General features: G+C 46.3%; 3 protein-coding genes and 1 non-coding gene across 6 annotated transcripts in view; all 4 read left to right on the top strand.

Moving 5' to 3' along the window:
- FRMPD4 (FERM and PDZ domain containing 4) overlaps positions 1 to 20749 on the top strand; it is a 494176-nt gene extending 473427 nt beyond the window's left edge. The window contains exons 12-17 of one of the 2 annotated variants that reach the window (XM_036306035.1): positions 2572 to 2661; positions 3463 to 3645; positions 5991 to 6129; positions 11348 to 12412; positions 12808 to 14079; positions 15917 to 20749. In XM_036306035.1, the coding sequence (XP_036161928.1) occupies positions 2572 to 2661; positions 3463 to 3645; positions 5991 to 6129; positions 11348 to 12412; positions 12808 to 14079; positions 15917 to 17241 (4074 nt within the window). In that variant the 3' untranslated portion in view covers positions 17242 to 20749. Of the gene's footprint in view, positions 1 to 2571; positions 2662 to 3462; positions 3646 to 5990; positions 6130 to 11347; positions 12413 to 12807; positions 14080 to 15911 lie in introns of both variants that reach the window. The other variant, XM_036306034.1, reaches the window with a different exon arrangement.
- Positions 20750 to 57995: 37246 nt separating this feature from the next.
- On the top strand, positions 57996 to 98899 carry PRPS2 (phosphoribosyl pyrophosphate synthetase 2). Of its 2 annotated transcripts, XM_036304973.1 has the most exons (7): positions 57996 to 58225; positions 69316 to 69499; positions 78071 to 78169; positions 79096 to 79220; positions 92749 to 92922; positions 94517 to 94676; positions 96567 to 98899. In XM_036304973.1, the coding sequence occupies exons 1-7, from the start codon at positions 58104 to 58106 to the stop codon at positions 96657 to 96659; spliced, it is 957 nt and encodes a 318-aa protein (XP_036160866.1). In that variant the 5' UTR covers positions 57996 to 58103; the 3' UTR covers positions 96660 to 98899. The 2 variants fall into 2 exon arrangements, with proteins under 2 accessions (XP_036160866.1, XP_036160867.1); XM_036304974.1 differs by lacking the exons at positions 57996 to 58225; positions 69316 to 69499 and having other exon boundaries at positions 78071 to 78216.
- On the top strand, positions 62830 to 62993 carry LOC118654868. The gene has a single exon (XR_004967125.1). It is a non-coding gene; the product is annotated as a U1 spliceosomal RNA (small nuclear RNA).
- An 11259-nt stretch (positions 98900 to 110158) lies between the features above and the next one.
- On the top strand, positions 110159 to 135666 carry TLR7 (toll like receptor 7). The gene is made up of 3 exons (XM_036305949.1): positions 110159 to 110432; positions 110779 to 110869; positions 132406 to 135666. Exons 2-3 carry the CDS (start codon positions 110834 to 110836, stop codon positions 135547 to 135549), a joined length of 3180 nt encoding a protein of 1059 aa, XP_036161842.1. The 5' UTR covers positions 110159 to 110432; positions 110779 to 110833; the 3' UTR covers positions 135550 to 135666.
- The last annotated feature ends 8513 nt before the right edge of the window (positions 135667 to 144179 follow it).

Below are 144179 nucleotides of genomic sequence, written 5' to 3'. Positions count from 1 at the left end.
GTTGGGACTGTGGCTGTCCTGCGCACTGTGGGATGTTTCGCAGCATCCCTGGCCTCTACCTGCGAGAGGCCAGTAGCACCCACCCCCTCAATTGTGACAAACAAAGACACCACCGGACATGTGTCCTGGGGCACAGACTCACCCCACGCTGACAACCAGTGAATGAGACCTGACTTTTGGAAGGACAATGAAATGATTTGTGTTCACCATCGTTCGAATTACAATCTTTTTAATTATCAAGTAGGAGAAACAAAGGATATTTAAAAATATACTATTGGTCAGAATAAAGAGCTGTGTTTATAGGTAATACAGAGTGCAGGGTTTCAGGAACCGGGGAGAGAAAGGCCTTGAAAATACTGGTCCTGTGAAACTGGAAGAAGCCCACCAACCCAAGGGCATTTTCCTGTTGACACTGGCCATGGGAACTCGGGAGATGCCAATACAAATCACTGTTTATATGGGCAATTCTTTGGTCTTAGGATCTGATCTTGAGTCATTTTTACTAGCTTATTGCTATTCCCTCCTCACCCTGTGGCTTTTTAAATTTTATTTTAATTTTTATCATTGTTCTATTTTGTTATTAGTTATTGCTGTTAATCTCTCAGTGTGCCTACTTTACAAATTACACTGAGTGGCCAGATTATTATGACCACCCCATCAGTACTTCATTGACACTTCCAAAAATACTGAATATTGAAAACTTCCTAAGCAAATACTCTCAAGGTTTTATTATTATTATTATTATTATTATTATTATTATTTGCATAACTAATTCACTTCATTGTACTGATGGGGTGGTCATAATAATCTGGCCACTCAGTGTAGATATGTATGTATAGGAAAGAACATAATATATATAGGGTTCGGTACTGTCAAAGGTTTCGGGCATCCACTGGGGGCTTTGAAATATATGTCTTACAGATAAGGGGGGGACCATTGTACTCATTTTCTTTATACCAAGTTGCCACTTGTTTTTATTCAATTATATTGGGGTGACGTTAGTCAACACGAACATACAGGTTTCATGTGTGGATTACTAAGTTACAAAATCTGTATAGAGCATCGTGTGCCCACCACCCAAAGTCACATCTTCTCCTGTCACCTCATATTAGGACCCCTTTCTCCCCCCCACCCCATGGCTTTTTTAAACAAATAATCTGATTCAACATGCTATCCGCCCCTTCAACTTACTTCCGGTTCCTGGAACCATTCAGCTCATTGAAATGTAGCAGGACATCACAGATCAAGATTTTTAAAATTTCGGATCTGATTTGCCCAAAGCTCATTTCGTTTGACTAACTTGATAGGGGTTTTTCTCAAGCCTGGCCCAGTGGTTTTTTAATTTGGATGCCTGCTCTAAGATTGATCTGGCTATAAAGGTCATTCCTTCTAGCCAAGAGTGAGTGGTTTGCTTTCGAATTGATTTGCAAATTGCTTGGGGTTTTTAAAAGAAATAGGATGGATGAACAGTCCTGAATGCCAGTTACATAAAGGGTAGTGTGCTTAGGTGAGTTAACCAATGAGTTGGCAAATCACCTCCGATTGAAAACAGTGACTGCTACTCAGGGTCTACGCTTGTTGGAAATCTCGCCCCCAACAAGCATTCCTGGCACGTTCAGTATGAACCATGGACTGTTTTTTTTAATCAAGTACTTTTTTATGACATGGGAATCTACATATTTAAGTCTTTCTGAAGATAAATTTCATCTGGATAAAATTTCATTTGTGAATCATTCATGAACCTCAATAGATTCCCGGAGTCGAATGAATGAAACAGGGACTTAGAGAGCAAGTTCCAACACTCCCACAATGCTCAGGAAGTTTATTTTCCCCTAAAAACTTGCGAAGACTGTGAGAAACTTGACCTGGACGTGTAGAGCCTGTTTAAAGGCTTTAGATAGATGTCAGGTGTGTATTCAAAACCACTCCCACAAACCGCATACAGGCAGGTCTCCTGTGGGTGGGAGAATGGACAACTGCCTTTGTCCCTGATTGCAATTGGAGACATCACTCGCCTTTTGAAACCTCCTTATGAGTAGCTGTTTCAGTGGAACATTTTATCATCTTGTTCTCACTTTTTTAAAAAAATATTTTTTAATTAATTTCCGAGAGGAAGGAAGAGGGAGAGATAGAAACATCAATGATGAGACAGAATCATTGATTGGCTGCCTCCTGCACCCTCCCCATTGGGGATCAAGCCCGCAACCTGGGCATGTCCCCTTGACTGGAATCGAACCTGGGACCCTTTAGTCCACAGGTCAATGCTCTGTCCACTGAGCCAAACTGACCAGGGCTTGTTCTCACTTTGTTGAGTGCCTGGCCCAGCGCACCTGTACTTATGAGTCCCCCATACGTTTCCCCAAAATAAAACAAATTTAATCCAAATGTCCTGCCGCCGCCCTTCATCAGGAAGCCAAATACAGAACGATTTTATTTCATTTTTCATGACGAGTCCTTGTCACATGCGCCTGTTGGCGGTCATCTGATTTGCCCTGGTTTTCAGCTGGTCTCCGGCAGGAATGGAGTCACACCCAATGGAGTTCACACCTGATGTCTCTTCTCTCCACACAGCTCTCTGCCCTGCAAGCCAAGGTCCATTATCTCAAGTTCCTCAGTGACCTTCGTCTGTATGGGGGCCGTGTGTTCAAGGCAACACTAGTGGTAAGTTCTTTCTTTCTTTACTTTTCTTTCTTTTTTTGTTTTGTTTTTTGTTTTGCTCTTTCTGGAAAGTCATGGAGGCCTGGAAATGTCACTGCACGGGCTGTCTTGAATGAGTTGCTCTTGATGACAGAAACAAGTCAGCTGTGAATACTTGCCAGCCTTTGTTTCTGATTCACTGCACCACAGTCTGAACTGTGGGAAGAAATGTTAAACCAGACACGGCACCGCAGCGTGCCCTGGGAAAAGGAGTGGGAAAACCCAGAAGTGTTGTACTCTGACCATGGTCCTCCTTTCAGTCATTGGACCAAAAGTTGCTTTCACATAAAAAAAAATTTCTCATTTCTAAAAACCTCTCATGATTATGAATGTACATGCTATGGCAACATTGACTTTCTACATTATTCTTAATTTATCAGAGCCTCAGTGCAGTCATATATCTGGTTCTTCTAATTGGGTGACTTAGTACAATAAAACCTAGAAATGCTTTCTAAAGAAAATGGAGTTTTGCCCAGCCAGTGTGGCTCAGCGGTTGAGCATCAACCTATGAACCAGGAGATCAGGGTTCGATTCCCAGTCAGGGCACAGGCCCGGGTTGTGGGCTCCATCCACAGTGTGGGGCGTGTAAGAGGCAGCTGATCGATGATTCTGTCTCATCATTGATGTTTCTCTCGCTCTCTCCCTCACCCTTCCTCTCTGAAATCCATAAAAATCTATTAAAAAAGAAAATGCAGTTTTATAAACACATTCTCTCGGGTCTTAGAAGTCTAGTATTTTTATATTTTGTCAATGTCCCTTTCTCAGCAGGCAGAAAAGCGCTCGGAAGTGACCCTCCTGGTGGGGCCCCGATATGGCATAAGCCACGTCATAAACACCAAAACCAACCTGGTGGCTCTCTTAGCTGACTTCAGCCATGTGAACAGGATCGAGATGTTTACCGAAGAGGAGAGCTTGGTGAGGGTGGAGCTCCATGTGCTGGACGTGAAGGTAAGTCGGCCGGATGTTGGCACATGGCCTTGATTGGAGCAGCCCATTTGTGCTACGCTGCTGCTACTTACTAAGCATGTAGAATGTCCATGTGTCCAGAGCATCAAAGATGCGATGTGGTACAGAAAAAAAATCCACCCAACTCACAGGGACAAGTCGCTCTTCTTCCCTCGGCTCGGTTTCTTCTTGTCTATGTAAGAGAGCAAGCAAGTTCATTTCTAAGGTCCTTTCAGCTCCGGAATGCATGAGTCAGAGAGAGTGGGAGAGAGTTTTCGCTTCTAACTTTTTAGAATGTATGAGTCTTGTATAGACAGGGAGATTTTCCCCAACTCTGATTAGAACTCCCACTCCCTTGCGTTAGATCTGGTCCCCTGTGTTTATGCTTTTGGAAAAGCTGAGCATTTCAGTCAGTCTGTCTTTCCATACTAGAGCAATGGGTCCTGATTCCTATGAATGTCATGGTCATTCCATTTAAAACAACAATCTGAGATCGTCCTCAAGGGGTAAAGCTTTCTTCCCCAAACAGAAGTCGTTAGGAAGTGATCAAGGCCCCTTGGCCCCACCTTCTTGTCCCAGTAATGGATGAGTCGTTGGATTGGGGCATTGTTGATGTACCCAGTGTTTGTGTGGAGAAGAGGCACTGACTGGAAGAGAGGCAGTGACTCCACAAAGCAAGCACTGTCAACGGGAAGTGCTCTGAGAACAGGCAGGGGTGACCCACTCCCACCATGGTGGCATGGGCAGAGCGGATTAAGAGGAACTGAGAATATGGGAAAGGGTTTCTACACAGCAGATTGGACAGCATCAGTGTTCTGCAGCAGGAAGAGATGACCTCGAGCCCTGACCGGTTTGGCTCAGTGGATAGAGCATCAGCTTGCGGACTCAAGGGTCCCAGGTTCGATTCCGGTCAAGGGCATGTACCTTGGTTGTGGGCACATCCCCAGTAGGAAGTGTGCAGGAGGCAGGTGATCGATGTTTCTCTCTCATCGATGTTTCTAACTCTCTATTCCTCTCTCTTCCGCTCTGTAAAAAATCAATAAAATATATTTAAAAAAAAAAGAGAGAGAGAATGCGCATCTCCGCCATGTTGGCCATGGCCCATGGGAGTTCATGGGCTAACCCCAGGGACTCTCTTTGTCTTCAATGTACAAGAGTAGACTTGGAATGCCTGCCTGCTCTATGATCAAAGATGCTGAAAACAATAGCTCATCATGGGAAAAGGATGAATTGGATGCAGTCATCACAGACCTGCTAACTAGGGATAATCTGTCCCAAACAGAAGTGGGTGGCGAGACCCTATCCATGGTTTCCTGCCCCTATAAATAACTGTGGGGTGGCTTGAGAGGAGACCTCAATTGAAATGGGAAGAAAAGGCAGTTCAGTAACTAGTAGAGCAGCTTTGGGTGGGAAGTTAAATTCCACCAGTGGGAGCGAAAGCAAGAGGCCTATCATCTCGCTATTTCTCTGTCTACCTGGGTGTCTGCTTGTTTGTTGTTCTCTTATTTCCCTCTTGCTTTGTCTCTCAGCAAGAGCACTCCAGCCCCTCTACCCTTCCTAACTCAATGGGAATAGTTGCTTAAATTGAACATTTCCTTCCCTATATTCCAGTGGTTCTCAACCTTCCTAATGCCGCGACCCTTTCATACAGTTCCTCATGTTGTGGTGACCCCCAACCATAAAACTATTTTTGTTGCTACTTCATCACTGTCATATTGCTACTGTTATGAATCGTCATGTAAATATCTGATATGCAGGATGGATTTTCATTGTTCGTGACCCAAAGATCCATGTACCAGGAAATAATAACCTCACTGCTTCCAGAAAGTTTTATTTTTTAGCAAGGCCTTTTCTCATCTCTCCTTTGACCTCCTGTTAATTGACAGTTTCTTTTAGAAGCAGCCTCTTTCTGGATCTATTTGACACTTTTTGTTCCGTCTTAGCAGTAATTTCCACTTCATTTTTACTTCTCTTCAACACTAATTTTCATCCTGAACCCAAACTTCACTTCCTATGATTTTTCAGATTGTGGGTTCCGATCGGCTAACAAACTCCTTAACTATCCCTTTTTTAAAATGTTAACTGTTTGGGAACAAAACCAATGTTGTTTTCTTTCTGGACTTGGAAAAGATTCAAAATGTCTAGGTCTTAAAATGATGCCACTTACCTGTTTCTCAGTAAGGCTCTCTGTTACGCCTGACCTTTCCCCCACATTTCTGTTTTTCCGATGAAATGGTTGCTCAATAACTTTTATTGTTTACATTTCCTATGCACAAATGCAGTCGCTGTCACCTGAGGGAAGAGAGCCAGGAGAGGTGGCTTTAACCAAGTCGTTCTCTTTTGTGTAGCCCATCACACTGCTGATGGAATCATCAGACGCCATGAACTTGGCCTGCTTAACAGCTGGATACTACCGGCTACTTGTGGATTCCAGGAGGTCCATCTTTAACATGGCCAACAAGAAAAATGCGGGAACCCAAGAAACAGGTATTCTCTCCCTAAACTCATGAAGTGGTGACTGCCCTTCCCACCCATTTGACCAAAACAATAAGGATCTTTTTTATATATATACATATACTAGAGGCCCGGTGCACGACATTCACTGTCCGGGAGCCCTTGGGGGATGTCCGACTGACGGGGAGCGGGCCTAAGCTGCCAGGCAGACAGCCTTAGCGCTGCCACGGAGGTGGGAGAGGCTCTCACCACCGCCGCTGTGCTCGCCAGCCATCAGCCCGGCTTCTGGCTGAGGGGCGCTCCTGCATTGAGCGTCTGCCTCCTGGTGGTCAGTGCGCATCATAGCGACTGGTTGTTCTGCTGTTTGGTCGATTTGCATATTACCCTTTTATTATATAGGATATATGTCTTTATTGATTATTACAGAGAGGAGGGGGGAGGGGTAGAGAGAGAGAAACATTGATGAGAGAAGAACATCATTGATCAGGTGCCTCCTGCACACATCCCCACTGGGGATCGAGCCCGCAACCTGGGCTCGTGCCCTGATCGGGAATCAAACTGGTGACCTCTTGGTTCCTGGGTCGACACTCAACCACTGAGCCACAGTGGCCGGGCAGGATCTTTCTGGAAAAGTGAAAATCATATGCATAAAATCTAATATCCAGATTTAACACAAGAGCCTTCAAGTCCATCTTATATGGCCTAATTTTTTTCTCTGACAATGTTGATTTCAGCATCACATTTTACATGTCACTCGGAAATGCGGGGGTATATTCTCCAAAAGCAGGGATTTGATTACTGTGATGGGAGTGAGCGTCAGTCTGTATGGCTGGGTTTTAATGTCTCCCTCTCCAAGGAGTCAACATGCAGAGAACTAACAATAGGATGCCCCGTAGGAAGGGGGAGCCCCCACTTTAGGCCTTGTCCCTCCTTGAGGTGCTGTAGGCCCAGACGCCTGGGACCCTCCTCAGGCATCCGACTTAGCTCCAGAATCTGGGATCTCTCCCAACAGGGTGACTTGGGTATCGCCCAGGACTTGGATTTGGGGCTTTAGCTCTGTATTGGGTGCTTGGAGATCACCAGCATATCAAATACTTCAGTCCCGCCACTTGACAGGACGAAATAAACCGGAGTGAGGACAAGGAGGGCCAACCGTGACCTTGGCAGGTTCTCCGAAGGCGGGTGGTTTCCGTTTTCTTGGAAACTGTTTGCTTCAGTGTTTGACTTTTCCTCCGTCTCCAGGGGACGCTCAGTAAGTGTGGCTGATGGACAGACACAACTCTTCGAGCCAAATCTCCTGACCCGTGAACAATGACTAATTGCATTTCGTAATAGTCTGATTGGGTCCCTAACAGGGCTTCTGTGGAAGACAGGGAAATTCTTAAGAAAAAATTCCATCTTCAGTGAACCATAAATGATTCCTCCAGAAATGTATTGTGATGTGTAAACACGCACACACAGACTCGCATGCAGGATGTGATGATGGCTGGTTAGATGGCAGCCATGCCAGTCACAGGATCAGGGGAACCAGAGGGCGAGAAAGAGATGGACAAGGCATGCCCAAAGCAACTTGGACTTGAGACTAGATTTAATCCAGCCCCACCTTGAAATCCTGTGTTTTTTTTAAATTTTTATTTATTTATTTATGTGTTTTTAATCTTCATTGTTGAAAGTATTACATCTGTCCCCTTTCTCCCTATTAACCCCTTATTGTCCCCCCACCCCAGGCCTTCACTGCCCTATCGGCTATGTCCATGGGCCATGCATATATGCATACAAGGTCTTTGGTTGATCTCTTACCACCCACCCACCCTCCCCCACCTTCCCTCTGAGATCCGACAGCCTGTTCCATGATTCCATGTTTCTGGATCTATTTTCTTCATAAGTTTAGTTTGTTCATTGGATTCCACATGAGTGAGATCATGTGATAATTTGGGTTTTTGCATTTGTAGAATTGGGATTTAAAACCCAGCTTTCAAGGTAAGAACTAGAAAAAAAGAAATCTTATGTACCATCCCTAAAACGATGCTCAGTGCCTCTACTAATAATTGGCCGTGGGAAAAAAAAAACAGATGGAAAAAGTTCAGAATGAAAGTGACAGAAACACAGAAAGGAATGGAAGACAGACATAAGACAAGGAAAGACCCCGAGAGACACAGACGATTAGAAATAAATAGGGAGGGAACGAAACGGCGGTGGTGAGCATTGTTGGGTTTGGTGGGGAACATTTTTCTGACCACGTGTTTCCACTGACTAGGAGATTTAGAGCAATTTAACGCCAACCTTTGAAATTCCGAAGAGCAGTTCAGCAACTTAACACGATCCTTTAACATTTGAAAACCAGTTTGGGGCTTTGTATTTTCAAATCTTAAATTTATCTTGAAAATGTAACCTTTTGCAGGTGCACGAAAAAGAGCAGACAGACCACTCTAATACTGGCTACAGTCATAAGGGCCTGGGTTCTGCCCACTTTCTAGTGCAGCCGTGGGCAAACTACGGCCCGCGGGCCGAATCCGGGCCATTTGAAATGAATAAAACTATTGAAAAAAAAGACCGTACTCTTTTATGTAATGATGTTTACTCTGAATTTATATTAGTTCACACAAACCATCCATGCTTTTGTTCCGGCCCTCCGGTCCAGTTTAAGAACCCATTGTGGCCCTCGAGTCAAAAAGTTTGCCCACCCCTGTTCTAGTGACTCACAATGTAATGTTTAATGAAATTTCAAGAGGCAAAAACTTAGTTCCAGAAAGTATTAGCACCACGGGGAAAGGGTGGAATTTCAACCTTTCAGTAATTTCTCCCAGTTCTACAGTGAGAATGAGGGTGAGGGCACGTGTTGCAAGTATCTCTCTCCACTCTCAGAGAGAAATTGAGAAGCAGAGAGCATGCGCATGAGAGAGAGAGAGAGAGAGAGAGAGAGAGAGAGAGAGAGAGAGAGAGAGAGAGAGAGAGAGGACAAGGGAGAGAAATGGCATACTCCAATTGCCTTGGTTTTAGCCTGCTGACCTGTTTAGTTTTCTTGTTGGTTTAATTCAGGAGTTGACAAGCTATGGCCCATGTGCCAAATCTTGTTCTTGTAAATAAAGTTTTATTGGAACTCAGCCATGCACATTGGATCAGTTTCTTAGGACTCTGTAACAAAGTAGGTCAAACTTTCGGGTGTAACATACAAGAAACTAATCTCTCACAGTTTTGGCAGCTAGAGGTTCAAAATCCAGCTGTTGGCAGGGCCACGCTCCCTCCAAGGGCGCTAGGGGAGAAACTTCTCTCGCCTCTTCCCACTTCTCATGGGTGTCGGCATTCCTTGTGGCTGTGTAGCTCCGATATCTGCCTCTGTCGTCACATCACATGGCCCTCCCCTCGTCTCTCTGGGGTCCACATCTCCCTCTGCTTTCCTCTCATGAGGACACTTGCCATTGGATTTAGTGCCCTTACAATAGTTGAGGATGATCTCATCTCGCGATCCTTAATATAATTACATCTACAAAGACTCTTTTTCCAAATAAGGTCACATTCACAGAATGGACATACGTTTTGCAGCCACCATTCAGCCCACTACATCCATTTGTTTATGAATGATCCCTGGCTGCTTTCATGTTACAACAGGGTTGAGTAGTTGCTCAGCTGAGCAGTTGGTCCGAAAAACCTAAAGTATTTACGATCTGGCCCTCCCCTTACAGAAAAGAGTTGGCTGGACTCTGGTTTAAAGCCATCACAACTTTGCTGAACCACTTTAGCTCCCCTGATAATCCATACCCCTGACACACATGTGCATGTGTGTGTGTGTGCGCACACACAGCCAGTCATAATGTAGGTTGTCATTCATGAAACAATCCACAAAGCAGTATTGATAGTAACACACTGGCCCATCTTGTTAAATATAAGAACAAAATCTCCACCGCAAAATCCCTATAGAAAGACCCTTGAATTCCAGCTGGCGTGGCTCAGTGGTTGAGCGTCAATCTATGAACCAGGAGGTCATGGTTCGATTCCCGGTCAGGGCACATGCCTGGGTTGCGGACTTGATCCCCAGTGTGGGGTTTGCAGGAGGCAGCTGATCAATGATTCTCTCTCATCATTGATGTTTCTCTCTCTTTCTTTTCCTCTCTGAAATCAATAAAAAATTTTTTTTTAAAAAGAAAGACCCTTGAAGGGCAAACAAAACAATAGTTTTTAAATTAGGATTTTGCTGTTTTAATTCATGCAGGCCATCAAATAAGTCTTCAGAAAGTTCTCATGACACAAATAAAAATTGAAATTAGTCAAAGTATTAACTGTGCTTGGAAATAGCAGAGAGAAGTACATTACCTCTGTGTGCTCCACCTTCGGCACCATATGCGCATGTGCGTACAGGCACGGTTACTAACATTCATATGGATATATAAAGAGCCACTAGGATATAAAAGAGCTGAAGAGAGGTTTTTGTACTATCATTCCAATATTTATTATTACATTATATTTTATTGATATATTTTATTTTGCATGATCATTACAATATCTTCTAAGATACATGGTAGAAGTATGTGGATTCTTGACTTTCTCTTAACTCAATGAGGAAAAAGGCCCACATCTTCCTCTACAAAGTGGGTAACGTTAGATCTCGCTTTACAAAGTAAAGGAGAACATGGATTGCCATGTTCTGGAATAACAGCCTATTGGCTTGCCACCTTTAAGGATTTGAAAGGCATGTTTTCTATTCACCTTCACAGATGGACATGAGGTCTTTCAATAATAAAATAAAGAGCCAGATGGAATGAAGTTATAGTTCCCTACTCTCAGATGGTACTGGTATATTTTATCAAATAGCAATGATAATTTATGCAATACCAATTCTGTTAAGGTCAATTCTCCTAACCAAGAAATCCTTACACCTGAGGCCTAAATCGACCACTGCCATATTTGGAAAGCTCAGTAACCCTGTTTTTATAAAAGTGATGTAACAAGCCATTCAATTAAGAAACAGCCCAGCCGGCATGGCTCAGTGGTTGAGCATCGACCTATGAACCAGGAGGTTCGATTCCCGGTCGGGGCACATGCCCGGGTTGCAGACTTGATCCCCAGTTGGGAATGTGCAGGAGGCAGCCAATCAATGATTCTCTCCCATCATTGATGTTTCTCTCTCTCTCCCTTTCCCTTCCTCACTGAAATCAATAAAAAGATATTTTAAAAAACAAAAACAAAACAGAGACGAGGCCCCCAGAAACCAGACAGCACTGTAATGTGTCTTTGCATGATTCTTTCTCCTCAGGAACTGAAAATAAAGGAAAACTTAACATCCTTGGCCCCGATTGGAACTGTATACCCCAAATGACCACCTTTATTGGCGAAGGGGAGCAAGAAGCCCAGATAACATATATAGATTCCAAACAGAAGACAGTGGAGATTACGGATGGCACCTCGTGTCCAAAAGACCACCGGCACGTGTACATAGCCAACACCTATAATCCTGATGACCTCAACCCTCAGCTGGCGCAGCCGGGAGACGCCCCGTGTGAGGCCGACTACAGAAGCCTCGCTCCGCGGTCTCTGTTGACCTTCTCAGGCCCAGAAACTCTCAAGAAAGCACAGGAATCTCCGAGAGGAGCCAAAGTGTCCTTCATTTTTGGAGATCTCACCATGGACGAGGGGAGCAGTCCCCCAGCTCTCAGCTACGACAGACTCTTGGATGAGAATCCGGAGCTGCTGGAGAAGCAGGCGAATCTGTACATGAGAAGTGCCAACGACATGAAGAGCCTGGACCTCGCCCCCGACGCGGAGAGCATCCCGTTTGGGGAAAACTCCGTGTATGCGAACATCGGCGATGTGAAGAGCTTCGAGGCCACCCCGGGCATCGAGGAGCCCCTTCTCCATGACATTTGCTACGCGGAAAACACCGACGATGCGGAGGACGAGGACGAGGTGAGCTGTGAGGAGGACCTCATGGTGGGCGAGATGAACCAGCCGGCCCTCCTCAACCTGTCTGGCTCAAGCGACGACATCATTGACCTCACGTCCCTGCCGCCTCCGGAAGGGGATGACAATGAGGACGACTTCTTGCTGAGGTCCTTGAACATGGCCATCGCTGCCCCGCCGCCTGGCTTTCGAGATAGTTCAGACGAGGAGGACTCTCAGAGCCAGGCCGCCTCCTTCCTCGACGGCAAGGAGCCGGGCGGCGGCCTGCAAAACGACGAGATCCCCGTGTCCCTCATCGACGCGGTGCCCACCAGCGCCGAGGGGACGTGCGACAAGGGACTGCCTAAGCCCGCCGTCTCCCCGCTGGGAGCTCTGGGAGCTCTGTCCGTGTCAGAGGAACAGCAGACCAGTAACAATTCAGGTTCTTTCACGATCGTTACGTTCATTCACTGATAAGCTCCTCATCACGCATCCCATCCAGCCATTTGCCCTCGGAGCCCCTTGTGTGCTGTTGTCCATCTCACGCATGTCCCATTTCATACATGTGCGGGCATCCCATCATGGCTTTTTTGTGTATGTGGTTTCTTTTCCTTTTTTTAAAAAAATAAAATAAAATACATGTGGCACGTTCCTCCCCCCCCCCCCGCCCCCCCATTTCTGGAACATCTGTGCAATAAACTCAGAGTCCTCCCCGAAAAGGGAACCGCTTGCTTGGTTTGGTTCTGTTCCGTTCTGATCACAATGATGCCATTCTCGCCCGCGTCCCAGGTGCCTCTTTGCATCCATTAATCGCCTCTTGTTTCTCACGGCATGCAGGTGTAGCCATCTTGAGGGCTTATAGCCCCGAGTCTTCCTCAGACTCGGGCAATGAGACTAACTCTTCCGAAATGACGGAGAGCTCTGAGCTGGCCACGGCGCAGAAGCAGTCCGAGACCCTGTCCCGCATGTTCCTGGCCACGCCCGAAGGCTACCACCCCCTCGCCGAGGAGCAGACCGAGTTCTCCGCCTCCAAGGCCCCGGCCGCGGCCTTGCCCCCCAAGGCCTCCCACGCCCTGGCCGCCCGGCCCTTGCCCGTGACCGTGACCGACGGGCCGTCCAAAGTCGTGCCTTCCAAGCAGATCCTGCACTCAGACCACATGGAGATGGAGCCCGAGACGATGGAGACCAAGTCGGTCACGGACTATTTCAGCAAACTGCACCTGGGTTCGCTGGCATATTCCTGCACCAGCAAGAGGAAAGGCAAGCTGGCCGACGGGGAGGGGAAGGCGCCCGCGAGTGGGAATGCGCCAGGGAAGAAGCAGCCGGGGGCCAAGTCCGCCGAGGCCGAGGAGGACGCCAAAGGTAAATTTGGGACCGTGTCTCCCAGGGACGGTCCGCACCTGGGCGCTTTTAACCTGGAGAGAACTGCCTTCCGCAAGGACAGCCAGCGATGGTACGTGGCCACGGAGGGCGGGGCGGCTGACAAGGGTGGCCTGGAAGCAGCCACGGGGATCTTTCCACGCGCTCCTGGTCTGGGGCCACGGGAGGCCGAAGGGAAGGAGGAAGGGGCTCCCCGTGGGGAAGCCCCTGAGGTTTCAGGACTTGGCCAGCGGGACCACTTCTTAACTGACGCGACCTGTGTCCCTTCCGCCAAAGACTTAGACCACCCAGGGGATGCCGACCCGTCGACCTGTGACCGTCCCTCCCAGCTGGCCGGCGCGGAAGAGAGCGTGGCCCATCTCTGTGACTACCACTTGGCCAAGCGCATGTCATCGCTGCAGAGCGAGGGCCATTTTTCCCTTCAGAGCTCTCAAGGCTCTTCGGTGGACGCGGGCTGCGGCACCGGCAGCAGCGGCAGCGCCTGCGCCACCCCCGTGGAGTCCCCGCTCTGCGCCTCCGCGGGCAAAGGCGGGCCTTACGGGCCTTCCGAGGAGAGAGGCCCCGGGCTGCCCAGCCACGGAGCCCCCTTTAAGGAATCACACCCTCAGCCGGAAGGGGTGTGTCCCCGGATGACAGTGCCTGCCCTGCACACAGCCATTAATGCTGAACCCCTGTTTGGGACTTTGAGAGATGGATGTCATCGACTCCCCAAGATTAAGGAAACCACAGGTACAGAAATGAGGGATTTCGCGCTTCGCCTGATACACCAGGAGCGTGGAAACCCAGCTCACAACAAACCTAAAAAAAACGTGAAATCTCTGTCCTAGCCTGTGTGGTTCAGTGGATAGAGCATCGGCCTGCAGACCAAAGGGTCCCGGGCTCGATTCCGGTTGAGGGCAGGTACCTGGGTTGCAGGCTCCTCCCCGGCCCGGGTCCTGGTCGGGGCTCGTGCAGGAGGCAACCCATCGATGTGTTTCTCTCACATCGATGTTTCTCTCTCCCTCTCTCTTCCACTCTCTCTAAGAATCAATGGTAGAGATGGCATGGCTCTTTAGAATCTTGCTCTGTTCTTGCTTGTAGAATCGGAGGGAGCAGTATGTGTTTCTAAATTCTAAATGCAGACTTTCAGCAGTGCCCTGGGTGACTTGTGATTACAAGATAATATTGCTTAGAGTCACAGAAGGGTTTGATTTCCTTTTTAAGGCGTTGGATTTCTGATTTTTGCCATTTCATTTTTGAGAGGCAAGGAAGGATCATAGAGCAAGGGGGTCAGGGAGATGGAGGGACTGGGAGAGATCATTCACCTTTCAGCAATAGTTACAAATTCCTCTTGACTCTGTAAGACTCCCAGCGGAATATTCTGACGTGTTAATGAGATCTTATATTGGTTAATGTCTATTCCTGCTCTTTTAAGATGATCTACTTTCTCAAAACCCACCACTCAATTAAAACAAAAAAAAAAAAGCCCTAGCCTGCTGGCTCAGTTGGTTAGAGCACCGTCCCCATACACCAAGGTCACGGGTTCAATCCTCGGTCAGGGCACATACAAGACTCAACCAATGAATGCATAAAGAAGCGGAACAGCAAATTGATCTCTCTCTCTCTCTCTCTCTCTCTCTCTCTCTCTCTCTCTCTGTCTCAAACCTAAAATCAATTTTTTAAAATATATTTTTATTGATTTTAGAGAGGAACGGAGGGGGAGAGAGAGATAGAAACATCAGTGGTGAGAAAATCATGGATCGGCTGCCTCCTGCACACACCCTACTAGGGATCGAGCCTGCAACCCGGGCATGTGCCCTTGGCTGGAATCGAACCCGGGTCCTTCAGTCCACAGGTCAACGCTGTATCCATTGAGCCAAACCAGCTAGGGCTAAAATCAATTTATTTAAACCCCACCACTGGCTTAACCTGCCATGGGAAACCCGCCAGTGAATTTACATAATTCATCACCGAACTGTTATCTTTATCTCTAAACTAATTAGAGGATGCTTTCACCAACTTACCTCTTCTCACAAAAATTCTGTGAAATGGAGATTTTCTTCACATAATTTTCCCAGTGTCTCCACTTCAAAACCTGTACGAGGAGAATTTCATGGGATCCTCTTTAAAAAGCGAGCTGATATAATTTGCATTCAGTAAATTAGGCCACTTCTTTATAAAAAATTAACAGATGCCAGGATTAACCTAACTCCCTTGAAATGAAACTTGAGTGTCATAAACATGTTTGAATAGTTTATACCTAGAATGTGCGTTTTCTAATTATGTGTCTAAACTTTGACAGGTAAATGGGAGCAAACCAATTCATGTAATTCCATTGTCTCCCTGGAAACATTGGGGATTTCTAGACAATTCCAAATGAATCAGCAGTTTAAGATATAACAGATTACGGTATTTTTTTAATGTGATCTCAGAAGTCAGTCTTTGGAAAGCGGGGTGACCCTGAAAAATGGCAGCCCTTCTAGAATGCATCCTTGGGAAATAGCAATCATCACAGAGAGATGTAGCGAACTGACCGCCATACGATGTTTAATGATTCTCTCTGTTTTTCCTACTACCCCTAGTGTAGCTTTGACAGAGTCTGGGAAGGAGAGACGAGGAGGCATGCCTTCAGTGTGGTCTCAATATCCTGAAGTTGATCCCATCCTGCTACCATCAAACATTCACTCGGAATCAAAGGTGCCAATTCCAAATCAAGACCCCAATGATTTCTCCCAAGCATCCCAGGCCTACGGAGAGGCTGTGAGCTGGCAGCCACTGGATCTGAGAGGGGAGAGCCATGGGACACCCCCCAGCCAGAGGGCTCTGAGACGTAGCAGCAGCGTCCTCTCAGGATGTGTAGGTTTGGAGACCTTCCGAGAGAGAACCAAGGGTATGGTCAGCTTAAAGTGTCCAGGTGTCACAGAAGAACAGGAGGCCACTTCAGAAAGGCGAGCAGAACTCCCCCTGGGAAAGAAGCTCACCAAAAGTTTTTCCCAAAGCTCGATGCACTTTAGCCCTGACGGGAAGGCTCACAAAAGGTCCCCGGTGGCTCACAAAGACTCAAAGCTGTATAAGACATTACCTTTGAGGAAGCTGGAGGGGAGCAATTGGAGATGCCGGGGACCTTTCAGCTACTGCTTCCTAAACCGAGGGCAGGATGAAGATGAGGATGAGGATGAAGAGGAGGGAGCACCCACCCACCGGGTCTCTTGCCTCTTTCCACTACAGATGACTAAAGCCATGCCAGAACCAACCAGCCCACCCCGGGCTGTTGGGATTCAGAAGCAAGAAGGGGAGCTGTCCAGGTGTCCAGTGCTGAAGGTCTGGGCCGAAGACCTGAGTGGCCCGGACGACACGGACTTCAGCAACCTGGCTTTTGATGCCCGGATTGCAAGAATAAGTGCCCTAAAGCAGAGCACATATGCAATGCCCGATGGGTTCCTCGCAGCCCAAAATGATGCCAATGAGCTGCTCTGCCTTGTCAGGGCAACCAAGGGGAAGAGAGAGGAGTCACGCCCTGAAGCATATGACCTTACACTTTCTCAGTACAAGCAACTGTTGTCCATTGAGTCCAGACAGTTAGGAAGTGCCTGTAGGAAAATGGCGATGGCCGAGAAAAGCCCAGAGGAGATGCTCGTAGCTATGACTTCCAGCTTTCAAGTGCTCTGTTGCCTAACAGAAGCTTGCATGCGATTAGTGAAAGTCGTGAGCTCCGAAACACAGCGGCAGGAAATTGTAGTGAAGATCGATGAAGTGGTCATAAACTACATTTGTCTCCTGAAGGCTGCCGAGGCAGCCACAGGAAAGACCACTGGGGATCCCAGTGTCGGGCTGTCGATGCGACCTTCAACCACCATGGCCGCCCTCGTAAGCACACTAACACGTTCTCTCAAGATGCTTTTAAATAAATAAAAGTGTGAAAGTCACATCATAATCTACCTTTGCAAAGCCATACATGAACTTTTATTTCCTTTCTTTCTTGTACGATGAACAGACGTCTCCTTTCTTCTCTCTGTATATTTTGTTATTTTGTATAAAAAGGAGATAAAAGAGTCACATTGGTGAGATGTTGAAATGTACTAATCAGATGTATTCTGTTTATATGATACATATATACATGTAAAAGAGCTATACGAGAAAGTGATGACATTTGACTATTTTTCATATAGTCGAAACTCGGGGTATATGAAGTGAAATTTTAAATTCTACTGTGTTAGAGCAAAACAATGAATCCCATCCCCTTTCCTTCCAAGTGGATATTTGGAGAACATGTCGTTCATATTTAGAAGTAAAAAAAAAAAAAAAGAAAAGAAATCACAATGTATATAAAACAGTACTTATGTTTTAAAATTATGATTTTTAAGCATTTGAAATAGCAAAAAGACATTTAAAATTCAAGAAGCTATTATGAATGATTAGAGAAGATATATAATAAATTAATTTTTTGCTCATAGCATTTGGTTATCTGATGCTTTCTTCCAGGAATCCTACATTTTTCATTTTGGCTTATTCCATTTGGGTTCAAAAAGGGTGGAGGTGGATTCTATTGTGTCAACACAAATGCTCTGCCAGATGTTCCTAGAATTAAAATACTTCCCAATAGAAGAACAGAGAGAATGATGAGCAGGTTCCTGGGTAATACCTAGTTATAGATTATCTAATTACATAAAATGAAAGAATAATACTAAAATTAATTTTTTGATGAAAAGACAGATCTGCTTTGACTAAATGTCAAAATACGTAAACCAAAGACATCATCCACCTCCCCAACTCAACCATGAAATTTAGAATTCCCTTACGAGTGACAGAACATTTAGTAAAGTCTTTGCAAAATTACAAAAAAGAGGAACATTTGATGATTCTTTAAAGCAAGTGCAGATCCAGTCGTGGAAAGCAGACTGCACCAGCCTGTGTCCCACGGCAGATCGCAGCTCTCAGCACCACAGCGCTCCATGCCGCACCTCTACCGGGGCCAATACTTCCAACCCAACTTGGAATTACAGCCTAACACTGGGACAAAATTTCAAATCCGCAATGTTCAGCAAATCAGAGAGAGATGGCTACTCTACTATAGAAGCCATGATTAAACAAATCATTATTTATGAAATGATCTAATCTGGATTGACCTATAGATATATGAAAGCTGAAAAAAAATAACAAGTGGTCAATTTGACCACGTTAGGTAAAACTGATAGAATGCAAAAAAGGTTTTCAGAACTGTCGTCTCTCTCAAAATGTATCTTTGGGTCAAAGCAAAAGAATGCAAACTCTGCAATTGTAAAATAAAATTGACATGTACATATATAGTTCATGGGTCATTTAGTGCTCAAGCTACACACACTCCTATTTATGTACGTGGCTCCTTAAAATATGACAGGAGTATATGCCAAGTACAGATATTTCCATTTTTGTAGCCTACTGGACAGGAGGCATAACACAGTCTACAGTCGCTGTCTCTCATCAGTCGTTCTATAGAGACTCAGTAACAAAAGTCACACATAGTTGTAGATGGTAGCATACAAAAGGATTTTAGACATGTGTTATTCAAAATAATGTTTAAATAAAACATTATTTTATTACAATTCTAAATATTGATGTTTGATATTGAGAAATCTTAATGGTGTTTACTGTGGAAATTTTTGGTAAATATTCTGTGTACTAAAATACTAACATTAATAGGATGTGTGTTCGATGTCAGACAATGTGCTAAACATATCACATATATTATCTCATTTAATCATCACAGCAATCTTATGGTTTGGACACTGCCATTAATTCCCTATGGAGGCAGTATTGTTACGTAGTTAAGGGCATGGGGTTTGAGGTCAGAAACTTGATTTTCGTTTGAACTCTGCCATTTTCTCGCCCTCTCATCTTGGGAAAGCCATTCCATTTTTTTCTATGTCTCATAGGGTTGTCATGAGTTTTAAGTAAACTTATGTATGTCAAGTTCTTACCATAACACCTGGCAGATTAAATAATTAATGTTAGATTTTATTATCCTCATAATGATTGTGTTAAATACAGTGCCCAAGATAATATGTGGGGATATTTGCTTTATATGCATATTATATCCTGACTCCATGTGCGGAATACATTATGTGTATTGCATATGTATAAAAGAAATGCTAAGGAAGTGATGCTCTTTGTTCAAATCACATATTCAGTTGGAACAACTTTGTTCATTTCAGTTCTTTGAGAGGCCGCAGCGAAATCCCTCTGGGTCTTTCTAGTCCATTTCCCATTATCTGTGGGTGCTCCGATAAATTTCTGTTTCTTATCAGTAAACCTTTTACGACTTAGGAAACCTTAAGGGGCCCCCCGACTCACCACACATGGGATCCTAAGTGGGGTCCATGTCCAGTAGAGTATAGGAAGAATGATTTTGTGTTGATTTTTCTCTAGCCTTTTTTATGTTTGCATATATTTTATAATGGCATAATAGTACAGTGGTATATGTACATCATTTTAAATAAATAAATGAATTAACAAGCATATGCCTGGTGAATGTATGCAAAAAGAGGGTCACAAGTAGGGTTGCATTTATTAAAGTTTGGAGACCGCTGAAGTTAGAGAATAGAAATTCCTTGTACTTGAGCTTCTTTACATTTATTCCCCAGCCTCTTTTCAATTGTATCACCTCTCATTTTTATTAATTTTTTTATCATAATACATTCAAGCATACACAAAAGTAGGCACAGTGACAGAATGAAGCAATATGTACTCATCACATACCAATTCATGTCTGATTTATTTTCTCTATTTCTACACATGTCCTTCCACACTGTATATATTAGCAAATCTCTGACATTATAGCACCTAATCCATGACTGTTTCAGTAAGAACTTTCTGTAGATAAGAACTTTTCAACTTAATCTCAATGCCATTTTCACACTTTTAAGAATTATTAAATATTACCGAAATAAATGGTGAAGAAAGTGAAAATCCCTATAAACCCAACCCCAAAGACAGTCATTGTCAACAATTTAGGGCATCTTTTTTCAATTTTTTTTTCTGTATATAGACTCATGTTATTATTATTGTATATGGTTATGGACTTAACTTTGGACTTAGAAAGTTCTGACCACACTTGCCTTTCTGTTTGAGTCTTAGATGCAACGATCTTCATTTATGTTCCTGTCACATAATTTCTAAATGCCAGCTATTTTTTTTGGTGTTACTTCTGAGCTCCTCAGGATGGCACTCTAATTCATTCTTCCTGGGCTACTCTTGATTTGGCAATGGGAGAAGTTTGCTCTGTGATTCGTTTTCACCGTTCATAATTATGTTGACGGTTTTTGAAATCAGAGAAAAAGCAAAATCAGCCCTGATTAGGTGATTCCTATGGCTTCCGGACATTTAGAAATCTTCACAGGGCTAAAAAAAATACATGGATATCACATTGTTTCTCTCTAACCTGATTTTGTCTCTGCTCAGAAAGTGTTCAGTTTTTTGGGGGGGGGAGGGGGCGTATTTGGGTGTATAGAGGTTTGGGTGTGTAGAGAGATAGTTGTGTGTGTTTGGGTAGATAGTGGTATAGGGGAGGTGTTTGAGTAGATAGTTGTGTGTGTTTGGGTGAATAGTGGTGTAGGGGAGGTGTCTGAGTAGATAGTGTGTGTGTGTGTGTGTGTGTGTGTGTGTGTGTGTGTGTGTGTGTGTGACTAGTTTTTGGTTTGGTTTCATGGATTTCAGAGATAGTTACCCTCTGGCAGTCCCAAGGTGATGATAAAACTTTCTCTTTATAACATCCCAAATCTTTCTTTAAAGTCAGATGGCAGAAATCGCTTCTCATCTTTGAAGGATCAAAGAGGCAGAACCTTCCCTTTTAAACTGCTTTTTCATTCATAACAACCTGAACCAGAAAACTTGGGTACTCTTTAGTTATTTCACCTAGTCCTTGGCCAACCCCTCTCACTTTTTAATTTCAAAGTCTATATCTAGGGAATCCACGGAAGAACAATTCGTGTCTTTATCAAATATTTCTGCTGCACAGAATAATGGAACGACTCAAATCCTGCTCCGCTGAAAGAAGCAGATAAGCCAGCAGCTTATCCCAACTAGCTCACTTCACCATTCAGCCTGCCGCCTTCAGTTCAGCTGACTCTAATCTTCCCTCCACATTTTTAATTGCATCTCAATTTTCTGCTGCACATTAATGCTAAAGCGCTGAGGTGTGGCGTGTGTTTTTTCATTGTACCTGCTATTTCTCATTTTCCATTCCACACTTTGGACCAAAATGCTGTGCCATTTGCAGCAGCAGCATCCACACCTTGAGGCAGAAGGAGCTTTGGGATTCAGGAAGCTAAGCCTTCTTGGTAACCGCCGACCCAGTGATGTTTCTCCTGTTTTCATTTTGATTTGTACCCTTTGCACATCCTATCCTTTCGCTAAATGATCCATGACTCCTGTCCCCCACTGAGAATCTGGATATGTCCATTCGTTTATTCAAATAGCTATTAACAACTTCCTAATCTGGGCAGGCCTTGTGCTAGGTGCTGGGGGTGAGGTAGAATGGAGAGCATCATTGACATGGTCCCTGCCATAAATTCTAGAATGGGTAGTCCCTTGTCAGGTGTGAAGAAAGGAAGGGACGCAGAGTGAGTCAGCACGCCGGCAGTGTTTACTGCGCATGTGCAGGACTAAAGATGCCCGTGGCAGCCCAATCTGTGCAAAGTGATCTTAATAAGCAGTGAACACAAACTGCAATTGTGCCGTGACCTACACTGATTTTTTTTTTCAAAATATCACTCTCTTACTGTCAGTTATAAATGTTAAGGATGTGGGAAAATATAGTACAACATTTCTTTAGTATACGGTAATTTAAACATTAGAAACTTTAAGAATTAAAGTGGGTCTTCTTTGTAAAGCCTTAAAAAGAGTAGTCTGAACAGCGCTTGCCTTCTCTGAGTCATCATATAACTTATATGGAGTGAGCATCTTTTCTGTATTTTGGCAAATCCTCTCTAAATTTGGATCCGCTTCCAACATGTTATCATTCGTACTTTTAATGTTGGCAGATATCTCCCAAGAGTTCCTCTCATGTGAGTGTCTTTTTCCCAGGGCTACTTCCTCTGGGACAGCTTCATCCTTTTCATCACAGCCACCGTGGTGATGTCTGTCGATAACCACACCCTCTCTGCCCTCCTCTGGCCTGCACGGCTCCAATCTCCAATGCGGGGCCATGTCAGCAGTTCCACAGTCAGCTGTCTTCCTCCCCTTACATTTGCTGCTCATTTCGCTTCCCGTATTATCACTGTTTCTTTGCTGCACTTTCATCTGTGTTGGCCAGTTCCCTCTTTCAATCTTCCATTTTTAGGAGATGTTACGTGGCTGCCCTGAGGTCTTAAAGGCTGCAGTGATCCCTGCCATGGGGCCATCTTCGACGTGGCTGCTCATTTTATCAAGCCTGCAAGGAGAATCTCTGGCCTCAAGGAGGGCCTAGTCCTTCCCACTTTTGTGGGATTTCACCTGATCAAGCCAGGCCCATCCAGGATAATTGTGCTTTTGGTTGACTCAAAACTAACAGATCCAGGTCCTTATGTCCATCTTCCTTCCCAGTTGCCATATTCCATTGTTTAGAAGCATGTCACAGGTCCTGGCCACACTCAAGGGGAGAAGACTGGGCAGGGCATGACCACCAGGGGCAGGAACCGAGGGGACCACCCAAGGGTCTGTCTGCCATGCCTTCTAAGGCTCTTCCCTCAGGGTAGCCAGTTGAAATACAGATGTGAAAGGCATTCGCAACCGCAGCCCTGACATAAGCCATCAAAATCCACGTGGGCAGCCTCCGGCTTTCTCTGCCCTGGCCCAGTCTATGGATGGATGTTTGTGTTAATATGCCAAGTTGCTCTGGGCTGGGAACTCCAATACTTTTGATGTACTGCCTGTACAGGTGGGGATTTTCTTAGCATGACGTCCATAGGAAAGTGTTCTGAGGCAATATGACTGTATTCACTGCGCTCATCCCAGAGCCCAGTTATGACTTTGAGATCGGGTTAGACTGAATAATTCAACTGGCAGATGAATCACTAAAGACGCTGGACTTTAAGCAGCGGGACCATGTCTTTCTCAAGGATTTATGGGAAGAGGTATTAGTCCACTGATGTCGCTTGCTCCTAAGTTGTTCATGTTGAATTTGGTCTCCAATCTATTGCCCGTATGATATTGATGGCATTAATAATAATACTGCCTAATATTTATTCATGCAAATGTGCCAGGTACTGTGCTACATGACCTCCATGCGTCATTATCACATCTATTTCCTAGAACAACCTTTGAGAAATTCCCATTATCATCCCTTTTTTAAGAAAGAAACTGCGTTTAGAGACACCACATAGCTTGCCCCAATCACGGCTGTTAGTCAGAATCAAGATTTGCACTCAGTAATGGCAGTGTCGTTCAAGTTTTTGGCCAAGTAAATAGCGTCATTGTTTTTCATCTAACAAATACCAGCATGTTTTTTTGTTTTTTTGTTTTTTTTAATTTAAGTTCCACCAAAGAACTTAGGACAAAAAACAACCATCTCCTGTCCTGTAACTCCCCACCCGCCTTGCCAGTTCCCAGGCACAGCCCATTTCATCAGTTTCTGCTTTTAGTTTTTCTCATGGTTTTCTCCTTCATTCTAACGAAGTTTTTGACTTACCAACTCGATGATGTCTGACGACTACCTCTTGAAGAAGAAGGAATTCACTCGCTTACGTTACCCCTCGCCTTTTATTCTACTTCCCTAACCAATGTTTGATAGATAGGGAGATTATTATTAGGTTCTATTCTTGGTTGCCTAGTGAACTTGAAAAATTATAATTGCAACTCTGCTTCTTGTTCAGTCATCTTTAGACGGTCTCTCTGGAGTCCTCATCTACGTGGAATGAAGCTCTGTGTTCCCTAGCCTGACTCACTTCTTCACTTCCTCCCCTACCTTAGGCCACCAGTACCTTCGCATTTACATTGTTGTTAAAAGCAATGCTTCCTACAGTGTTTAAGGATCAAAATTGTGTAACCGCTGCAGCCTGGGAACAGTGTAGTCAACTGCTTTCTCAAGAAACTAAGTCATTCAGCGGCCGGAACAAAGAGTCCTCCACGTGCAAGGAAAGAGGAAAGAGAGTTTCCGGTGACCTCATGGTATCTTAAGCTGAGGGTTCTCAAAGGGTGGCCCCCGAACCAGCAGCAACTGCATCACCGGGGAACTTGGACACAGACTCCTGTGCTCGCTCCCGGACCTGCTCAGACCCTCTGAGGGTGGAGCCCAGCAAGCTGGGATCTCACAGGCCTTCCAGCTCATTCTAATGCATGCTCAAGTCTCAGGATCACTGTGTTAAATGATTAACAAGATTTCTCAAAACGATGCCATGTTTAGATCCCTTTGTATTTACTTTTGAGGTTTAAATCCCGCCCCCCCCCTGCAGTTTCTATTGATACATTAAAAACCACCCCAAAATACAGAAGCGTAAAGAACCATTTATTATTGCCTCTCCTGGTCCTGGGAATGGGCTCAGCTGGGCGGTTTTCACGCACAGTCTCTCCTGCAGGTGCGGGCAGGTGGTGATGAGGCCAGAGGAGGCTTGGCAAGGCTCGGGAGGGGGGGGGGGGTGTTGGGGGTGCTCCTCGTGTGACCAGCAAAGGGCTGGGAGCTTACCTGAGCAGTCGTACCTGTGACCTGTCCATGAGGCAGGCGCCATGGCATGGCGCCCTCAGGATAGCAGCGCCTCCTACAGCGGGCTGGCCTCCAAAATGGAGCTTCTCAAGTATCCCCAGAGAAGCAGGCAGAGCTGCAATTCCTATGCCCCAAAGGCTTTTGACTTCCTTTTCTAGTATCAGCCTGTTTTTATCGTAATAAACACCATCCCGGGACTTCCCTTCCCAGCATCCTTCGCATGGACCCCACGGTTTCCTGTACCCTATATCACCCAGAGAAGTGTTCCCCATAAAGATGACGTGGGAAGTAGCCTTTTGAATCTAGCCTGTCGGCAACGCCTTTACTCCGTCCTTCTGCCTCGTCCATCATTTGGCTGCCTAGGGGATTCCGGGTTCAAAGTCGCGTTCCTTGAGAACCTGGGTGTCATTGCCCATCATCTCTTTGCATCATTTTGCTAAATGCTATTCTTGTTCCTTTAAAGGTCCTCCCCCCAACCCCCCACTTCACCTAGAAGATCTGTTGCTTCCGTTCCCTCCAAGTGTGAATTTCATGAGGGTGCGTCTAGGTCTGGAATTTTCTTTCATTCATTCTGCCTGGAATTTAGTGCATCTTCTGAGAGCTCGTGCCTTTCAATTCTAGATTGCTTTTCTAGCCCGACCGGCGTGGCTCAGTGGTTGAGCGTCAACCTGTGAATCAGGAGGTCATGGTTCGATTCCCGGGCAGGGCACATGCCCGGATTGTGGGCTCAAACCCCAGTGTGGGGCGTGCAGGAGGCAGCCGATCCATGATTCTCTCTCATCATTGATGTTTCTCTCTTTCTCCCTCTTCCTCCCTCCCTGAAATCAATAATAAAAAATATATTTAGATTGTTTTCCTACTGTTTATTTCCCCCCTCGAAATTTTCTCTGTGGCCGTTATCTAGTGTTCAGCTAAGAGAGCACACCAGTTCCAGAGGTGTCAGCTCCATTGTTGTCATGAAAATCCCGTGTAGTGCACGACAGAGCCCTAGCTTGGCATTTTTATGATTTTGGTGACAACGTGGGCAAATGGGATGTGTGGACGTCCTGCCCTGGCCGTGACGGAGGTGTGTGTAACTAGGCGTGCAGGTCAGCTTGTTGATAGCTCTACTTCAGCACACATTGGTTTAGATTTGATTTGTGTATACTTGAAGCCTACATTCTTCTCTGTAATTTTATGAAGTCGATTCCTGTGTACCACCCACCCGGATTGGTCAGATCCTAGCAACTGACCTTATCGTTTTGGATCTTTGTTTTAAAGAAATAAACAGAGAGAGTGGCAATGCTCTGAGCCACCTGCCCCAGCCCCATGTTCCCCTCATCCTCCTCAGATATCAAGCCCGACGTTGCTTTTGTATCATTCCCATGCAGTTCTTCACAGATTGACCACATAATGAGATGTCCTTAACGATGTGCGATATTGTTTGGCATGTTTTTTGAACTTGATGTAAATGGTATCATACTGTACATATCCTTCCACACTTTGATTTGGTTATTTAACATTCGTTTTATAAGAACTATACCTTTTAATAGATAGCGTTTTCATTCATTTCTCTTTATTGCTTTACAGTAGTCTATTGCATATTAGAATTGAGATCTGCTGTTAATGGACATTTAGATTGTTTACAATTTTTTGCTATTAAAAACACTGCTGCAATGAACATTCTTGTACCTGTCTCTTTGTGCATATCTGTTGTGGTTTTTCTCTAGGATGTATGCCCAAGTGTGGGGTTTGAGAAATAGATGGGTATTCTTCAACATTACTGGATGGGTTCTCCTCCACGGGTAGGCCCAACAATCCGTGCTGATGGCAAGATCAAGGGACACCATCCAAGCTAAGTTGGTCTGAATCTTCTTTCTCCAGCGACAGTTCCTGACTAGCTGAGGTTTCCTTCCAGTCTGTGAAAACAGGCCAGCTGATTTTACAAGAGAGAGAGAGCCCTAGCCAGTTTGGCTCAGTAGATAGAGCACCGGCCTGCAGACTGAAGGGTCTCTGGTTTGATTCCGGTCAAGGGCACATGCCTGGGTTGCGGGTTCAATCCCCAGTGAGGGGCGTGCAGGAGGCAGCTGATCAATGATTCTCTCTCATCATTGATGTTTCTATCTCTCCCTTCCTTCCTCTCTGAAATCATTAAAACTATATTTTAGAAAAAGAAGAGAGAGAGAAGCAGAGAGATATAGAGACAGAGATAAGTATATGCTGATTGCTCTCTCTGAAATTAATTATGTACTAGTATTTCATAACACCCATCATAACCTATGCCTGGCCAGCACAGCAAAGGGTTTGGTGAGCCTGTGGGGGCAGGGGGGCGGGGTTGTGAAGGATGTAGAAAAGACAGACAAAGAGAATAAGCTGGTTCTAGGTGGATCTCCTGTGCCTGGCTGAGGCCACAGAGAGATCCAGAGGGCAAGTTGAGCCTTTATTTTATAGCCAGAGGTAAACAAGGTAGTGGTCACCATAGTTACAATGTTCTTGTGAGTTTCACTTGTTTTGGCAGCACTTGGCTGCACCTCCCACAGCCTATTAGCTACCCAGGTAAGATCTAGGGTGTGTCATAAGGTCAAGCCTAATTATGCTAAGAGGGCTGTGCCCTCTAAGCTGGGACTTGTTTGTGGCTTTGCCAACAGGTCAGTCCGAGGCTTAACCCTATAGCCCAGCGGTTCTCAACCTGTGGGTCATGACCCCTTTGGGGGTCGAACGACCCTTTCACAGGGGTCGCCTAAGACCATCGGAAAACACATCTATAATTACATATTGTTTTGTGATTCATCACTATGCTTTCCTTATGTTCAATGTGTAACAATGAAATTGGGGGTCACCACAACATGAGGAACTGTATGAAAGGGTCGCGGTATTAGGAAGGTTGAGAACCACTGCTCTAGCCACTCCCTACAATAACCAAAAGACCGAGAAGTACACTTGAGGACCTGGGCTCATTTCAGCCCCTTGTGTAAGTTGTTCTGTTGCTCTTCATGACAGCGTGATGTTGGTAGTGGGGTTGTACTGACACTCAAAGACACATCCTGGATAAATCAGATGAAGATGAGAGAAGGAAGGGGAGAGACGTGGAGGGAAAGATAAGGGAACAAAGGAGATTAAATGATCAGGTCAGGAGGCCCATCATCTGAATAACATGTCTTCTGGAGAATTCAAAGAAAAACGTAGTGTTGTTTCGTTTGCGTGTATCATGACGATATAAACGGTACTGTACTGTAGATCTCATTCTAATGATTATATTGATCTTACTTTTCCCATGTGACTCACTGTGCTCTCCAGTCAGACCCTGGTTTCTAATTGCTGTATGATATTCCATCTTGGACATCCACCACCTTTATTTAACAACTTCCCCAGTGATGGACGCCTAGATGACCTCCAACTAACTGCCTTCCACAAGCAAAGCTGAGATGGATATCCCCATACAGCTCCCTGTGTAACAAGAAAAACAACACACACACACACACACTCACACACACACACACACACACACACACTCACACACACACACTCACACACACACACTCACACTCACACACACTCACACACACACTCACACACACACACACTCACACACACACACTCACACACACACACTCACACTCACACACACACACACACACACTCACACTCACACACACACTCACTCACTCACACACACACACTCACACACACACACTCACACACACACTCACACACACACTCACACACACACTCACACACACACTCACACACACACTCACACACACACACTCACACACACACTCACACACACACACTCTCACACACACACACTCACACACACACACACTCTCTCACACACACACTGGATCACAAAGCATATGTGTACGTAATGTGACCAAGATGGCAGCACCCGTCTACCTACCCACAGGGCATTGATCCATGTATCCCACCAACAACGGGCATTACCCAGCATTATGTCTTGAGGGCTTTGTTTAAAAGTCCTCTCAATTCTTTTGTATATATTATATTTAATATTTAATCTTTATATGTATACTAGAGGCCCAGTACATGAAATTCGTGCATGGGTAGGGTCCCTAGGCCTGGCCAGTGATCAGGGCCAATCTGGGCCTCCCTTACCCCACTGACAGCCAGGGCCTTCCTTCATTCTGCACTGCCCCTTGGTGGTCAGCGCATGTCATAGGGAGTGATAGGTCTCCTGGTCGAACTCCAACATTTTGCATAGTAGGCTTTTATATATATATAGATATTTACTGATTTCAGAGAGGAAGGGAGAGGGAGAGATAGAAACATCAATGATGAGACAGAATCATGGATCGCCTCCTGCACACCCCCTACTAGGGATGGAGTTTGCAACCCAGGCATGTGCCCTGACCTTCCAGTTCATAGGCCAATGCTCAACCACTGAGCCATGCCCAGCCGGACTCCTCCTCCATTCTTTGTGGGAAATGCATTTTCCCCAAGCTCTCTTCTATTTGCTTTGTGCTTGCACCATTCCTATGTAGGCCTTTAATACATCTGAAACCCACCTTTTCACATGAAGGCAGGCAGGAACCTGCTTTTCTTTTGCTTCATGGCGTAGACAGTTTCCTCCACATCAAATCTCTGATGAGTTCCTGTAGGACAAGCAGCCTGTGAGACTTAGATGGCAAAGGGCAGACAGATTGGAGATGGTGACTGTCCCACTTCTAAGCTACCCACAGTTGGCCTCTGGTTCACTTGGGCCTCTGTAGGGAACACGGGGCATGGCACATCCCCCCGTGGCAGGTGGCCTGGGGGAAGGCTGAGGGGCTCCCCACCAGTTTAGAGGGAGTAGATCGCAGCAAGGATGCACTGAGGCAGGAAAACACAGTGAATGTCCCGGTTCTGGGGCAGAACTGCTGATGAACTCGTGTGAGGCCACTGAGAACTGCCAGGAAAGACTGGGTGAGACAGTAACAGGAAAGAAAGATCCTACCTTACCGGGTGGGCACACGAGCAGCCCAGCCACAGGAAATTTCCATTATTTTGACCCCTTCCAGAATCACACAGCTGGCAGGCCAGGGGAAATGGAACTATACAGGGCGTGGCTCAGTGGTTGAGCGTTGACCTATGAACCAGGAGGTCATGGTTTGATTCCTGGTCAGGGCACATGCCCTGGTTGTGGGCTTGATCCCCAGTAGGGGGCTTGCAGGAGGCAGCCAATTGATGTTTCTGTCTCTCTCTCCCTATCCTTTCCTCTCTCTGAAATCTCCCTGCTTTAGGGAAGATAGGATTTACAGCTGGCTGCAAAGTGCTGTTTATCTGTCTTCGTTTTCCTATTCAGCTTATCCTGTCTCAATGAGATGCCAAGCTCCTTGAAGACAAACATGAGTTTTGTTTAGCCCTAGCCCATTTGGCTCAGTGGGTAGAGCATTGGCCCGCAGACTGAAGGGGCTCAAGTTCAATTCTGGTCAAGGGCACGTACCCTGGTTGTGGGCTTGATCCCTGGCCCCAGGGTTGGGGCACGTGCAACCAATCAGTGCCCCTCTCTCATTGAAGTTTCTCTCTCTGTGTCTCTCCCTCTCCCTTCCACTCTCTCTAAAAACCAATGGGAAAATATCCTCAGGTGACGATTAACACACAATAAAAGATGAGTTTTATTTGTATTTATTCTCAAGCAACTAGAGGCACCCCTGGCAAAGAGCAGGTGCTCACTGAATGTTTATTATTGGATGAATAAAAACAATAAACCCTGGATTCCAAATAGCCCTTTAGGACCGGCTTTATGCTAATTCTCTAATTTCAGCTGCTTTGAAGTATTAGAAAAGAAAGTCCACCAAGTAGTGCTGGGGATAAGAGAAACAATTTAGTGATTAATACAAGTCTCCAGGGACGAAGCCATGGGCAGGCTGCTGAGCTATCAATGTGAGGTTTTTTTTAATTTTCAGATTTAATGATACGTAAACTTATTTTTGTGGGAGGTATTTTCACTGCTGCTCTTTATCACAAGCTGTGTGAAGGCTGTATGTTTTCCTAGGGCCTTGCTTTTATACATAAACTGGGTCTTTAATTACTGTAAAAGTTTTCATTGATAAAAGAACTCTTGCCTGGCCAGTTTAGCTCAGTGGTTGAGCATTGACTTATGAACCAGGAGGTCAGGGTTTGATTCCCGGCCAAGGGCACATGCTTGGGTTGCGGGCCCCATCCCCAGTAGGGGGCGTGCTAGAGGCAGCCAATCAATGATTCTCTCATCATTGATGTTTCTATCTCTCTCTCCCTCTCCCTTCCTCTCTGAAGTCAATAAAAATATGTTTTAAAAAAAAAGAAAAGAAATTTTTTAAAAATATATTTTATTGATTTCTTACAGAGAGGAAGGGAGAGGGATAGAGAGTTAGAAACATCGATCAGCTGCCTCCTGCACACCCCCCACGGGGGCTGGGCCCGCAACCAAGGTACATGCCCTTGACCGGAATCAAACCTGGGACCCTTCAGTCCACAGGCCGACGCTCTATCCACTGAGCCAAACCGGTCAGGGCAGAAAAGAAATTTGTTTATGCTTAGGTGTTTGCTTTTTAGATTTTAGAAGTTACATTTTAGCTAGAAACACTTTTCTGGTTACTAGAATAGTGAGTCCATATTCCTCCTTTTTTCAGCCTTAAACACTCTCACAGCTGAAAGCTTTTCCAAACGAAGGTTTATTGAGCCACGTAAGCCAGAAGGAGGCCCAGGTGCTGCACCTGGGTCACCAGCCTCAGGGGTAGGAGGAAGGCCGCCTGGCCGCCCGGCTCCTGAGCGCAGTTTGGGGAAGAAAGATGTAAGGGTTTTGTTTTGTTTTGTGTTTATAACTTTACACTATTTTGTTTTTCTCTTTCTTTCTTTTTTTATTCTTTATTGTTGGAACTATTACGTATGTCTCCTTTTTCCCCCATTGACCTCTCCCCGACCACTCCCACCCCCCAGTTCATGCCCTCGCCCCCCCCCCCAGTGTCTGTGTCCATGGGTTATGTTCATATGCATGTGGTTGATCTCTTACCCCCTCCCCCCTCCCCTCTGAGGTTTGGCGGTCAGTTCGATGCTTCTCTGTCTCTGGATCTGTTTTTGTTCATCAGTTTATGTTGATCATGACCCCTGGAAGGGTTTTGTGGGGGTTGGGAAGAATTGGCATTGGCTATAGATAAAGGGGGGGGCAGGTGAAGCCAGGCTGGTTCTGGGATAGGTGCCAAGTCCATAAGGAACAAGTGTTTGTTCTTTGGGATCAGTGTGGGCAACAGGCCCGAAAGTTCATGGCTGAGCAAGAGGCGGTGGCTCCTGGGGGTCGGCCGCTCACCTATCCTCTTTCTTTTCTTTCTTTCTTCCTTTCTTCCTTCCTTCCTTTCTTTCCTTCCTATCCTCCTTCCTTCCTTCTTTCCTTCCTTTCTTTCTTATCTGGTTAATCCTCACCTGAGGATATTTTTCGATTGATTTTTAGGGAGAGTAGAAGAGAGAGGGAAAGACAGAGAGAAACATTCCTGCATGAGCCCTGACCAGGGCCCGGGCCAGGGAGGAGGCTGCAGCTGAGGTACGTGCCCCTGTCTGGATTTGAACCCGGGACCCTTTCGTCCGCAGGCCGACGCTCTGTCCTCTGAGCCAAACCAGCTAGGGCTTACCTATTCTCTTTAGATAATTGTGGAAATAGCCTCCTGGAAGTAATTCAAAGTTTTAACAGACATTCAGAAGCATAAGCGGCCTTTTGTTGGTTTGCCCCACAGCTGTGTCTTCCTCCCGCCCTCCCACCTGGTGGAGTTAGGAGACTGCAAGATTCGCTCCTGGTCAAGCTCCACCACATTCCTGCCGTGACTTTGGTGAGTGACTTTGGGTGAGGTGTCTTATCTGTGAGCAAGAGAGGGATCAAACAGTCCCGATCTTACAGTTTGCATAAGAAATACATGAGCAGCCCAGCCAGTGTGGCTCCGTGGTTGAGCATCCACCCATGAACCAGGAGGTCACAGTTGGATTTCTGGCCGGGTCACATGCCTGGGTTTCGGGCTTGATCCCCAGTGTGGGGCGTGCAGGAGGCAGCTGATCCATGATTCTCTCTCATCGATGTCCCTCTCTCTCCCTCTCCTTTCCTCTCTGAAATAAAATAAATAAATATTTTAAAAAACTGAGCCATTTTGACTCAGTGGATAGAGTGTTGGCCCAGGGACTGAGGGGTCCTAGGTTCAATTCCAGTCAAGGGCATATACTTTGGTTGCAGGCTCGATCCCCAGCCCTAGTTGAGGTGAGTGCAGGAAGGAAGCAATCGATGTGTCTCTCTCACTTCGATGTTTCTCTCTGTCTCTCCCCCTCCCTTCCACTCTCTAAAAATCAGGTGAGGGTTAACAACAAAAACAACAACCCAGAAATATATGAGTTAATAGATGTCTTTAGAAGAGTGTCTAACATATAATAAGTGCTAATAAATGTGACCAAATGTTGTTTAAGACTAGAGGCCTGGTGCATGAATTCGTGCACGGGTGGGGTCTGGCCAGCCTGCCCTGATGGGGGCTGATCAGGGCCAGGCCGGCTGTGGGGGAGGGGACACAGGAGGTGGGGGGACCCATTGGGGCCCCGATCAGGCGGTTGGCCGCTGTAGTGCGCGTCATAGCCACTGGTCGTACTGGTCGTTCGTTCTGGTTGTTCCGTCGTTCCAGTCGCTTGGCTTTTATATTTATAGATTGAGTAAATGAACACATTTGCAGGAAGCTGCCGGCTCTCTAACCATAGCCGGAAGTGATGTTTGCCTAACCCAGTTCATGGAACAGGAAAAGGTCTGCTTTGGGTAGTTCCCATGAGCACATACAAAGATGGGCTCCTGCCCTGGCCATTTTGACTCAGTGGATAGAGCATCGGCCTGTGGACTGAAGGGTCCAGGATTCGATTCTGGTCAAGGGCACATGCCCAGGTTGCGGGCTTGACCCCCAGTGGGGGGCATGCAGGAGGCAGCCAATCCATGATTCTCTCTCATCAGTGATGTTTCTCTCTCTCTCTCTCTCTCTCTCTCTCTCTCTCTCTCTCTCTCTCTCTCTCTCCCTCTCTGAAATCAATAAAATATACATTAAAAAAGAAGCGAATTGTTGGAGATGGGAGATGTTGGAGAAACGAGGTTCCACTGTACTATGGGACTGGATTGTCATGAGGACAAAGTGAGGGCATCACGTGGAAGCCTGCGGCCACTGTTATTGCGCCTGGTGGATTTACTCCCCTGAAATCAAATGACTGTGGAGAAGGAAGGCGTGGGGTGGGGTTTCCGGCTCAGCCCGACATGGGTGTCCGTGGCTTGGCCTTCTAGGTCACCGCACGTCCAACCCAGAGCAGCGGCCGGCTCTCCGGGAGACCCTCAATGAATGGCTGTCAAATAAATGAATGGGACTCGTCGCCACACTCTGCATTCCTTGGAGGGAGTGTTGGATTGGGGTGATGATCGAGAGGAGAGAGCTAGGAATTTGAGAGCAGAAGTAGGCAGAGCACAACCACTTTATTAACCCAGTCCCCACTGAGGTTGCCATGAGTCCATACGGCATCTTTGTGTGAATTAGGAAAAGGCATCTCTTCCTGGGGATGCCGTATGTGTTGGAAATTTGCCGACATACGCGGGATGTTTTAGGCCAGCAGTTCTCAACCTGTGGGTCGCGACCCCTTTGGTGGTCAAACGACCCTTTCACAGGGGTCGCCTAAGACCATCCTGCATATCAGATATTTACATGACGATTCATAACAGTAGCAACATTACAGTTATGAAGTAGCCACGAAAATAATTTTCTGGTTGGGTCACAACATGAGGAACTGTATTTAAAGGGCCAGAAGGTTGAGAACCACTGTTTTAGGCCAAGGCAGTTTAGTATGGTCAGCTAGGAAATTGTCCTAATAAATACATGCGCTAGCTCTATCTGCCTTGTGAGTTATACATAGAAACGGCGCTTAGTTTTTTGTGGCAACGACTAGATATTCAAAGTTGGAACACACATACACACACACATACACACATACACACATACACACATACACACATACACACATACACACACACACACACACACACACACACACACCCCGCTGTGCTCAAGAGTGAAAGTGAAATTTAATTCATGGCCAGCTCTTCCCTGAGCAGCTGGGGAAGTATTAGGAGCTCAATCTGAGGAAAAGAGAGTTTTGGTACTAAATCCAGAATAAAGGAAAAGAATAAAAAAATCAATGAAAAAAACCCACACAATCTGGGTTTGTTATGGAATTATTTTTTCTTGAACCTTTTTGGGCACAGACCAGCATTTGTTCCTGGTTTTATGTATGTATGTATGTATGTATGTATGTATGTATTATTTTTTAATCCTTATCTGAGGATATTTTTCCATTAATTTTTAGAGAGAGCAGAAGGGAGGGAGGAGAGGGAGAGAGAGAGATAAACATCAGTTGGTTGCCTCCCGCACACACCCAACCAAGGCTGGGGTGGAGCCTGCAACTGAGGTATGTTGACAGGGACCGAAACCAGGACCCTTCAGTCCACAGGCCAACACTCTACCCACTGACCCAAGCTGGCTAGGGCTCTTGGTTTTATTTTCATTTTATTTTTTAATTCGTTTTTATTGGCTTTCTTTTTTAAAACATATTTTCTTATTGGTTTCAGAGAGGAAGGGAGAGGGAGATGGAGATAGAAGCATCCGTGATGAGAGAGAATCATGGATCGGCTGCCTCCTGCATGCCCCCCACTGGGGAATCGAGCCTGCAACCCAGGCATATGCCCTGACTGGGAATCGAACCATGACCTCCTGGTTCAGAGATCCACATTCAACCACTGAGCCACGCCGGCTGGGCTGTGCCTGCCACTTTTAATTGTTCTGCCATTGTTGGTCCTACTCCTTTCTCCACCCCACGAGTGGCCAGAGTTCAAGTCCTGCTGCCTCTCACGGAAAAGTGAGACTAAAGAGAATTTACCATAAACAATGGGTTACATTTTTGAATCACCTGAAGGCTTTGGCCCGTTTTAGAGCAAGCTTTTCCTACATTTCACACAGCTTTGCCTGATCAGAAAGAGAATGCACACAATATATTCGAACAGAGGATGCAGAGCTGGTAAATGTAACGCATTCTTCTGAAGTTGCTGGTGCATGGATACCCGCCAGCAAGTGTGTTATCTGCCTGTGTATCAACCAGGTGGGAGGGGCCTCTGGCTCTTCTCTTAAAGGCACAGCCAGTGCTAGCTGAGGTTAAGCCTGTGTATTCCTATGCCTGAGATGAGAACCATGAAGCAATAGGCACAGAGACTAGAAAGAGCTGAGAGGCTTTCTCCCCCAATAGCTTACCTGAGGGTCAATGTCAACCCACAGGAGGGGAGACCCGGCTGCATACGGGGAACTCAGCCCAGTAGCCGGGGAGCGGGAAAGCAAAGCGAAGTCCTATCACAGGAGCTTGTGGTGAACAGTAATGGGTGGAAGGGACATACCACCTCTCACCAAAAAGAAAATGAAAGAGAAGACCTAAGGGTATCCAATCTCAGCATTAGACCAAGACTTTCTGGAGCTAAAATCAACCCAAACAAATGATTTCCAAGTTTTAAAAGAGAATGTGTAGGCTTTGTCCACTGCTCTACGTCCCTATCCATTACACGTTTGCACAAATATTCAATGAAGAGATAAAATTCAATGGATAAAAGAGAAGAAGCGATGGGAACGGATGGCAACAGAATGAGTGGCCTCAACCACAGTGAGATACTTCACACCATTAGGATGATGGCTCTTATCAAAAAATAACATAAAACAAAACAGAAGACACCAAGAGTTGTGAGGATGAGGAGAAATTGGAACCCTTCTGCACTGATGGTGAGAACATACATTGGTACAGCTACTGTGGAGAGCAGTATGGGGGTTCCTTAAAAAATTAAACAGAACTTCCATATGATCCAGCAGTTCCACTTCTGGGTATGTAGCCCAAATAAACAAAGGAGCCTGGCCGGTGTGGCTCAGTGGTTGAGCGTTGACCTATGAACCAGGAGATCACGGTTCGTGTCCCAGTCAGGGTATGTGCCTGGGTTGTGGGCTCGATCCCCAGCAGGGGGTGTGCAAGCTTAGCATGTTGCCTTTTTGCTTTAGGGGTTGAGATGCTGCTTTTTGCTTTAGGGCTTGAGGTCGACGCTCATCCAATGAGCCACTCCGGCCGGACTCCAGGCATGTTTGAAACCCACATCTCAGTCATTTTTGTCTTCAACTACTGCTTGCTTGTCACAACAGGGACAAGGATCGAATTGCTGGAAAGGTCCCAGGCCAGGGAGAGAAGTGTCTTCAATGCAGCGACAGGATAGAGAAGATCCCGGGGAATTGCCCACAGATCCCCAGGCGCACCGCCCAGGGCAGGGTACCAGCTCCCCTGAGCTTTAGTCCCCCAGTCACCCGGCTGATCATGTGGTCCAGAAGTTCGGGCTTGTCTTTCCCTCGCGGCGTTTCATCCTCTCTAGCTTGCACCCCTCTCTCACCAAACGTTCCGCAGTCCTAGCCACGCTGCCCAGCTCAGGGTGCAAGCCACTGAGAACAGCCCTGCGCGTTGAGTGTTGGTCAGTGTTTACAGTGAGCCTGCGGGGTCAAAGGTCACATCTCCAGCCCAGGGCTGCCTGCACCCTCCCAGCGCCTTCTTATCTACAATCTATACCCTGCCCCATTCCAAAAGTTTGAGGCTACTCCCCCGAGCAAGCCAAGGGCATGGGGGTGGGGGGGGGGGATATTTAGAGAACAGAGTCACCCATTGAAGAGGACAAAGGAGCAGAGAATCACCCCGATGGTGAACCCCCAAAGGCAAACCTTGGCGTCTGTATTGTTTTTTATTCCTCCTCAGGGACCAACTGTAATGAAGGGCAGACACTCGGTTACAAAGGCCACCTCGCACCTTTAACTACAGTTACGTAAGAGCCGTAGGCCCGAGTGATGGACCCTTCCATCGATCCTTTGTAAAGATGAAAGACATACCATGCCCATGGGGCTGTCTCTTCCAATCTTCTGTGTCCTAAATGAGTCTTTTTTTGGTTCCTTCTCTGAAAAATTGGCTGAGTGGCTTTGATATGTCAGAAACTGTGCCAGGCGCTAACACAGCGGTCAATTTGCCCTGCAGGCCTCCCTCTGAAACAGCGCTTCTCAAACTGGAGCAGCAACACTCTCCTGGGAGCTTGCTAAAGCCCTGGCCCCGCCCCCCGGGGCTCTGATTCCCCAGGTCTGGGTGGGGCCCAGGAATCTGCATTTCTAACCCGTTCCCCGGATGAAGCATTACTCTAAGAGCCACTGTGCACATAGATATTCTAAAATGGTTTTAAGGCCCGATCCATGGGTGCGTCTCAGTGGTTGAGCGTTGACTTATGACCCAGGAGGTCATGGTTGGATTCCCGGTCAGGGCACATGCCTGGGTTGTGGGCTTGATCCCCAGTAGGGGGAAGTGCAGGAGGCAGCCGATCAATGATTCTTTCTTATTGATGTTTCTTTCTCTCTCTCCCTTCCTCTCTGAAATCAATAAAAAAATACCCCAAAATTAGCAACAATAGAATCATAAAATGTGAGCACTGGAACAGACCCCCTGCAGTTGCATTGATTTACAGGTGAGAAGACAGATTCAGGGAGGTGAACTAGTCCAAGGTCAGGGGTCATGGGCAACGGGGGGAGGTGGGGAGGATTCTCCAGGCCACTGATTCCCCTCTCAGGTCCGTGCCCACCGCCATGCTGCTATCCGCCTCTAACCTAGCGCTGTGTTTCAATGGTTTCCATTAGGTGAGTCATAAACAGTCACTAAGGTGAGGCAGTCAGGAATTAAAATCAGCAGGTGGCTAGGGGTCGCCAGGACTTCTAATTCAGCCTTCTACAGTGGAAGCTGTGAGCCATAAGCTCCCACAGAGCTGAAATTCCCAGACTCTTCCAGAACTCTGATGGAGTCCGCAATGCTGCCTTGGGTGTGATTTTCAATTGCTTTGCGTTGGGAGGTATGACTCTAGCTTGCCCATTACTTCATCAACCCAAGTGTATTTGCCCACTGGGGACCTGTAATCTTCCCGAAGTAAGATTTATGGTGCCTGAGATCAAGAGTTCAGATATGAATCACCCACATGCTTTGTTATAAGCTAAGCTGCTGTAGCAGGTAGATCCGAGACTGTCATGGCTCCCACTCCAATGAGTTCCTGACTCACCTAACACTGTGAAGGCATCGGAGTTGAGGGGGGTCAGTGGGGAGAGGAGAGAGGGGTGAGGGTTAGGGTTAGGGTCTAGGGCAGGGGTGGGCAAACTTTTTGACTCAAGGGCCACAATGGGTTCTTAAACTGGACCGAGGGCCGGAACAAAAGCATGGATGGAGTGTTCGTGTGAACTAATATAAATTCAAAGTAAACATCATTACATAAAAGGGCACGGTCTTTTTTTTTTTTTTTTTTAGTTTTATTCATTTCAAACGGGCCAGATCCGGCCCGCGGGCCGTAGTTTGCCCACGGCTGGTCTAGGGCCATCAAAGATAAACTGCATTCCCCTTAACATACTACCTAAGCCTGCCCAGCCCTCGTGTACGGGCCATTTCTTCTTGTCATCAGAATACTTTGATTTAGTATGAACATTGGGTTGCTGTTCATTTTGATTTACAAATTCCTGCCATCTAGTGGCAAAATTAATAACGCATCTTCTCTTTCAGACATGCCAATATTTGCCCCAAGACTCCATCATCTGCTCCTTAAAATGGGAGGTGTTTTTTGTTTTGTTTGTTTTGTTTTGTTTTAATGCCTTATGCAGAGCAGATGTTTGAAATTTTTTTTATATATATTTTTATTGATTTCAGAGAGGAAGGGAGAGGGAGAGAGAGAAACATCACTGATGAGAATCATTGATCGGCTGCCTCCTGCACGCCCCCTACTGGAGATTGAGCGGGCAACCCGGGCATGTGCCCTTGACCGGAATCGAACCTGGGACCCTTCAGTCTGTAGTCCGGCGCTCTATCCACTGAGCCACACCAGTTAGAGCTGTGTGAAAATATTTGATGCAAAAGTGAAATGTAATCCAACCCAAAGTTTCAAGATCTGGTACATGACACACGAGGAAATGAAAGTTAAACAGACAAAATTGGTGGCTGCGCCCTAACTGTTTTGGCTCAGTGGATAGAGCGTCGGCCTGCGGACTGAAGGGTCCCAGGTTCGATTCCGGTCAAGGGCATGTACCTTGGTTGCGGGCACATCACCAGTGGGAGGTGTGCAGGAGGCAGCTGATCAACGTTTCTCTCTCATCGATGTTTCTAACTCTCTATCCCTCTCCCTTCCTCTCTGTAAACAATCAATAAAATATATTTTAAAAAATTGATGGCTGAGCTCCATGGTCAGTGTGTTATCATCCACTCAGGCTCTCGCCTAAGAGAGGCGGGCAGGCATCATGAATGATCTGTGCGCATCACCATGGCAACCATCATCTATGTACAAGGGACCAAGGACTGACTGGCCTATCAGTGGTTCTCAACCTCCTAATGCCGCGACCCTTTAATACAGCTCCTCATGTTGTGACCCAACCATAAAATTACTTTCATTGCTACTTCATCACTGTAATGTTGCTACTGTGATGAATCGTCATGTAAATATCTGATATGCAGGGTGTATTTTCATTGTTCGCGACCCACAGGTTGAGAACCGCTGGTAGAGCAAGGGGCGGGCTGGGCTACAGGAGTGGTTGGGCCATTCATCTGCGCATTAGCCTCACCTCGGGAGCTTTTCAAAACTGCTAAAGCCCAGCTGGCCTCCCAGACCCATGAACTACTCACCCCGTTGGAATTTTGGAATCTCCCCCGGGGTTCCACTGTGCAGGCGCAGATGGGGAATTCAGTGCTGACTTCCTGGTGTCTTGCGCAAGGCGCTTCATGGTTTGCCAGGCCACTCTGGCATCGCTTCTCCCTTCTAACCCGCGTGCAATCAGCCACAGTCATCTCCTCGGCTGCTCTTCGGCTTCTGGAGAGGCGGGCGTGGCAGGCCAGATGGCAGAGACTGGGGGGGGAGGGGGAGGGGTGTTTGCACAGGCCTGCTCCTCTCCCCTGTGCTGTGCGGGTGTGCAGAGTGGCTGAGGGTGGAGAGCTGATGGAGAGTGTGGGGGCCTAGGCCGGCTCCCCCACTCCCTGCCCCCACTCAGGAATGATGTCTACTCTCTAGGCAAGGCAGCAGAGGGTCCTGTTTTCTTACAGGCAGCACAGGGGGTGCTTTGCAGGGGCAGCAGTGGGAGGGGCCGAGAACACGAGGGTCTGAGTGGGATCTTGGGCCTAGAGGAGAGAGCGGAGGGCGTATGTGCGCTTTCTGCTCACAGAGCACGTGTGCATTTCAGTGTCCTTCGTTTTAAACAAATTAAATGAGGGAAATCGGAATTTGTCTAACTATATAAGATGATGATTTACTTTGTGAATGGCTTCCTCTCTTTATGAAAAAAAAAATCACCCCAGGAATTCTTTTTTTGATTTTTAATATTTTTATTGATTTCAGAGAGCAAGAGAGCGGTAGAAACATCAATGATGAGAGAGGATCATGGATCGGCTGCCTCCTGCACACCCCACACTGGGGATGGAGCCCGCAACCTGGGCATGTGCCCTGAGCGGGAATCGAACCATGACCTCCTGGTTCATAGGTTGACGCTCAACCACCGAGCCACGCCGGCCAGGCATAAGAATTCATAAGATAACTGACTCCTTTTCTAGATTTTATTTAAAATATTTTTTTGTTTTTAAATTACAGTTGATGTACAATATTATATTAGTTTCAGGTATACAACCCCATGCTTGCACAGATATATAACTTAAGAAGTGATCACTTGCCGAAACCGGTTTGGCTCAGTGGATAGAGCGTCGGCCTGCGGACTGAAAGGTCCCAGGTTTGATTCCGGTCAAGGGCATGTACCTGGGTTGCGGGCATATCCCCAGTGGGAGATGTGCAGGAGGCAGCTGATCGATGTTTCTCTCTCATCGATGTTTCTAACTCTCTATCTCTCTCCCTTCCTCTCTGTAAAAATCAATAAAATATATTTAAAAAAAAAAAAAAAAGAAGTGATCACTTTTTCAGCCCTAGCTAGTTTAGCTCAGTGGATAGAGTGTCAGCCTATGGACTGAAGGGTCCTGGGTTCGATTCCGGTCAAGGGCACATGCCCGGGTTGTGGGCTCAAACCCCAGTAGGGGGTATGCAGGAGGCAGCCGATCCATGATTCTCTCTCATCACTGATGTTTCTCTCTCCCTCTCCCTTCTTCTCTGAAATCAATAAAAATATATTTTTAAAAAAATAAACATGAAGAATTCAGCGGATAGAAAGATCTTGCTTGCTCCTCTGAACATATACCAGGACCCTTTACAGACCTCCAGTGTCATTTTACCTTTATTCTCCTGAGCAAATACTGATTTCCCTCGTGTTCAAATGCAGACTTGACCTCCTCTCAAATACATGACCAGTTTTGTGTTTCTTTTTTTTTTTTTTTTAAATATTACAAAGGGTATTACATATGTGTCCAGTTTTATCCCCCCGCCCTAGACAGTCCCCTAGCCTCCCCTATCCCCCAGTGTCTTATGTCCATTGGTTATGCTTATATGCATGCATACAAGTCCTTTAGTTGATCTCTTACCCCCCTACCTCCTGCCCCCCAACCCTCCCCGGCCTTCCCACTGCAGTTTGACAATCTGTTTGAGGCAGCTCTGCCTCTGTATCTATTATTGTTCAAAAGTTTATAATGGTCTCTATTATCCATGAATGAGTGAGATCATGTGGTATTTTTCCTTCATTGACTGGCTTATTTCACTTAGCATAATGCTCTCCAGTTCCATCCATGACGTTGCAAATGGTAAGAACTCCTTCTTGTTTACAGCAGCATAGTATTCCATTGTGTAGATGTACCACAGTTTTCTAATCCATTCATCTACTGATGGGCACTTAGGCTGTTTCCAGATCTTAGCTATGGTGAATTGTGCTGCTATGAACATAGGGGTGCATATATCCTTTCTGATTGGTGTTTCTGGTTTCTTGGGATATATTCCTAGAAGTGGGATCACAGGGTCAAATGGGAGTTCCATTTTCAGTTTTTTAAGGAAACTCCATACTGTCTTCCATAGTGGCTGCACCAGTCTGCATTCCCACCAGCAGTGCACAAGTGTTCCTTTTTCTCCACATCCTCTCCAGCACCTGTCGTTTGTTGATTTGTTGATGATAGCCAGTCTGACAGGTGTGAGATGGTACCTCATTGTTGTTTTGATTTGCATCTCTCGGATGATTAGTGACTTTGAGCATGTTTTCATATGTCTCTTGGCTTTCTGAATGTCCTCTTTTGAAAGGTGTCTATTTAGGTCCTTTGCCCATTTTTTGATTGGATTGTTTATCTTCCTTTTGTTAAGTTGTATGAGTTCCCTATAAATTTTGGAGATTAAGCCCTTATCAGATATGACATTGGCAAATATGTTTTCCCACACAGTGGGTTTTCTCGTTGTTTTGTTGATGGTTTCTTTGGCTGTGCAGAAGCTTTTTATTTTGATGTAGTCCCATTTGTTCATTTTCTCTTTAGTTTCAAGTGCCCTAGGAGCTGTATCAGTGAAGAAATTGCTTCGGCATATGTCTGAGATTTTGTTGCCTTTGGATTCTTCTAGTTTTGTGTTTCAAATGGCCTTGGAAGTGTGTTTACTTGTGAGTGTAAGCTTCCCTCCGCTGGGCATCACAACACAGGTCCTGGCAGGGGAGGTGGGGGGGCCTTTCCGGCTGGCATGAACCACCTGACCGCGGATAATAGAGAACTCCTGAAATTGACGTGCTCAGGACCGAGGTGCTGAGCTCCTCCAGCTCCTGGCCAGTGGCCCTTTCATTGCTTCCTGTGACCAGCTCCTCAGTACATGGCCAAAGCCGCCGTCTAGCAAATTCCTGAGTCCGGGGCCTTCCCCTCCCCCCTCCAGAGTTCCCCCAGGAATCTCAGGCACTGCTTTGCCTTCTCTGCCTCCCCTGGCTGCCAGGAAGCTCAGAGCTATGTGGGGTTTCAAATGTTCTCTTTTAATCTGGCTTACTGGTCGCGGTTCGATTCCCGGTCAGGGCACATGCCCAGGTTTCGGGCTTGATCCCCAGTGTGGAGCGTGCAATTGATGATTCTCTCTCATCATTGATGTTTCTGTCTCTCCCTTCCTCTCTGAAATAAAAACATATATTTTTTAAAACGAAAATAAAATAATAATCTGGCTTACTAATGCAATTCTTCCAAATCCATTAGGTCTTTAGGATCCTGAGTTTGGATGTTTGGTTTGATTATTTCTGTGCTTTTTCTTTTCAAAATGTCCCAGATCCCTTTAGACACGGGAATAGAGTAAACAAACACATAGATTGGACATATGCATTTCCCACTCTGAGCTTTTTAAAAAAAAATTATAATTGATTTCAGAGAGGAAGAGAGAGATGAAACATCAATGATGAGAGAGAATCATTGGTCTGCTGCCTCCTGCACGCCCTCCACTGGGGATCCAGCCCACAACATGGGCATATGCCCTTGACCGGAATCAAACCTGGGACCCTTCAGTCCGCAGGCCAATCGATGCTCTATCCACTGAGCCAAACCAGCTAGGGCCCAATTCTGAGCTTTTGAGATCTGGTCAGGAAGTAGGCGCTTGGGAAATCAGAGGCCAAGAGACCCCTGAACCCTACTTCCTGCTCATGGAAATGGCCGGAGTGGCTGGGGACAGAAGGTTGTTTGCTCTCCTTCTTCTTAACACCTAGGAATCATGGGACATCGAGCCATAGCAGTGGCCAGGGACAGCGTCTGAGGTAGTTTAGGTGACTTGCTCCGGAGATCAGATACCCCAGGGTTCAAACCCTAGCTCTGCCACTGGCTGCTGTCCACCCCACACTGTCCATCACTTTACTCATTCCCTCTGCGCTTCAGGTTACTCATCTGTAAAACGGGAATAGTAATTCCTGTTTTCCAGCTTTTGTGAGCAATAATAGAGATCCTGAGTGCAAATGCTGAGCACAGTGTTAGAGAATACATCATATGGACTTAGTATGTATTATAGCCAAATACAGAAAGTCTAGTTTTATAATTCTGTTTCCCATAGAAAACTGGGTAACAGTATGTGATTATTAGTCATCATTTTAAAGAACAGGCAAATTATTCTTCTTTATACAAAGATATGGGAGCTATGGAAAGAAAAACTTCTAGGAAATCCTTATTTCTATATTCAGAAGTTTCCCTGGAATTTTTTCCAAATTTTTACATCTTTGTAGGGTAACTGTTCTCAAACATTAGTTCATTAAGACACTTAAAGATTTGATTGCACAGTAATCTTTAATTCAAGACAACAAGGTGCTATTCCTTCAGAGTTTTTCCCCAAATTTAAAAATTAACAATATAGCCCGGCTGGTGTGGCTCAGTGGTTGAGCACTGAACTATGAACCAGGAGGTCACAGTTGGGTTCTGGGGAATGGTCATACCCTGGTTGTGGGCTCGATCCCCCGTGTGGGGCGTGCAGGAAGCAGCCAATCAATGATTCTTTCATCACTGATATTTCTATCTCTCTCTCCCTCTGCCTTCCTCTCTGAAATGAATTTTTAAAAAAGAAAAAAAAAATTTAGCAATATACGATCTCAGCACACATATCAATAACATAATCAAGACTTTCACCTGTGAAATGGGAGTAGCAGTAGTAGGATTTAAATGGCAAACACTCATAAGTGAGGAAGCATCAGTTACTATTATTCAGGCCATGTCTGAATATTATTATTTTTTAAATATATTTTTATTGATTTCAAGAGAGGAAGGAAGAAGGAGAGAGAGATAGAAACATCAATGAGAGATAATCATCAATTGGCTGCCTCCTGCACGCCCCCTACTGGGGATTGAGCCCGCAACACCGGCACGTGCCCTGACTAGGAATTGAACCCAGGACCCTTCAGTCTGCAGGCCGACGCTCTACCCACTGAGCCAAACCAGCTAGGGCTGAATATTATTCTCATCAACTTCCTTTTGGTCTTCCTTCTGCCACAGCACGAGATGCAAATTCAATCATGTTTTCTAAGATGCAAATCCAACCATGTCCCCTACATGCTCTGTACCCAAACCAAACAGCCCTGTGTGCGCCTTTGCATGGCCGTCAGTAAAACAGCCTTAAATGTCCTCCAATGTTAGAAAAACAAGTTCGCTGGAAGTGGCTCTATTTCAGAAACGAAAATAGTTCCTTCCTTTCTACCTGCTTCACCATGAGACCTAGATAATTGCCATATTTTAATTTTTTCAAATTGCATATAAAATGCACAATAACACGGAAAATATTTCCAAAACAATGATGATACAATAAAAGCCTTTCTCTGGAAGAAAATTAAAGCAGAAACGTTTCTAAAATAAGTACTAATGAGGGAATCAAGCTAAACTTGCAAATCTCATGCTACGTATGTGTACAGTTCAAATGAAAAGGAAACTTGCCCAGCAATCGTTTCTGAAACAAAAATCTAAATTGAAATCTAGGCCTGGCCGGTTTGACTCAGTGGATAGAACATCGGCCTGTGGACCAAAGGGTCCGGTCAAGGGCACGACCTCAGTTGCAGGCTCCTCCCTGGTCCGGGCCCTGGTCAGGCATGTGCAGGAGGCAACCAATCAGTGTGTTTCTCTCACATCGATGTTTCTGTCTGTCTTTCCCTCTCTCTTCCACTCTCCCTAAATAAAAGATCAATGAAAAAAAATATCCTTGGGTGAGGATTAACAACAAAAAATAAAACTAAATAAAAACAATAAAAATAAAAGTCCACTGGTACCTGGTGTCTTAGGGAGGCAGTAATCATTGCAAAATGGGCTCCTTATTTATGTCTCTGTAAGTATAAGGCAGGGTGCAGATCCTTCACCAGAGAAGCACGTGACCTCTGATCCTTGGGGCCCCAATCCCCCACCTCCCCCCCCCCACCCCCGACTGCACGGCTTGAGAGGCGAGTGCAGACCAGCTTCAGAACAGACTCCAGACCAAGGCAGCATTTGCCCACACCTATTCGCTAGGCTCTTTGCTGTGGTTTTTGTCAACAGTAATTCAAACAGGTGCAAAGGCCTAGAGGTAGGCAAGCAAGGGCCGCGGCAGCAGTGGGGATGCGTGACTGGGGCCTGGTGTGAGGACAATCAGAAGCACAGTCGTGATGAAAAGTGACCGTTGACATTTGGCCTCCCTGGGAATAAAACAGAGACTGCTGGGGCCGATGGCAGAGGGGAGATCCCTGCCCCCCGAAAGGGGACACCTCGGCTTGGGGACAAACAATTGTGTCTTGATGCAGAAGCAGGACCAGTGCTACTAGACCTTATCTATATCTCTATCACCTATCTCTCTCTATTATCTATCTATCTATCTATCATCTATCTATCTATCTATCATCTCTATCATCTATCTGGCTACCTATCTATCCTATCTATCTATCTATCTATCTATCTATCTATCTATCTATCTATCTATCTATCTATCTATATCTATCTATCTATCTATCTATCTATCTATCATCTCTATCATCTATCTGGCTACCTATCTATCCTATCTATCTATCTATCTATCTATCTATCTATCTATCTATCTATCTATCATCTATCTATCTATCTATCTATCTATCTATCTATCATCTCTATCATCTATCTATCTATCTATCTATCTATCTATCTATCTATCTATCATCTCTATCATCTATCTGGCTACCTATCTATCCTATCTATCTATCTATCTATCTATCTATCTATCTATCTATCATCTATCTATCTATCTATCTATCTATCTATCTATCATCTCTATCTATCTATCTATCTATCTATCTATCTATCTATCTATCTATCTATCGTCTATCTATCTATCATCTCTATCATCTATCTGGCTACCTATCTATCCTATCTATCTATCTATCTATCTATCTATCTATCTATCTATCTATCATCTATCTATCTATCATCTCTATCATCTATCTGGCTATCTATCTATCTATCTATCTAGATATAGAATGAAATCTATATTTTAATGAGATCTTTTTATATGTTTTTATTGGTTTCAGAGAGGAAGGGAGAGGGAGAGAGAGATAGAAGCATCAATGATGAGAGAGAATCATTGATCGGCTGCCTCCTGCATGTCCCACACTGGGGATTGAGCCTTCAACCCAGGCATGTGCCCTGACTGGGAATCGAACCATGACCTCCTGGTTCATAGGTCAACGCTCAGCCACTGAGCCACACCAAGTGGGCTAAATCTTCTATATTTTAAAAGTTAGCAACTCATTCAAGTGAAAGGCAACAACCCAGCAACCTCACTACGACGACCCAGAGAAACAACTGCAAGATACTGGTTTCCTCGTTTGGGCTGAGAGTGTGAAGCTTTCTTCCGGACTGCATTTCCCCTTGAAATATAAATCAAGACGAATGCTGTTCTTCTCTTCTGCCTAGGAGAGATATTAAAGAGAAGAAATCACACTTGCCCAGCCAGCGTGGCTCAGTGGTTGAGCATCGACCTATGAACCAGGAGGTCACGGTTCGATTCCCTCTCAGGGCACATGCTGGGGTTGCGGGCTCGATTCCCAGTGTGGGGCGTGCAGGAGGCAGCCGATCCATGATTCTCTCTCATCATTGATGTTCCTAGCTCTCTCTCCCTCTCTCTTCCTCTCTGAAATCAATAAAAATATGTTTTTTAAAAAACACAGTAAACACACACACACACACACACACACACACACACACACACACACTAAATGCAATATGGTATTCTGGCTTGGATCCCAGAACAGAAACAAACAAACCCCCGAAACAATGGTGGTAAAGTAATAAGATCACAGCAGGTCTGGAGTTTAGTTAGTAGCATTGGACCAGTGTTAATATCTTAGTTTTGACAGCTGGACGGTGGTTCTGTAAGATCTGAAGGTGAGGGGAGAGTGAGCGAAGGGTGGGTAGGGGCTATCGATAGCAGCTTGGCAACTTTTCTGTAGATCTGAAATTGTTCACTTAATAAATGTCCAGCCCTGGCTGTCGTAGTTCAGTTGGTTGGGCATCGTCCCATGCACTGAAGGGTTGCTGGTTTGATTCCTGGTTGGGGTTGCAGGTTCGGCCCATGGTCGGGGTACAAGAGGCAACTGATCAATGTTTCTCTCTCACACATTGATATTTCTCGTGTGTGTGTGTGTGTGTGTGTGTGTGTGTGTCTCCCTCTAAAATCAGTAAAAACATATTTACAAAAATAAATAATGATTTGGAAATTATAAGAATATTCAATAAGCAATCAACTACCACTTAGAAAACTTGGTAAACAGTTTGGGATTGATGCAGCTTAGTTTCTTTAGAGAATAAAAGGGATCACATTTAGGATCTTATGTATATACTAGAGGCCCGGTGCACGGGGGGGGGGGGGCCCTCAGCCTTGCCTGTGCCCTCTCACAGTCTGGGACCCCTTGGGGGAAGTCTGACTGCCGGGTTAGGCCCACTACCAGCAGTCGGACATCTCCTGAGGGGGCCTTAGCACTGCCCTGGAGGCAAGAGAGGCTCCCACCACTACCTCTGCGCTCGCCAGCCGTGAGCCCAGCTTCTGGCTGAGCGGTGCTCCCCCTGTGGGAGCGCACTGACCTCCAGGGGGCAGCTCCTGCGTTGAGCATCTGCCCCCTGTTGGTCAGCGCACGTCATAGTGACTGGTCATTCCGCCGTTCAGTCGATTTGCCTATTAGCCTTTTATTATATAGGATGTTTGTATGTTCTCATTGCAGTTGTAAATATACTCATTTCACTGGTGGTCTATGATCAGATGTCTAGAATCCTCCTGGTCCCCAAAGGACAGCTCACCCTATCCTGCATTGAAGCGTGAGCAATATTCTTCTGTGTTTCAACGTAAAAAACATGGAAAGCATAAACAGAACAGAGAAGAGAGCGTCAATCCCTGCCTGCCTGACGCACTCTCTCTGAGCCTCGGTGTTCTCATCTGTGCTGGAGGAGCCAGGGCCACCTGTCGCTTCGAAAACTACATGTGACGCATGACACAGATTGTGGCCCAGAGAAGGGATTCAATTCCCTTCCGCGCTTCCCGCTAATGAATGAATTGACGAGCAACCTTTTTCTCTATGAAACTGGTAAGTTTTGTGCGTCATGCTGTGTATTTCACATAATACGGATGTTTATTCAACGTAATTGTTGACTTGATTTAAAGCACCGGGAATGGAAGGGTCTAAATCAGCCGTGGGCAAACTACGGCCCGCGGGCCCGATCCGGCCCGTTTGAAATGAATAAAACTATTGAAAAAAAAGACCGTACACCCTTTTATGTAATGATGTTTACTTTGAATTTATATTAGTTCACACAAACACTCCATCCATGCTTTTGTTCTGGCCCTCCGGTCCAGTTTAAGAACCCATTGTGGCCCTCGAGTCAAAAAGTTTGCCCACCCCTGGTCTAAATACTCCAGAGGATTGTGTGTGAGCTAAAATCCCTGTGTGTGGCTTGTTACAGCTCTTCTGTTACCTGTGATAGTATAACCTTGAATGAGTGCCAGTGGGTTAATCATTTATAAAGTGGGGCTCCCCCCCAAGACACTTGAGTGAGGCTTTTTCAAGCCTGAATAAGGTCACACTCTTGTTACAACGATCAAGAAAATCACAGCATGCTTTGCGAACTGATAGGTACGTAGTTGTTATCATCAGTTGGCATTCGAGTAAATGAACATTTTTTGGTGAAAAGGCTGTGCTTGTAAATCAAATTCTTATACGCGATAAACCTCCTGAAAGTACATGCTGCATTCTTTTTACCACCTTTATGAGAAAAAGTTTTCAAAAGTTATTCATTTTCTCTTTTTAAAAAGTATTGTTTAAAAAAATGAAACAGTTTTTAGAAAACGACTCAGAAAACGTCGATTTCATCATTTCCCACTACCTTTGCTAAATTAGTTAGGCGGCGTAAACAGTTTGCATCTTTTTAACTGGCACCTGTGGGCCTGAGGAATAAATAGAAATTATGTTACCATCCCAGCCCTAATGACCGGAACTCATGGCTCTCATGAGTTTCTAGGGGTCACGTGATACTGATTCCTGGTTTGTCTCCGGAGTGTTTATCACAGTGGCTGTGTCTGCGCGGCGTGGCTCTTTAGAAAGATGAAGGCACTCTTGGCTGCTGTCTACATTGATCACGTCAATTGCAAAATAATGGCGTTTTCGTTTAACTGTGAGCTGTGCCCTCTCTGAATGGAATTTCAAGAGCATTGGTTAGAGAACATTTCTTGTTTTTAAGTTCTTCCCTGCATGTCTTCTTCTTTTTTTCTTTATTCTTTTTTTTTTTAAAATATATTTTATTGATTTTTCACAGAGAGGAAGGGAGAGAGATAGAAAGTTAGAAACATCAATGAGAGAGAAACATCGATCAGCTGCCTCCTGTACATCTCCCACTGGGGATGTGCCCGCAACCCAGGTACATGCCCTTGACTGGAATCGAACCTGGGACCTTTCAGTCCGCAGGCTGACGCTCTATCCACTGAGCCAAACCGGTTTTGGCTCTTTATTCTTTTAAAAGGCTAGGAGGAAAGGAAAAGTTGTGGGAATTTGTCAGGCTGTGTGCTAGTTGAGGGAGTAGCAAGCTGATGGCCTACAGACCCAGGCCCAATCTCACATGCCTCCCTGTTTCTGGATAAAGAACACACACACACACACACACACACACACACACACACACACACAGGGATATTATTCAGCGTGAGAACGCAATCCTCCTGTTTGCAACAACTTGAAGGAACTTTGGGGACATTGTGCTGAGTGAAATAAGTCAGACAGAGAGACATATATGGAACCTAAAGAAGCTCAACTCCTACAAACAGAGAGTAGAGTGGAGGTTGCCAGGGGTGTGGGTGGGGAGTGGTGAGTGGGGAGATATTGGTCAAAGGGTACAAAGTCCCAGTTATAAGATTAACAAGCTCTGGGATCTAACCTACAGTGTGGCGAGTGTAGCTAACAACACTCTCTTGTAGACTTGGCAGTTGCTAAGAGAGTAGATTTTAAATGCTCGCACAACGAAAAAGACATGGCATTCTGTGAGGTGGTGGAGCGTTAGCTAACACTGTGGTGGTAATCACTTTGCAATATGTGTGTATGAATTCAGCACTTCGTCTACCTTAAACTCCCACAACATTATATGTCCATTTTATCTCAGTAAAAAGGGGGAAAGCAAGACTTCCTGCTGGAGAAGCCAACTTTTTCTGTAAAGGGCCAAATAGTAAATATTTAGGCTTCAAAGCCACATGCTCTCTGCCATAACTTCTCAACTCTGACACAGAGCAGCCCCAGACAGTGTGTAAATAATGGGTGTGTGAATGTATAAAACTTTATTTACAGCCCTAGCCAGTTTGGCTCAGTGGATAGAGCATCGGCCCACGGACTGAAGGGTCCCGGGTTCGATTCCAGTCAAGGGAACGTACCTCAGTTGCAGGCTCAATCCTCGGCCCTGGTTGGGGCGTGTGCAGGAGGCAACCAATTGATGTGTCTCTCTGTCTCTCCTCCTCCCTTCCACTCTCTCTAAAAATCAATGAAGCCCTAGCTGGTTTGGCTCAATGGATAGAGCGTCGGCCTGCGGACTGAAGGGTCCCAGGTTCGATTCCGGCCAAGGGCACATGCCTGGGTTGCAGGCTTGATCCCCAGGAGGGGGCGTGCAGAAGGCAGCCAATCAATGATTCTCTCTCATCATTGATGTTTCTATCTCTCTCTCCCTTTTCCTTCCTCTCTAAAATCAATAAAATATATATATTTTAAAAATTAAATTAAATTAAAAATAAAAATCAATGGAAAAATATCCTCAGGTGAGGATTAACAACAAAACGGAAAAAACAACTTTATTTACAAAGCAGGCTGTGAACAGAATTTGGCCTTCGTTTGGTTGGCCAGCCCCTGCTGTGGAGTTGATGTTCCCTTCTGGCCCTCCGCAGAGAGGACTGAGCTGGCGATGGAAACATTGTAAACCATCAGGATTCGGTCTTGGGGGGGGGGGGAGAGCTTTTAAAAAGAACAGAGAAGCCAGGAAAGCCCAGGGTCGTGTTTGGAGGCATCCCAACAACATTCCAAGAAATGTGGGGGAGCAGGATAAGTCTTATCGACATGGCAGGATTACCTAGAAGCAGGCAACATCATCAGGAGGGAGAAATCTCTTTTTGTGCGCCACATTGATCTACAACGGGAAGCTTTCTCCAACTGCTCCCACTTGCATGGGAGTGAAATAAGAGGCAGTAGATGCAGTCGTAAAATCTGCCTGGTGCCGCCATTCAGCGGTGTGGCCTTGGGACCACCACCTTCCCTCTCTGTTCTTCAGTTTCTCTGCCTGGGCAATGGGAATGAGAGCCAGAAGACTGACCTCATAGCATTGTTGTGAAGGTCGGCCATGCAGTAAGTGCTGCATGCATGTATAAGATGATTGTTTTTTCTCTCAATGGCTACCGTATTCTAGAAGGGTTCCCTTCCCAAGCTTGGCTCACACTAAAATGCAACTCAGTTCGACTTCACTGACTCCTCTCATCTGAACATCACCGCTCCGCCTCAGAACTATGCAGATCCTCTGTCCCTTTAAGAACCTTCTAGGTTCACCATTCTAGAACGTTCCCAGGCTCCATCTACACCCTGGCTGGGAATTCCTGGGACACTTACCTTGCCTTGAATGATGCATGCTGTCTCAGAGCGCAGACTACCTTTGATATAATTTCCTGAACTGACTAATGAGGCCCGTATAAAAGGGGTGTTTCCCTGGGCAATATCAGATTAGATGGACTTGCCCAAGAAATCGGTTCACTCCACCTTCCCCTTGCCTCTCAAGAGAAGATATGCTTTAATAACCGAGTTTCACGGGAAGGCGTTCCTTTCCTATCCATCTTCACTGGAGGCGAGTGAAGGCGGCTTTTGCTTCTGTTTTGTTCTGGCTTTCATCTTAGCAGCGTTTGGACTCACTGATTTTTGTACATTGCATGCAACTGTAACCTCGTGAACTTTTAATGGTCACACTCTCCTATGTTTGATAAGTAGTGGCCGCTGTCAGCTGCCTGCTCTATCCTCCAGACATCTCTTCCCCGTTTAAAAAAAGAATATTTTTTTATTGATTTCAGAGAGGAAGAGAGAGGGAGAGAGAGAAACACCGATGATGACAGAGAATCATGGATCGGCTGCCTCCTGCACACCCCACACTGGGGATCGAGCCCACAACCTGGGCATGTGCCCTGACTGGGAATCCAACTGTGACCTCTTGCTTCATAGGTTGACCCCAACCACTGTGCCACACGAGCCAGGCTCCTCCTCCCCTTTGATACACTAGAGGCAAAAAAAAAAACCAAAAATGATGTCCTGGCCCAGGTCGTTGCTCCTGCCCCAGATCTTGAATTTGCCCCATCTCCTAGGAGCCCTGGGTACCTGGGCACAGGAGGCAGCATTTACACAACAGACTCCTTACTCTGCAGGCCCAGTGAGAAAAAGAAAGAAGAGGAAAACTGTCCTGATTCTCAGTCCAAACTGTTTGAGTAACCAAGTAGTTCCAGAAGACAAAGGTATGCTCTTCTTCACTGGGCAACTCAGCTCATATTTGCAGAGAGGAAAGGAGATAGAATTAGAAAATTAACATTGGCAAGGGTAGGAAACAGTCTTATCATGAAGGAACCAGACCATGGCCACCTTATAAACCAATGATTGATCTCTACGTCACTAATAGCAGGAGACCCTGGCATGTTAAGATCTTTGATGTGGTCATAGTATTGGATTCACAGAGAAAAATGTCTTTATCTTTCGTTAAAATAGCTCTTAGTGGGATGTAATTCACATACCACTCGATCCACCCATTTAAGTGTAAATTCAGTGGCTTTTAGTATATTCACAGAGTTGTGCCTGTGCCTCCGCAATCAATTTGAGAACAATTTCATTACCCTCCAAAGAAATCCCTTAGCCGTCATGCTCTAGTCTAGTCCCTCCATCCACACACGCCCCTGCCCCCAACCCCAGGCAACCCCTAATTTACTTTCTGGCTCCAGAGCTGCCTATTCTGAATGTGGAATCATGCCAAATGTGGTCTTTCGTGACTGGCTTCTGTCTTTTAAAAAATGTATTTTATTGATTTCAGAGAGGAAGGGAGAGGGAAAAAGAGATAGAAACATCAATGATGCGAGAGAATCATTGATTGGCTGCCTCTTGCATGCCCCCTACTGGGGATCGAGCCCACAACCTGGGCATGTGCCCTTGACCAGAATCGAACCCAGAACCCTTTAGTCCGCAGGCCGACGCTCTATCCACAGAGCCACACCGGCTAGTGCTCGTTACATCTTTTTAATGATAGCCATCGAGTGGGTGTGAAGTGGAATCTCACTATGGTTTCCATTGTCTTTCCCAATGGCTAATGATGCTGATCATCTCTTCACGTGTTTATTAGTCATGTGTGTATCTTCTTTGGAGAAATCTCTATTCAGACCTTTTGCCTACTTCCTTCTTTTTTTAAATGGATTTTATTTATTTATTTTTTTAGAGCTGTCTTGGGTTCTTAGCAAAATGGAGTGGAACCAATAGAGCGTTCTCACGTCCCGGCTGCCTCCACACAGGTGCAGCTTCCCCCACTATCTGCATCCCTGACCAGAGGGGTACATTTCTTACTATTGAACCAAGATCGACACCTCACATTGACCAAAGTTCATAGCTTGCATTAGGGCTCACTCTTGGTGTTGTATATTCTCTGGGTCTGGACAAATGTATACGGACATGTACCCACCATTAGAGTATCATACAGGATAGCTTTATTGCCCTAAAAATCGTCTGTGCCCCCCTAATCATCTCTCCCTCCCCCACAACCCCAGGCAACCATTCATTTTGGAACTATCTCCTCAGTTTTGCCTTTTCCAGAATGTCCTGGAGTTGGAATCATATACTGTGTAGCCTTTTCTGATGGGCTTCCTTCACTTGGCAATATGCATTTAAGGTTGCTGTGTGTGTTGTCTCCTCTCCATAGCTCATTTCTTTGTAGCTCTGCAAAGTATTCCATTGTCCGGATGGACCGTGTTTATTTACCCACTCACCTATTGAAAGACATCTTGGCTGTTTCCAAATTTTGACATTGATGAAGAAAGCTGCTATAAACACCCACCTGCGGCTTCCGTTGCCCATTATAAAATTGCCTGTGTTTTTTTTAAAGTTGTGGTTGCTTTTATGCATTCTAAATACCAGTCCCTCATCAGCGATGTGAACTGCAAACATTTGTTCCAGCGCTTTGTGCTGTCTTTCCACTTTCTCCTTGGCATCTTTTGCAACAGACAAGTTTGTCACTTTGATGTCCAGTTCATCTATTTTTGTTGTTGCTTTCGCCTTTGGTGTCATAGTAAAGAAACCATTGTCTAACCCAAGGTCATGACGATTTCTACTGTGTTTTCTTCTGAGAATTTTAGCTCTTACATGAAGGTCTTTTATTCATTTGGAACTTTTGCACATGCTGTGTTATCCTTATCTTTTTATAGATACAGACTAAAGAATGTAGGTGGGAGTATCTGTTGACTGTAATAAAAAATACTTTAGAAAAATAGATGAAGCAAATATAAGTAAAATTCTGACAGATGCTATGTTTAAGGTGATGGGTTTATGGGTGGGTGCCCATTATACTCTTGTTTATTTTTTAATTCTCGCCTGTGGACATGTTTCTCATTGATTGCAGAGAGAGAGAGAGAGGAAGGGGGAGGGGGAGGGAAACATCGATGCGGTTGCTTCCTGTACACGATCTGAAGGCGCCTGAAGGGGGATCGGACCTGCAACCTTTTAGTGCACTGGATGATGTCCCAACCCACTGAGCCACACTGGCTCTGTATTTTTAAAAACTCTTTAAATAGAAAGTAAATGGAAAAGATGGAGAAATAAAAATCAGAAAAACTACTTGCTCTATCAGAGAACCTATAACTAATAGAAGAATAAACTTGCATTTATTTTAACTTGTTTTTAAAATAAATTCTTTGTAAACTTCAGCATTTTATAATTAGTTGTCAGTTATTTGTCATGCTGCTAATAAAAACACATTATAGAATGAATGCCCCCACGGTACATTTTTTTGCAGTACACACCCATGAGAGGAAAGGAGTTCTATCTTGATGGGGGCATTTCTCTTCAGGGGAGTTCACAGGTCGTATACTGTTACCACATAGACTGCAAATGTTCCCATGGGCAAAGCGTGCGTGGTTCCCGGGCCGCAGAGGCAGCGCCGTGGGCCTGGCCCTGGCTCACAGTTTGCAGACCTCTGTAGTTGGACCCCGTGGTAGGCAATGAGTTTGGGGGAATTCCGCTCCTGGTTGCGAGGCAGTCCATCGCCTCTTCCAGCACCTTCCTCGGTGCCCAGTTCATCTGGTTCATTTCCTTTCCCCCAGGAGGCAGGGCCCCATAGTCAAGATTTGTGGTCTGTGCCCTGACTGGTTTGGCTCAGTGGATAGAGTGTTGGCCTGTGGACTGAAGGGTCCCAGGTTCGATTCTGGTCAAGGGCCCATGCTCAGGTTGTGGGCTCCATCCCCACTGGGGGGCCTGCAGGAGGGAGCCAATCCATGATTCTCTCTCATCATTGATGTTTCTCTCCCTCTCCCTTCCTCTCAGAATCAATACAAATATATTTTTAAAAAATATTTGTGGTCTGGAGCTCTCCTCGATGCTTCAGGACCAGCCAGAGCTTCGGAGCTGCCGCCCTGGGCCAGGGGTCAGCCAGGGGTGGGCAAACTTTTTGACTCGAGGGCCACAATGGGTTCTTAAACTGGACCGGAGGGCCGGAACAAAAGCATGGATGGAGTGTTTGTGTGAACTAATATAAATTCAAAGTAAACATCATTACATAAAAGGGTACGGTCTTTTTTTTTTTTTTTTCAATAGTTTTATTCATTTCAAACGGGCCGGATCCGGCCCCAGGGCCATAGTTCGCCCACGGCTGCTAGCCCCTGCCTCCCAGCCCCCTCCCGCTTCCCCTCCACCCCCGCTCCCGCTCTCGCCAACTGCCTGGCTCCTCCCCTTCCCACGTTGCTCCTCCCCACCACCCCCGCTCCACCAACCGGGTCCGGCCCCTGAGCTTGCCCCGCCCACCAGGCCCCGCCCCTCCAGCTCCGCCTGCCGTCGCTCCGCCCCCCGCAGCTACCCCGCCGGCTCGTCCGTGGCCGGCTGCGCGCTTTCCCGCTCCGCCACAGGCTCCGGTGCCCCCGCCGCGTCCGTCTCCGCCGCGCCCCGCGTCGAGCCCCAAGATGACCAACATCGTGCTGTTCAGCGGCAGCTCCCACCAGGACCTGTCCCAGCGGGTGGCCGACCGGCTGGGCCTGGAGCTGGGCAAGGTGGTCACCAAGAAGTTCAGCAACCAGGAGACCAGGTGGGGACGCGCGGGGCCGGGGAGGGCGCTCCCCCTTCCGGGGCGGGCCGGTCACGACGCGGCCTCCGCGCCACCGCCGCGGCGCCCCGGAAAGCCAAGGGCGGCCCCGGCCCGGAAGGGCGACCCGGGGGCGGTCGCAGCGTCTCGGGGCGCGGTGGGCACCGCCGGCAGGAACCGCGCGGGTGCGGGGCACGCGGGGAGGGCCGCCCTGGCTGTGCTCGCCCGGGGTGCGTGGCCCTGCCGGGCTGATCCCGAACTCCGCGTGCTCGGGAAGGGGCCTCCCACGTCCACCCCCCCCCCCCCCACTTCCCCCCCTACCCCCGGACCGCGCGCTCGATTCACCTGCGGCGATTTCAGACGCCGCTTCCCCGCCCTGCCCCGGAAGGTCGGAGCCCACGGGCCCGGGAGCAGCGTGGCGAAAGCTACCGGGTGACTCTCCCGGGCGCAGACCTTTGGGTGAACCAGCAGGTGTGGTTGTGCCAAGGTTTTCAAAAGCGTGGGAACGCTGGGGGCGCACGTGCTGGGTTGCCCTGCGCTTCCTCTAATTTTTCTGCCTCCGAGATGATGCACTTTCCAGCTCCTTCGCGGTTCTGAGACTCCGCTGTGTCCGGCCACCAGGCCGTGGCTGGAGTGTAAGCGCCACCCATGTCGCGGGGCCACCAGGAGCGCTGGCCTCCGGGCCGCGAGGGCAGGCGGGAGCCCCTACCTCAGGGGCCGGGCCCGGGGCTCCTTTCCCACCTGCCTGAGTCCTCCAAGCTCTCTGATCAGTTTCAAGCTGGTCTCATTTCCTCGCTCTCCCTTTAAATGTCTAGCGCTGCACACGGTGTCTATTTCTCATCTTTGGCCAAGACCCACTTCATCATTTTCAACAAACGCTGGTACCGTTGGTGCCAGCTGCGCAAAACGAAACAAAACAAAACAAAAAAACACAAAAAATCCCCTCTATCCCTACTTCCCGCTGTTTCAAAAATTAGCTTGAAATAGATCATAGACCTAAATGTAAAACCCAGAGCTAAACATTTCTAGATGAGAACATGGGGGACGATCTTGATGATCTTGGGTTAGGCAAAACATTCCTTAGATTCTGAGGTGTGACATGAATGCATGTGGGGAAGGTGGTGGTGTCAGCTTTTCCGAAGAGGTGAGCCCCTGCTTCCTGTTGGGCATGACGCAGCCCTGCTGATCAGTGACGAAACATTTGTGACTGAGTAGCAGGTGGTATTAATGCTGGGAGCCCTTTGGCTAAAGAATTTGTCTTTGCAGAATTTTTAAAAAACACATTTTTTATGGATTTCAGAGAAGGAGGGAGAGAAACACCAATGATGAGAGAGAATCATGGATCGGCTGCCTCCTGCACGCCCCACACTGGGGATCGGGCAACCTGGGTATGTGCCCTGATGTGGAACTGAACGCTCAACCACTTAGCCACACTGGCTGGGCATGTCTTTGCAGAATTGAATAAAGAGGACCAGGAGGATATCAGGAACTCGGGGAAAGGTAAGTATAGCTAGGTTTGAATGCTGCAATGTTTTGCCAGTCCTATTTTAAGTTTCAGTAGCCTTAGAACAGGAGAAGAATGGGTTCGTGGTTTTTGTTCAGGAAGCGTTGTCATATAAGTAAAGGAGAAATTTCTGGGTGACGTGCACTTTGAAACACTACGCTGCTGTAAAAAAAGAAGGAACTCTTTATCATTCGCAACAGCATGGAGGGACCTGGAGAGCATTATGCTAAGGGAAATAAGCCAGTCGGAGAAAGATAAATATCACATGATCTCACTCATTTGTGGAATGAACAACATAAACTGATGAACAAAAATAGAGCCAGAAATATCACATGATCTCACTCATTTGTGGAATATAATGAACAACATAAACTGATGAACAAAAACAGATCCAGAGACAGAGAAGCATCGATCAGACCATCAAACCTCAGAGGGAAGGTAGGGGAGGGGAGGGGTAAGGGGGAGAGATCAACCAAAGGACTTACATGCAAGCCTATAGGCCTAACCAATGGACACAGACAACAGGGGGGCGAGGGCATGAGTGGGGAGGATGAGGAGTAATGTGGGGATAAGGACACATATGTAATAACTTAATCAATAAAAAAATTTAAAAAAAAATAGAGCCAGAGACAGAGAAGCATCGAACAGACAGTCAAACCTCGAGGGAAGGCAGGGGAGGAGATAAGAGATCAACCAAAGGCAATGTGTTCCTTCTTACGTGTTATCTTAGTGCAGCCCAATGCTCTGCTGCTAAAGAAAGTGGTTAATCTAGATCTGAAGTCCATGGTGAAGTTCCTCAGACATCGATGTATTCAGGCGGACTCAATGTTATTTGCTTCTGAGTGTTTTATAACTACCCCTTGATAATTAGAACTCATGAGGTCTCCTGAACCACTCTACACGAAGTCTTGGAATTGCTTCTATAGTTACATTCTAGACCAGCCGTGGGCAAACTACAGCCCGCGGGCCGGATCCGGCCCGTTTGAAATGAATAAAACTATTGAAAAAAAAGACCGTACCCTTTTATGTAATGATGTTTACTTTGAATTTATATTAGTTCACACAAACACTCCATCCATGCTTTTGTTCCGGCCCTCCGGTCCAGTTTAAGAACCCATTGTGGCCCTCGAGTCAAAAAGTTTGCCCACCCCTGGTCTAGACTCTAAAGGTTAAGGTCTTGACTTTTCTCTCCATGAACTGTGTAGGTGGAGAGGTTGATGTCCACCACGGTTCCTCTCCGACCAGGCACTGTGCTAGTGATCCAGTTTCCACTGTGGGCCCCTCAGACCAGATGCAAGAGCAACAGGAAGAGAGAACTGATTCATTTCCTCTACGGGGCCCCTTCCTCAATCTCGTACTGAGCCAGGCCCAGAACGCCTGCTGCTCGCTGTCTCTTGGTCATCACTGTTCCCATTCCCCATTTTTCTTTTCTTTTTTTTCTTTTCTTATATTTTTATTGATTTCAGAGAGGAAGGGAGAGAGAGAGAAAAAAAACAACATCAGTGATGAGAGAATCATTGATCAGCTGCCTCTTGCACTCCCCCACTGGGGATCGAGCCCACAACCCGGGCATGTGCCATTGACCGGAATCGAACCCAGGACCCTACAGTCCGCAGGCCGACGCTCTATCCACTGAGCCAAACCGGCTAGGGCCCAGTCCCCCCCCCCCTTTTTTTTTAAATTTATTGATTTTTTACAGAGAGGAAGGGAGAGGGATAGAGAGTTAGAAACATCGATGAGAGAGAAACATCGATCAGCTGCCTCCTGCACACTCCCCACTGGGGATGCACCTGAAACTAAGGTACATGCCCTTGACCGGAATCGAACCTGGGACCCTTGAGTCTGCAGGCCGATGCTCTATCCGCTGAGCCAAACCGGCTAGGGTCCAGTCCCCATTTTTCAAACACCACTGAATGGGACACAGAGCCTCCTGATTTTACCTTGTCATCTCTAAGTCATTCACATAGAGGGAGATTCTGTCCCAGCTTTCCCGTAGACCACGAGATGCCCAGATGTCATCCTAGCACTGATGATGTGTCTGAACAGCTGTTGTAGCATGTTATCCTGGTAGTTAACCTGCCCACAGAATCCTTCGCTGTGTTGTATGACCCAAAGTTCTGGCTGTCTCTTGTCGTGTAACAAATCCCCCCAGGACTTCGTGGCTTAAAGCAATAATGATGTACTTGACTCACGTCTGCAATTCGGGCAGGGTGCAGCAAGGAAGGCTTGTTTCTGCCCCAGGTGGTGTATCTGGGACAGTCATGCTGCCAAGATGGCTCACTCCCAGGGCTGGTGAGTGAACACTCGCTTCTGCCTGGGAGCTTGGTTGGGAAGCTCAGTACCTGTCCACGGGGCTGCTTGAGCTTCCTGCTGGCATGGGAGCGGTGCCCAGCATGAATATTCCAGGATCCGGGAGCTGCCAGCCGCTGAAGGCCTGGGCACCATCATTTCCGTCTCATTCTCTTGCCAAGCAGAGCCCTCCCACATCCAGGGGGAATCTTCTTGATGGGAAAAGTGTTAAAGGGCCTGAGGCCACCTTTTAACTTCCACATCCATTCATCCTTGACTTGGATAAACGCATCCGCCTTCTTATTTCCTGATCAGTAAAGATCCCCTATCTCAGGGGTGGGCAAACTTTTTGACTCGAGGGCCACAATGGGTTATTAAACTGGACCGGAGGGCCGGAACAAAAGCATGGATGGAGTGTTTGTGTGAACTAATATAAATTCAAAGTAAACATCATTACATAAAAGGGTACGGTCTTTTTTTTTTTTTTAGTTTTATTCATTTCAAACGGGCCGGATCCGGCCCGCGGGCCGTAGTTTGCCCACGGCTGCTTTATCTGAAGAGCAAATGGATGCTGCCTTCTGCCCACAGTTCTTAAAAGTCCTAGAGTAGCCCTGGCCAGTGCAGCTCAATTGGTTAGGCATCGCCCCTTGCACTGAAACACACTGAAAGGTTGCCGGTTCGATTCCCGGTCTCAGGGCACATGCCCGGGTGCAGGAGGCAGCCGATAGGTGTTTCGCTCTCACAACGATGTTTCTCTCTTTCTCTCCCTCTCTCTAAATAAATCAATAAAAAAAACTTTTTAAAAAAGTCCTAGATACTTACCTGCCAGGGGAGATACCATGATCACGAAGGTGGTTTTCCCAGGGCGAGGCTTATCCATTGCACTCCGGATGTGCTGACCCCTGCGATTTCCCCAAATGTGGGAAACTCGACTGCATAATTTGTGGTAGTGGGGGACTGCGTTCGCGCGCTCCCCTGCAAAAAAAAAAATAAAAAAAAATAAAAAAGTCCTAGAATAAAGCTCAGTCGTGAGCATCTTTATGAGTAGACGCAGGAATAGCTTTAGAAAAAAAGTTGCCATGGTAATCGCATTTTCTGGCCTCTCCTGAACTAGTCATATGGGGATTGAGGTTCCTGAGGAAAAATAGGCCAGAGAGGCTCAAACTCGGGGATAAGCGGGTATCACACCAGGAATTGGCCAACTCTTTCTGGCAGGGCCCAGATAGTGACTGTTTTAGGCTCCGCAGGCCCCTGTCGTCTCTGTAGTGTCGGCCGATCTGTGGGCGAGGAGTCCATCATGGCTCACTTCATTCCTCCTGGCGGCTAGAGGGGCGAGCCCAGCCTTTCGAGGCTGCCCGCGTTCCTCGCTCTCCGCCGCTTCTTCGATCTTCAAAGGCAGCAACGGAGTCTCTTTCTGACCCCACTTCCGTCTTCACATCGTTCTTTGATCTGAGCCCCTCATCAGATGTCTCATCGCCAAACATGTCCTCCCGTGCAGTGGGCTCCCTTTTCGTTTTGTTGATGGTCTCTTTTGCGGTGCAGAAGCTTATATATATATATATATACACTGAGTGCCAGATTATTATGACCGGCCAGATTACTATGACCACCCATCAGGACAATGAAGTGAATTAGTTATGCAAATAATAATAATAATAAAACCTGGAGAGTATTTGCTTAGGGAGTTTTCAATATTCAGTATTTTTGGAAGTGTCAATGAAGTACTGATGGGGTGGTCATAATAATCTGGCCACTCAGTGTATATATACTATTGATTTTTTACAGAGAGGAAGGGAGAGGGATAAGAGAGTTAGAAACATCGATCAGCTGCCTCCTGCACAGCCCCTACTGGGGATGTGCCCGCAACCAAGGTACATGCCCTTGACCGGATTGGAACCTGGGACCCTTCAGTCCGCAGGTGGACGCTCTATCCACTGAGCCAAACCGGTCAGGGCTGCGGAAGCTTTTTATTTTGCGGTGGCCCCATTTGTTCATTTTCTCCTTGGTTTCCTTACCCCAGGAGATGTGTCTGTAAACACGTGGCTACGAGAGACGTCTGAGATTTTGCTGCCTCTGGTTTCTTCCAGGATTTTGATGGTTTCACAACTTACATGGGCCCTTGTGATTGTATTGGTCACCTAGGACAATCCAGAACAGGCTCCCTATTTTAGGTCAGCTGATTAGTACCTTAATTCCATCTGCTACCCTGTTGCCCGTTGCCTTTTTCTTTTATTGTTTTTTACCAGGATTTAAATATGTTTTATTGATTTTTTACAGAGAGGAAGGTGAGGGATAGAGAGTTAGAAACATCAATGAGAGAGAAACATGGATTAGCTGCCGCCTGCACACTCCCTACTGGGGATGTGCCCATAATCAAGGTACATGCCCTTGACCGGAATTGAACCTGGGACCCCTGAGTCCGCAGACTGACGCTCTATCCACTGAGCCAAACAGGTTAGGGCGCCCCATTGCCTTTTATATATATATATATAGTTGATTTTTTACAGAGAGGAAGGGGGAGAGATAGAGAGTTAGAAACATCGATGAGAGAGAAACATCAATCAGCTGCCTCCTGCACACTCCCTACTGGGGATGTGCCCGCAACCCCGGTACATGCCCTTGACCGGAATCGAACCTGGGACCTTTCAGTCCGCAGGCTGACGCTCTATCCACTGAGCCAAACCGGTTTCTGCGTGCCTTTTAAACTTATGGATACACAGGTCCAGGGTAGTAGGAGAAAGATGTCTTTTTTTAAAATTTTGATTAAGTTATTACATATGTGTCCTTATCCCCACATTACCCCCATCCCCCCACTCATGCCCTCACCCCCCTGTTGTCTGTGTCCATTGGTTAGGCCTATAGGCTTGCATACAAGTCCTTTGGTTGATCTCTGCCCCTTACCCCCACCCTCCCCTACCTTCCCTCTGAGGTTTGATGGTCTGATTGATGCTTCTCTGTCTCTGGATCTGTTTTTGTTCATCAGGTTATGTTCATTATATTCCACAAATGAGTGAGATCATGTGATATTTATCTTTCTCTGACTGGCTTATTTCACTTAGCATAATGCTCTCCAATTCCATCCGTGCTGTTGTAAAAGGCAAGAGTTCCTTCTTTTTTTTACCGCAGCGCAGTATTCTATTGTGTAGATCAGGGGTCCTCAAACTTTTTAAACAGGGGGCCAGTTCACTGTCCCTCAGACCGTTGGAGGGCCAGACTATAGTTTAAAAAAAACTATGAACAAATTCCTATGTACACTGCACATATCTTATTTTGAAATTAAAAAACAAAACGGGAACAAATACAATATTTGTATTTGCATGTGGCCCGCGGGCTGTAGTTTGAGGACACCTGGTGTAGATGTACCACAGTTTTTAATCCACTCATCTGCTGATGGGCACTTAGGCTGTTTCCAAATGTTAGCTATGGTGAGTTGTGCTGCTATGAACATAGGGGTGCATAGATCCTTTCTGATTGGTGTTTCTAGTTTCTTGGGATATATTCCTAGAAGTGGGATCACTGGGTCAAATGGGAGTTCCATTTTCAGTTTTTTTTAGGAAACTCCATACTGTTCTCCACAGTGGCTGCACCAGTCTGCATTCCCACCAGCAGTGCACGAGGGTTCCTTTTTCTCCACATCCTCGCCAGCACTTGTTGTTTGTTGAGAAAGATGTCTTTAGGGGGCCATTGCTCTGCCTACCCCTTCATTCTCAGCCCATGGGCTAGATTGTTGGCCCATGAGCTATGTAATAATGTGACTTCCAAATTGACTTTTTCCCACAGTTGGTGTGAGTTCCACAAGGAATTCCATTGAGCTCCTTTGTGCCTGAGATCGGAGGGCACATGGAATTCGTCTGTCTGTCTCACCCTGAGGTTGGCATTGCACTGTCTGCATTCATAGCGGAGCACATGCGAGAATATGACCCACTATTTCCCAAACTCATTTGCGGATCATGTCAACTTGGAAAACTTATTTTTTTTTTGTCTTCTGATCTACTTGACGTTGGGTAGAAGCTTCTGTTATTCAGGTAGTCTTAACTAGATAGTCTCCCCAAAATCACTTGTTGAAAAAAATGCATAAATAGCCCTGGCGGCATGGCTCAGTGGTTGAGCATTGACCCATGAACCAGGAGGTCTCGGTTCGATTCCTGGTCAGGGCACATGCCCAGGTTGCGGGCTCGATCCCCAGTAGGGGGTGTGCAGGAGGCAGCCAATCCATGATTCTCTCTCATCCCTGATGTTTCTATCTCTCTCTCTCCCTCTCCCTTCCTCTATGACCTCAATTAAAATATATATTTTTTAAAAAGCATAAATACTATAGTAAATGTGACGCTTTCTGTTGAAAAAGACCTGCAGCCGCTTGACGAAATAGGTCTGGGAAGGGTTGCAGCTTGAGCGGTGAGGAGTGGGAAGGAGGGCGATCTGAACTGGTGGGGGAAGTTGCCACGGCAGGTGTGGGTGCGGGTGGCTGCTGTCGCGAGGGGGGTGTATTGGGAGCATTTCTCAGCGTCTGTGTAGCTGGGTGCGGTCTTCTGCTTGCTCAGTTCAGGATGAGAGGCGGTGGCAAAGCAAATGCAAAATCCATGTTGCGCTCCAATTGTTTCTGATACATCAGTCCCTGGGACAGATTTTGCCTTTGGAAAACCAACATTGTAGCAGCGCTGGCACGGTCCCAGGTTCTCCCAGGTTCTCGGCAGCCCCCTGCGAAGCGCCCGCCTGGGCACACGGCATCGATTGCTTTCCTTCCCATGGAAGGCACGTGCCAGGCTGCCTCTCAGGTTGAACACTCAGAACTCTGCACCCGAAACACAGACATTTCCCAACATGCAGTTCTTAGAGACATGCAAAGCTTCTGTTTACTCAAGGAGCTACTGGAGGAGCCCAGCCGGTGTGGCTCAGTGGTTGAGCGTCAGTCTGTGAACCAGGAGGTCATGGTTCGGTTGCCAGGCAGGGCACATGCCCTGGTTGCGGGCTGCAGGCTCCATCCCCGGTGTGGGGCGTGCAGGAGGCAGCCAATCAGTGATTCTCATCATTGATGTTTCTCTCTCTCTTTCCCTCTCCCTTTATCTCTGAAATCAAGAAAATATATTTTTAACAATATATATATTTTTAATATATTTTATTAAAATATATTTTTGCTGCCCGGGAGGGTGCCGGTCAGCAAAACAAGGAAGTACACCAAGAGTCCAGCAAGTGGGAAACGGGGTGGCCGGGGGTGGAGGGAATCCCCGGGGGGCAGCTGGGCACTGGCCGGAAGGACCCAGGTCAGACAGGCCTGGTTGAGGCGAGGCAGGAAGATGAAGTGGATCCTGCCCTCGAGGTCTCTGACCTCGTGGGATTTAGGTTGTTAGCCAAGTGTTTAGACTGGAATTTGTATTGAGTGTTTAGAGCACTTAGCAGATGAAAAGATAGGATCATTTCCTGCAGGGCAAACAAACCCCAAAGAATGGTGCATAAAAGGGAAATACTATAAACTTTGCTTCACGTTGACAAAACGGGCTCATTTCTGAGCAGCCTTTACACAGGTGCATGGGGCACTCATATTTGGTTAGAATGTTGATCGATATTGGGTTGAAGGCCGGAGGAGGCCGGGAGGTTGCATACGAAGCGGGTGATGGGACAGGGAGGAAATAGAGTTAAGTCCTCATCTTCATAGCGAAGAGTCAACACTTGATGCCTAGATAAGAAATCAAGATGAACCCATACAAAAATTAGCTAGAGGCTCAAAGATAAATATCAAAAAACCATGTTAAGAGTTGAAATTGGCCCTAGCCGGTTTGGCTCAGGGCATAGTGTGTCGGCCTGCGGACTGAAGGGTCCTGGGTTCGATTCCTGTCAAGGGCACATGCTTGGGTTGTGGGCTCGATTCCCAGTGAGGGGCATGGAGGAGGCAGCCGATCCATGATTCTCTCTCATCATTGATGTTTCTCTCTCTCTCTCCCTTCCTCTCTGAAATCAATAAAAACAGATTTTAAAAAAAAGAGTTGAAAATGGTTGCCTCTGGGCTGTTTGTTATAAGGCTTACAGAATGATCTGAATTTTTAAAGCAACATGCACATGTAACTTTAATAAACATAAATAATTAAATATAATATTTAGCAGAAAAGAGTTAACATAGCAAGACTGAGACAAATTTCTAAGGAGCATGTAAGATTCCCCTCATATAGGAAAACCGCCTGCTTGCAAGGTGGCTGCTGGGAACTTAGCTTTAGCCAGGGTCCCTCCACTCCCTCATGGGAGGGCCTCACTGTGAACAGCGTGCTTGATGCTCGGTGCCTGTGTGGCTGGTATGTGCCAGGCAGAAGGTAACTACGTCACCAGCCTCCTCCCAACTAACCCCCCCAGGCACTGAGTCTCTAATGAGCTTCCTTGGTAGACAGCCAGCACCTCACACGCCTTGTCACAGCTCATTGCTGGGGGAATTGAGCGCGACCTGAGTGGATGATCCCCTGGGGACAACTCTTGGAAGCTGGCACGGGATCCGCCCGTGGGCCTTTCCCCTTGGCTCACTGTGCTCTGTGTCCTCTCGCGGCGATAAATCCTAGCCGTGAGAACAGCTGTCTGTAGTCCTGGCCAGTCATCAAATAAGCTTTAGAATTTATATATATGTGTGTATACACACACACACACACACACACACACACACACATATACTGAGTGGCCAGATTATGATGACCACCCCATCAGTACAATGAAGTGAATTAGTTATGCAAATAATAATAATAAAACCTTGAGAGGATTTGCTTAGGAAGTTTTCAGTATTCAATATTTTTGGAAGTGTCAATGAAGTACTGATGGGGTGGTCATAATAATCTGGCCGATCATAATAATCTGGCCACCCAGTGTATATTTCTATTGATTTCAGAGAGGAAGGGAGAGGCAGAAAGAGATAGAAACATCAATGATGAGAGAGAATCATAGATCGCTGCCTCCTGCGTGCTCCCTACTGGGCATTCAGCCCGCAACCCAGGCATGTGCCCTGGACTGGAACCGAACCTGGGACCCTTCTATCTGCTCTATCCACTGAGCAAACCCGGCTAGGGCAGCGGTTCTCAACCTGTGGGTCGCGACCCCTTTGGCGGTCGAACGACCCTTTCACAGGGGTCGCCTAAGACCATCCTGCAGATCAGATATTGACATGACGATTCATCACAGTAGCAACATGACAGTGATGAAGCAGCAACGAAAATCATGGTATGGTTGGTCACCACATGAGGAGCTGTATTTAAAGGGCCAGCAGGCTGAGAACCGCTGGGCTAGGGCAAATACGCGTGAGTATTAACAGACGGCATTCTTCCCGTAGCGTGGAGATCGGTGAAAGCGTGAGAGGGGAGGACGTGTACATCATCCAGAGCGGCTGCGGGGAGATCAATGACAACCTGATGGAGCTCCTCATCATGATCAATGCCTGCAAGATCGCGTCGTCGTCCCGCGTGACCGCCGTGATCCCGTGCTTCCCCTACGCCCGCCAGGATAAGAAGGACCGGGTATGAGAGCTGCGCCCCGTTGGCGGAACCCGCTCTGGGTTAACGCTGACATTTTTTTTTTTCCTTCTCACATGGGTTCTCAACCTGTGGGTCGCGACCCTTTGGCGGTCGAACGACCCTTTCACAGGGGTCGCCTAAGACCATTGGAAAACACATATATAATCACATATTGTTTTTGTGATGAATCACTATGCTTTCATTATGTTCCATTTGTAACCATGAAATTGAGGGTCAGCACAACAGGAGGAACTGTTTTAAAGGGTCGCAGCATTAGGAAGGTTGAGAACCACTGCTTAGAACAGCAGTTCTCAACCTGTGGGTCGCGACCCCTTTGGTGGTCAAACAATCCTTTCACAGGGGTCGCCTAAGACCATCCTGCAGATCAGATATTTCCATGACGATTCCTAACAGTAGCAACATGACAGTCATGAAGTAGCAACGAAAATCATTTTCTGGTTGGGTCACAACATGAGGAACTGTATTGAAAGGGCCAGAAGGTTGAGAACCACTGGCTTAGAATATCTAGAACATGTTTGCCTTCTATTTTAGTGATCGAGTAAACATGCTTTTTCACCTTGGCTTTGGCAAAGTTTGTCTTTGACCCAGCCATCGTGTTAATAGTTACAGATAGGGAAACAGATAAGGCATATTTTTGCAGGTATTAAGATACCATTACAGGCCAATAGCAGTGATTTTCAACCTCTTTCGTCTCAACGGCACGCATAAACTAATTATTAAAATGCAGCGGCACCCAAAAAACATATATTTTGCTCATCTGACAAAAAATAGGCATACTTTTTTATTTTTTTAAATAGGCCTACTTTTGATTCACTCCCATGGACGGCTGTTGTGAAGGCTGCATGGTCTCTGTTGTAACTACTTAACTCTGGTTACATATCAGGCAATGACAGACAATAAGAAATGATTGGCGTGGCTGGATTCCAATAAAACGTACTTATGGGCCCTGAAATGGGAATTTCTGTAACTGTCACATGCCATGAAATGTTCTTCTGATTTTTTCCCAGCTATTTAGTCCTGTAAAAACCACGATTAGCTCACAAGCAATACCAAAACAAGTGGCGGGCCGGATATGGCCCGCGGGCCATAGTTGCGGACCCGCGGATTAGAGCATCCATTGGTTGTGTGTGTGCCTGTCACATCGTAAGTAGCTTCAGCTCAGGGCAACCAGGACCTTAGGTCTCATATTCTGCTGTGAAGCGTATGACCTCCCACTTATTATTTATGGAGCTTCTTTTTTTAAAAAAAAAAATATTTTTATTGATTTCAGAGAAAAAGGGAGAGGGAGAGAGAGAGAGAGAAACATCGATGAAAGAGAAGCATCAACATCGATAGGCTGCCTCCTGCATGCCCCACACTGGGGATCAAGCCTGAAACCTGGGCATGTGCCCTGACCGGGAATCGAACCGTGACCTTCTGGTTCATAGGTTGATGCTCAGCCACAGAGCCACACGGGCTGGGCTATGGAGCTTCTTTTATTCTAGACTTTTAAAAAATATATATTTTTATTGATTTCAGAGATGAAGGGAGGAGAGAGAGAGATAGAAACATCAATGATGAATCATTGATTGGCTGTCTCATGCATGCCCCCTACTGGGGATCGAGCCTGCAAGCTGGGCATGTGCCCTGACAGGGAATCGAACCTGGGACCCTTCAGTGCGCAGGCCGATGCTCTGTCCACTGAGCCAAGCGTGCTAGGGCTCTTCTAGACTTGATTTGTAAGTTTTATGTGCATTTTCAGTTGCTGAATTTGTCTGTTAGTTCTGTCCCATCAGTGTAGTCTGTTGCTTTAGCTCCTCCTCCCGTCTGTGCTCCCACGGGATGGTTTAACAGCCGTGGGCAAACTACGGCCCGCGGGCCGGATCCGGCCCGTTTGAAATGAATAAAACTAAAAAAAAAAAAGACCGTACCCTTTTATGTAATGATGTTTACTTTGGATTTATATTAGTTCACACAAACACTCCATCCATGCTTTTGTTCTGGCCCTCCGGTCCAGTTTAAGAACCCATTGTGGCCCTCGAATCAAAAAGTTTGCCCACCCCTGGGTTAGCACCACATCCTTGCCAGTGTCATAACGGAACTAATATTCTGCTACTGGTCTCCCCTGTGGCAAGGGGCTTAGTGAACTTATTCTGTAATTTGTAGTCTGGTCTTCCTTTCACCTCTAGTAGCTTTTGAACTTGGGGCTAATATATTTGATAATTGTCTTCTTCAGTGATTCTTTTTATCATCGCAGGGCCCTTTCCCACCGATTTGTAACCAAACGTCTTCTTTCACTGATGAAAATATTGCGACTCCCACATCCTTTGGTTTGCAAGTATCTAATTTGCCACTGTTTCCCAGGTCCCACTTTCAAGCCTCGTTTCTTATGTGCATTCATAATGCAGTCTTTGTTGTACAGAGAAGCGGACATCGCCTGGTCTCCTGCGTCAGGGGCTGGGATGCGCTCCTGGCCTCTGGCTTGTCATGGCCAGCAGCAGCCCTTGCGCTATGCTGACAAGAGGAGCCCACAGGCCGGCGTGGCTCAGGGGTTGAGCATCGACCTATGAACCAAGAGGTCACCGGTTCGATTCCCAGTCAGGGCACACACCTGGGTTGCAGGCTCGATCCCCAGTAGGGGGCGTGCAGGAGGCAGCCAATCCATGATTCTCTTTCATCATGGATGTTTCCATCTCTCTCCCTCTCCCTTCCTCTCTGAAATCAATGCAAATATATTTTTGAAAAGAAAAGAAAAAGAGTCCCACAGAATCCTGTAAACCCTAGTGAGTTTGTTCTAGGGAATCGCGTCTGACTGGCGCCTTCTCCTTTGTCTCTCATTGTGAGGCATGTACATGGGTTTGCTGTTTGGAGCCATTTTACCCATTTTTTTTTCCTCCCCTTCACCCTTTCTTCATTGCTGTGCTGTACTTGTGTTTCCTGTTAGAGCAGCGGTTCTCAACCTGTGGGTCGTGACCCCTTTGGGGGTCGAACGATCCTTTCACAGGGGTCACCTAAGACCATCAGAAAACGCATCTATAATTACATATTGTTTTTGTGATGAATCACTATGCTTTAATTTTTTTCAATTTGTAACAGTGAAAATCCATCCTGCATATCAGATATTTACATTATAATTATAACAGTAGCAACATTACAGTTATGAAGTAGCAATGAAAATAATGTTATGGTTGGGGGTCACCACAACATGAGGAACCGTATGAAAGGGTCGCGGCATTAGGAAGGTTGAGAACCACTGTGTTAGAGAAACTAGTAGAAAAGAAGGCATCATGGAGGGCTGTACGAATTGCCTGTTGCGGCCATTATCAATTGCCTCAAACTGGGTGGACTGAAACAAGTATAGCCTGGCCAGTGTGGCTCAGTGGTTGAGCGTCGACCTATGAGCCAGGAGGTGAAGGTTCGATTCCCAGTCAGGGCACATGCCCGGGTTGTGGGCTTGATCCCCGGTAGGGGGCGTGCAGGAGGCAGCTGATCAATGATTCTCATCATTAATTTTTCTCTCTCTTCCTCTCCCTCTCACTTCCTCTCTGAAATCAAGAAAAATATATTTTAAAAAAACAAAAAACACAAACAAAAACCCCAGAAGTATGTTCTCTCCCACTCCCGAGGGCAGGAGTGGAAAATCAAGGTGGGGCAGCGCTCTGTCCAGTGGCTCCAGGGCAGGGTCCTTGCCTGCTGCAGCTTCTGGCTTGAGGCCACGTCAACTGCCACCTCGGCTTCCATTGGCCACCTGGTCTTCTCCTTTGTCACCATCACATCTCCCTCTTTTTTTTTCTTTTTTAAAAAAATATATTTGATTTTTTACAGAGAGGAAGGGAGAGGGATAGAGAGGTAGAAACATCGATGGGAGAGAAACATCGATCAGCTGCCTCCTGCACACCCCCTACTGGGGATGTGCCCGCAACCCAGGTACATGCCCTTGACCGGAATCGAACCTGGGACCCTTCAGTCCGCAGGCCGACGCTCTATCCACTGAGCCAAACTGGTTAGGGCCACATCTCCCTCTTTAAGGGCCCATGTGATAGCATCCCCGACCTGCAGGGTAACTGCCCTGTCTCAGAACCCTTCATCCCTCCCATCTGCAAAGAACCTCTTTCCAAGGAAGGTAGTGGTTCCCCAGGTTCTGGGGTTTGGGGCCTGATGTCTTTGGGGCATGTTGGAGGAAGTCCCTGGTGTGTTAATAAGTGGACATTCTAAGGCAGTTCAAGCTTTGAGATGGCGTCATCATTACACCATTTATCATCTTAGCCAGGACACTTGAGAGCTTGGAGGGAGCTCTATGAATAATTAAACCAGGACACAAGCGTCCACCCCGCCTGTCCCGGGGGATCCTGACATATGGCCACCCTTTTGTGGGCCTCTAGCTCTGGGACTGACCTTGGAGCTGGCCAAGACATACAGGTTGTTCTGGTACCGTTACTGTCATGTCTGTGTGGTCAGTGTGACTCGTCCTATAGAATAAAGAGCTAATATGCTAATTAGACTGGACAGTGGAACGACCTTCCAGAACGACCAGTGGGTGGGGGGCGGGGCCGGGAGGCAGCCAGGGCTGGGAGGCAGCTGGGGCCACCAACCTCTGTGGGGCAATCGGTGGGGGCGGGGGGGCTCCACCCACAGAGGGTGGTGGCAGCTGGGTCTCCGAGGGCCGAGCCCCTTGCACGAATTTCGTACATTGGGCCTCTAGTGTCACAATAAGTAGGGAGACATTTTCATTCTTTCACCAAACTGGTCAAAAGGGCAGTTCTTAATTTTGTCTGTCATTTGAGGTATGCCTTTGCATTTTTATTTATTTATTTTTAAAATATATTTTTATTGATTTCAGAGAGGAAGGGAGAGGGAGAGAGCGAGAAACATCAGTGATGAGAGAGAATCATTGATCAGCTGCCTCCTGCACACCCCACACTAGGGATGGAGCCCGCGACCCAGGCATGTGCCCTTGACCGGGAATCGAACCCTGACCTCCTGGCTCATAGGTCGATGCTCAACCACTGAACCATGCTGGCTGGGATCTTTTTTATTTTTTAACTGAAAGAATTGAGGACCCTTGTCCAGACACAAATTTCTACAATCTCGTCTATTTTTCAAGGATGTCAAATTTATACTTTTAGCGGGTTGGCATCTGCTACGTTGAATAAGATCTGAATAGCCGTGGAGTCTTTTCTTATGGTTGGGCTGGCCCATAAAATGTTTGGCCTTTATCCATTTTTCATAGAGGAGGCGAGCATTTTCTTTTTGGTGACTGTACTGTTGAAATGTCAGAGTCATTTTTCTTTTTATTGGCTGTAAAGTCAGTTCACGTGTAAGTCGTTTTTCCTGCGAGATTCAGTTGGGTATGAGGCCAGATTATGAAAAGCAGCGCAAGAGCCAAATTCATCAGCAAGGTCGCGTGGGTTGGATCTCAGAAGTAACTAATGCGCGATGCCACTGAGATGAATGGAGGAGTCCTTTGGCCGCTTATAAAATGACCCCAAATGGAAGCGCCCCAAATGGACTAGTGTTGTGGGTCAGAAGCTATTATAATGAAGTCCCAGTGATCAATTGACCCTTTTAAATATCCCGAGATTTTGTTAAGCAATAATTTTCACAGTCAGTGAGGCTAATGGGGAAGCCTTGGAAACGTGGTGTTAGAGAGATTCCACTATGAAGTATTTATCAAAAATACATATTGGCCCTGACCAGTGTGGCTCAGTGGGTAGAGCATCGGCCTGCGGACTGAAGGGTCCCGGGTTCGATTCCGGTCAAGGGCATGTACCTTGGTTGTGGGCACATCCCCAGTAGGGGATGTGCAGGAGGCAGCTGATCGATGTTCCTAACTCTCTATCCCTCTCCCTTCCTCTCTGTAAAAATCAATAAAATATATATATATTTTTAAAAAAACATATCGTATGCAAGGTACAGAGCTATGTGCTGTAGGTAATGTGAAAATCTCCAAAACCGGTTCTTTGTCCTTGGGGACTGCATAGACAGAGAACTCTTACATCCGTATACATGACATCCTCTCATGTCAGTCTTTCAGCAGGCGGTCCTAAATGCTGGGGGCCAGATGCATAGCTGGTGCCCTGTCCCTTTATTTGTTAAATTTTTAGAAAGGATATATTGATTAATTTTATTTATTTTTTATTTTATTTTATTTTATTTTAGAGAGAGTGGAAGGATGGGGGAGAGACAGCAAGAGAGAAACATTGATGTGAGAGACACATGGATTGGTTGCCTCCCATACTTGCCCCGACCAGGGCCGGGGATTGAGCCTGCAATCAAGGTACATGCCCTTGACTGGAATCAAGCCCAGGACCCTTCAGTCTGCAGGCCGATGCTCTATCTATTGAGGCAAACCAGCTAGGGCTGGCTGCCCTGTCCCTTACAGTGGTTCTCAACCTTCCTAACGCCGCGACCCTTGAATACAGTTCCTCATGTTGTGGGGACCCCCAACCATAAAATTATTTTCATTGCTACTTCATCACTGTAATGTTGCTACTGTGATGAATCATAATGTAAATATCTGATATGCAGGGTGTATTTTCATGGTTACAAGTTGAACATAATTAAAGCATAGTGATTCATCACAAAAACAATATGTAATTATAGATGTGTTTTCCGATGGTCTTAGGCGACCCCTGTGAAAGGATCGTTTGACCCCCAAAGGGGTCGCGACCCACAGGTTGAGAACTGCTGCTTTCGAAGGAACAGATCATTTCTTTCCGGCGTCCTCAGAGCACCTCACAGGGGATTTGAACCAGATCTGGAGATGAAACAGATCGGCTCAGCAGAGATGGGGTGGAGTGGAGGGGTGGCAGGTGTGCGGGTGTAGACAGCACGGAAGTGGCCTCCGGAGGGAGAGCAGGCCGCGGGCACATGCAGGGGGCACCCAAGTGGCAGAGGCACGTGTGTGGAGGACCAGCTCTCAGGAACGAGAGCCAGGCTGACGGTGGAACAGAACAGGGGAGTAAACAGTGAAGACTGGAATGATAATATGTAGTTAGTTGAAAACGTTGAAAAATGTTAAAAAATGGCAAAAAGATTTTCCCATAATCTCACTATCTAGAAGCATCTCCTATTAATATTTTGGCGCACATTCTCCAAGTCTTTGTGTGTAAAAAAATGTGTGTGTATATATTTGTATATATATTTATATTATTTTAAACTAATGTTCCTTTTTCTAAAGAAAAGGATGGTGTATTAGAGAAAATACAAATTATCTGTTAACATTGTGATGTAATTCCTGTCTGCGTGTTTTTGCATGAATATACTCTGTGTGTGTGAGTGTGTGTGTGTGTGTGTGTGTGTGTGTGTTTAACAGGGATCATTGGTTTTTTTTTTACTCTTGTGAAGTCTTTTTCAGCTTTATTAAAATATAAATGTCATATAACATTGTGTCAGTTTGAATGAAATCTTAGAAGCTTATGTTTTCTTTTTTGTGGCTGGTAATAGAAATACCATTGTTTGCAGCAAAACGCTGGACTTTTTTTTCTAGGTCTAATCACGTCTGTTTAGTCTCTTGGATTTTTTTTATGTGGACAGAGTGATTGTCCATAGTTTATGACGTGGCCGCTGAAGCTCTGGAGAAGTCGGGTCACTTTAAGGATACACAGTCCGTAAACCACAATGCATCTGCTTCTCTACATGTTGCATTATTAATCATCTTGGGAGGGTCTGTCATCTGCCTGTTTTCTGTTTAATTTGTAACATTAAACATTAGCTCCCAGTGACAGAACAGAAACTTCTTTAGGAGGTGGCCTTGGCCTTCAGGGCTGTGCAGGGAGTAGCCCTGCCTCCCCGGCTGGCCAGCGTTTACACTCCCCTGGGCCACTGCCTGTGACCACACTGGACTTCGTTCAGTTCCTGGATGTGATCTGTGAGCCTGGGTGATGTCACACAGGCTGCTCTTCCTGGAACACGCGTCTCCCTGCCTCTGTCAGCCTTAAAGCGGCTTCCTCGGAGGGCCTCTGACAGCCAGCCTCCTTGAACTTGATGTTCTTCATGCTGTCTCTCTGGGTACCTGTTCTACACTTGTCACGATTTGAGTTATTCAAATTATGCTATCGCAATGCACAGTTCAATTATTGGCTTCTTTGACATTGAAAAAATATTTTTATTGATTTCAGAGAGGAGAGAGAAACATCAATGATGGGAATCATTAATCCGCTGCCTCCTGCACCCCTCCCCCCCCCCAGGGGATCGAGCCCACAACCCGGGCCTGTGCCCTGAACAGGAATTGAACCGTGGCCTCCCGGTTCACAGGTTGACCTTCAACCACAAAGCCATGCCAGCTGGGCGACATTTGCTCTCTATACCCAGTGTCCAGCACATTGTTTCACAACAGTATATAAAAATAGAAAATATTTGGTGAACTGAATGGGATGAATACTTTTTGTTGTTATAACATGTAGTTTTCTTCATTATTATTAACGGAATAATTTAATAGTTTCAGATTGTGGTTAATTTTCTTTATTACCGTGTTATAAATCAGCTGTCAGCTTTCTCATGGAAACCTTGTGGGAAGAGTCTGAAGGTAGCCGTGTCTTTTCCTGTTATAACGTCCATGTCTTTATGTTTCAGAGTCGTGCTCCGATTTCTGCGAAACTTGTGGCCAACATGCTGTCGGTCGCTGGCGCGGACCACATCATCACCATGGACCTGCATGCTTCTCAGATCCAGGTTCTGGCATTTTCTTTCTTGCCTTTGGTTGTCACTGGGGGCTTAAGGCAAGTGCTTAAATCCTAACTGTTAAGGTAACTAATTTCTGAAGGAGGTAACGTGACTCGTGTTGGAGTTTGTCTATGGCGACTCTCTTGGCTTTTCATCTGTACTGAATTGGAAATAGAATTTCATGCTGATATGGCTGTCTCCAGCACCCCCGTGTCTCCAGTCCGTTCTGGAGGAGTGGGAATGTCTTCCTGGTAGTAAATGCTCTAATTCCATCTCAACTCCGGGGAAATCATTAGAATGGCAGAGCCGTAATGTGTGTTTGTTAACCTCTTCGCAGCTTAGTTCCTTCATCTAGCAAAGCGGCCACGTGTCCGGTGCCTGCTCTGTGATATAATGAGTGTGACGTATGTGTAGCTTATCAGAAGGAACTTAAGCAACAAACCTCCCCCACTGCGGTGCACCTGTTCTGCATTCCTGAGAATATAGGTGATCAGAAGGTGATAGAAGTGTATCCCACAGGAAACAGATGGGACTGAAATATGCTCCTGGAACATAAGTGTCTTTGGATTTAATTCTGTTAAAATGAAGAAAAGGGAGTCTGTTGATAAGGCTTCCTTTGGATAAAAAATTTAAGTTTTAGCCCTAGCCGGTTTCGCTCAGTGGATATCGAGCATCGGCCTGCGGACTGAAGGGTCCCAGGGTCAATTCCGGTCAAGGGCACATGCCTGGGTTGCGGGCTCGGTCCCCAGTAGGGGGCGTGCAGGAGGCAGCCAATCCGTGATTCTCTCTCATCATGGATGTTTCTCTTTCTCTCTCTCCCTCTCCCTCTCCCATCCTCTCTGAAATCAATAATAAATATATTTTTAAAAATTCAACTTATTTAATGAAGATCATCTTTTCAAAAGGCACGCCCCTGACACTCACTTCTCCCGCAGGGCTTCTTTGACATTCCGGTGGATAACTTGTACGCGGAGCCCGCGGTCCTGCAGTGGATTCGGGAGAACATCGCCGATTGGAGGAACTGCATCATCGTGTCCCCGGACGCGGGCGGAGCCAAAAGGTAGGCACGGGCCGCAGCACGCAGGTGTCTGCGCTCTCCGATGGCTTCTCCCTGTTCCTGTGCCTCTGCTAAGGAAGCGTGTTCGAAATGACTTAACATAGGGGGTCCCAAAATTCACGCAAGAAGTAATTTTGATAGAAAACACAGGTTTATAATGAAACATTGTAAATTTTTTATTGATTCATAAAGTATACAGTATAGGGTTATGTATGGAATAGCACATCGGGTCCATGGCCTCCACGGCTTTGCTGGCACATACGCAAAGCCGTGGTCCTCATTGGTCTTCATTGTCCCAGCTCCTGGGCCATCATTGGTACTTGGTCATGCTTATCAAATTGAAGGGATTGACATCAAAGGGCAACAGATATTAGAATCTGATTCAGTAAACCAAGTAAAATTAGGCTTTTATTTTTTGTTGTTGTTGTTGTTAATGCTCACGCAAAATTCAAATCTTGCGTGAATTTTGGGACACCCTATACTTTATTTTGCAAATGAGCAGGTAAGGAACAGTAGGCTTCGCCTCCGGAGCAGAGCGCTGTCCTCTGTCAACATTTCATCACTCGTGAGAGAAACGAAATTCATACACTTGTATTTGTTTTCAGCAAAGAGTAGGTCTTGAGTTTTTAATAAGGTGTTGTTGTTTTTTTCTGATTATAAAAGCAATAGCCTAGCCCTAGCTGGTTTGGCTCAGTGGATAGAGCTTCGGCCTGTGGACTGAAAGGTCCCGGGTTCGATTCTGGTCAAGGGCACGTGCCTGGGTTGCAGGCTTGATCCCCAGTGTGGGGAGCGCAGGAGGCAGCCGATGATTCTCTCTCATCATTGATGTTTCTGTCTCTCGCTCCCCCTCTCCCTTCCTCTCTGAAATCAATAAAAATCTACATATATAAAAGCCTAAGTGACCAGCTGACTGGCCAGTAGCTATGATGTGCATTGACCACCAGGGGGCAGATGCTTGATGCAGGAGCAGAAACCACTGGCATGGAAACATGGAACAGACTGATGAATCTCAGAAGGAATGGGGGAGGCGGGAGGGTGGGAAGAGATTAACCAAAGATCTTATATGCATACAAAAGGCCCGGCGCATCCGTGCACCGGTGGGGTTCCTCAGCCTGGCTCTCGCAATCCGGGACCACTCGGGATGTCAGAGAGCCAGTTTCGGCCCAATCCCTGCAGGCAAGGCTGAGGGACCCCACCGGTGCACGAATCCGTGCACCAGGCCTCTAGTATATTAATAAAAGCAATAGCCTAATTGGAAAATAAGGCTTTTAATTAACAACATGATTGACTAAGCTGGTCCTTCCTACTACAAACACTTGGAAATGGTAGCCAAAATAGAACAGAACCTTAAAGAAGCAATAGGTGTTCATGGAACACCAAGAAAGAAAGGGTTGCCCTGGCCAGTGTTGCTCAGTGGTTGAGCAGTGTCCCATGCTCCAAGAGGTTGCCGGTTCAATTCCCCATCAGGGCACATGCTAGGTTGCAGGCTCAAACCCCAGTAGGGGGCGTGTAGGAGGCAGCCGATCAATGATTCTCTGTCATGCATGTTTCTCCCTCTTCCTCTCCCTTCCTCTCTCTCTAAAATCAATAAAAACATATTTAAAAACAAAAATAAGAAAGAAAGGGAGCTATGTGGGGCCAAGAAAGAAAGGCTGAAAGCTGTGCTCCGGTGGCCTGGGGGTCACATGTCAGATCCAAGAAGAGGGTGGCGGCTCGGGTGTTGGCACCACACGGAAGCTTCCAGAGAGAAGGGGGCAGAAAGGGTGACCTCCCCCCTGCAGCCCGGCGGAAGGCCAGGCTTAATGTACCAGGGCCTTTGAATGGGGGGAGACATCAAACCGAAGGCCTGGGCCACAGGTGGATATACGATGAGATCCCCACTCCTCATGGTGCGGGAACCCCTACGCTGAGAAAATTCCCATTAAAATGGGCCGCAGACTGCAAAGCCACTGCAGGGGGACAATTCCACAGGCCCCCTGCTTGTTGGTGAGCACTCCCGGCTGAAGTCGCCCTCAGCGCGCCTGCTAGGCCAGGTCACCGGGCAGCAGCCGGCCGGGTCACTGGGTGAAGTGGGACAGAAACTGACATGGCCCTGATAGCATTAGGCTGCGGGCGCACCGAGTGACATCAGTGGACGGCACGTGGCAGAAGATCTGGGGGGCTCTGCAGACTCAAGGAATTAGGGAGCCGTAGGTACAGGGCTGCTCTACTGCCTGCTGGGGCGACCTTGAAGGACTGCAGCTGCTACCCGGGAAGGAAGAACGAGTGGAGTGGAGTTTTACCGCCCCGCCAGGTGCCGCCATCAGGAAGGGAGACGTAAAAGAGACCTCTGGCCCTAGCTGGTGTGGCTCAGTGGGTAGAGCGTCAGCCCTCGGACTGAAGTGCCGGAAGCCGGTCCATCCTTGCTGCTTGACACAGTCGCTGCAGGAAAGAAACATCTGCACAGCATATGTTTCAAGGGACCTGGCGTATATAGCATACTGTTCTTAATATGTTTGCTCCCCTTAGCGCTGTGTGTTTTAACCAAGGTCACCTCTCCAAGAAAGGTTGTTTCCCCAGGTAGGAATTTTTCCCTGAAGTCAGGGAGGGGATGCCTCTCCTAGAAAGGTTGTTTCCCCAGGTAGGAATTTTCCCCTGAAGTCAGGGAGGGGATGACACTCCTTAACTAAGTGCCAGGCGGGTAGTTAATCACTACAAACAATCATGCTTAAGCTACATAATCTTTACTCCCTGGAATGGAGATAAGAAACGCCCTAACCTTTGTAATAGAAATTGACAGGATTAAAATCAACTGGGATAAATACGGATGTAACAAGACAATAAACAGCAGAACTTCGCTGGAGATCCAGACCAGAACTTGGCTGGAGATCCTGGCTAGAGATCCTGGCTAGGCTGCTGATATTTTCTCAGATGTTAAGGGCCATTGCTCAACCCATACTGGTTGTGACGATTTCCAGACTATGGGATCAGCAGTCCTAAGGGCAATGGCCCCAATTACAGATCCTGTCGAGGAGTGTGAGGTATTACTTTCCTTTCCTAATCCCTTTCCTGGATTAAATCTCGTGTCTAGCATCTGTGATGTTACTCTATCACTGGGGCTATATAATACAACTCCCATTTGAGACAAGATATCTCTTCCCCATAATGTAAAGGGGATAGTCGTAATTACATAGGGACAGAATGTTCCTGAATGTTGATCTTCATCAGCCCAAGTTAGAATCTGAGAACTCTTTTTTACATTAGATGCCTTGCCTAGTCCTACTAGGGAAGTGGAGGTGGTGTGCGTGGGCCATGAAGAGGGCCAATCCTTCCCTGCTATGCAGGAAACATCTGCTCCTGTATCCAATAGACCTTCAATTGGTTTTCCCTGAATTTGTAAAATTTTTGTAGGTCTAGTAGCATGGATTTCTTGTATCCAAAATGCTGCATCACTAGATCCAAAGCCTCCGGCCCCTCTAGCTTCCTGGGTAACAGCTGTCCCTATTTTATGTATTGGTAACAGGATTAATTGGGCAATTCTCTGGTTGGGCTGAATCTGTATAGTTGTGGTGGGTGGGGAAAGTAAAATCTGTATTTCTCCTGTGTAGTCTGCATCAACAACTCCTGGGATGACTAAGATCCCCTGTAACGAGGTGGAGCTCCGTCCTAATATTAAACCTACAGTTCCCTCAGGCAGCGGCCCAGACACTCCTGTAGGAATGGCTGCTACTGGCGAGTCTGGGGTTAGTACTGCATGGGTGGTTGAGTGGAGGTCCAATCCTGCACTGCCTGGGGTTGCCCTGAAGAGGTCACTGACTGATCGAAATTTGTAAAGGGGTTGAAGGTTGATGCCCCTATTATTGCAGGGGCCTGGGGCTGGCCCCTTCTCAAGTTTCCCGATTGAGGTGATGGGATATAACCTCCTTGGGAGCTATTTGTAGAGTTTAAAGGCCGACCATTTTTATGGTATTTTGATCTACATTCCTTTGCCCAATGGAATCCTTTCTGACATCGGGGACAAACGGTTTTTGGAGGATTAATATTATTCCCTAATGTATTTCCAGGCTGTCGAGGAGCTTGCCATCTGGCCTGAGTATTATTATTTTTATTTGGGCATTCTCTGCTAAAGTGCCCAGATAAGCCACAAGAGTAGCAGTTCATATTTCTTTTATTACCTGTAGTATTGCTGGCTTGTCCTATAGCCTGTACATATTGAGGGTATGTCTCCCCTTTGAGAGCTGCAGCTATAGCTACACCCTGTATAAATGCTGGACTTACATCAGCACACTGTTTTATAAAATCATTTATAGTTCCTGTTCTGCGAATCGGCCTTAATAAAGCCTGACAGGTATTATTAGCATTTTCAAAAGCCAGTTGTTTGATTAGGATATCGGCTGCCTCTTTGTTATTGATTACTCTCTTGACTGCCTGCATGAGGCGAGAAAGGAAATCCTGATATGGTTCCTCGACCTTCTGTTTAACCTCTGTAAGGGTGGTGGTTTTTCCTGCTGTATAAGGTAGGGATTTCCAGGCACTTACTGCACAACTGGTTACTTTGGTAAGTGCCTCTGTGGGCATATTCATTTGCTCCTCAGCCGTGTTAAAATCACCTTCTCCTAATATCATGTCTAGGGTTATTCCTTTTCTGGTTTTTTCGCGAGTGGCTACAGCTTTCTTAGCAAGATCTTCATATTCAGTTTTCCATAATAAGTAATCGCCTCCTGAGAGACAGGATTTACAAACCTGTGACCAATCATAAGGAGTCATCCATTTACTGGCTAGGGTTTCTACCAAGGTTTGTGTGTAAGGAGCTAGAGGTCCATATTCAGAGCAGGCCAATTTTAATTCTTTAAGTACTTTGTAAGGTATAGGCTCCAAGGTGGGGTTTCTATTCCCACCAGACTCATTCTCATATGTAACTGGGAAGCAGAGTGAGAATTCAAGATCTCCATTAGCTTCAGCTTCTCTTATCGCCCTTTGAAATTTAGACATGGAGCTCATAGGAGCCACAGGACCTGGTTTAGGCTTCCTTTCTAATTTGGGGAGCCTGTTTTGAATGGGAGGGCCATTCTCCTCTCTACTGACTGGAAAGGAACAATGGTCATGTTTATGATATTTATTCTCCTCCCGATCAGTAGGCATAGCTAAATTGCTTTTAGATTGAGCTGAAGACAATGATGATGTGTCCTCTCTGGGTGGAGCCGAGGGACTATTTAAATTTTGAGAAAGTTCAACCGTTTTTGCCTCTGGTGCCAAGGTGTCACAGATTGAATCCCAGAGGGAAAAGAAACATGGCAGGACCTTGTCAGATTCATGGTGTTTCTTTAATTGCTTTCCTACTTCAACCCAAGTTTTTAAATTAACAGTTCCATCCTCTGGAAGCCATTGACATACTTCTTCTAAAAAACTTTCTGTCTCACTGGGAAAAACCTCAACTCCAATTCTGCTAGTAAGCATATGCGTTAAAAGATTAATACAGAGTCTTTTTTCTTTAGACTCAGTATGACCCATCTTGTCAATCTAAGTTCTGTACTAACTACCCGCTTACCCTACTTATCCTCTATAGGGGGGGTCTGAAGCACCCTATGGTGCAGTCCTATCCGTCCCAAGTACGGGGGGACTTACCTAAGGGAACCCTGTTCGGGCGCCAGATGCCGGGGTCCAACCCCAGCGGGTCCAGGGGTCCCCAAAGGTGTGGACGGAGTCGGCGAAGAAGGAAGGACACGGAGACAGCGTTCAGTTGATCAGCAGCCTAGCCAGGATCTCTAGCCAGGATCTCCAGCCAAGTTCTGGTCTGGATCTCCAGCGAAGTTCTGCTGTTTATTGTCTTGTTACATCTGTATTTATCCCAGTTGATTTTAATCCTGTCAATTTCTATTACAAAGGTTAGGGCGTTTCTTATCTCCATTCCAGGGAGTAAAGATTATGTAGCTTAAGCATGATTGTTTGTAGTGATTAACTACCCGCCTGGCACTTAGTTAAGGAGTTTCATCCCCTCCCTGACTTCAGGGGAAAATTCCTACCTGGGGAAACAACCTTTCTAGGAGAGGCATCCCCTCCCTGACTTCAGGGAAAAATTCCTACCTGGGGAAACAACCTTTCTTGGAGAGGTGACCTTGGTTAAAACACACAGCGCTAAGGGGAGCAAACATATTAAGAACAGTATGCTATATACGCCAGGTCCCTTGAAACATATGCTGTGCAGATGTTTCTTTCCTGCAGCGACTGTGTCAAGCAGCAAGGATGGACCGGCTTCCGGCACTGAAGGGTCCCGGGTTCGATTCCGATCAAGGGCACGTACCTCGGTTGCAGGCTCGATCCCAGGTCTGGGTCGGGGCACGTGCAGGAGGCAACCCATCGATGTGTCTCGCTCACATCTATGTTTCTCTCCCTTTCCCCACCCCCCTTTCCATTCTCTCTAAAAATCAGTGGGAAAATATCCTCGGTGAGGAGTAGCAACTAGAAGAGGGCTCTGTCCAGCAGCCCGGGGAGAAAGCAGGGAAGCTAAATGGGGGGGGGGGGGGGGGAGACCGTGACCACCAAGCTCTGGGACGTGTTTAAATTGCAAATGCCTGTCCGTCATTTGCCTCTCGTCCACCTGCGGCCCAACTGGGCACTAGGATTGACGCTCCAAGCTCCCGAGCAGCCCAGAAAGTGCAGGTCCTGACTCCGAGGAGAGCCCCTTTGTGCCCTAATGTCACTACTGCCTAGGTTCCCAGCACAGATGGGCTCTCTGGACATTTCATATAAATGGAATCATCCATTAGGTGGCTTTTGTGTCTCATATTTCTTTTTTGCAACAACAAAATAAATTACATTGGCAGCTAATAAGCCAAAAGAATAATAGATTCTAGACACGTTTGTGGCCTTTTCCTATCCCAACCCTACTTTTCAATATATAGTCTAAAAATAAATAATAACGGTCTTCGCCAACATTCAAACAGAGTAGCATCCCGTTTCCACCTTTAGAGACCTCTGTTCTCTCCCCTGTCAGAATGCCATTAATCTCCCTCTTCATTTCACACAATGGTAACGTGCTGTACATACTCCTTCGCTGTGCTTTTATTAAAACTTAATTTGCTCCATTGTTTTTTTTTGCCGCTGGGTAATATCCATTGTATGTGTACGTTATGATTCCTTTCACCAGTTCTGTTCTTCACTCATAGGTATTGTTTGTACTGTCACGTGTTGCTTAACGACGGGCATATGTTCTGAGAAATGCGTCATTAGGCAGTTCCGTTGTGTGAACGTCGCAGTGCACTGTGCGCAAACCTAGATGGTAGAGCTTACTACACACCTAGGTGACATGGTGTGACCTGTGGCTCCTGGGCTATAAGCCTGTACAGCATGTCAATATACTTGAGTGCTGTAGGCAATTGTAACACAGTGGTAAGAAAAGGCTCAGTAAAAATACAGCATGAAAGAAACAAATGGTGCACCTGTATGGGGCACTTCCCATGATGCAGCTTGCAGGACCGGAAGCTGTCCTGGGTGACTCAGTGAGTGAGGGTTAGTGCATGAGAAGGCCTAGGACCCCACTGTACACTGCTGTAGTCCACGGTACATTTAAATATATTTTTAACATGTCTTCGATCATAAATTAATCTTAGCTTACTGTAATTTTTTATAAACTTTAAAATTCTTTTTAACTTCTTGACTCTTGTAATGACACTTAGCTTAGAACAAACACATTATATAAAAATATAGGGTGTCTCAAAGAATGTATACACACACTTGGAATAATTATAAAGGCAGTGTTTATTAAAAATACATTTCATTGTCAAAATTGAACTACCCGCCTTTAAAGTTTGTATACATTTTTGGGAGATACCCTGTATTTTTTTACATCCTTATTCTTATAAGGCTTTTACTATTTAAAAACATTTTTTTTTTTACTTTAAACTTTTTTGTTGGAGATTAAGACACACACCGACCTTATTAGCCTAGGCCTGCACAGGGTCAGGATCATCAATATCACTGTCTTCCACTCCACATATTTTTTTAAAACATATTTTTATTGATTTCAGAGAGGAAGGGAGAGGGAGAGAGAGAAACATCCATGATGAGAATCATGGATCAGCTGCCTCCTGCATGTCCCCTACTTGGGATCCAGCCCGCAATCCCGGCATGTGCCCTGACCCGGAATCAAACCGTGACCTCCTGGTTCATAGGTCAATGCTCAACCACTGAGCCGCACGGGCCAGGCCCACCTCCACATCTTGTCCCACTGGAAGATCTTCATCTCCTGTGATGACAGTGCCTTCTGGGACCTGCCTGGGGCGCTTCTTGAGGAGTTGTGGGGGGTGGTTTGCTTGGCTGGCTTCTCTTTTTCATCAGAGACTTGCTGGTGAGCACATACAACGGCGCGAACCTTCCTCCCTGTCAGTGAAAACCTTTTCACGTTGGGCTGCTGTGGATAAGGTCAGGCGCCCTTTCAGGCGTGTTTATTTTCCATGAAGGTCTGTTCCTACCTGTCACCGATTGTCCTGTTGGCTGGAGGCCTTTTCGTTTGGATTGTAAGGAGTGGCGCTCAGGGAGAGATCACGCCTTTGTTTCTTGTGTGCTTGGTTGGCGGGGGAGGGGGGGGCTGATATTTCCCCAAGTTTTTCATTTCCCCCCTTTGTGTATTTTATTCTCTGCAGGGCTTTTCAAACATTCTTATGTAGTCCTATCTACTCTTCTTCAATGATGGCTCCTGGGTTTTTGAAGGATTCACCCTCTCACAACATTTTTCTTCTCCCATGATTTTATTTTAAGGGTTTTTTTTCTTCTTCTTTTTTTTAAATTGAATTTATAGGGGTGACATTGGTTAATAAGATTATATAGGTTTCAGGTGTACTGTTCTATAAGCCATCATCTGTATATATTGTATTGTGTGTTCAGCACCCCAAGTCATTCTTTACTTTTTTACTGTTCCCATTTTCTTTGACCTGAAAACTGTTTTTGGAATAAAGAGTGAAATAAGAATCCAACTCTCTTTTCCCCTCAGCCATCTAGTTGTTCTAAAACAGGGGTGGGCAAACTTTTTGACTCGAGGGCCACAATGGGTTCTTAAACTGGAGCGGAGGGCCGGAACAAAAGCATGGATGGAGTGTTTGTGTGAACTAATATAAATTCAAAGTAAACATCGTTACATAAAAGGGTACGGTCTTTTTTTTCAATAGTTTTATTCATTTCAAACGGCCGGATCCGGCCTGCAGGCCGTAGTTTGCCCACGGCTGTTCTAAAACTACTGATGAGATAATCCAACTCTCCCTTATTGACATGAAACACTGTCTTTTATGGCAAGTTGCCCTGTCAACTCCTGCTTTAAAAAGGGCAGAATCAGCCCGAGCCGGTTTGGCTCAGTGGCTAGAGCGTCAGCCTGTGGACTGAAGGGTCCTGGGTTCGATTCTGGTCAAGGGCAATCCCCAGCCCTAGTCGGGGCACATGTCAGAGGCAACCAATCATGTGTCTCTCTCACATCGATGTTTCTCTGTCTCTACCTCTCCCTTCCTCTCTCTCTCTCTCTCTCTCTCTCTCTCTCTCTCTCAAAGAAAAATAAAATAAAATAATAAAATCAAAAGGGCAGAATCAGCTGTCAGAGGTAGGGGCAGGCATTGGAAAGCTGTTGGCTCACAGCCCCTGCAGCCCCACCCCTGCTCCCTCTGCCAGGAAAGTCGGAGGTTGGTAGGGCTGTTCCTTTAGAGGTGTTTGCCACTTCTTTTCCCCTTTCCTAGTTTCTGCTAACACGTTATCTTCCCCATATTCTGGAATCAGCTATTTCCCCACAGACAGAACAGCCTTGCAGGTAACACATGAACTGTGCAGTTTACATTACCTGTGGCTTTTTTAAAAAATATATATTTTATTGATTTTTTTACAGAGAGGAAGGGAGAGGGATAGAGAGTTAGAAACATCGATGAGAGAGAAACATCGATCAGCTGCCTCCTGCACACCCCCTACTGGGGATGTGCCTGAAACCAAGGTACATGCCCTTGACCGGAATTGAACCTGGGACCTTTCAGTCCGCAGGCCGACGCTCTACCCACTAAGCCAAATCGGTTAGGGCTACCTGTGGCTTCTTTACTTGATGCAAAAAGTCATATTTTCCAAGGAACATATACTGAGTGGCCAGATTATTATGACCACCCCATCAGTACTTCATTGACACTTCCAAAAATACTGAATATTGAAAACTTTCTAAGCAAATACTCTCCAGGTTTTATTATTATTATTTGCATAACTAATTCACTTCATTGTACTGATTGGGTGGTCATAATAATCTGGCCGGTCAGTGTATATCTACCCCACAAACGGGAACCTGCTGCCTTAGAAAAAGCTTCAAGGCTTGAGTCGTTCCCAGTCAAAAAGTACTTAATGTCACCACAAGAGGTCGCTCTTGGGTCGTTTGGGAAGCTTGAGTGGGTTGACAGCTAAGAACAAATAAACCTTAGAAGGAAACACATCTGCCACTGTTGAGATAGTCAATATTAACTGAAACTGGTACGTGAAGATGGTGAAACAAAGTGGTTCAGATTTAATTAAACAAATATTTTATTGACTTCAGAGAAGAGGGGAGAGAGAGAGAGAGAGAAACAACAATGATGAGAGAGAATCATAGATCGACTGCCTCTTGCATGCTTCCTACTGGGGATCAAGCCCGCAACCCGGGCATGTGCTCCGACCGGGAATCGAACTGTGGTGAGCCATGCCGGTCGGGCCAGATTTAAATTTTGTTTTGCTTTTGGAAAGAGTGTAAATGTGTCCAGAAGAAATGGAAACCAAACTATGCATTATTTTTCTTCTAGCTTTTTCTGCTTAAGATTTCCAAGTGATACATTTCTCAACATTATTTGTTAGGATTATATAGGATTATATATTAAGTGTCAGTTACCCACATGCAAAGGAAGAGTTATGAGCTTTTTAGGAATAGGAATGTTCTAACAACTCGAGCTTTTTGCAGGGATGTTTTCCTTTATTTCCTGCTTCTGGCATTAGCATTGGGTACCTGAAATGGTTGGGGTTCCCCACTCATGTCCCTTGTTCACCCCCTTCCCTACAAAGCCACATAGCTCGGCTCCTTCCCTACCCCCACCTCTGGGTCTCCCCACTGGTCTGCTTGTTCACAGGGTAGGAGAGCAGGATCACCTGGCAGAGGTGTGAATGCAGGTTAAACTTGGGCTTCATAGACACAGGGGCATAGCCTTAGGCCACGAGAGTAAAGATGGGCTGTGGCCCAGGGCCTTGCTCTATGGAGGTCTTCCTGGTCCTTACAAATAAACCAACACTGGAATCTCTATGCACATTGTATACTAGAGGCCCGATGCACGAAATTCGTGCAAGGGGTTTGGCCCTCACAGCCACAGCCGCGGCGGCTTGCCTCCTGAAGGTTGTTCGGCTGTCCGGTCTAATTAGCATATTATGCTTTAATTATTATAGATAAGGAGTTCATGAGTCTTTTCTTGGGAAAAATCTGTCCTGTTTTCTGAGAAACTAGCTTTCTTGAATTAGAGTTTAAAATGGTTCCTCTTTTATGAAATTGGCATAAAGATAGTAGTATATGTTTTAAAGCGATTATGGGGCCAAATCTTTGTCAGTATTCAAAAGTAATTTTTTTGCTCAATTCAATCCTTCAATTTGGGAACCAGTGGTAAATAGATTTTGAAATGAAGGGTGGAGCTAGTGCAACTCGGTTTGGGTTGGGGGTGGAAGGATGCGTGTTTTGAAGGTAGAAAGCACGTGGGCCTCATCATGGTAACGCTTCCCTCGGCTTTGTGAACCTTGGAGATCTGAAGTGGGTGTCCTCTCTTAGCTAATCTAACGGTCTTTGGATTTAACTGGAAAGTTTGGGCCTTTGTCTGTTACGATTACTGGCATTTTGCTTCATGACCACCATCTTTTGTGCTTTAAGGTTGTTGTCCACTGTAGTCTCCCCCCCCCCCAAATTAGACATTATCATTGTGGTTTTATACAATCAGCATTTACTTAGATCTGTCCACATATTGACTGCTGTCTTTTCTTACCTCTCCCCGGCCCACGGCATCTCAGTGCATCTGTTACCATTTTCCTTTCCCTTGGAGTGCTACCCCAAAGTCTCACTTTGAATTAAATTCTCCACCTGAGGGTTTTCGTCATACACAGCATGGGGGTTTGGGCGGTTAACCCGCAGGAGCACCCACGTGTAGTTTGCAACTCTCTCTCCACTAAGTGTGGAGTTTGACACACGCATCCTCCCTGTCCGCACCTGGGCAGCAGGCTTACCTTTACTCCCTGTGCTGTCCTCTCAGCTGAGCCCGAGGCTTTCTCTCACACCCCTTATCTCCTCCAAGATCATTTAAGGTTCCATAGACACCCTCAGGGCAGGAACTTAGCTGCATACCAGCCTCTCAGGATCCCCTACTTTTCCAGTCTCTGCATCTGCGGATCCCCACTGCTCTTCCAGCTCCGAGATGCATTGACAAAGACATTGCCCTTTGCCGTCTCCATTGTAGCCGCTTCCATCATGGACCAAAGGTGGCCTTGCCTTAGGTCTCATTTTCATTTCTGTCTTTGCTTGAGGTAACAGCTGTCACTGCGAATGTCAATGTAGAAGCACCATTCAGATCGGAAAAAGGTGGCTGTAGTCTTTGATCAGGTTGGAAGCTGGTAAAATACTGGCCAAATAAGGACCCAATGTGCAAATGGCAGTTTCCGGTGAACTGGCTTCAGTTTGTGCCTGTGATTTTAAAGACTACCAGGCAAGCACTTTCCCTCCCAGGAGCATGCCCATGCCTCGCCCTCCCCCCCCCCCCCCCCCGCCTCCCCTCTTTCCCCACAGGAACTCATCTCCTAAATTCTAAGGGACCCTGAGGGCTTGTAACCAGGGCAGCAGTGGGCAGCGGCAGCTTGTCCCAGGCTAACCCCTCAACCTGTCCCCAAGGCTTCCTTTTCTCTGACCTCTTAGTGAGCCACAGCAGCCCAGCCTCAGCTCATTTCCCCAAATAGTCCCTCTCCTGTTATCCTAGGCCAGTGGTCGGCAAACTGCGGCTCCGCAAACCGCGGTTCGCGGGCCACATGCGGCTCTTTGGCCCCTTGAGTGTGGCTCTTCCACAAAATACCGACTTCTGCACATGGGCCACGAAGTTTCAATTGCACTGTACGTGGTATTTTGTGGAAGAGCCACACTCAAGGGGCCAAAGAGCCGCATGTGGCTCGCGAGCCGCGGCTTGCCAACCACTGCCCTAGGCCCTTCCTTGCTTTACTGTCCCCAGCTTCAATAAAAATCTCTTTAAAAAAGCAGCTACCATGCAACACCAACAAATTGAATATCAGTTTCTCATCCAGTAGCTTTATCCAGTGGTCACGGCCCCCTGACATTCTTCCCCAGCTGCCACAAAGGCTAGGCCATGTCCCTAGCACATTTCCCCCATGAGTGGCTCAGGAATAGCCCAGGCCAGGCGTGGCCTTACAAGTGAGACCTGATTCCTTCATTACCTTGAGTGCGGTTGGTTAGGACATTCCTAACATACAACTGGAGAGAACGAGATGTTTTGATGGACCGTGTTTAACAAGTCCTTTTGCGTCTGCACAGGGTCACGTCAATAGCTGACAGGTTGAATGTGGAATTTGCCTTGATCCACAAGGAGAGGAAGAAGGCGAACGAAGTGGACCGGATGGTGCTGGTGGGCGACGTGAAGAACCGCGTGGCCATCCTCGTGGATGACATGGCCGACACATGTGGCACCATTTGCCACGCTGCTGACAAGTACGAGGGGCAGTTTGGGAAAGTGTTAGGCTATCTCCGTGGTCGGCAAACAGCGGCTCGTGAGCCACATGCAGCTCTTTGGCCCCTTGAGTGTGACTCTTCCACAAAATACAGTGGGGCCTTGACTTATGAGTTTAATTCGTTCCGTGACGTAGCTCATAACTCAAATTACTCGTATGTCAAATCAAAAAGTGAACGAGTGAAACACGTGATGCTGGGCTGATGTTGTGGCGTTCACTGTGACTTTCGCTGCGCCAACTAGCGGTGGGGTATCTGAAGCTGGCTCGTAACCCGAATTTTAGCTCGCAACTCAAAGCAAAAAATCAGCCGAGAGACCGCTCGTATCTCGAAAAACTCGTTAGTCAGGACACTCGTAAGTCAAGGCCCCACTGTACCATGTGGCTCATGAGTGGCAGTTTGCTGACCACTGGGCTATCTCATTAAGAAGGGTAAATTTTCAGCTTTAAAAAATTGGGCCTGTTTTTCTTTTTTTAAATATATGTTTATTGATTTCAGAGAGAGAGAGAGAGAGAAACACATTAATGATGAGAATCATCGATTTGCTGCCTCCTGCACACCCCCTACTGGGGATCGAGTCCACCACCCAGGATATGCCCTGACCCGGAATCAAACCGTGACCTCCTGGCTCACAGGTCGATGCTCAACCACTGAGCCATGCAGGCCAGGCACTATTTTTCTTAATTATTTCTGTTTGCTTAGCAGTGGCATTTCAGACCAAAGAAGATTGTAGGCCCATTATCTTTCCTTGGAAGGAGGAAGAACTTGGTCCTCTGTGGCCTGGTTTCCATTTTCAAGGTTGAGCTGTCAGCAGATAGTATAAAGGGTCCAAGGAAGTGTGTCCCCTGAAACAGCACAGAAGGAAAGAGACCGTCTTGCTGGCTTTCTCGGGCCCCACTTCCTTCTGGTCAGCCTTCACTGCAGCCTTCAAAGACAGTACGAAACCAAGAACAAAAAGTCGCTCAATGGGCCCTGGCCGGTGTGGCCCAGTGGATAGAGCATCAGCCCAAGGACTGAAGGATCCTGGGTTTGATTCCAGTTGGGGGCACATACCTCAGTGTGCAGGCTTGATCCCCGGGCAACCAATCAATGTGTCTCTCTCTCCCCCCCTCCCCTTTCACTCTCTGTAAAACTCAATGGAGAAATATCCTAGGTTGAGGATTAACAAAGCAAAATCAATGATTTTCTCATATTCATATGTCAGAATGATGGTATTCTGGCTGTTTGCGTTTAAAGCAGTGGCTCTCAGCTCAGGGCAGTTTTGTTCCCTAAGAGACATTTTGGGTTGTCCCTGCTGAGGGGCGGGGGGCGGGGGGAATTGCCACAGTGCAACCCAGGGGTGCAGCGCAACAGAGAAATCCCGGGGCTCAAGGCCAGGGTCAGTAGTCCTGGATTCAAGGCAGGCAACGTATGTTACCAGCACGTCCCTGAAAGACCGTTTTCGGCTAATCAGTGGGAATGACATCATGCTTTCCTTTATGGGGCACACTTTTTGCTTTTAAATTCACACTAAGAAGAGACTGTTTGTTTGTTCATTTTGCGGTTTTATTTTGTTTTTTTGTCTTCCATTTTATAGGCTGATCTCGGCCGGAGCCACCAAAGTTTATGCCATTCTTACCCATGGGATCTTCTCCGGGCCGGCTATTTCCAGAATAAATAGTGCCCCCTTTGAGGCCGTTGTTGTCACAAACACAATCCCGCAAGAGGACAAAATGAGTCACTGCTCCAAGATCCAGGTACTGTCTACACCGCAGGCAGAGCCAGGCAGCGAGACTCCTACCTTAGATCCCGAAAAGCAGCATCGAGTCTTCGGGGTGTGACTGCTCCCCGAGGCCACTGTCCGCAGCGGTCGCAGCTTCTCCCGTGGGAGGGCCTCATGCATGTTAGGTCTCTGAGAAAGGCTGGGGCTGGCAGAGGTCAAAGTTGGACATAGTAAGCGAATAAAACCACAATAGAGCCCTGACCGGTTTGGCTCAATGGATAGAGCGTCGGCCTGCGGACTAAAGGGTCCCAGGTTCGATTCCGGTCAAGGGCATGTACCTGGGTTGCAGGCACATCCCCAGTAGGGAGTGTGCAGGAGGCAGCTGATCGATGTTTCTCTCTCATCAATGTTTCTAACTCTCTATCTCTCTCCCTTCCTCTCTGTAAGAAATCAATAAAATATATTTAAAAAAAAACAATAGAAAAACAGGAGGGCCCAGCTGGTGTGGCTCAGTGGTTGAGCGTTGACCTCTGAACCAGTAGATCACAGTTTGATTCCTGATCAGGGCACATGCCCGGGTTGCAGGCTCCGTCCCCAGTGTGGGGCGTGCAGGAGGCAGCCGATCCATGATTCTCTCTCATCATTGATGTTTCCATCTCTCCCTCTCCCTCTCTGAAATCAGTAAAAATAAATGTAAAGAAAAAAGAAAAACAGTAGGAAACAGGCTGTGCTGAAGCTAAACAGAATTAACATATGGCCCAACAAGTCCACCTGATTAGCCGCAGTTGAGAGTCTGCAAGCAATGGCCCACAGGCCCAGTCCGGCCCACCATCTGCTTTTGTAAATAAAGTTTTATTAGAACACGCCCGTTCATTTATATATTGCCTATGGCTGTTCTCACACTACAACAACTGAGTTGAGTCTGGCCTACAAAGTAGAAAATATTTATTACTGAGCCCTTTACAGAAAAAGCAGTTGTTGACTGGTCCTTGATTTAGAATCATGATAGCTGTGCTCTTAAGTTATACAGTCACTGCATTTTCTGAAACCAAGAAAGAGAAACCTTCCATATAATCGAATAAAATCAATTATATTGAAAAACAACAAACGGTTCCCGCCAGTTTGGCTCAGTGGCTAGACGAGCATCGGCCTGCAGACTGAAGGGTCCTGGGTTTGATTCCGGTCAAGGGCACATGCCTGAGTTGCAGGCCCGATTCCCAGTGTGGGGCGTGCAGGAGGCAGCCGATCAATGATTCTCTCTCATCATTGATGTTTCTCTCTCTCTCTCCCGCTCCCTTCCTGTCTGAAATCAATAAAAATCTATAAATAAACTAACACCTGAGAAAAGGATGTTTCTGGTTAGCCATGGCCTTGAAAAGCTTTTGAGTATCTGCCCTGAATGTCTTGCTTCCATAGGGCAGTGGTTCTCAACCTTCCTAATGCCGCGACCCTTTCATACAGTTCCTCATGTTGTGGTGACCCCCAACCATAATATTATTTTCGTTGCTACTTCATAACTGTAATTTTGCTACTCTTATGAATTGTAATGTAAATATCTGATATGCAGGATCTGTTTTCATGGTTACACATTGAACATCATGAAAGCATAGTGATGAATCACAAAAACAATATGTAATTATATATGTGTTTTCCGATGGTCTTAGGCGACCCCTGTGAAAGGGTTATTCGACCCCCAAAGGGGTCACGACCCACAGGTTGAGAACCGCTGCCATAGGGTTTGGTGTAACAGGTTGTAAATTTGGAGACTGGCCCAAGGCCGTCTGTCCTCTCAACACTAGGTGTGGGAGGTCTTGATTGAGCTCATCTTGCAGGTGGAGAAATACTACAGGTTTTTGGGCTTTTATGTCTGTAATGAAATCTGATGCCTCGCTTTCCCGGCCCCTTCTCTTTTTTTGGCACTTAGGTTATTGACATTTCGATGATCTTGGCCGAGGCGATCCGCAGGACCCACAACGGTGAATCCGTGTCCTACCTGTTCAGCCACGTGCCGCTGTGAATCCAGACGGGAGCGCGGAGCGAGCCTGCTGGCTTCTGACTAGTGTGTTTGTACCTGATTCTTAGCTTTAGGGCTCGGCAGTTAGAATGCAAGACATCAGATCGTTGTGCCCTCCAACACACACTGTTTCTTCCTTTGCACCTCGAGACCGTTTCTTTCCAGTTTGGGGTGAGGGCGGGTTATTGATCTGTGCACTGTCATAAATCAGAAATATTCCTGTCTTCCTGACTTGTTTTCACAGGTGACATTTCCCTTTGTCCTGTCAATATTTTGAGGCCACAACTTTCAGGTATATAATTCCAACGTGTGGAAGTTCATAATTTATATATTTCAGGGTTGCCAACGGTGACGTTAGGATAAAGACTTCCATGCAGGCACACAATGATAATACTTACGGACATTTGGGTGTAGAATGAGCCCTTTTAAGAACACTTTAGAAAATTTATAATACCATGATTTTTTGGTTTGTTACTGTGCTTCATTGGGACCAAATTTTATGTTGTGTGAGACGGCCAGTTGCTGTTACCACTTCTGAAAAACATGTAACGGTCACATTTTAGAAATGTCATCTTCTCAGATTCCAAAATGATGCTCAGTGAGACATGGGATTTAGAACCCTTTTCTGAGAGCGTGTCCGCGTTCACGGTCACAGCCACGTTTGCCTCTGTCCATCCTAGATGGACAGTTCTTTGGCATCTCTTGTCCTGCCGTCTTGTTGTCTTAGGTGACCTTTGTAGCTCTAGCTTTCATTTTGCCTTTTTCCCCAATAATTTCATGGTGTGGATTTCCACCGAAACGAAACCGTGTCAGCCCCCTCCGCTTGACTAATCGGATCATCATTTTGCTTTTGACATCAATAAAAAGGTGGATTTGGGCGAGTTACACCGAATGCGTATTTCCACGGCATTCGTTTTGATGTTGAATGTGCTTTTGTTTTTCCTAGTCGGAAGCAGCAAGTCTAGGCAACTGATTATTTCAACTAAAGCCACTACCTGAAAAATGGGGGGCAAGATGGGCCCACGCAAAAGATACCAATAAGCAAGCATTAGCTCCTGCATTGAAATGATATTCAAATGGGGGCCCAGGAGTGGTGGTGGGGGGAAGATTGCTTGCTCCCCAAGATGGGCCCTTTATGACATCCTCCTACGTGAGGCGTCTCCCCGACTCTGCAGAAGGCATGCTTGCCTCTTGGTGAATTTCATTGCGTGCACATCGGGGTGCAATGAACTGAATCCTCCAGCCCCACAAGAGGAGAACTTGCCCGCGTAGAATCATAAGCGGCAGTCTCCCCCGCTTCCTCTGCTGAATCTTAAAACTGGGCGATCGGAATCAAGTCTTTCAATTCTGCAGGTGCAAAAGGGGAATCTATTGAAGCCATTAACCAGTAAAGCAGCCTTTAAGGTCTCGAGCCTCATTGCAGCAGAGGTGAGGTGGAATGGAGGTGAGAGAGTGTCATTTTGGTCATCGCAGAAACTAGCATTTGTTGCACCTTTAAATGGGTTTGGCGGGGCAATGGCATAGCCTGGGAAAGCCAGCTGTATACTACAGATGGCTGAATCTAAAAAGAGCCAACTTGAAATATGTAAAGAGTTTATTTAGATGTGTAGTTTTGATTTTTCATAAGTGAGTGATATCTGTATTTCTTGGAATCTATGCATAGAGAAGTGAAAATGTAGTGATGAACATGCATACGCATGCTTAGACAGCTTGGCATATGAGTGTGGACATGTTGCCATGGCTACAACCAGTTGATTTGAAGGTAATCATCTTATCTAACGTTGATAGTAACAGAGTTAATTTTCCAATAATCTGCAGATTAAAACATGATAGAAAATCGGTTGTAATTCTCTGAATTAGGAACCGAGGGGGTGTGACATTCTTCAGCACCACGGGTGTGTCTGGGAGTGCTTCTAATACATTGACTAACTCTTTAGACTAGACTAGGCCGCACACAGTGGCGGTGTGGAGATGAGCTATTTGGTTTCAGTTCAGCCCAGTGGGGGTACCTCTAACCAAAAAGGGGAGCCGAGAACTGTGGACATACCAGAATCGCTCAGCCTCCAACTTCATCTATATTCATACGCTAACTCATAGGCTAACTGTCCTTTGTTAGGGGAGATGTCGGCTAGGTTGGGAACATACCACTCGCAGTGCTTGTATTGGTTTAGAACATGCGATTGTAAGCTCTTCCAACGCTGTGCTAAAACATTTCAATAAAGTCATGCTGCTGCTTTCCTTCATGGTGTGCGTCATTGTGGAGTATGTGTTTGGGCGGAGTGACGAGTTCTCTGTGGCACCTGAAAATGTGTGTGCTACTTCCCGACTGTCGGCCGCCACAGCAAAGGACAGAAAAGCCGGAAGTGTTTTGAAGTCGGCTCTTTTCCATTTGGGTGGTATTTCTGAAGGATGGATTCGCAGTCTCCTTGCCCCCAAGTATACAGCTGTGTCGAGTAAGGCATCCAAGTTGGTCGTTCTAGATCAGCGGCTCTCAACCTTCTGGCCCTTTAAATACAGTTCCTCATGTTGTGACCCAACCATAAAATGATTTTCGTTGCTACTTCCTGTCATGTTGCTACTGTGATGAATCGGCATGTAAATATCTGATCTGCAGGATGGTCTCAGGCGACCTCTGCGAAAGGGTCGTTCGACCGCCCAAGGGGTCGCGACCCACAGGTTGAGCACCGCTGTTCTAGATGTTTCCTGTAAAATTGTAGATCACACAGTGTAGGCCCCTAGAGGTTTTGCGCGTGCTTTGATTTCCGAAGTGCCAGGAAGTTTCCTGCTCCCTAAAAACAACTGTTCACTGATGCTTCAAGTTACCTCCATGGGGACAAAGTAAATTTATAATTAGGTTTGCCCAGTAACACTCATTGTGGCTAACGGAGCATGGCAACCTTGTGAAATATAAAGAACTAAAACCAGGTTGATTGAGGCAGATCTATTTAAGAGGGAATGTGATAGAATGTACTAGAAGGGAGGGAGAACATGAAGGAGTGCTGGAAACACCAGAAGCACTTCAGTTCCACCTAGCAAGGCTGTCACACCTCTGGGAGTGTTCCGCTGCTTGTGACAGGTCTCACCCAAGCGGACAATTTGCATATTAACTTTTTATATAGATACATATAATACAGGCGTGTTAAAATCTTGGCCTGACCTGGGCCCTGGTTGGGGCTCGTGCAGGAGGCAACCAATTGATGTGTTTCTCTCACATCGATATTTCTCTAGTCTTTCCCTCTCTCTTCCACTCTCTCTAAAAATCAATGGAAAAATACCCTCAGGTGAGGATTAACAAAAAAAAAAGAAAAGAAAAAGGTCATAGGCTCCCAACCTCCCCCACTGGGGCACCAGACATGTGAACAAAGCCATCTGACTTCAACCTCATGAGACCCCCCAACTGAGACCAACAGAAGAACAGCCCAGCAGAGCCCCACCAACCCACAGAGGGGTGGACACATAAAATGGTAGCTGTGTAAGCCGACAAGTTTCGCAGTGGTTTGTTACCCAGCAATAGATAATTGAAACATGACAGCATCCAATATGAATAGTTGCATCAAATATGGAAAATAAATCTTTCGAATCACAAACTCCAACAAGCCTTTTTGTTATTTTCTAGTTCAGTGGCCGAGGACCTGGCAGATTAGATGACTTGCAGAAAGAACATGGGCAGTGGAGTCAAAAACACATGAACTGTAACCCAGTTTTGCATATTACTAGATCTCTGAGTTCTTAGAATATCAGCTTCCTTGTGGGCAAATCTGGCTTCCACACCAGCTCCCACACAGGTGGGTTTTTTTGGTTTGTTTTAAATATTTTATTGATTTTTTACAGAGAGGAAGGAAGAGGGATAGAGAGTTAGAAACATCGGTGAGAGAGAAACATCCATCAGCTGCCTCCTGCACACCTCTACTGGGGATGTGCCCGCAACCAAGGTACATGCCCTTGACCGGAATCGAACCTGGGACCTTTCAGTCCGCAGGCTGACGCTCTATCCACTGAGCCAAACCGGTTAGGGCTCCCACACAGGTGTTATATTCTCCTGCTTTGTGAGTGATGGCGCTTCTAACGCAATGGAATCATGAATAGAATGAAGGAATGCACAGATGTGAGTTACCATTTTTACTAGGAAGTCACATCTCTCAGGCACAAGTGGCTGTTCTTTCCACTCTACCTGACTCCTAATGAAGTTACTTCACGGGTCTACGCAGGCCACGTGGCCAGACAGACTCTGTAATGCCCCCCTGGCAAAACTGCTTCGGATTATTCAGGGCAGCAGGCCTCCTGTTGGAGCCCATGGCAACCATAAATAGCCTTTTCTCTTTTTAAGCAAGTCATCTCCTCCGTTATTTGCATCGGGGGCTTTTTTCTTTCAAAGCGTCTGACCCTTAAGACTCTTCAGGAGAACTCTGAGACTCACGTGGGACCAGTCCTCAATAGGAAAGAAGATTTTTGTCACACGAATTTGCATATCCTGTCAAGGACACCTTCAGAACACTTTCATTTCAAGGTAAAATGAAACTTACAGCCCTGAGCAGAGAGGTGCTGCACAATTCACTTTAAAAGGGCGGATGAGAAACAAAAGACAAGGTGAGCCCTGGCCAGGTTGCTCAGTGGTTGAGGGTATTGGCCTACAGACTGAAGGGTCCCAGGTTCGATTCCAGTCAAGGTCACATGCTTGGATTCCATCCCTGGCCCGGGTTAGGGTGCGTGCAGGAGGCAACCAACCAATGTGTCTGTCTCACGTGGATATTCCTCTCTCTCTGTCTCTTTCCCCCTCCCTTCCACTCTCTCTGAAAATCAATTGGGAGGGAAAATATCCTTGAGTGAGGATTAACAACAACAACAAAAACTCTCAAAAGACAAGGTAAAGACATGCTCCATACAAAAGAACTATGTAGCCTGTGTTGTTGTTCCACGTGTCATTTACAAAGAGCAGACTCATGGTATCTGCAAATTTCTAATAAAGAATATGATTTGTTCCAACTAAAAGGGTTAAAGCTGCAGCCTTGTTATAAAAAAATGCCATTAAAGTCCTCTCGCCTTTTCGTGAGGCAGCCCCCGACTTTCAGGATCTAAGAGTGGAAACAGGCAGCAGGAATTGGGGAACCGATGGGGTTAATACCTACTTCTCATGCTCACCCAAATCAAGCAACTTGCATAGAGAAACAATAACCCGAATTATTCTTCCCCAAGCCAGAAGCATGGCATTGAGCGGACCAGCGCAATTTGCTTAAGCCTTAAGGGATTTATTTAAGTTCCCATCAGCTGTAGGCGAGTTTGTACCAGGAAGTGGTTCTACTGAACCACTCTGATGTCTATGCTGAAGGCAAAGGGCAGAGATGGGACTCAACCCTGGGCTTCTGTCCCCAGCTGTGGACTTGTTCAACCACCACTGTGGATGCTGGCTCAAGTCTTGCTTTCTTTTTAATTTCAGAGACTTAATCCCAGGAGTCCTTCAAAGTTTAAATCTCTAGATTAACGCGACACTAAACTAGGACTGCCAGATTAAATACAGGAAGCCCAATTAAATTTGAATTTTTGTTGTTGTTAATCCTCACCCTAGGATAATTTTCCATTGATTTTTCAAGGGAGATTGGAAGAGAGAGGGAAAGACAGACAGAAACATCGATGTGAGAGAGACACATCGATTGGTTGCCTCCTGCATGAGCCCCAACCAGGGCCTGGGCTGGGGAGGAGCCTGCAACCAAGGTACGTGCTATTGATCAGAATCAAACCCCGAACCCTTTGGTCTGCAGGCCGAGGCTCTATCCACTGAGCCAAACCAGCTGGGGCTAAATTTGAATTTTAGATAAACAGCCAAGTAGTTGTTAGTATGAGCATGTCCCAATTTGCCAAATGTAGCAACCCTACACTAAACCTTACCTACCCACCTAGGGTGGTTCCAGAACCACCAAAAAGAAAAAAACAAAATGCAAGGAGACTCAGAAAACCAAGCACGAGGCAGCCCAGCCAATGAGAGGCCCGCTTTCATAAGGCACATAGAAGACCTCCGGCTCTGCAGCCAATGATTGCTCTGGAGCTAACTAGCCTGCAGGAGACTGGGCCCAGGATGTGGCCATCTTCGGGGCCATCAACTAACTCTTCAGCAGAAGGTCTTGCACGGGTTCAAGGTTAGTCATTGCACTGCTGCTTGTAATACCAAAGGTCTGAAACAGCCCAGCTGCCCAGCAATAGAGGGATGCTTCCGTAAAGCGTGGATTATCCAGACAGCGAAGGCATTCTAGCTGTGAGAAAAGAGGAGGGTGCCCCTATAGAAGGTGTAGAAGGAACGCCACAAGAAAAGACAAGTGAGGAACAAAGTAGGGGGAGAAGAGGGGGGGAAGGATTAACAAAACCTCTGGAAAGACAAATAAGGAACTGATAACAATGGTTTCTCGTGGGCATGGGGCAGGGGTGGAATTGGAAAGATGACGTGTGACGAGATGACGATTTGTTCATTCTGTGTCCATCTACGCATGCGCGTGTGTCTATATCTGAGCAGACGAGTTCACAGCAGGCCTGAGGCTGCTGTCATTAGAAAGGGCTGGATCCAAGGCTGGCCTTGGACTGGCTGCTGGGAACTTGGATTCCTCGTGGGGCCTCCCTATTCCCAGAGCTGGGAAGAGAGTGGCTCACTGTGGCTAAAATGTGTTTGCAAACAGTGTGACTTATACCCGACACCTGCTTCCCCCCCAGGGTCTGGAATCTGGGTGCGAGTCAGGCAGAGGATGCCCACGTGACCGGCCCCACCGAAAACCCTGGGTGCCGAGTCTCTCGTGAGCTGCCCCGGAAGGCAGCATGTCCTGTGTGTTTTCTCAGCTGGTGCTGGGCATTGAGTGCACCCTGAGTTCGTGCTTGGCTCCCTCCATCGTTGCTCCCCGTACCTTTCCCGGTTACTCATTTTGGGCTGTATCTTTTCACTGTAATGAATCATAGCTGTGTCTCCCTAGTGAATCACTAAATGAGGGATGCTCCGGGGTACCTCTGACAGCTATCTAGCATCTATCTATTATCCTATATAATAAAAGCATAATATGCAAATTGTCCCCTCAACCAGGAGTTGTCCAGGAGAAAGGAGGGAGGCCCCGGCTGGAGGCAGCGGCAGGCGGCCGGGGGAAGGGAGGGAGCTGGCAGCCACTAGGGACCCCACCAGTGCATGAAATTTGTGCACTGGGCCTCTAGTCTATATCTATCTGTCTATCTATCTATCTATCTATCTATCTATCTATCTATCTATATCTATCATCTAATCTATCGTGTATCTATCCATTATCTATCACCTATCTATACCACATGAATACATATTATCTATGAAAAGAAAAGAAAAATGAAAGTCCTTCACTTTTAATTTTCCTAACTAAAACCCCCATTTGAAATGCTTTCAGAGAGAGAAATAGAAACAGAGAGACAGAGAGAGATAGAGAGAGAAATGAAAGGAACAAAGGATGCCACACATTTCACTGCCTCAATCTATAAGGAGACCAAATTCGTGTAGCTTTTAAATGGCAGCGTTAGTTTTTGTCCCAGAAAAAACCGTTTTTTCAGCTTTTACACATTAATGTTTCAAAATCTTAGGGCTTTGTTCTAGAAGAATATGTCCCTCTTTGTACATATAGAACAATCGGGCACATAACTAGAAATATAGGTCTGCCATTTAGAACATTTTCATCATAGAGTTTAAAGCAGGGGTCCTCAAACTTTTTGAACAGGGGGCCAGTTCACTGTCCCTCAGACCGTTGGAGGGCCGGACTATAGTTTAAAAAAAAACTATGAACAAATTCCTATGCACACTGCACATATCTTATTTTGAAGTAAAAAAACAAAACAGGAACAAATACAATATTTGTATTTGCATGTGGCCCGCAGGCCGTAGTTTGAGGACCCCTGGTTTAAAGTCACCTTGGGGGTTGGGAGGAATATCACACATTAAAAACGTTTTTATATAAAGAAAGATTGGTTTCTTCTAGTACTTTTAATGTTGAATGTCTGCATTTAAATCTTTAAAAAATATTTTTTTATTGATTTCAGAGAGGGTGGGGGAGAGAGAAAGAAAGAAACATCAATGATGAAAGAAAATCATTGATCAGCTGCCTCCTGCACACCCTCTACTAGGGATTGAGACCACGGCCCAGGCATGTGCCCTTGACCAGAATCAAACCTGGGACCCGTCAGTCTGCAGGCCGATGCTCTATCCACTGAGCCAAACCTGCTAGGGCTTCATTTAGATTTTTTAATTATATGAAACTAGAGTCCTGATGCACAAATTCGTGCACCGGTGGGGTCTCTCAGCCTGGCCAGTGATTGGGGCCAATTGGGGGCTGTCTTATCCAGTCCCGATCGGGGCCGATGGGGGCCGGCCAGCCAGGGAGGGACCGAGGGAGGTTGGCTAGCCAGGGAAAGGACCATGGGAGGGCTCCAGGGCATGTCTGGCCCATCTTGCCCAGTCCCGATTGGCTGGACCCCAGCAGCAAGCTAACCTACTGGTCGGAGTATCTGCCCCCTGGTGGTCAGTGTGCATCATAGTGACTGGTCAAGTGGTCGACCGAACGGGTGACCGAATGGTCAGACCCTTAGCACATTAGGCTTTTATAGATTATTTTTGCTGTAAGAAACAAGGTTGGACTATAGCTTGTTTTTTAAAAAAATTTAGTCAGTTGCCCAACATTATTTTAATTCCTTTTGCTATTGATGTGACTTTGAACTAATGTGCCATTAATTCCTCTTTCACTGATGTACTGGTACTGTACCATTGCAGGGAATGCAGCATTACAATGCCTTTATAGATCTGAAGGAGAACTCTTCCTCTTGTTACTTCTTTTTTTAAAAAAAAAATTTATTGTTCAGATTATTGCAGTTGTTCCTCTTTTTTCCCCCCATAGCTCCCCTCCACCCAATTCCCACCCCACCCTCTGCCCTTACCCCCCCCCCCACTGTCCTCATCCATAGGTGCACGATTTTTGTCCAGTCTCTTCCCGCACCCCCACACCCTTCCCCTCCCCCCCGAGAATTGTCAGTCTACTCCCTTTCTATGCCCCTGATTCTATTATATTCACCAGTTTACTCTTTTCATCAGATTTTTTATTCACTTGATTTTTAGATTCACTTGTTGATAGATATGTATTTGTTGTTCATAATTTTTATCTTTACCTTTTTCTTCTTCCTCTTCTTAAAGAATACCTTTCAGCATTTCATTTAATACTGGTTTGGTGGTGATGAACTCCTTTAGCTTTTTCTTATCAGCGAAGCTCTTTATCTGACCTTCAATTCTGAATGATAGCTTTGCTGGATAAAGTAATCTTGGTTGTAGGTTCTTGGTATTCATCACTTTGAATATTTCTTGCCACTCCCTTCTGGCCTGCATAGTTTCTGTTGAGAAATCAGTTGACAATCATATGGGTACTCCCTTGTAGGTAACTGACTTTTTTTCTCTTGCTGCTTTTAAGATTCTCTCTTTGTCTTTTGCCTTGGCATTTTAATTATGATGTGTCTTGGTGTAGTCCTCTTTGGATTCCTTTTGTTTGGGGTTCTCTGCACTTCCTGGACTTGTAAGTCTATTTCTTTCATCAGGTAGGGGAAGTTTTCTGTCATTATTTCTTCAAATAGGTTTTCAATATCTTGCTCTCTCTCTTCTTCTGGCACCCCTATAATTCGGATGTTGGTACACTTGAAGTTGTTCCAGAGGCTCCTTACACTATCTTGATATTTTTGGATTCTTTTTTTCTTTTTTTTTTTCCGGTTGGGTGTTTTTTGCTTCTTCGTATTTCAAATCTTTGACTTGATTCTTGGGATCCTCTTGTCTGCTGTTGGGAGTCTGTATAATATTCTTTATTTCAGTCAGTGTATGCTTAATTTCTAGTTGGTCCTTTTTCATATCCTCAAGGGTCTCACTAAATTTATTAGCGGTTTCCAGAAAATTCTTGAAAAACCTTATAACCGTGGTTTTGAACTCTATATCCAGTCGTTTGCTTTCCTCCATTTCTGTCATTTGTGACCTGTTTCTTTTTCTCCGCATTTTGGATGCTTCCCTGTGTTGATAGAGTGGCTTTGTGTGCTTGGTGTCCTATAGGGCCCAGTGGCTCAGCCTCCCCAATTACCTGAGGTGGACACTCTTGGTGCATCCCTTTGTGGGCTGTGTGCACAGTCTTTTGCAGTTAAGCCTTGATTGTTGTAGGTATCACTGGGAGGAATTGACCTCCAGGCCAATTGTCTGTGAGAATCAGCTGTGTCTACAGTGGGAGAACTTCTGTGCTGAAGACACCCTTATGGGGCAAGACTTGCTTCAATGGGGCTTTGGTGCTCACTGAGTCTGCCCCCTGAGTGTGTCCCTTATGGATCTGAGGAGTTGTAATCTGGATGGTCCCACTCTGACCACTGGGTACACTGGCTCTTGGATCTCTAAGGAGGTGCTAATTTAACCTCTTCCTGAGGCTACCCAGCAGGAGCTAAAGAGAGATCTGCAGATTCCTCTTCCTTGTTTGGGGTTTGGAGGTGCCCAGATGAGGCCCAGCTGTGAAGCAATGCAAGCTGCTGTGGGGCCTTGGGCCTTCTTTTGGATGTTCTGGGTCTCTCTGACCCAGCTGCAGTTTGTTAGGTAACTTTAGATTGCAAAGGGCCAGGCCATTCATATGCAAAAGCCTCTGCTAGCAGCTTGGGTGGGGCAGGGTCTCAGGGAATCAATAGGGCGGAGCAAACAGTTATGGCTGATCCTCAGCCCTGCCCTAAGAGGCCCCTGGGTCTCAGTGTCCTGTCTCAGTGTCCCACGGTAATTGGTAATCGCTGCAAGCACCTCTGAGAGGAAGCTGCCCTCGAGTTCTGCCGCTGCCAGACAGTCCAGTTTCTCCCCGTATGGGTCTGGGTCCCCAGAGCCTCGCCTGGAACTGGAGTTCAGAGCAGTTGGGAGCTTGTGTCTCCCTCCCAATTGAAAAAGACAACCTTGTCCTCAGTTGCCAGCCCTTTCTGTGCACAGCCCTCCGTACCTCTGCACTTTACTTCCGCACTTCCTCTGAGTCTCAGTGTGCTTTTTTCTTTCCTTCTAGTTGTAGAATTTCCACTCAGCCAGCCTTCCTATGGTTCTGGATGATGTCTGTCTTGTCTTTTAGTTGTAGTTTTGAAATGGTTGTGCTAGGCAGCAATTTCAGGTGTTTACCTATGCCGCCATCTTGGTTTCTCCTCTTCTTCTTTATTCCCAAACTTCCTGACTATTCTTACATGTGGTCTTAACACAGTCAGATCCAGTGCCTCAGTTTTATAACTAATAGTTGGGAATATGCCCGTCACTGTATGAAAGGAGATGACATTTATGGGTATCATAGCCCCAATCTTGGTAACAAACAACAATGCCCAACCGATTGCCAAAACAACCCAGCTGAGAATCAATCTGGCAAGCTACTCATGAAATCCTGAGGGAATTTGGGATTGCACAGCATTTACAAATCAATGTAAGCAAAATTTTCATTTTTCTAAAACATTTGTATTGATTTCAGAGAGGAAGGGAGAGGGAGAGACAGATAGAAACATCAGTGATGAGAATCATTGATCGGTTGCCTCCTGCATGCCCCACACTGGGGATGGAACCCGCAACCCGGGTGTGTGCTCTGATTGGGAATCAAACCGTGACTTCCTGGTTCATAGGTCAACACAACCACTGAGCCACACTGACCTGGCCAAAATGTTCATTTTTTACGGTATTGTGCCCCTCAGCCCTGATAACGATATATTTCCCTTCATTTGTTTATGCCTTCATTGCATCCTCCAGGGTCCTGGCAGGAAACAGACAGCACAATCAAGTAAAAAATTGATAAGTTGCTCTAGCTGGTTTGGCTCAGTGGATAGAGCGTCAACCTGCGTACTCAAGGGTCTCGGGTTCGATTCCAGTCAAGGGCACATGCCAGGTTGTGGGCTTGATCCCCAGTGTGGGGCATGCTGGAGGCAGCCGATCAATGATTCTCTCTCATCATTGATGTTTCTCTCTCTCTCCCCCTCTCCCTTCCTCTCTGAAATCAATAAAAATATATTTAATTTAAAAAAAAAGCAATTGATAAGTTTAGCAAAGTGACTGTTAGACACAGTGGATAGGATTTAGGGAAATCAGAAAGGACGCTACAGCAGTTCAGGGTGGAGTCCTTACAACCCCAGAGTTAAAATGGCAAAGGGAAGGAGTGATTAGTGGCATTTGGGAAGAGTGGCCATGAGGAGGGCATCAGCTGAAAAGAGTTTCATTAGTGGGTCGCAGCCAACCCACAGCCTCTCACAGGGTGGAGGGAGCCAAGGAGTTATACACTCGGACCCCATGGGAAGCTGTTGATGAAGTTCTTACAGCTCAGCCTCCAGGGACGCAGAGCAGGGTGGGAAGGCCTGAAGAGTGGATCTGGAGGGGAAATGGCCCACACACAGCTTCTAGGTAAAGCGTCATAGCCTCCCACCCTCCTCCCACGCCCTTCCTCCCCGAGCATTTCATGTCAGTTTTCTTCTCAAGTCTTTCATCACTTTGTTACTGTTTGGAATGGGACCCGTCCTTCTATAACCAATCTGGATCAATGACTGTTTATATGGGAGAAGGCTACTGATTTTGACAAATTGTTTGCATAGCAAAGTGATTTGATAAGAAGGCATTTGACTTTTACTGCCTGTGTGAATATCATATGGTATGTGACCTGGGGAATGTCCATTATCTTTCCTGCATTAATTCCAACATTTGTGTTAAAAGGGGGGGGGGGGTAATACAATATACTTTTTTAGTATTTAATGAGATAATACATATACAGCAGTTTAAACAGTGTCTGCTTCATAACAAATCCTCAGGAAAGATCATGCATTATTATTATATCTAATACTTTTCAGCTGATTTGGGGCACCATGGGCTTTTCAATTCAGCATATTAACCCTGATCATTATCAGCTGATTCCCCACGCCAAACTGCATTTTTCAAATTCTCCCCAGACGGACTGGGTGAAGGATTTTAAAAAGAACTGGTTACAGTGGGGCCTTGACTTACGAATTTAATTTTTTGTTATGGGGTGGGGCCACAACATTAGTAACAAAGAAACAGAATTTCCGGAGGATGAGGCCCAGAAATCAGGATTTTAAAAAGATTCCCAGGTGATTCTAATGTGCAGCCAAGGTTGAGAACCACTGATCTAATGGGACCGGTCAGGGATGCTGCTAAACATCTTACAATGCCACAGAGGGTCTCTCAGAAAATGCCAGTAGCGCTGGGGGTGAGAAACTCTACTGTAAAAAAGAAGAATGATCAGCCCTGGCTAGTTTGGCTCAGTGGATAGAGCGTCGGCCTGCTGACTGAAGGGTCCCAGGTTCAATTCCGGTCAAGGGCACATGCCCGGGTTTTGGGCTCGATCCCCAGTGGGGGACATGCAGGAGGCAGCTGATCAATGATTCTCTCTCATCACGGATGTTTCTCTTCTCTCCCTTCCTCTCTGAAACAATAAAAATATATTTTTAAAAAAGAAGCAGCATAAAGGAATGAAATAGAAATTATTTTTAAAAAGAAGAAGAATGATCAGTCCCCCAGGATGTGCAGATTTAGAGACGGCCTTGCCCCGGTTATGGAGGTGGAAATAAGAGGAACCTGGTATTTCTGCAAATCTCATGTCTGGGGCGGCTTGAATAGTCATGCTCCTCCCCCTACCCACCAACCTTGTCTTTGCACTTGGAAACTCACTCCAGGTCTGGCAGCCCAGAGTCTGTGACTTTACACCTCCTGTTCGTCCTCATCTCAGAAGACCCCAGACAGGGACCCACGCCACGCCACCAAGAAAGGTATTGGGAACTTTGGGATCATTTAAGTAACTGGATAGAGGAGCCATTCATTGTTAGGGAGCAGGGAGGGGAGGGAACCCAAGCCATAGGCCAAACAATGTTTTTTCGAACTTAAAGAGAAATGTGGGTAGTCGCAAAGATCAGTTCTTCGAAGAGGAAGTCAGACTTCTAATGATGTTAGGCCTGGCTCTCTGGAGTTTGTCTCTGATTTGTGTGACTTTGAGGAAGTCCATGCCATTGCGAGGAGCTCCCAGCAGCGCATGGTGGAGCAGTGTGCCAGCCTGTTTGAGGCTACGGTGCTGGGCTGGTGTTCTAAGTGGCCGGTTTGGTGTTCTCTTTCTCTTAGTTGATGCTATGGGGCGCCTCTCCGGCTGACCTGGACACCTGCTGGCTTCAACTAGATGTCTACACTTCCTTCCGGAAGAAGGCTAAAGATGGTAAGAAGAGCTTAGATATCCCTAAAAGGTGTTATCTGTAATCTCGGTGGGAAGAACTGAAATCAGCTGGCAAGAGCCACAGTGAGGAATCCGTACTTTGGCGATTGGCTGGGGACAAGTTCTCGGTGATATTTCACCATCAATATTAAGCACAGGGCATGTTGTAATTTCGGATTGATTAACACTCGCTCTGTCCGATTCCTGCGAGCGTCCATGTGTGCTGTACTGCGGAGGGGCAGATGTTTGCATTGGGAAAATAGCTCCTCTGGGCCCAATGCTTTTCATCCTACGGACAGATTTTCATGGATTTCAGAGCAGAAGGGAGAGGAAGAGAGAGAGAGAAACATCACTGATGAGAGAGAACCAGTGATCGGCTGCCTCCTGCATGCCCCCTACCAGGGATTGAGCCTGCAACCCGGGCATGTGCCCTTGCCTGGAATCGAACCCGGGACCCTTCAGTCTGCAGGCTGACGCTCTATCCACTGAGCCCAGCCGGCTAAGGCTTGTGTCTTCATTTGTATCGGCTGGACCTGATGTTCAATGATGAGAGCACCTGAGAGAGAGGTGTGGGGGGTACACGACACTGGGGTCCCATCATAGCAGGCTCCCTGATGGCAGTGTTTCACTGTCACCTGAGGTGACTGCCTTTCGTACAGTTGCCAGGCAGGGTCTGGGAGCACCTGCTTCTGAGCACGGAGAAGGGGGGCGGGGAGGCTTGTCCTACTTTTAGCCATTTCAGTGCCGCTATGTCAGCATTTTCTCGATGTCACACTGGTCAGCTGTCATATTTTGATGCCAGCAGAGTTTTAGGGATAAAATGGTACCTGGTCAAGATGAAGTGAGTTGGTAGCTGCAAACAAAGGTGTGTGGAGAAGTTCTGTGTGTGAAGAGGAAAAAAGAAAATTGAAGTTGATTTGAGCCCTGGCCAGAGTTGCTCAGTGGTTAGCGCGTTGACCTGCTCACCAAAGGGTCGCAGGTTCGTTTCTCAGTCAAGGGTTGAGGGCACCTGCCTGGGTTGCAGGTTCAATCCCAGCCCAGGTTGGGGTGAGTACAGGAGGCAACCAATTGATGTGTCTCTCTCATGTCAATGTTTCTCTCTCTCTGTCCCTTTCTCTCTCTCTCTCTCTCTCTCTCTCTCTCTCTCTCTCTCTCTCTCCCTCCCTCCCTCCCTCCCTTCCTCTCTCTCTCTCCTTTTCTCTCTCCCTTCCTCTCTCTCTCTCCTTTTCTCTCTCTCTCTCCCTCCCTTCCTCTCTCTCTCCCTTTCTCTCTCTCTCTCTCTTTCGTCCCCCCTCCCTTCCGCTCTCTCTGAAAAGCAACAGAAAAAATATCCTCAGGTGAGGATTTAAAAAAATGGGTTTGAAAAATGAAAGACAAGACAACCAGAGCTGGGCAGTAGTTAAAGCTATGAACGCAGACTGTCCAGGGACTATGCGAGAGGGGAAAAGAGAACTTGGCATAGAACTGGGCTCCCTCCCAAAGCCAGCAGACGAGTGGGGATTTACAGGCAAGGAGCAGACGGAGGCTCGGTGGGTGGCAAATGACTAGGAGGGAGCATCAGGGTTAGGGGCCTGTGGGAGAAACTTAGCTGCCAGGGTCCTCGCTGGGAGCGGGAGCGGGCCAGGGAGACCAGTTGTCAGCCAGGAGGGGGCAGGGATGAGGTAGGGATCGGATAGCAAGCTTGACCAGATAGCAAGGGTGAGGCATTCTCACTAAACGGATTGAGCAGAAATCTGAAAACTGGGCGGATGGACTCAGATGCCCCAAAGTCAAGGTCTGGTGGCTCAGGGGAGCCTGACAGCTTTGCCCAGTGAGCCTGTCAGTGCTGGCTGACTCGGTTGCTAGCTGGAGGACCTATCCCCCGAGCCCCCTGAAACTCAGTTTCTCTGATTATCGAATGACCATTGGAATACCTTTCCGGTTGTGTCTTAGGGCCATTGTGAGGCTCAAATAACAGCGTATAGGTTCAAGCCTTTTGCAAGCAGTGTGAGTTATGAGGTCTGCCGAATATTATCAGAAAAACACATCGGCGGCCTTTTTCTGAAGTGGTTCTGTCGCCCGAATCAGACGTGATAGGATACACTCACCAGGAGCCCACTCCGACTTGTAGCTCTGAAGGCTGGCGCCAGGGCTTCCCTGTGGGTCTAAGGTCTAACAAAGAGTTAACCTCGGGTTTATTATGTTACGAAGGAGACAACTGCTTAGAGTTTCATTTCCTAGAAACTGAGATGGCGATTTTTCTGCAAACCCATGCCCACACCAGCCTTTGCCCCTCGAGGGATGGCATGGAGGATGGATAGACAGCTCATGTTTGGTCCAGCCGGTGTGGCTCAGTGGTTGAGCGTCGACCTAGGAACCAGGAGGTCACAGTTCAATTCCTGATCCGGGCACATGTCCGGGTTGCAGGCTCGATCCCCAGTGGGGGGCGTGCAGGAGGCAGCCGATCCATGATTCTCTCTCATCATGGATGTTTCTATCTCTCTCTCTCTCCCTCTCCCTTCCTCTCTGAAATCAATAAAAATATATATTTTTTAAAAAGGCAGCTCATGTTTGTTGACCATTTACAAGCCAAGCATCATGCTGAGGCCTTCATGTTTAGGAAGCAGCGCGTGAGGCCCTGAGGAAGACCCTCCAAGCCCTGGGGAGCTTGACTGAATGGCCTTGACTGACCTTGACCGGGCACCTGACTCTGGAAGCCATGTCGGGGACCCAGCCCAACAGTTACCTAGCGAACACGCAGGGAATGCAGGCTTCCATTGTGATATCTTACTACTTAACAACAACAAAAAAGGAGAAGTTGGTATGTCTCTTTAAAGAAGAGACGTGGAAAAATGTTTTAAGAGAAGCAATACAAGGGCCAGAAAGCACAGGAAATGATGGCACCTTCTTAATAGTTAAAGGTCTGATCTTTTGATATGGAAATCCCCCTTCTAAAATCTCTTGTTAAAGAAATGATCAGCAATGTGGCAAACTGTTTACAAAGATAGTGTATGGCCCTAGCTGGTTTGGGTCAGTGGATAGAGTGTCGGCCGCAGACTGAAGGGTCCCGGGTTCAATTCCGGTCAAGGGCCCATTGCTCGGTTGCAGGCTTCTCCCTGGCCTGGCCCTGGTCGGGGCTCGTGCAGGAGGCAACCGATCCATGTGTTTCTCTCACATCGATATTTCTCTCTGTCTTTCCCTCTCTCTTCCGCTCTCCCTAAAAAATCATTGGAAAAATATCCTCAAGTGAGGATTAACAACAACAAAATAATAATAAAAAGATAGTCTATGCAGCATGGCAAAGGGAATCTCTCATGTCCAATGTTGGGGAGGGGTTCATTCATTGTACTTCACCGTTGAGTGGAATATTATGTAGCCATCAAATCATTTTTTAAAATAATACTGAATGACATAAGCAAATACACATGATATAAAGATAAATGAGCCGAAACCGGTTTGGCTCAGTGGATAGAGCGTTGGCCTGCAGACTGAAAGGTCCCAGGTTCGATTCTGGTCAAGAGTATGTACCTGGGTTGCGGGCACATCCCCAGTAGGAGATGTGCAGGAGGCAGCTGATCGATGTTTCTCTCTCATCGATGTTTCTAACTCTCTATCTCTCTCCCTTCCTCTCTGTAAAAAATCAATAAAATATATTAAAAAAAAAAGGTAAATGAAAAAAAGCAAGCTACAGATGGGTAACTATCATATATTCCTGATGTTTTTAATACACATGCTAGATGCTTACTCAATGCCAGTTAATCTGTGATGATGGTTTACATGAATAAATGTGTTACCTGGTTAAAAAAAATTCAACTGAGTAAATGTAAAGATCGAATTGGCTTTATTAAGCGATTCATGAATCCGCAGCATCCCATGTAACAAGGAGAAGGGTGCTCCAAGGGGTTGTACAAAATGGGAAGTTTTGCCTGGCTGGTGTGGTTCAGTGGTTGAGCATCGACCTATAAACCAAGAGGTCACGGTTGGAATCCCGGTCAGGGCACAGGCCCAGATTGCGGGCTTAATCCCAGTGGGGGACGTGTAGGACACAGCCAATCAATGATTCTCTCTCATCATTGATGTTTCTTTTCTTTTTTGTTGTTGTTCTCTTGATCTTTTTTTAAAATTTTAATTAAATCTTTATTGTTCAGATTATTACAGTTCCTCTTTTTTCCCCCCATAGCTCCCCTCTACCCAGTTCCCATCTCTCCCTCTCCCTTCCTCTCTGAAATAATATATATATATATATATTTTTTTTTAAATGGAAAGTTTTATAGGAAGAAGGGTGGGGCAAGGGAGCTATTAACAAACAAAAGAAAGGATTATTCTATTTTAGTAACTTGAGAGAGAGAGACAGAGAGTTGCTGTTCCATTTATTTATGCATTCATTCATCAGTTTGCTTCTTGTATGTACCCTGACTGGGGACTGAACCCACAGACCTTGGCGTATTGGCCCAATGCTCCAACCAATTAAACTCCTGAGCCAGGGTGAAAGGACTATTCCTGTGCCCAGGCATCTTTCCTTGGGGGAGGAGAACCGAAGGGTTTGCCATGCAGGTTGCCTCTTCTTCCTGTGGGGGATGGAGAGCGCCCACCAGCACAGGTCACTTCACTGGTGCCGGACCAGCAAATTCAAGACTGGGCGAGTAGGATGATGTTTCTGGGAGAGGCTGAAATTGCAATCAGATCAGGTGTGAAATCTAGCTTCGGTAGCATGGGCTTTTAGCACGAGTGACGCCATTTTGGACCCGTGGGTTTCTCTTTAACAGTTAGGACCCCAAGAATAGATCATGTATGTCTTAGACGCCCCCCCAAGTTAAGGGCTGGGCTTGGCACGTTATGACTGTGGGCCAGACCCAGCCTGCCACCAGTCTTTGTCTAGCCCACAAGGTAAGAATGTTTCCTTATGTTTGAAGAGATTGAAAAAGTGAAAGGAAGAATATTCCTTCTCGACGTGTAAAAGTTGTATTAAACTCAAATGTCAGTGTCCACAAATAGGTGTCTTATTTGTGTATTGTCTGTAACTGCATTTGCGCTGCAATGGCAGACTTCTGGGAGGGTCGAGTGGTTGTGACAAAGGACAATCGCCTGTGAAACATACACTGTTTGCTGACTGGGCCTTACAGGAAAAACTGTGCTGCTCGTGGTTTATGGAAAACAAGTGAAAAGGTGTAAGGTTAAATCAGTGTTGAAATCTTACGGTCTTTGCTGCCTGTTGTGATGCAGGACAACTGGTGAGTTCCTAGCTTATGTAAGCCTGCTTTATATCATTTCCTTCTTTTATTTTGAAAGCGAAGTCTGTTGGGCTACAATGGTGGGAAATCACTAACAAAAAATCTCTCTTTTTTTTTTTCAAAGTAAGTGGGTAATATTCTTGTACTTTAGTTTGTGTTAGATAATGAGACTTGGCCATTTGTGGTAATGACACCCTACAGAGATTAGCCTATAATTAGAAATATTTCGAAATGTGCAAGAAGAGGATCTTTGGTCATAAATCTATTAGGGAAATTTCCAGCGGAGGTTTTGTCTATAAAACAAATAGCACTTAAGTAACTTCCCTAATTCGAGGTGCTCAGTTAGCCGTGAGGGGAGGTACGCCAGGCACGTCTCCCTCTCAGGCAGCTCAGTGCCAGATCAATATGGCGAAAGGTTAGTGAATCAAATGGAAGGGTTTCCAACAATGGCGCCCCACTCCTCCTCTCTGCCCTGTCCCTTTCTCGTTACTCTCCAGCCAGCCCTCCCCTCTAGGTCAGCCCAGCCATCCACGTGCAGGCTCCCGCCAGGACAGGGTCCCCTGCTTCCACAGTTTGGCTCCAGTGACTTCCTCCACCGGAAATGCATATCCCAACACTTCCGTTTCAACTCGGGCAACTTGGCTTTTTGAAAAATAAGCTTTAATGGATTTTGAGAGGGAGAGGGAGAGAGAGAGAGAAAAAAACATCGACGAGAGAGAAACGGCATAGATCGGCTGCCTCCTGCACGCCCCCTCCTGGGGGTGGAGCCCACAACCCAGGCATGTGCCCTGACCGGGAATCGAACCATGACCTCCTGGTTCATAGGTCGAGGCTCCACCATTGAGCCACACCGGCCAGGCTGGACTGTTAAACTAAGGATGAAATGTCTATGCCCCTAGCTAAGGCCAACGTGCCCCCTGGTGCACTGGGTCTGCTTCTGCTCGCCTGCTCAGCGTCAGCACCTTAGCCTCCTTCCCTTCCTCTCTTACAGCATCATCCTCTTTATTATTCATGTATTATTCTTATTTGCTCTCATGACCTGAAGGGTGTCATTCTCTCCAGCATTACAACATGCTCTTGCTTCTCCCACCAGAAAAGAAATTCACTTGACCCTACTGGCCCTGGGAACGCCTGCCAGCATCTTTGTTCCCCCTTGCAAGAAACTTCCCAGAAATCCACTGTCTCTAATCCCTCTCCTCACATTTTTCCAAGAACTTTGAAGTCATATTTCATTTGGCCTCACATTGAAACACATCCAGGACCTGGCAAGTTCTCTACCTTCACCCCTGCCAGCTGGGTTTTTTTGCTTGAATTACTGTAATAGCCTCTTTTTTAAAAAAAAAATTATATATATATATATATATATATATGGTTGATTTCAGAGAGGAAGGGAGAGGGAGAGAGAAATAGAAACATCAACGATGAGAATCATTGATTGTCTGCCTCCTGCACGCCCCCTACTGGGGATTGAGCCCGCAACCTGGGCATGTGCCCTTGACTGGAATCAAACCCAGGACCCTTCAGTACCCAGGCCAACGCTCTATCCACTGAGCCAGACCAGCTAGGGCTGTAATAGCCTCTTGACTGGTCTCTGGGCTTCCACCCCTGCCCCTCATCCTTTCTTCTCGACACAGCAACCAGCATATCCTTCTAAAATCTAAGTCAGACCACATCACTCTTCAGCTCAAAACCTTGAGTGGATCCTCATGCCCCTCAGAGTAAAAACCACCATCCTTGGAAGGGCTGAGAAGGCCCTACAGTCTCAGCGGCAGTGCTGCACCCACCTCCCCCAACCTCCTTCGACTTCATCTCCTAGCCTTCTCCTCCCCTTGCACCAGGCCTGCTGGCTTTGTTGCCATGTTCATGAATGTTCCAGCATATTCCCAAAGTGGGGCCTTTGCATTAGTCTCTTCCCTCTGCTTGGAATGCTTCCTCGCTGGATGGAGCTGCACGGCCAGCTTCCTCCTCTCCTTGAGATCTTGGCTCAGATGTCAACTTCTCAACGATGCCACCCAACCCACCCTACTGCTAGTCTCAACCCCATCTCAGATTCCTGATCCCCCTTACCCTGCCCTACTTTTTCTCTTCCCATAACACGTATCACCTAACAGCCCACAGAATTTATTAGTTATACTAGAGGTTCGGTGCGTGAAAATTCACGCACTGGGGGGGGTCTTCAGCCCAGCCCGCTCCCTTTAGCAGTCTAGGTGCCCTTGGGAGATGCCCCACTGATAGCTTAGGCCCTGTGGAGCAGGCCTAAGCCGTCAGTTGGACATCCTTATCATTGCCGTGGAGGCGGGAGAGGCTCCCGCCACCACAGCTGCACTCACCAGCCATCAGTCCAGCTTCTGGCTGAGCAGCGCTCCCCCTGTGGGAGCGCACTGACCACCAGAGGGGCAGCTCCTGCGTTGAGTGCCCCCTGGTGGTCAGTGCACATCATAGCAACCAGTCGTTCCATCATTTGGTCAATTTGCATATTAGCCTTTTATAAGATAGGATAGTTTTGAGTTTAGTATTTGGAGACCATAATTTCCAGAAGAGCAGGGATCTTGTCTGTTTCCTCCACTGATGTGACTCAACACTTAGAAGCAGGTACCTGGCCCTAGACGGTTTGGCTCATTGGTTAGTGTTGGCCCTCAGACTGAAGGGTCGTGGGGTTGATTCCCTGTCAAGGGCATGTATCTCGTTGTAGGCTCCATCACTGGCCCTGGCCGCTGTGCATGTGGGAGGCAACCAATGGATATGTTTCTCTCACATTGATGTTTCTCTCTGTCTCTCCCCCTCCCTTTCACTCTGCCTAGAAATCAATGGAAAAAATATCCTCGAGTGAGGATTAACAACAACAAAAACAGAACCAGGTACCTGGCACATAGCAAGTATTAATAAATACCTGTTGAGTTTTTCATTTTTCACAATTTCCTTCCCCATTATTATGATGAGATGAGGTTTTAGCACTTCCTCTGTAAATTATAGAATTTTTTTTTTTAAAAAAATACATATTCCTTGTAAAAGAAAAAAACTCAGAGTAGAGAAGGATATAGAAATCACTGTTAAAGTTTCTAATGTGTTCTCCCATACTTTTCTCTGCAACACAAAGCAAATGTGTGTGTGTGTATTCATCATAAAGGGGTCATACACGATATGTTGTGATTCTCCTTTAAAAATGGACTTAACATTTTTACAACTTCATAGTATATCTTGCATAGCCTTTCATTTCAATACCTAGAGCTCTACCATCCTTCTAAAGGCAGGTCCCACTCTTGGTGGTTTCCCATTTTCAACCATTTCCCCAAATTGAGGGACCGCCATCCCGTTCTTTGCATTCTGACTGTTTCAGGGAGCCAAGTAACACTAGTCAACGTGTTTGAGCCGAAGACATGCGCTGCTCGCTATTATACAGAGGCGCGCTAGGTGCCTGTGTGTCCCCTTTCTGGGAAATCCTTAGAAGGTCCCTGGTGGTTGGAAGCTTTGCTTAGTAAGCGGTTCTCAACCTTCCTAATGCCGCGACCCTTTAATACAGTTCCTCATGTTGTGGTGACCCCCAACCATAAAATTATTTTCGTTGCTACTTCATCACTGTAATGTTGCTACTGTTATGAATCATAATGAAAATATCTGATATGCAGGATGTATTTGACTGGAATACAAATACATCCCTGCAGGCAACCCCTGTGAAAGGGGCGTTCGACCCCCAAAGGGGTCGCGACCCACAGGTTGAGAACCGCTGGCTTAGACCGGTTGGAAACATTGGCAGCCTGAGGTTCTGGGTGGCTCGGAAAGCACCCAGCTGAGGCCACATCCTGGCAGAGAAATTTCCGGGGGATCCAGGGCAGGCCTCGGCATTTTAAAATAACCACAATAGAAAAGGCGCACTGCCCTAGCCAGTGTGGCTCAGTGGATAGAGCATCAGCCTGCAGACTGAAGGGTCCCGGGTTTGATTCCGGTCAAGGGCACATGCCAGGTTGTGGGCTCGATCCCTGGTGGGGGCATGCAGGAGGCAGCCAATCCATGATTCTCTCTCATCATTGATGTTTCTCTCTCTCTCTCTCTCTCTCTCTCTCTCTCTCTCTCTCTCTCTCTCTCTTTCTCCCTCTCTTCCTCTCTGAGATCAATAAAAAAATATTTTTTAAAAAGAAAAGAGCCGAAACTGGTTTGGCTCAGTGTATAGAGCGTCGGCCTGCAGACTGAAAGGTCCCAGGTTCGGTTCCGGTCAAGGGCATGTACCTTGGTTGCGGGCACATCCCCAGTGGGAGGTGTGCAGGAGGCAGCTGATCGATGTTTCCCTCTCATCGATGTTTCTAACTCACTATTTCTCTCCCTTCCTCTCTGTAAAAAATCAATAAAATATATTTTAAAAAAATAAGTAAATAAATAAAAAGGAAAGAAAAGGGGCACTGAGGTAAGTTAGTTCAACCTCCACCGTTTGCCGATGAGAAAGTCGAGATTTAGGAGGCTTTGGTCCGTAGCCCGGCCTCAGACAGTGGCTGACTCCTGATCTGACTTTCGGTTCAGAGGGTGCTAACCCCAGAAAGAATAAACATGAGAAGTCAGACTAATCCGGGGCTTCCTCTAACTCATTGTGAGATGCAAACCACTGAAGCTCACTTCCTCACTCTTGCCATCTGTCCTTCTGAGCCCTCAGATTGCATCTGTGCGTCTGTTGTGAACTTGCCAAGTCTCGGAGATAAAAATACTCTCTGCAGTTATAAACATCTTGGTGAATGTGTCTTCCTATCAGCCTCACGGCTCTATGACCACAGGCCTTCTGGTGGGAATCTAACATGGATGTAAAATCAGGAGAATTCAGCTCGGAATACAGGCTGGAGTCCTGCCACAAAAGTGATGCAACCAAGAAAATTCCTTTTGTCGCTCTGAAGGGTTGTTGCTTCAAGTTGTTGTTTGAAAGGTGGGCGGGTACATTACCTTTAGGCCTGAATGGTCTTGACCTACAACTTCTTGTTCTCACCATGGATTGCCCTAGGGGCAGAGAGCCCTGTGGCTTGGCGATACACCTGGCTCCTGAGATGTGGCAGCAGGGCGTTTGGTCCCTAACTGCTCAGGAACGGTGTCTGGCTCGTCACAGTTCCCTACTTTGCCTAGTACAGTGCCTTACGTAGAGTATGTGCCCAGTAATGTTTGTTGAGTGACTACATGAGCATGGAATTTTTTATTACGAAGGTAGAGCTCAGCATGCCTTTAAATATGCAACTTCAGAAACTATCCTGGCATAGCATTGCTGGGCATCAGATTCGATTCATAAGAAATATATCATCCATTTTGTGATAGCTCAAGCAGCTTAGTAAAGGCATAGAGGGAGAGAGCTGTCTTCACAAAAAGTGAGTGAAAACAGATTAATTTGGAAAAGGCAAAGTGGGAATCCTTTCCAAGTTATATGTTCGGAAAGTATGGAGGCATGAGGAAGGATACTGGTGGGGAGCCTTGAATATTAGCTTCTATGATATGTTTAGAATGACATCTGGGGAACTCCCAGAAAAAAAAAATCATTCAAAGAGTCTCTTTTTTTCCTCACTCAAATCATGCCAGGGCTGACCAGCAGATCCTGAGCAATGGATGAATGATTACTCTGACACATTTACTATGAAAGAGAAGCTAAGGGACTGCCTGGCTAAAGGAACCAGATAGCCTCGATCGCCTGCCTCTTTAGACTTTTATTGTAGCAGCAGTTTGAGATAAAGTTTATCTTTTATTTATTTTTTATTTTTATTTTTTTAAATATATTTCTTTATTGATTTCAGAGAGGAAGGGAGAGGGAGAGAGAGATAGAAACACCAATGATGAGGGAGAATCATTGATCGGCTGCCTCCTGCACACCCCCCACTGGGGATCGAGCCCGCAACCCAGGCATGTGCCCTTGGCCGGAACCGAACCCGGGACCCTTCAGTCCGCAGGCTGACGCTCTATCCACTGAGCCAAGCCGGCCAGGGAAAAGTTTATCTTTTAGATACAATCAGTAGGGTAAGTAATCTTGGGAGGACATGTGTGCCTGCAGTGTCCTTTAAGCAAGAACACCCAAAGTGTAAGTGTAAAGATTCCAGTAAACACCTGAGAGTCCGCATGTACACAGACTTGTTAGGAAAGGTCAAGGAACAATTAGGAGTGGCCGCCATTGGCCAAACTCCCCTAAGTCGGAATTCCCACAAACAGGGCAGGCCGCCTTCAGCCCACTCCTTTTTCGGAATTTCCTCCTTACTGACTTTCCAACCAAGACTCCTGTGCTTCTCTACAAAATCATAAATACCTTTTTAGTATTTGGAAACTTTTCTATAACAACTCTAATACAACATCAAAACATTACATTACCAAGAACCATTTCACTGCAAAGGAAATTAACCAAGATGCAGACTCACATTATCCAAAGTGCATTGGCTGTAACTAGAGGAGGCAACTTGAAGGTGATTGGTCAAAAAAGAACTTGAATTTTGGTTTGAAATTGCCCCTCCAATCTCTGCTTCCTCATCAACAAAATGGAAATATTTATATGTTCTTAAATTTCATTGTCAGGGCTCCGTGATGTAATATAAATAGTGTGTTTTGCCTGGCTGGTGTGGCTCGGTGTTTGAGCGTCAACCAATGAACCAGGAGGTCACAGTTCAATTCCGGTAGGGTACATGCCCAGGTTGTGGGCTTGATCCCCAGTGTGGGGGTTGCAGGAGGCAGCCAATCAATGATTCTGTCTCATCATTGATGTTTCTCTCTCTCCCTTCCACTCTGAAATCAATAAAAATATATTTTTAATATATTTTTATAGTAAAAAAAAACACACAAAAAGCTGTGTGTCTACCTCAGCACCTGGCACATAGTAAGTACGTGATAAAAGGAAGCTCCTATAACAGAACAAAAACATGACTGATTGAACACTGTTCAATGTGGATTCTACATTTTCCATTTTAACAAAAAGAGATGATTTACTGAAAGAATAGAGCACCTGTGCACACAAAATCAAACATCCTCGTTTTTACCATAATTAGCTTGCTAATTGGGCATCCAAATTTATCCAGTGTGTTTGCATGTGTAATTAGCTATGATTCATTACCGAAGCTGGGGCTGTGTCATGGTGTATTATGCTGTTTTACGTATCACGTTCTTAAAAGACTCATGTCTTTAGGCAATCGTGGCCCCAAACAGCAGGCAAAACCAAAATCCTGTGGATTATTTGTAGCGAATGACAAAAGAGGTGTGGCTCAATGCTCAATGAACGCTTACATTTAAAAATAATGGTGGTTGAAGCTAAGGTCCCAGCTTCAGTCTGATGCACGTAGTTTCCAATGGTTTAAAAGGGGAAATTTCCACACTTAAGAAAATTTCCATTGGAATCAAGAAATATTTCCGAGTTTTCCATCATCTTCTCAAGACTATCTTTTTTTTTTATTGACTTGAGAGAGGAAAAGAGAGGGAGAGAGAGATAGAAACATCGATGAGAGGGAGACATCAATCGGCTGCCTCCTGCATGCTCCCTATTGGGGCTTGAACCCCAATCCCAGGCATGCGCCCTGACTGGGCATGGAACTAGTGACCTCTGGGTTCATGGGTCAATGTTCAAGCACTGAGCCACACTGGCCGGGTGAAATGATCTTTGATGTTAGGAAGCCTCAAAGGTCTTATTTCTCTTGGAGTAACACATTTAGAAAGGCTTCATTCATTCCCCCCCTCACCTGCTTAATCAGAACCCAGCCATCTCATAGTTGATCTTCCCTTTGGCATGGATCTTGGAATACAAACTTGCTCATTTCTCTGCGGTCCAGGCTGGCATGCAGCCGGCAGAAAGCCAAGAGACGTCTGGTCTGGCATATAGCATCCCAAGGGCCAACTGAGCTGGGGCTCGACTATTGAGCACAGGACAGGGGCAGCCCCATTCTGGCTGTGTCTGTTCCCAGGAGAGACAAATGAGCACCACGCTCCGCACTCTCGCTGGGGTTTCAGGTTCAAGGGGACAGTGTTCTGAGAAAGCTGATCTATAGGAGCCTTTCTGCAGCTCCACTTCCCATGGCCTCTGCTGACACACCCTTTCCTTCTGTGGCACTTTTCCCACATCGACCCCTCTTCTTTAAAAAAAAAAAAATATGTTTTTATTGGTTTCCAAAGGGAGAGAGAGAGAGAGAGAGAGAGAGAGAGAGAGAGAGAGAGAGACATTGATGAGAGAAAAACATCGACCGGCTGCCTCCTGCACACCCCAACTAGGAATGGAACCAGCGACCGTTTGGTGCATGGGATGATGCTCAACCGAGTCACACTGGCCCAGCTCAACCCTTGTTTAATTTTTTTATTTTTATTTCCTTATTTATTTTATTAATCCTCACCCAAGGATATTTTTCCGTTGATAGAGAGAGCGGAAGAGAGAGGGAAAGACAGAGAGAAACATCAATGTGAGAGAAACACATGGATTGGTTGCCTCCTGCACGTGCCTCATCCAGGGCCTGGGCTGGGGAGGAGCCTGCAGCCAAGGTACATGCCCTTGACCGAAAGTGAACCTGTGATGCCTCTGTGTCAGTCACTGCAAATCTCTTAGAACTGGAATGAGGATGAAATGCTTGGCTAAATGCTATTGGTTGAAGTTAGCGGCATGTGAACCGACTTACAGGATTTGCAGGTAATGGAATTTCTTCTAAGATTCTGCAGTCTCGGACAGACTTTGCTTCGAGTTCATTCCATGGATAAGTTTACCACAGCTTGAGATTTTTTGTCTGCACACCACAGCCTGTGGGCCAAATCTGTCCCGCCACCTGCTTTTGTAGGGCTTGTGAGCTAAGAGTGGTTTTGTGACTTTAATTAGTTACATTCTAAAAGTTATTTAAGCATCCACAGAATGTTGCCTAAGTTAGTTACTCTACAGCCCTTTACAGAAAAAGTTTGCCAACCCCGATCCAGGCCAATGTTCTTCAATAGAACTTTCTGGAATGAAAAAAAAGTCCTATAACTGCACGCTCAGACTCCAGTCTCCTGTGGCTTTTGAGCACTTGAAATATAGTGTCACCTGGCCGGTGTGGTTCAGTGGTTGAGCGTCAACCTATGAACCAGGAGGTCTTGGTTCAATTCCCGGTCAAGGCATGCGCCCAAGTTGTGGGCTTGATCCCCAGTGTGGGGTGTGCAGGAAGCAACTGATCAATGATTCTCTCTCATCATTGATGTTTCTATCTCTCTTTCCCTCTCTCTTCCTCTCTGAAATCAATAAAATACACACACACACACACACACACACACACACACACACTCATACACACATATATATGTATTTTAAAAAGTTCTCATCACCAGAAAAAAAATTATAACTACTTGAGGTGATAGATGTTAAATAGACTTACTGTGATAATCACTTCACAACACACACACACACACACACACACACACACACACACTCACACTCATTATGTTGTCCACCTTAAACTAATACAATGTTATTTATGTCAATTATCTATATATATAAAAGGCTAATATGTTAACTGTCCAACCATCCAAATGGTCACTATGATGTGCACTGACCACCAGGGGGCAGACACTCAACACAGGAGCAGCCATGACGCATACTGGCCATTTACAGAGAAACAGCACCATGGACCTGGTGCCAACAAAGCAACACTTGGCTTCCCTCAAGTGAGATACAGGCGCTGCCACCATCCTGGAGTGACAACCCACCAAATCACAGCCAATGCTACCGAGACTCCATGGTGCAAAATGTAGCCCACAGCCAAGCCCAGCCCCAAAACTGTGACTGTGGGCGCTGGGTAATGACGTCACATAGCAATGCCTGGCTTCCTCTCCCTAGTGACTAGCCTCCTTGGAGTTTCTTCAGCCCAGGAACATGAGTTGCTTTATATCCAGGTGCAAACAGTTTACACTGTAACCAAATGTCTGTAAAGCATTTTCCTGTGCCTCATCTCATTTGATCCTCACAGAAGCCCTGGAGGAGACAGATAGGAGACTCAGTGGAATACTATTGTCTTTTCATTAGCCAGAAAATGGAGATTTAGAAAGCTTAGAAAATTGACCCAACGGAAAAGAGGAAATGGTGAACCTTGAAAATGACTTCAGGTTTTCTTACTGCGCAGAATATAGTTAAACACTGCTGCAGTTAAATATTTTACCCTTTATTCTCCCTGCATGATCTGCAATAATAATCTGCTGTGTTGCTGACAATTACCTGAAAGGGAAGTTGGGTAGCTTCACTGGGCTGGGAAAAGTTTAGCTAAATCAGAAAGCAGGTCTAATTAAGCAAGTTTATTCTATATCTATAAAAGGCTAAATTGGCTTGTGCATGTGCAATACATTAAAGCTCTTGATGGTGCCAATCACATGCATGTGTTTTGATCTGTCATTGTCGATTGTGAATTTGGTTGACACTTCTATTATAGAGAATGGGAGAATAGCATTATTAAAATATTTCTTCTAATTAATTTCCTTTCAATGTGCACGAATTCATGCACCGGGCCACTAGTATCTAAATAAAGTGGAAAAACAACAGTCACAGTTGGAATGTTCTGCCTTCCAAGACAACATGGGTGGTGGTTGTGTCAAGTGTTTTGTGATGGCATCACTGGGGCCCAGCTTTCCAGCCTCTGATATCTGGGTCTTTCTTACTCATAGATTGATGACATCAATATCACATATTTTAGATTCTCTCATGGCAGCAATTTATTTCCCAGTTCTAAATTCTACACTGGCTAAAACTAGGTTTGCATTTATATCCAATAGAAATAAAATTTCCAATTAAAAATAGAGACAGAAAAAGAAAATGCCATAGAAAATCCAATTAACACTGGCTTAGCATAATAATTTTATGATTTCTTATAAACTGGAAGTTGGCAGTTCAGAGCCATTATTGAGCATTGACCTATGAGCCAGAAAGGCATGGCTCAATTCCCGGTCAGGGCACATGCCTGGGCTGCGGGCTCGATCCCCAGTGTGGGGTGTGCAGGAGGCAGCTGATCAATGATTCTCTCTCATCATTGATGTTTCCATCTCTCTTTCCTTCTCCCTTCCTCTCTGAAATCAATAAAAATATATTTTTTAAAAAGAAATAGACAGGAGGAAAGGGAACAGACCCACTGTTAAAGGACATGTCCCAGAAATTTCACATTTCACTTCCTTTCATTTCACATTGGCTGTAACTTAGTTTCTTGGTCTTCCTTAGCTGCAAAGGAGTCTGGAAAATATAATCTTTTTTTTTTTTCAGAGTGGCATGTGCCCAGATACAAATGGAGACTCTATAACTAAGAGATGAGAGAAAGGGGGGAAAGATATTGGGAGATATATAACAATCTCTGGACTCTATGAGAAAAAAACACGAATCAATTGGAAGTATCAGAAAATACCACATGGAATAAAAACAACATATAATTAAGCTACATGCATATAAGTGTTGGCATCTTAATCTGGAAAGAACTAATGGTCTTTCCACACTGTATTTTTAAAATTTATCTTTATTATTGAAAATATTAGAGATGTCCCATTTTTACCCCATTGGCCCCCTCCTCCCCACTACTGTCCCCTCCCCAGGCCTTCTCCCCACTGTTGTCTGTGTCCATGGGTTATGCATATATGCATACAGGTTCTTTAGTTGATCTCTTCCCTCCCCCACCCCCATTCCCTCTGAGGATCCTCACTCTGTTCCATGCTTCCATGTCTCTGGATCTATTTTGTCAGTTTTTGTTCATTAGAGTCCACTTCTAAGTGAGATCATGTAATGTTTACCTTTCTCTGACTGGCTTATTTCGCTTAGCATAATACTCTCCAGGTCCCTCCATGCTGTCTCAATGTATTTTACATCTATATATTTCTCTCCTCCGCTAGATTTTGAGCTCTTTAAGAGCAGAGAGTATGTCTGCTGCCCCTGGTAGGTATTCAAGAAGTATTTATCAAATGAATGAATGAATATGAGTCAGTGGAATTCTGATTTCTTAAAATAAATTCTTTCTCACAGATACTTGGTACAATTCCTAGCTAAGGAATTGTTGCAGAACTTTCTGGTTCTGGTTCATTGTCTTGGTCCAGGAGGGTTGTCTGGGTCCTTGGCGTAGCCCATGTCATTGTTTCTGTGTCTGTCATTTTCTTGTAGGGGGTGGTCTTCTGAGCACAGGGCCTGCCTCAGAAGGGGACAAGGGTAGTGAACTACTGAGCCAGGACGAGGACCCAGTTCCTTCAACCCTCAATCCCGAGCTCTTTTCCCAAGCTCACGTGTGATCACTGCAATAGGAGATGTGGGTGGAGGGGTGACTTCTGTCTGGGTTGCTCCCAGAAGGCTTCTTAAAGAAGACAGGCTTCAACCGAGCATTACAAAAGCAGATATTCTTACATCTTTCCTCCAAGAATCCTGGGGCAAATAGAAAATGCAGAACATGACCCTGGGGAGTCTGGGGGTAGAGCCTGAAGCAACCTACTTCAAGGAGAACTTTCTTTTAAGTGTTTTGCTTTATTCCACTATTCATTTACTCGTGCATTTAGCACACATCATAATACCTGTAAGCACTAATTAACTGCCAGGTATTGTTCCACACAAGGATAGGCGCAGCCCTGCTCTCTCGAAGCATATGTTCTCATGCAGAATGGACACCAAACAACTAAGCGTATCCATCACAGCGCATAAATTACAGCAAGGTGATTTCTGATCGTGCTAAGGGCTACGAAGGACATCAAGCAGGGCCGTCAAGCACAGAGTACACATACCTCTCTGTGCCTCAGTTGACTTGTCTGTGAAATGGAGATAGTGATAGAGGCCTGTGACTCCAAAATCCCCAAGCTGAAAGCTGTGTCCTAACTCCATGGATGGCCAACACACCATGATCTGAGCTCACGTGAGGGTGAATCTTGACCGGAACTGAATGAGCTAGTGCTTCCTTTTCTCTTCTTTTTTAAATCCCACTTACAGTGGCAGTTTGGGGCTTCACTGAACAAATGGTGTGTTTGATTAGGCTGCAGCGGTTCTCAACCTGTGGGTCGCGACCCTTTTGGCGGTCGAACGACCCTTTCACAGGGGTCGCCTAAGACCATCCTGCAGATCAGATATTTACATGACGATTCATCACAGTAGCAACATGACAGTGATGAAGTAACAACGAAAATCATTTTATGGTTGAGTCACAACATGAGGAACTGTATTTAAAGGGCCAGAAGGTTGAGAACCACTGGATTAGGGAATGCTGCCCCAGGCCATGTTAGGAGTATTGCATTGTATGTGGTACATGCATCATATTATCTTCTAAAATCTGAAAAACTCTGAATTCCAAAACACATCGAGCCCCAAAGTTTCGGGGTAAAGATTGAGGACCTTTAGTAGCACCTCATGAGGTTATGGTGATGATTAAATGAGTTAACGTATGCCAAGCACTGAAAATGATGCCCAGCATACAGTAGGTCAGTGATGGCGAGCCTACAACACCCGTGTCAGAGGTGACACGCAAACTCATTTTTTTGGTTGATTTTTCTTTGTTAAATGGCATTTAAATATATAAAATAAATATCAAAAATATAAGTCTTGCCCTGGCCGGCTTGGCTCAGTGGATAGAGCGTCAGCCTGAGGACTGAAGGGTCCCGGGTTCGATTCCGGCCGAGGGCACATGCCTGGGTTGTGGGCTCGTTCCCCAGTGGTGGGTTTGCAGGAGGCAGCCAATCAATGATTCTCTCTCATCACTGATGTTTCTATCTCTCTCTCCTTCTCCCTTCCTCTCTGAAATCAATAAAGAAATATATTTAAAAAAATATATAAGTCTTTCTTTTACTATGGTTGCAAAGATCAAAATATTTCTATATGTGACACGGCACCAGAGTTAAGTTAGGGTTTTTCAAAAGGCTGACACGCTGAGCTCAAAAGGTTCGCCATCACTGCAGTAGGTGCTACGTAAGGTCACAAATGTTACTGTCATTGTTATTATCACTATTATTACATGGGCGGAAGGGGGTGATTATTTGGCCAAAGAAAGCCTCTTTGAGGATGTGTCAGTGAAGCAATCACCTCAAAGATGGCAATGATGCCATAACCGGTTTGGCTCAGTGGATAGAGCATTGGCCTGCGGACTCAAGGGTCCCAGGTTCGATTCCGGTCAAGGGCATGTACCTTGGCTGCCGGCATATCCCCGGTGGGGGGCGTGTGGGAGGCAGCTGATCGATGTTTCTTGCTCATCGATGTTTCTCTCTGTCCCTCTCCCTTCCTCTCTGTAAAAAATCAATAAAATATATTTTTAAAAAAAGATGGCAATGACTTGTCTGTGAGAAGAGGAAGAAAATGATCATTTCAGGAAGAGGGAACAGCAAGTGTCACAACTGGCTTAAATGCAGAACAGAAAGCAGGCCAGATGTCTGGCATGTGATCAAAGAAGGGGAAAGACGGTTCAAGGTCAGAGAGGTGGGCTGGAGTCAGGACATTCATGATCTAAGCCATGGTGAAGACTTTGAATTTCATTCAACGTGTAATAGGAAGCCATTGTACTTGATCTGATTCATGTTTACAAAAAACATGCTCTGATGCCATTTGATGAGTGGATTGTAGAGGAGAAGGGGAATCAGAGAGACAGGCCCATCTGCAATCTAGTTGTCTGGAGGGAAGTATTGATAGAAATGATGAAACTTGAGAGCAAGTCCTTGGTTCAACCACCCTCAAAGGCAGGGCAGCTTTGCCCCAACCGGTTTGCTTCAGTGGATAGCGCGTCAGCCTGTGGACTCAAGGGTCCCAGGTTCGATTCTGGTCGGGGGCGTGTACCTTGGTTGCGGGTACAACCCCAGTAGGGAGTGTGCAGGAGGCAGCTGATCGATGTTTCTAACTCTCTATCCCTCTCCCTTCCTCTCTGTAAAGAATCAATAAAATATATATTAAAAAAAAATAAAGGCAGGGCAGCTTCAAGGTGATAGGGTGATTAGCAAAGTTCTTCAGTGCTTCCATATTCCCTTTTAAGGTCTTTCTCCCCAGGGTCCAAGTGTCTCTTGTGTTAAACCCGAATGCCCAAGAAACTTCATTAAGGGTAGGTTCCCAGATGTCCCAATTTTCCTGCCTTCACTCGCCTCAGTATCTATCCTGTTCCATCCGTTAGGGGCCACCTAGGCAATGCCTGACTCTCCACTCCTTTCCAAATTTATATAATATAAACTCAATGTGAAAATGTTCATTCCAGAATCACCTTGGTGATGATTTGCAAAAAACATCCAAGAGGAGCCCTGGCCAGGGGACTCAGTTGGTTGGAGTGTCGTCCCATACACCAAAGGGTTGTGGGTTTGATTCCCAGTCAGGGCACATACCTAGGTTGTGTGTTGGATCCCCAGTTGGGGCGTGTATGGGAAGCAACCAATCGATGTTTCTCTCACATCAATGTTTTTCTCTCCCCATTCCCTCTCTATCTCTCTATCTCTACCTCTACCTCTAAAAATCAATAAAAACATACCCTTAGGTGACGATTAAAAACATTGTTTTTAATCCAAGAGGAAAGCCAGTGGTTCAAATATTGTGAAAGATTCTTGTAATGTGTACCAGAGCAAACTTAGCAAGCAAACATTAATTGTACTAGAGTCTTTTTAAAGAATTTATTGATTTTAGAGACAGAGGAAGGAAAGAGGGGAAGAGAGAGAGAGAGAGAGAGAGAGAGAGAGAGAGAGAGAGAAGGAAACATTGATTTGTTGTTCCACTTATTTTTTGCGCATTCATTGGTTGATTCTTGTCCGTGCCCTGACCCGGGATTGAACCCACAGCCTTGGTGTATCGGGATGATGCTCTAACCAACTGAGCTACTTAGCCAGGGCCACACTAAAGTCTTAATGTTTTTTCTTTCCAGATGTATTTGCATTTTAACATTCCTTCACCCCCAAGTTTCACACTTTGGCAGCTAATTGATTTCTCTTCCATTGTAGCACTTAGATAACGGTGACCAGGAAAATGCCGCTTCTAGCACCTGAAAAGCTATGTCACTGAAAGCTAAGATGCTAAAAGCTAAATATGTAGCGGAATTATGATGAACCTCAGTGACTGACAAATACAATCATGGGTGGGGGTGCTGTTTAGACAGTTGAGAAAATACCTGAGTTGCTTATTTTATTATTTCTTGAAAGAAGAGTTTATTGATTTGTAGAGAAAGAGGAAGGGAGAGGGAGAGGAACATTGATGGGTTGCCTCCTCCACGATCCCGACTGGAGATGGAGCCTGCAGCCCAGGCCCGTGCCCTGACTGGGAATCAAACCTGTAACCCTTTGGTGTATGAGGCGACGCCCAACCAACTGGTGACCCTGGCCAGGGCTGAGTTGTTGATTTTAAAAAGAGAGACAGCAAACGGGAATGTTCAGTTCTGATTCTTGTTCTATTGTAGAATGGTGATCTGTTCTTTCTTCAACTTTCAGGTGTTTCCAGTGCGGACTTGGAAGAGACAATTTCTTATCCTTTTTAACATGATCCTCATTTCCAAGCTTGGGGCCAGATGGTTTCCTAAAACTCTGCCCTGTGATGTCAGTGTGGATACTCCAAATGCCCAAGTGATTGTGGACTGCACGGACAAGCATCTGACGGGAATTCCTGAAGGCATTCCTACCAACACCACCAACCTCACCCTCACCATCAACCACATACCAGACATCTCTCCCGCCTCCTTCCAACGGCTGGACCAGCTGATAGAGATCGATTTCAGATGCAACTGTGTACCCATTCGACTGGGGCCGAAAGACAACATTTGCACCAGGAAACTACAGGTTCACCCCGGGAGCTTTAGTGGACTCCCGTATCTAAAATCCCTTTACCTGGATGGAAACCAGCTTTTAGAAATACCCCTAGGTCTTCCCTCCAGCTTACAGCTGCTGAGCCTCGAAGCCAACAACATCTTTTCCATCCATAAGAGTAATCTAACGGAACTGGCGAACATAGAAGAACTCTACCTGGGCCAAAACTGTTATTATCGCAATCCTTGTAACGTTTCATTTTTCATCGAAAGAGATGCTTTCCAAAAACTGCTCAATTTAAAACTGCTCTCCCTAAAAGATAACAATGTTACAGCCGTTCCGGCGGTGTTGCCATCTGCTCTAACAAAACTCTATCTTCACAACAACATCATTACACAAATCCAAGAAGATGATTTTAAGAACCTCAATCAACTGCAACTTCTTGACCTAAGTGGGAACTGCCCGCGTTGTTATAACGTCCCATTTCCTTGCACACCCTGTGCAAATAATTCTCCCCTCCAGATCCATCCAAATGCTTTTGATGGGTTGACAGAATTACAAGTTTTACGTCTCCACAGTAACTCTCTTCAGACTGTGCCCCAAAGATGGTTTAAAAACCTCAACAAACTTAAGGAACTAGATCTTTCCCAAAACTACTTGGCCAGAGAAATCGGGGATGCCAAATTTTTGCATTTTCTTCCCAACCTTGTCCAGTTGGATCTGTCTTTCAATTTTGAACTTCAGGTCTATCATGAGTATATGAAACTGTCAGATGCGTTTTCTTCCCTGAAAAACCTGAAAGTTTTGCACATCAGAGGCTACATCTTTAAGGAGCTGAAATTCGTTGATCTCTCCCCAATCCACAGTCTTACCAATCTTGAAGTTCTTGATCTGGGCACCAATTTTATCAAAATTGCTAACCTCAGCATATTCGAACAATTTCAAACATTGAAAAGGATAGACCTTTCCGTGAATAAAATATCACCTTCAGGAGATGCAAGTGAAGTTGGCTTCTGCTCTAACACTAGAACTTCTGTAGGACCTCATGAGCCCCGGCTCTTTGAAGAATTACATTATTTCAAATATGATGAAGACGCAAGGAGTTGCAGATACAAAAACAAAGAACCTCCTTTCATGAGTTTTAATGACGAGTGTTACAAATATGGGCAGGCATTGGACCTAAGTAAAAATAGCATATTTTTCATCAGGTCCTCTGACTTTCAGCATCTTTCTTTCCTCAAATGCCTAAACTTGTCAGGAAATAGCATCAGCCAAACTCTTAATGGGAGTGAATTTCAGCCTTTAGCGCAGCTGCAATATTTGGACTTCTCTAACAACCGGCTTGACTTACTCTACTCAACAGCCTTTGATGGGCTGCACAGCCTGGAAGTTCTAGATATAAGTAGTAACAGCCATTATTTTCAATCAGAAGGACTTACTCACATGCTAAACTTTACCAAGAACCTCAAGTTTCTCAAGAAACTGATGATGAATGACAATGCCATCTCTACCTCCACCAGCAGGACCATGGAGAGCGAATCCCTGAGAACTCTGGAATTCAGAGGAAATCATTTGGATATTTTATGGAGAGATGGTGATGACAGATACTTAAATTTCTTCAAGAATCTGGTCAACTTGGAGGAATTGGATATCTCTGCAAATTCCCTGAGTTTCTTGCCTCCTGGAGTTTTTGATGGTATGCCTCCACAGCTAAAGACTCTCCTTTTGGTCAAAAATGGGCTCAAGTCTTTCAATTGGGGGAAACTCCAGTATCTGAAGAATCTAGAAACTTTGGACCTCAGCTACAACCTGCTGAAGACGGTCCCTCAGAGATTATCCAACTGTTCGAGCAGCATCCAGAAACTAATTCTTCACAATAATCTCATCAGGTATCTGACCAAGTCTTTTCTCCAAGATGCTTTCCAGTTGCGCTATCTGGACCTCAGCTCCAATAAAATACAGATCATCCAAAAGACTAGCTTTCCAGAAAACGTCCTCAATAAACTGGAGATGTTGCTTTTGCATCACAATCGCTTCTTGTGCACCTGTGACGCAGTGTGGTTTGTCTGGTGGATTAACCATACCGAGGTGACCATTCCTCACCTAGCCACCGATGTGACTTGTGTGGGGCCAGGAGCACACAAGGGCCAAAGTGTGGTCTCTCTGGATCTGTATACCTGTGAGTTAGATCTCACCAACCTGGTTCTGTTCTCGCTCTCCATCTCGGCCGCTCTCTTTCTCATGGTGGTGATGACAGCGAGCCACCTCTATTTCTGGGACGTGTGGTATAGTTACCATTTCTGTAAGGCCAAAATAAAGGGGTATCAGCGCCTGATCTCCCCAGACTCTTGCTATGATGCTTTTATTGTATATGACACTAAAGACCCAGCAGTGACGGAGTGGGTTTTGGATGAGCTGGTAGCCAGATTGGAAGATCCGAGAGAGAAGCATTTCAATTTATGTCTCGAGGAAAGGGACTGGTTGCCCGGGCAGCCAGTTCTGGAAAACCTGACCCAGAGCATACAGCTTAGCAAAAAGACGGTGTTCGTGATGACAGACAAGTATGCAAAGACTGAGAATTTTAAGATAGCCTTCTACTTGTCCCATCAGAGGCTCATAGATGAAAAAGTGGATGTGATTATCTTGATTTTCCTTGAGAAACCCCTTCAGAAGTCCAAGTTTCTCCAGCTCCGGAAGAGGCTCTGTGGGAGTTCTGTCCTTGAGTGGCCAACAAACCCACAGGCTCACCCGTACTTCTGGCAGTGCCTGAAGAATGCCCTGGCCACAGACAATCATGTGACCTATAGCCGGGTGTTCAAGGAGACAGTCTAGCTCAGTGATGCGAACCTATGACACGTGTGTCAGAGGTGACACGCGAACTCATTCTTTTGGTTGATTTTTCTTTGTTAAATGGCATTTAAATATATAAAATAAATACCAAAAATATAAGTCTTTGTTTTACTATGGTTGCAAAGATCAAAACATTTCTATATGTGACACAGCACCAGAGTTAAGTTAGGGCGTTTCAAAATGCTGACACTCCGAGCTCAAAAGGTTCGCCATCACTGGCTCTTCTCTGCAAAAATGTGACTGCCTAACTTATGAAGGAGAGGCTTGGCTGCCCAGACTTTCTCAAAGATGTCTCACCAGGAGTGGTTTTAAACCTCCAACACTTGGGATGGCCAACATCCGAAAGGCATCACCAATACATGACAAAGGAATCGGACACTGGGATTTATGTAATGCAATGAGTAATCTTTCTCATCTCTCTGTGCCTCCACTGGCATTTGATTCTCTCCCTTCTGCTCCTGGATGAAATCCTATTGGGAGAAGGGTGGCAAGTAGAGGAGATGGGGCCCTGATTCTCCTGTACTTGTGGTTATTAAGTACACACGCAATCCTGAAATTAAGAACTACACTTCCACTTTTAGGAAGTACTGGCATGTATATAAATAGGGCATAAACACGCGCGCGCACACACACACACACACACACACACACACACACACACACACACACACAACAACCCGGGATCTGTCTACATGACACGGAATGTACCAGAGTTAAATAGTGAAGTAAAAACCTTAGCTCCTCAACTAATTGCTTCAATGTCATCTAGCGCCCCCTTCTGTGCAGACGGAGTATTGGCTGCCTGTGAAAATGCCACTAGCTCTTTTCCCTTGGGCCTGTGGCTGGGTTCCATGAGGGAATGGTGAGAAACAGCTTTCCCATCGGTGGGCACGGTCTGTTAACACATGGAAGCAAAGTGCTCTGTTTTCATACCGGGTGATGCTCTTTACCTTTGATAATCATTTACCTGCTTAGATATTGTATGGACTTTTTGTTTGCTTCCTCCCCCCCCCCCGCCCCCCATTCATAGGTTGCAATCCTAACCCTCAATTTGGATGGTGTTAGGAGGGGGGCCTTTGGGAGGTGATAAGGCCCTGAAAGTGGAGTCTTCGTGACCCCATTAGTGCCTTGATAAGAAGAAGCCAGAGAACTAGCTTGCTGCCTTTCCACCATGTGCGGATGCAAAGACAAGTCAACAGCCTGCACCCAGAAGAGGGTCCTCCCAGAGCCAGACCATCTGGGCACTTTGACCTTGGACGTCCACCCTCCAGAACTGTGAGAAATAAATGTTTGTTGTGTAAGCCACCCACCCAGTTTACAGTACTTTATTATAGTAGCCCGGGCTGCTGTAGACAGATTTTTTTTTAAAATATATTTTTATTGATTTCCGAGAGAGGAAGTGGGAGGGAGAGAAATATCAATGATGAGAGAGAATCATGGATCGGCTGCCTCCTGCACGGCCCCTACTGGGGATCGAGCCTGCAACCCCGGCTCGTGTCCTGACCAGGCATCAAACCCTGACCCCCTGGTTTGTGGGTTGACACTCAAGCACTGAGCCACACCGGCCCGGCCATAGACAAATATTTTTATCTGTATTGCAAAGTATTGTGTCTAAAATCGCCCCATCCAATGATCTTTCAAACTGCTTTGTTAACTACTATGGTCTATTTATAAGTATCTGCAACCTTGATCCACCAACATTCGATGATTTTGATGGTAAACTCTAAAAGAGGAGCCAAGAGCATGTATTTATTTGTAGTTATCAGGCAGGGTGACAATGGTATGGCTTCCTTTAAATGTGGGAGGAAGGGGGAGGGAAAACTGAGGTTTAAAGACCTTATCACTGAAAGAGCTTCAGCCTTGAACTTCAGCTTTACAGCTCAAATACAACAGAAAGGACCAAGACATTCTGCAGACACACATTGTTTCAACTGGGTTGAAATTCACATGAGTTATTTAGTTTTGTATTTTGTCATAGATGGAAATGCTAAAAGTTTTAAGTATGGTTGTAAATACATAATATATGTATTATTCCCAAAGGACATGCGATCAATTACTGAGGCTCACAAATTCCCAAATTAATCTTTAGAATGGAGGGATGGTTACATTGCCAGGGCCTCCTATACTTAATAGATGCCTTCCCTCTTCAGTGAAAACAAAGATAATAATATAGAACATTGGCTTTTGGCCATCCTAAATGTCCTGCCTTTCAAATACATGAAGTTGAAGCTATTTTGCCAATTTATAAACCATAAAGCACTTGACAGCAGCTCAGACATCTCCTGCAAGGCATCCAAGAGGAAGGGAAACGGCCCCAGCCAGTTTGGCTCAGTGGATAGAGCGTCGACCTGCAGACTCAAGGGTCATAGGTTCGATTCTGGTCAAGGGCACATGCCCAGGTTGTGGGCTCAATCCCCAGTGGGGAGCGTGCAGGAGGCAGCCGATCCATGATTCTCTCTCATCATTGATGTTTCTCTCTCTCTCTCTCTCTCTCTCTCTCTCTCTCTCTCTCTCTCTCTCCCTTCCTCCCTGAAATTAATAAAAATATATTTTAAAAAAAGAGGAAGGGAAACAGAAAATAATGCAACTTAGAAACCACAGCGCATTTTGGCACGGGATACAAGTACAGTGGTTTGTTGTAGGAAACAACCCAAAACTCGTGAACAGATGGTTTTAGTTTTAATGGTTTTAGTTTTAATTCCTTTGTAATCTTTTTTTCAAACAATAAGTCTTTTTAATTTTTATTTCAGAGAGGAAGAGAGAGAAAGAGGGAGAGGAACATCAATGATGAGAGAGAATCATGGATCAGCTGTCTCCTGCACACCCCCCCCGCTACTGGGGATCGAGCTGGAACCCGGACATGTGCCCCTGACTGGAATCGAACCTGGGACCCTTCAGCCTGCAGGCCAACGCTCTGTCCACTGAGCCAAACCGCCTAGGGCCCTTTGTAATCTTGACAAGTCACTCCTTGAACCTTCTTAGGGCCCTCTGTGGAGCTCTGAACAACTGGAGCCGTTCATAGATGGTTCCGATTCAAAGCCACCAAGCCAGGCCACAGGAGAGAGTGACCGCTGGTCACCTGCAAAGCTCAGAATGTCCTGCTCGTCCTCTGACTCGCTTCTGGTTGGCTCCGTTCTGGAATGGACTCCCGATTCTCCCTAAATCCCACTCCACCATCGAGGCTTGGCCCCCAGCCCCTCTCACACAGGACCTGCCAGGGTGTGGCTTCCTCCTCAGGTAGAGTCTGTACCTCAGCGAGACTCGGCCATTGGGAGGGTCCCAGACAAGGGAGGCCAGTGCTGTGGCTGATGAAGAGGCAAAGCACAGGTCTGCTGCTATAGGGGAGTCGGAGGGGTCTGACCACAGCCTTGGTCCTGGGTCAGGCTCTCCAGCTCTATCTGTCTGAACGCTCTTAGGTCTAGACCAGTGGTTCTCAACCTTCCTAACGCCGCGACCCTATAATACAGTTCCTCATGTTGTGGTGACCCCCCCAACCATAAAATTATTTTCGTGGCTACTTCATCACTGTCATGTTGCTACTGTTATGAATCGGCATGTAAATATCTGATCTGCAGGATATATTTTCATTGTTACAAATTGAACATAATGAAAGCATAGTGATTCATCACAAAAACAATATGTAATTATATATGTGTTTTCTGATGGTCTTAGGCGACCCCTGTGAAAGGGTCATTCGACCCCCAAAGGGATTGCGACCCACAGGTTGAGAACTGCTGGTCTAGACGGTCTCTTACCAGTAAGTGTAGTTGGGGACACAGAGCACGTGACTTGAGGACCTGGGCATCTTGTTCCCCAGTCTCCAAGGAAACTGTTGTGGGGTTAGCAAGGGCGCACCTTTTTTGTGAGGCCATCCTCCCACCCCCGCCCCCAGGCTTTTTATTGACTTCCTTCTCATCCTAACCAAGGAGAACCAGGCTGCATATCCTGCAAGGCATTCATGACCCAATTTTTAAAATTTTTTTTTTTAAAAAATATATTTTATTGATTTTTACAGAGAAGAAGGTAAAGGGATAGAGAGTTAGAAACATTGATCAATTATCTCCTGCACACCCCCTACTGGTGATGTGCCCACAACCAAGGTACATGCCCTTGACTGGAATCGAACCTGGGACCTTTGAGTCCGCAGGCCGACGCTACATCCACTGAGCCAAACCGGTTGCAGCGGTTCTCAACCTGTGGGTTGCGACCCCTTTGGCAGTCAAACGACCCTTTCACAGGGGTCGCCTAGGACCATCCTGCAGATCAGATATTACATGACGATTCATCACAGTAGCAACATTGCAGTTATGAAGTAGCAACGAAAATAACTTTATGGTTGGGTCACAACATGAGAAACTGTATTTAAAGGGCCAGAAGTTTGAGAACCACTGGGTTAGGGCTTTAAATTGATTTTTTAGAGAGAGAGGAAAGGAGAGGAATAGAGCGATAGAAACATCGATCAGCTGCCTCCTGCACACATGCTTCAGGGGATCGAGCCCACAACCCAGGCAGGTGTCCTGACTGGGAATCAAACCATGACCTCCTGGTTCATGGACCGAAGCTCAACCACTAACACCAGCTGGGCCATGACTCAGTGTTTAAACTGGGCTGGGGCTAAGGTTCTATTTGTCCTCCACCTGCGGAAGTGAGCAGAGAACACTGGCCACGGGCAGATTTCCTAGCCAGCCTGTGGGGGCGCCTCTCTCCTTGGAGCTTTGGGGTGCCAGGCCTCAGGAGTAGTTAGCCATGGGACACGCCACCGGTTGCCTCTGCTGGAAGACTGAGCCCTGGATCCGAAGGAATTGCCTGCATCTTCTGAATACAAACAGCAGCGTGGGAGGGAAATGAGCAAGAACACGACGGACGGGAACCGGAAGGACACGTGGTTTGGAGAGCACCAGGGCCGGGACTTACTCCATGTCACTGAGTCAGTGTAAGGAAGGAGAACATGAGGCCAACAGCCAACCAACCGACATAGTGAAGGGAAAGGCTTACAAGAGAGAAAAAGCATGGGTGGCCCCTGTGTCACCAGGCCTTTGCCCACTCATGATGGGACTGTGTGGCAAAAGGCCCGGGGACACGCGGCCACCCATGCTGGTGACAATGACATGACAAGAGGGCGGCTTCCCACTGTTTTAGCTTTTCCGTCTTGGCTGGCCTCCCCTCCCTGTCAGTTCCCTTTTAGGCTTCAGACCCCCGTGGGGAGGCTCATGGGAGGCGCCGTGAAGAGAAAGCTGTGGTTGCAGGTGGGCCCTTCTGTTTGGAAGCAGTGGTTTTGCCTGCACTTTGGTTGAACACTGATCTCTTCCCCGCCCCCCCTCACCACGGCCCCCGCCCGCCCCCCCGGCCCCCCACACACAGAGTAAATCTCCAGCTGCTTCAGTGAGCTCGGCCTTCTACAAGCGGCTCAGTGAAACCTTCCCCGGGGGCCTCTGGCCTGACTCCCCACCGCATTCCCATTCCTATTCTCTCTCCTTATCTCAGCTTTTAAGCATGTGAGTTAAGACCTGTTGCACTGCCTTTAAGATTACCTCAATTTTCCTGACCAGCATGGCTCAGTGGCTGAACGTTGACCTATGAACCAGGAGGTCACGGTTTGATTTCTGGTCAGGGCACATGCTTGGGTTGCAGGGTCCATCCCCAGTCTGAGATGTGCAGGAGGCAGCCGATCCATGATTCTCTCTCATCATTGATGTTTCTCTCTCTCTCCCCCTCTCCCTTCCTCTCTGAGATCAATAAAAAAATATATATATTTTTAAAAACTTTAAAAAAAGATTACCCTAATTTCATGTTGTAATTAATTTCTTTTTAAAAATAGTTTTATTGACTTTTTAAAGAGGAAGGGAAGGAGAGAGAGAGAGAGAGAGAGAGAGAGAGAGAGAGAGAGAGAGAGAGAAACATCGATGAGAGAGAAACGTTGTTCAGCTGCCTCCTGCACGTCTCTACTGGGGATCAAGCCTGGAACCAAGGTACATGTCCTTGACCTGAATCAGACCCAGGACCCTTCAGTCTGAGGGCCGATGTTCTATCTACTGAGCCAAACCAGTTAGGGCATAATTCATTTCTAACATGTTTGTCATGACATTTCGGTGGTGGTATTTCTTTATATATATGCCCCTTCTCCCTCTTGGTGGTTATATTATTAAGTGTTTGGAAGAGCCCAGACTTAAACTTCCTGAGGAAGTTTCTCACGGTGTCTCACAAAGGGCACCCTTCAGAGATGTCTGGAAGGACCTGGAGGGGAAACAGAAGTCCTGGTGGCCTTGCGGTAGTTTTCAGACATCCCTAGAGCCCACAGGGGACAGGGCAAGGTGGGGAGTTGCTTCCATACACAGAAAGTGGTTCTCAATGTTACTGTGGCCTGTGGCAACCCCTGAGCCTAAGGTCAGACAGCCAACTAGGATGCCATACTTGTTTTGTATGATACATGTGATTGCCTCACTCAGGGGCTGAGGAGATGCAGTGGCTCATGGAGTCCACAGGCTTCCCTAATAGTGAATTGTGTGAGTTGTTGTTGTGAGCAATGGAAGTTTATAGTAACACTAGAGGTCCGGTGCACAAATTCGTGCACGGGTGGGGTCCAGCCAGCCCAATCATGCTGGGCTGGCCAGGGGAAGGGGCCTCAGGCAGTTGACAGGCCAGCCCCACCTCCTGATAGAACTCCTGGTCGAGAGGACAATTTGCATATTAGCCTTTTATTATGTAGGATCTCCATGAACTCAAATCTGAGGCCCATTGTCCAGGGAGACCACCCTGGTGAGAAGAGTGCATGGGCTCTCCTGGAAGTGAGAACTCATCTGCTGTCCTGTAGTTACCCCTGGAACAGTGTGTAACACTCCTGGGCCAGGTCCACACGGAGGCCCACCATGCAAGGCCTTGTGACCAGGTGACGGCCATTAAATAAACGGTTCACAGTGCCCACCTCTCTCTCGCAAGTCTGCATTTCCCAGGATTTTTTGTCTTTTGATTGAAGCATCATATTAGAAATAGCCAGTTCGTTTATAACCTGCCAGCGAGTGTTTGAACGCATTACTCTTGTCCATTAGCGCCTCATGATGGGTCAGTCTGTGAGATGATCACCTCTCCAGAACAGGCCGCCTAAGTGGACAGAACACAGGCAGCGTGTTCTGACTGGAGAGGATGGATTTTAAAAGAATCACACATGTGGCTCCTACTCATGAGAGTGGGCCCCCAAAGGGAATAAGAGGGCAAGGAGGGAGTGAGGAGGGAAGGAGGGTGTGAGATGAAGTCACTGGTACCTGGACAGTGTTATTGAGTGGGGCGTGGTGGAGAAAGGGGAGGAAAGGAAGTCATGTTTCTTAAGCAGCAAATGCAAATTAAATGATTCATTTATTCCATTAAATCTTCACATCGCCTCTAGGAGGCTGGTATTGGAAGCTCCATCTCCTAGATCAGTGATGGCGAACCTATGACATGCGTGTCAGAGGTGACACGCGAACTCATTTTGTTGGTTGATTTTTCTTGGTTAAATGGCATTTAAATATATAAAATAAATATCAAAAATATAAGTCTTTGTTTTACTATGGTGGCAAATATCAAAAAATTTCTATATGTGACACGGCACCAGAGTTAAGTTAGGGTTTTTCAAAATGCTGACACGCCGAGCTGAAAAGGTTCGCCATCACGGCCCTAGATGATGGGTCAACTCAAAGTTGAAGGTGGGATCAGAGGGGTTAAGTCAAATGCACGAGGTCACAGAGGCACTGAATGGCCCTACCCAAGATGACCCTGTTCTGTCCAACCAATCCAATTCCTTCTCCAGTTTTCCTGGGACTGGAAGAACCTAGGGAGCTTTGAAACCATGTAGATTCCAGGTCCACACCCCATAGATGCTGGTCTCTGGGGCCCAGGGATCTGCATTCCTGAAAACAGCCCAAGTGCTTTTGCAGCAGATGGTCGCAGACCCCATTGGGAAGCACCACGCCATCCTTTGGGGGTACCAGGGATTGTTATACAGGGATCACCAGCAAGGAAAGCCCGCCCCTTCCCCACAGTGGCGTTCCATTTCTCTTTCTCCTTCTGTGTGTAACCCTTGGTGCTCTTAACTCCACGCTGGGGACTGGAGCTGCACTTCAACTCCAATTGCTTCCCACTTGGCACTTGCTTTGGAGGGATCTAATGAACTATATGGAATTATGGAGGGAGTGAGGAGGGAAGGAGGGTGTGAGATGGCAGTTCTGTTCAGGCTGCAATGTGAAGACAGCTTGGACAGGTACTCTGGGCAGATTTAGGTAGAGATTTAGGGCCACATGGCTGACTGATTCAGTCCATAGGTCCTGCTTACAGTTATGGTTTAAGGGATGTCTTTAATGTAATCTTCCTAGTGTCTGAATTAGACGCTGACTGTCGTTCTATGTATGTGGCGGATAGTGCACCTAGCGGAGCCATGTGGATGTTGTTCAGCTACCTTGGCTGGGTCTCCAAAGAGTGGTGTGGGAAGAAAATATAATAGACTAGAGGCCCGGTGCATGGATTGTGCACTGGTGGGGTCCCTCAGCCTGGCCTGCGCCTCTCGCAATCCGGAACCCCTCGGGGGATGTCAGACTGCCAGTTTTAGCCTGATCCCCACAGGCCAGGCAAAGTATGCATAG

The sequence above is a fragment of the Myotis myotis genome, unplaced genomic scaffold (genome assembly GCF_014108235.1).
Source record: "Myotis myotis isolate mMyoMyo1 unplaced genomic scaffold, mMyoMyo1.p scaffold_m19_p_4, whole genome shotgun sequence".
NCBI classification, from domain to species: Eukaryota; Metazoa; Chordata; class Mammalia; order Chiroptera; family Vespertilionidae; genus Myotis; species Myotis myotis.
Note: the sequence above shows the minus strand (reverse complement) of the source record. Positions and strands in the feature narration are given on the sequence as shown.

Excerpts from the sequence above, each read along its gene's own strand:
- PRPS2 (XM_036304973.1), top strand. The coding sequence starts at position 58,104 with ATGACCAACATCGTGCTGTTCAGCGGCAGCTCCCACCAGGACCTGTCC. Across the intron at positions 58,226-69,315 it reads TTCAGCAACCAGGAGACCAG|CGTGGAGATCGGTGAAAGCG; the intron begins GTGGGGACGCGC and ends TTCTTCCCGTAG. Across the intron at positions 94,677-96,566 it reads GTCACTGCTCCAAGATCCAG|GTTATTGACATTTCGATGAT; the intron begins GTACTGTCTACA and ends TTTGGCACTTAG.
- TLR7 (XM_036305949.1), top strand. The coding sequence starts at position 110,834 with ATGTCTACACTTCCTTCCGGAAGAAGGCTAAAGATG. Across the intron at positions 110,870-132,405 it reads CCGGAAGAAGGCTAAAGATG|GTGTTTCCAGTGCGGACTTG; the intron begins GTAAGAAGAGCT and ends TTCAACTTTCAG.